This window comes from Oenanthe melanoleuca, chromosome 1 (genome assembly GCF_029582105.1).
Source record: "Oenanthe melanoleuca isolate GR-GAL-2019-014 chromosome 1, OMel1.0, whole genome shotgun sequence".
In the NCBI taxonomy this organism is placed as follows: domain Eukaryota; kingdom Metazoa; phylum Chordata; class Aves; order Passeriformes; family Muscicapidae; genus Oenanthe; species Oenanthe melanoleuca.
Window position 1 is genome coordinate 90,985,789 of NC_079333.1, and position 121,896 is coordinate 91,107,684.

Here is a 121,896-nt window from a genome sequence, read left to right on the forward strand (position 1 = left end):
AAAAAAAGAAAAAGGAACACCTTATTCCATCAATTTCAATCAATTCTGGAATGCAGTAGATCTGTCTGGCCTGGAGAACTAACTTTCCCTTTAAAGGTACATATCACTAAAAAAAATTGTTCTGTTCCAGACATGTAGCAATACTGTAATTGAAATGCCCTTGTAATGCACATCAAGTAATTAACTTGTTTTTACTTTATGATCCACAGTTTTGTTTGTGGCAAAAAGAATAGGATTATTCTGTCAAACTATTACCAGTAAAGTGTTTGGACTTGCAACATGGAGAATACCTCAGTTGTGCTTTTGTCAGGAGATGAAATTAAAAGCAGCCTGGTATAGGGTCAGATCAATTTTAGAAATGCAAGCTTCGAGAAGCTATACTATGCTGATGTAATGATAGATAAATTACTAATTTCAGATTTCAAAGAAGCTCTGCATAAAAAATTGTAATTGGTCTGAGTATTCTGATTAATCAGATATTGTTTGCTTTAAAATATTTCAGCAAAACAACATCAATTATGAAACCCTTCAGAAGGAGTACAGGCAGAATATATCTAAGTTTTTCCTTGTTTCATGACAGCTCAAGTGCCCCACCGCCAAAGAACTAAACTCAGTCAATTCTGCTAAATAGAAATGACCAATCCATAACCCCAAAATCAAGTGGCAAGAACTGATTCACATCCATGCTTGTTAAAGCCGGTCTTGTGTAAGGCAAATTGCCCATGTGTGTCCTGAAAAGCACTCTGTCTTGAATCTCCCCTGGGTCCTTTGTGCTCTATTTGACAAAATTAGTATTTTTTTCTGGAAATGTGGGACGTGAGGTTTTATGGGTTACTTGAGTGTGCAGTGCTGTTGAGAGAGAGCTGGAGGGCTGCCTAAGGGAGAAAAAGCCAAGACTGGTGGCATTTTCTCAGTACCCCTCTGGGTAACCTGGGATCAAACTGCTGGGATGGAGACCTTGACAAACCTGCTCTGACTTCCCAACTTGATATACTTTAGCCTTGGACCTGCCATGTCACTGCAGATTTGTTCAGCTGTGTGGGCTGACCCTGGCTGGATGCCAGACACCCACCAAAGCTTCTCTATCCCTCCCCTCCTCAGCTGGACTGGGGAGAGAAAATATAATGAGTTGAGACAAGGGCAGGGAGAGATCACTCACCAAATACCATCACAGGCAAATCAGATTTAAATTAGACATATTGAATTTATTACCAACAAAATCAGAGCTGGATAATGGGGAGTAAAATAAGGCCTTAAAAACACTCTACCCCTCTGTCTTTCTCTGTCTGCCTCCTCTCCTCAGCAGTGCAGGGATACAAGGTATGGAGGTCACAGTCCCTTCATCACAAGTTGTTTCTGCTGGTGCTCAGGGAGAGGAGCCCTTCACTGCTCCAGTGTGGGGTCTCTCCCAAGCAGACAGTTGAAATTCTCCAACGTGAGTCCATCCCATGGGCAACAGTCCTTCCCAAAAGCTGCAGCATGGGTCAGTTTTCCATGAGGTGTCAGACACAGCTTGCTCCAACGGGGGTCCCCCATGGCATTAGAAGTTCTACCAAGTAACCTGCTCCAGTGTGGGCTCCTCTCCCCATGTATCTGTGGATCCCTGTCAGATCTCTGTTTTTCAGCATGGCCCCCACAGGGTCACAGCTCCTTTCAGGCCTCCACCCGCTCTGGAATGGGTATCCTTCATGTGCTGCACATGGATTTCTGCATCCCTGTGCCCTCCACGGGCTGCACATGGATCTCTGCATCCCTGTGCCCTCCATGGGCTGCACATGGATCTCTGCATCCCCTGTGCCCTCCACGGGCTGCACATGGATCTCTGCATCCCTGTGCCCTCCACGGGCTGCACATGGATCTCTGCATCCCTGTGCCCTCCACGGGCTGCACATGGATCTCTGCATCCCCTGTGCCCTCCATTGGCTGCACATGGATCTCTGCATCCCCTGTGTCCTCCCTGTGCTGCACATGGATCTCTGCATCCCCTGTGCCCTCCATGTGCTGCACATGGATCTCTGCATCCCCTGTGCCCTCCATGTGCTGCACATGGATCTCTGCATCCCCTGTGCCCTCCCTGTGCTGCACATGGATCTCTGCATCCCTGTGCCCTCCACGTGCTGCACATGGATCTCTGCATCCCTGTGCCCTCCATGTGCTGCACATGGATCTCTGCATCCCCTGTGCCCTCCACGGGCTGCACATGGATCTCTGCATCCCTGTGCCCTCCACGGGCTGCACATGGATCTCTGCATCCCTGTGCCCTCCATTGGCTGCACATGGATCTCTGCATCCCCCATGCCCTCCATGTGCTGCACATGGATCTCTGCATCCCTGTGCCCTCCATGTGCTGCACATGGATCTCTGCATCCCTGTGCCCTCCATGGGCTGCACATGGATCTCTGCATCCCCTGTGCCCTCCATTGGCTGCACATGGATCTCTGCATTCCCTGTGCCCTCCACGGGCTGCACATGGATCTCTGCATCCCCTGTGCCCTCCATGGGCTGCACATGGATCTCTGCATCCCCTGTGCCCTCCATGGGCTGCACATGGATCTCTGCATCCCTGTGCCCCCCATGTGCTGCACATGGATCTCTGCATCCCTGTGCCCTCCACGGGCTGCACATGGATCTCTGCATCCCTGTGCCCTCCCTGGGCTGCACATGGATCTCTGCATCCCTGTGCTCTCCATGGGCTGCACATGGATCTCTGCATTGCTTGTGCCCTTCGCGGGCTGCAGGGACTCAAGTGTGTTTCACCACAGGCTTCACCACAGGCTGCAGAGGAATCTCAGCTCCAGCACCTGCAGCACCTCCTGCCCCTCCTTCTCCACTGACCTGATGTCTGCAGAGCTGTTCCTCTCACACGTTCTCACCCCCCTCTCCTTTGACTGCAATTATATCTGCACAATAACTTTTTCCTCATTTTTCAATATGTTAGCACAGAGGCATTATCACCATTTCCGATTGGCCCAGTCTAGACCAGCTGCACATCATCCTGGAGTTTGCAGGGATTGGCTCTGTCAGACACAGAGGAAGCTTCTGGCAGCTTCTCACAGGAGCCATCCCTGTAACCCCCCTTACAACCAAAACCTGGCCACACAAACTGAATACATCACCAGTCTAGGGGGGCTGGCTGTCATCATGGTCCTGATTTTCTTACGTGGGTACTGTGGGATCAGGCTCTAGTACCACTCTCCCATTTGCCTTTCTCTCACCCCTTGGCTTCCCATTCCCTGTCCCTTGCACAGCAGCTGACTCTTGCTGCTGTTTGGCAGTGGGTCCCCTGTTCCCCTCCACCAGAAACTTCCCATGCAAACCCAAAACATGACTCTTCACACAACGGTAGGATGAAGCCAGTCCTGGCTGTTTCTGAGATTTTCAAGGTATCAATTCCTGGATATACAGCAAGAAATGTAGAAGCTGTTAGAGCACAGATCTGAATTAGGGATATACAGGTTTATAATTTTTATCACTAAGGTGATATTCTAAGGTCATAGTTCACCACGGTGAATCCCATCACCAGGATTCAAAACGTTTGAGGTTTTTTGAGTGATCTGAGGCTCCAAAAGTGATCATCTCCCAGTTCTTCTTTGCTTTGCTGGTGCTGACATTGAGTCTGGAAGGCCCTGAATGGATTGAAGACACACTGACATTTTCCCACTAAGTGATTCCTCACACAGAAAAATGCTTATATAGAGCAAAATGCTGGATGAGTGCACAGGATCAGTCAATCCTATCATCATAGCTGATTAATAAATAGGTGAAATTGACCTACAGCACTGTAGATGAACTTGGAATAAATACATAATACAACATGATTTTTTTTTCTTAAATAAAAATTAATTCTTTGAGTAAACTTTGAAAGCATTATTACCACATTTCTAAGATTATAGAGATTTTTCAACACTATAACTCTTTCTTATTGAGTAATAGGCATTCTTTATTCAGAGAAGGATAATTTTGATTTACATATATACTAATATGCTATTATGTGTAAATATAATATTTATTTTATATATATACTGAAAATATTAAATGGATACATAGAGTTTAACAGCTATTGGATCTTCAAAAACAAAATTTAAAGCTGAAGCCCAAAATCTGGGATTGTTTAATAAAAAGCATGGCAGAGAGACAACACTGGGTGTTGGACTCAATGAGACTCGTGGGTCCCTTCCAACTCAAAATATTCTATAATTCTATAGTTTCACACCACTTTTAGAACATTTACATTCTATAGGATTTAGTTTAAACATTGTGTAGAAATAACTTTTTACTACTATTTTAAAATGTCTTTGACTTTGTAGTCCAAAAATCATGAGTTCTCATAACTACAATCTTTCTTAATTAGTCTGTAAATAACACTTGAATAGCAGTAATCTAATTTAAAATTACATTTTTAAACATTTAACAAAAGGCACACCATTATTCAAAGTAACAGTATAAAAGCCACAATTACCTAATTCCAGGTAAAGTGAAGAAAAAATGTCTAGAGCCTAATAATACCTGAAGTAAAAAGCCTCAGTGGTCACTTTTGCACTTCACTAAACTAAGGCTTCATTGATATTAACAGTCTGATATATTAAACATAGCCTGTGAAATTAAGATGTTAATGCAGCAGCCAGTGGAAGATTTTGAAAAAAGCCATTATACAATAGGGAAAATGTGGGGGTTTTGTGCAGACAGAATTTTTATCCCATTTATATTGCATTGCAATGTTTAGCTAGTTTAGGTGTGTAGTCACTAAGCACGCACAGAACTGTCACTGAGATACCTGTGCACTGAATTCACATGACAATTTTACAAATGGCATGTATCAGAAGAAAGAGATGGCTGACCTTTCTCTGCTGTAATATTTTTCATCAGAAAATGCCATTTCAGCAAAATCAATTCGTTCCATGAGAATATTTATTTCATTGACACTTATCAAAGAAGTACATAATAGTTCTTAGATAGAACTATATTTTAAGAACAAAATAATCCATTTCAGTACAAAGAAATAGATAATTTTGACTTCTATATTAATATACACAATACATCATCTTGTCAAAAAAATCAAAACAAAAAATTTCAGCTTTACCAAAGCAAACTTATTTTAAGTATACCTAAGCAGAACATTTTAATAAAACTCAATTAAATGTTTTCAATTTTCCAGATTGCTACCTTTGAATTCCATATTTAATTCCTTGCATATGCAACTGTCAAATATTAGAAGTGTTGTACTTTAGGAAAACATTGCCTTGATGAGCTATGTGTAGAGGAGAAAAAAACCAACCCTAAAAGACACCAGTAATAGGAGCACAACTATTTAAAAGGGTTTATAATGACTTGTGCTTCTGTCTGATTGCCTTTGGAAGTGAGTTTCTTAGAAAGTGATAGGCCATATATACCAGAATTTCTCTTTAACATGTGACTTGTAAACTTCTTCAGGTCCTTCTCAACTCAGAGGACCAAAATATTTTATCTTAGTTAAGACAAAGCAGTAAAGATAAATAAGGTCTATTTGTTAGTTAAGAAGTAAAATCTTTTACCTCTTAGACTAAGAATAAGAAGCACATGAAAATGCAGTACAGAGAACTTTATTGCTGTTCCTTGTGGTACTTAAAGAGGGTTTTAAGACCCATTAACTGTTTTTCAACCCTGGTGGAAAAAGTGATTACTGATTCCTTTTTCTTCCTCCCTCAGTGGATTTGGAGACAATTTCAAAAGATCTGTCCATAAATTATATCACATTTGTAAATTTATTACTCTCAATCATCATTCACAGAACCCATTGAACCAGCATATAAAATCCCTATATTTTAAAGCACTGAATACCAAGTCAATATTCACTGAAGGCAATGGTGATGAATTCCATAAGCTTCTACAGATTTTGCTGTTTTTTTCAGAATGGGAGCTTTCATGTAAAAATAAATTCTCACATGCTTTGGCTGTGAAAATAGCCTTCATTCCTTAAATCAATAAATTTCTGTCTTGTTCACTCTGCAGTCAAGACAGACTGAACAACTTAACACCTGCAGAAGTATAGATGTCTTTCACCTGGATAGGATTTTAACTTCAAGGTCAGTATTTGGTTCTTTAAATGGTTAGGGCCAAATTTGTAGCAAAGTGCAGAGATTTTGTAAACAAAGTCACAGTTTAGTTTCCAGTTATTCCTGCTTCAGCAGAGGTAACTCTGATATTGCCTCCTTCCCAAAGCAGCTGCAGGGAACAAGAACCTCGAGCAGCATCCCAGGGGATGGATTTTGGCACAGCTCATGCTGCTCCTGCATTAGGGCCAGTCTGGCAGGGAGAGACAGAATTCCTTCAGCTCTTTTGCTGCACTGGTCTGACAAGGGAATTACAGTCTAGTCCCAGCTTAACAAGATAATTTAACAAATAGATTCCAGATGGTCAAAACCTGTATTTTACACACAGCATCTGACACCTATATGGGATGTTATGCAATCCCCCTTTGACCAGATAAAATATTCTCTTTTTTTTTGTTTTGTTTTGCACAAGTAAATGAAATCCAAATCAAACTGATCTGTATATTAATTTTGCCCTTCATTCTATGCAGTTCTTAAGCCTGAACCATAACTGTGACTAGTTTTAGGTTTTACAGTTAAAAGCTCACCAAATTTGCATGGAAAATATTGACCAACATTCAATAGTGGGAAACATTATGTCCCCTCATGAATTATAATGACAAACAGCTTCCCCTCTACTGGTGGAAACATTGATTAATACAATTTTGCTTATCTTTCACATCTGGGATAAAAATCTTTTGTATAGATTTTCTTGTAAAAGAAGAGAGGCTATATTGGCAAAGGTGAATACCTAATATTATTGGAAGCAATCTCTGAAAGCACTTAAAGTAGAAAACATTTGAGAAAAAAAATAAATACGCTAATAAAATTGTAGAGGAACTTTCTGAGAACACTGTAAAATCAAATAATGCTGAGATTGTCTCTTGGAAACAAGTGGTACAGGTAAGTATCTGAAGTGTGATGCAGAACTTCCAAAATTAGTGTGCATTTATGCTGTATGAGTGCTGGGGCCCAATTTATTCCCATTTTCCAGGACTGTTTACATCTTATGGATCTTAGTTCTTTTAGGAACCACACATTAATCTAAATTTCTATGGATCAGAGATGCATGTAGATGTCAGCAAATGCTCCTACTCTATGATGAAAAGCATTTGCCCCCATATTGCTGTGCACAGATAAGTCAGTTTTGTTGAAAACTGTGAGAGATGCCAGGGGGGTCACTGTGGTAGAAAAAGAAACTTGTACATTTAAAAATTTGAACAGGTTGAGATTTTAGGTATAAAAATTAATATAAAATATTGTGTCAAATAATATTTTTAAAACTCCTTTTCGCATAAAGTCGTGCTCTCAAGTAAAATAAAGTATTTTTCATTCAATAATTTCATAAATTAATTTTGAAAAACAGTTTTGTTATTGTGTTGAGTTGGATTGACCTTGGTCAATGGCCACACACCCACACAGCCACAATTTCACTCATCTTTAACAGGGGGAGAAAAGAGGATGAAAAAGCTCATGGCTTTGAGGCAGAGAGATCCTGTAGCAATTAGTGTCACAGATAAAACAGACTTGACTTGAGAAAATTAATTTCTTTAAAAGTAAAATTTATATGGATGGTGAGATACAAAAATTCCCTCCACCCTTTATTGTCAGGCTTTACTTCACTCCTTCATCCATAACTCTGAACTTATCCCATCCTGAGCAGCACAAGGGGAATGGGAGTTATGGTCAGCTCATAAGTTTCCCCCTCAGTCCTTCCTCACACTCCATCCTCCTGTGTGATCTCCTTTCCATGGGCTGTAGCTCCAGCCAGGAGCCTGCTCCAGTGAGGTTTCTGCACTGAGCTTCAGGGAATATCCATCTGCCACAGCATGGGATCCTGCACAGGCTGCATTGGGGATGGATGTCTGCTTCACCATCATCCTCTCCATGGGCTGCAGTGGGGATGGATGTCTGCTTCACCACCATCCTCTCCATGGGCTGCAGTGGGGATGGATGTCTGCTTCACCACCATCCTCTCCACGGGCTGCAGTGAGGATGGATGTCTGCTTCACCACCATCCTGCACAGGCTGCAGTGAGGATGGATGTCTGCTTCACCACCATCCTGCACAGGCTGCAGTGGGGATGGATGTCTGCTTCACCACCATCCTCTCCATGGGCTGCAGTGGGGATGGATGTCTGCTTCACCACCATCCTCTCCATGGGCTGCAGTGGGGATGGATGTCTGCTTCACCACCATCCTCTCCATGGGCTGCAGTGGGGATGGATGTCTGCTTCACCACCATCCTCTCCACGGGCTGCAGTGGGGATGGATGTCTGCTTCACCACCATCCTGCACAGGCTGCAGTGAGGATGGATGTCTGCTTCACCACCATCCTGCACAGGCTGCAGTGGGGATGGATGTCTGCTTCACCACCATCCTCTCCATGGGCTGCAGTGGGGATGGATGTCTGCTTCACCACCATCCTCTCCACGGGCTGCAGTGGGGATGGATGTCTGCTTCACCACCATCCTGCACAGGCTGCAGTGGGGATGGATGTCTGCTTCACCACCATCCTCTCCATGGGCTGCAGTGGGGATGGATGTCTGCTTCACCACCATCCTGCACAGGCTGCAGTGGGGATGGATGTCTGCTTCACCACCATCCTGCACAGGCTGCAGTGGGGATGGATGTCTGCTTCACCACCATCCTGCACAGGCCATGGGGGAAGAGCCTGCTTCCCATCAGCCTCCATGGGTTGCAGGAATATCTCAGCTCTGGCACATGAAACACTTCCTTCCCTCCTTCACTGACCTTGGGGTCAGTGTGATTTCTCACACTTTTTTCTCACTCTGCTCTCACAGACTCTGCCATGAAGCATTTTGCCCTTTCTTCAGTAGGTTTCTGTCCTGGTTTGAAGGACAAGTGTCTGCCAATAACTGCAGAAGTTTCTCTTTTAAATGGAGAATGTAAACTCCCTTCCTCCAAATTATTATTATAATTTTGAAATTAAGGTGCTCTCAGGCAAAAATAGGGGAATTAGGAATAACAATTATTTACTAGGAAAATTAAAATAGAATACAGTATTACAAAGAACAATCCCAACCCTGACAGAGTCAGAATACAACCTGACACCCTGTCAGTCAGGGTGTTGGTAGCAGTCCCATTAAATGGTGGCTACAGTCCCCCTGCAGTGGCAGATGTGGTTCAGCTGAAGCAGTGCCCCTGTGGAAGGGGCAGTTTTCCTCTGAAGGTCCAGGGATGATGTGGAAAGGGCCGGTATTCCTCTGGAATCCAGTGGAAAAACGGATAACTTGCTGTTCAAAATCTCAGTTTTTATCTAGGTAGGAAAGGCTTGGCTCCTCCCCCTGGCTGGAGCATCTCCCATGGGATGATATAATTTTATCAGTCACACAGTGGGACTCAATGGCCCAGCAGCAGATGATATCTCTCTGGAGGGAGGATGGGTTGTGGAAAAGATAAAGATGATTGCCCCAGCTGGTTTAAAGATGGCCCATTAGCAGATAATATGTGGCACAGAGATAAGGAATTACTGCTCCAACAGATGGTGACAGAATACACATTTCTGGCCACATCTACCCAACACAGTTTCATGAAGGCATCACCAGCTTCATTTGTAAACTGCCAGGAGCATCCAGCATGGGGCAGCCCCAGGCCTTGTCTCACAGAGACCAATACTGCACATCACCTCTGCTACCAGCTCAAATGCACAATGCTAAATCTGACACCTCCTTCCTCAAAAATGGAAAATAGTTTTCAATAAGGGGCTTTTACACTTTTTCAGTTAAAACTTCCCAGAAAGCAATGAGTTGTTTTTATATCCTGCTATAACTTCCTTCCTTGCATTTTAATGTTCAAAAGATTGTTTTTTTCTTTTTCCATCTGCCAAACAAAAAAGCAGATTTTTTCCTCTCTGTGATTAAAAGAATCATAAAGTTATGACTTAAACCTCCCTGTGTATTCTATTTTGTATTCTGCAAAAGTTTCTAATTAGCTCACTGGTTGAAGTAGCAAAATGCATTAAAAAACTGGGATTTTTGGTGTTTTGTTTTCTTAATTGGAGGTCAAAAATCCTTGGAACTGCAACAAACAGAAATAGATGTAGCACGTACCTATAAAGCACGAGAAGCACAGAGCTCATAACCTTTGGAATACGTGGATGGAAAAAAAAAAATTTTTAGAAGAAAAAGCCATTAGAGGCTGTCAGAAACAAGGGTTTCGCTCTGGCTTAATCAGCAAATAACATAATAGCACATAAAGGATTTTTTTCAAAGTACAAGAATAATTAATAGGCTAGGACTGAGCAAAAAATAAGGATTACCTGCTGTTCCTGGTTTTTTTTCCGACACTAATAACTCTTAAAGTTCCCCATTTTGTAGGGCTTAACTCACATACACACTGTTTTACCATTTAGGCAATTAAGAAAACTAATTTCACTAGAGAATAACACAAAATACCTCTCTTCTTAGGAATAAAAAAGAGAAAATAAAGAAGAAAAAATACATAAGGAACAGAAAGACAGACTAATGGAGGAAGTTTAAAAATTATGAGTAAAAAAAATTCATCTTTCTGTCTCCTGAGCCTGATGGTGCATTTTAGACTGATTTTAGAGGTGAAGAGCTGCAGTAATTGACCTTGAAAACCTAAAGAAAAGTCGTATCAGTTTTTCTTCTAACCATGTGTTAAATAGAAACAGTTCCTAATTACAGATCAGGTAATGAAGTTGCTGTTGTTACAGTATATGCAGAGTCATTAATTTGGGAAGAGATGGTAGCATTTTTTCTGCACTTTTAGTGTGTCTGGAAGATTGCACAGAGGAGCTGTGGTCTATAACTACAGCCTCTGCTGTAGTAATGTAGCTAATTAATAGCAATCCATTATGTCATTTATACTATATAAAACTTAAATTTTCTTTCAGGAGCCAGATGCACTGTTCAATAATCACTCAGAGCAAAAGTGTTTTACACTTTAAACCTTAGTGCCTAAGTTCTAGCTCATCAGCACTGTATGACTTCAACATCTGTGCACTCCAAACACCTTTTTTTTAAAAGCTGCAGGTTTTTTAACTGAATTTATTTAATTGGAGTTGTAGAGGCAATTTAGCAGCCACCTTACACTGCTATTTTTAGTCTCACTTTGGATTAAAACTAACCTTATTTGTTCAAGCAAATCTACACCACTGAATTGATTATAAATTGGATTAGTGACAGTAGCTACTGTTTCACTGGCAATGCTGAAGGACTAGAACAGTCCAAAGGGCAAAAATTGCAAAGCAGACTTGGATGTGTATTTGCCTTGTTAGGTGCCACTAGCAATTATACCCACTTAAATCCCAAATTTCTCTTTCTGCAGGGAACAATTGAAGAGATTTTTTTGCTTAGTTTACAACTAATTATTTTACTTATTTGGAAAATTATTTTCCTTACCCACATGCTGTGGTTCAGTAGGCATGCTCAGAGCTTCTGAATCTGCATAAATAATGTTAATAAACTGCTTCTCAATAAATAATTAGGGTTTGTATAAGAAACACAGAAGATCAGATGAAGTTCCTTTCTTTGATCTGGAGCAAAAAATTTTACTTTAGTTTCTTACATTCTCCTTCCTTGTAGGGAGCACAGGCAGCAACTTATTTATTCTTTCTCTGGTCTGTTTTATGCATGCTAAAACACTGGGTTTGCCAGAAAATAACAATGACACAGTGGACAGATGATTAGCACAATTGCCAGGGCTCCAGATCCTCATTAACATCCTTCTTGCTGCAGAGTAGTTTAACGAGTTTGCCACACCATAATACACCTCAAAGAGACATACAGAGTCAACTCATGCATAAAAGCATATTTCATACCACTGAAATAAAGATTAAAATTAATAGAATATAGGAAAACAAAATTTTAATTAGGAGAAATGTCTGTCAAGACTATCCAGTGTCTGAAATGGGAATACTGCTGTGCAGCCAAAGACCTCTCTTTAAAAGTTAGGTGTCAGTTTGCTGGAATAACCAGTTCAGTTGTGGTTGAAGATATTTCCTGGAAGCTGGTCTCAGACAGATGACTCTAGTGAGCACATGGATTTACATGAGCCTTCCACCATGCCTGTAAGGCATGTACCCATACATTTATGGGCCATGTACTCATCCACACAGACACATCACCAGGTCCCTGAGGGCACTGCCAGCCTTGCAGTCCCTGCCCAGCTCCACCTGCTCCCAGCCCACCCATGGCCCCTTTCAGCACACACAGGGTCATCATTCCTCATCATTCCTGCCCCAGCTGGGCTGTAATGCTCCAGTCCTCTCTCTGGCCCTGCCACTCAGAAGAACCTCGAGTTTTCTCTGCACACAATTCATCTCATGGGTGAACCCTCAGGAGCCCACCTCCTTTTGTCCCTTTCTGGTGTCCCTGGCTGGCCTCTTGCCCTGGCTCTTCACTTGCCAATGGTCCTGTTGCTGATATTGCCCATCCTATGGGCCTGCCCCCCTTGGAGAAGGTTCAGCCTGTGATATGGTCACCCTTGGCCCCTGTCCCTCAGGGACCTGCTGTCCCTTCCTGCACTCTTACATATGTATCCTATGAGCTAAATTGAGAGTTGTGTAATTCACTAGGCACATTAGCATTATATTGTGACCCTTCATAATCTTGGACTAAATTCCTATTAGAATTATAGATCCAGCTGTTTGCTGAACAAAAAGTCCATCAAAGTTCCTCAGGAAGAGCAAAAGAAACTGAACTAAACCTGGAAGACAATAGCTGGAAGCATACTGGAATAAGATTCTTCACTAGGTAAACAATTCACCTGCATGTCAGCAAATCTGTTTTTGGAGAAAAAAATCTTAAAAACTCCTTACCCTTGAACTGAGACCATCCAGGCTTAGTACCCCAGGAAATTGTTGGTACATATTTGTGACATATTTCCAAAAGGCAGAATGTTGTAGGCCTCTTTCCAGGATATAGAGCAATGTCTGTTATATTCCCTCACTTCTTAGTTATCTCAGTGTGAAACCATGTGTTTCAGAGGTAAACTGACAACCCACAACTTTTTATTTTCTTCTGTCTTCTACTGAAAAGAGCACTTAGACTCAAAACCTGTGCAAACATTTATCTTAAATAGCATTTGGGATGTGCTACCAGCTAACCATGCCCTGGGCTTCAGGACTTATGAACACTGTGCTAACATGAAGAGCAACAGTGAAGTTCCTTGTCCTTGGATAGCTGTCCCTGAAGCTCTGCAGCCAGCTCTGAAAACATCTTGTTTTTCTCTCAGGTATTGGTAGCCAATAACAGCTACTTCACACAACATTTAACTCTTCTCTCCCCTCCCATCCCTTTCTCTTTTTTCAGTTTTACATGTGGCACTTGAAGGATCCTTTTGGCATATTAAATTGCTTTGACCATTTTGGTCTGTTAAGCTGGTATTTCATGAGAGGTGCATCCATTACAATAAAAGCAGCAGAACTAGCAGTTAAACAAGCAGCCTGTTCCTCTGGAACATTTGGTTGTCCCTTTAGTAACTAAGACAACAATCTCACAAACTCTGCAGTAGCCTCATTCAAGTCACTAGAAGCATCAAAAAGTATCAATTTGGGAAAAAAAATTCCCTGTGGACTAAAATCCCAGGCATTTGCGGGCATGCACATACCTAAAGATCAATTTTGACTACAATTCCTATAATCAGTGACACCTATTTCTGCTTGAAATCATGTTACTGCTGCCAGGCATGTGCAAAGTCATGTCTCAAATCAGTAAGTGGCTCAGAGCTTAGCTCGACCTGAAGCTTACACAGTCCTCCAAATCATTTTTGCCAGCAGGCTGAATCAATGGCAAGTATTGAATATGCCTAAAGACAGAATCTTCCTAAAGCAGACACCTGATTGTGTTACCCCAGAAAAGCTATATGTCTAAAACATATACATTTTCCACTGCAACTGTGAAAACAAGGAAAGACTCCTGCCTAACTGTTGCAGTTGTCAAGACAGACATGACTGGAACCATCATCAATCCCCTGTTAAAAACTTCTTGTGCCTTCTCTCAGGCAACTCCACACAGCACTGACTCCTTCCCTCCTTCTCTCTGCAAGTTTCCTTCTTCCTTCTGCATGACTGGCTAACCCCAACCTGTCCCTTACCCAGCCTCCTAACCCTGTCTGTCCCTCACACAACCACATGTCCCTTACCTCCTCTCAGCCAGCAGACACCACCCTAAACTGCAGCAGACTCTGGCTCTCCAGCTACAATATACTCTATAGCTGACTTGCCAGCTTACTCATACTCTTACTAGCTGACCCACTCTTTTATAACCCCCATCCTCATTGGACAGACAAGGCTGTTTCCACTCCTTGGTAATCAGTACAGTTGTAATTAACTGAGGAAAATTGCCTTCTACACTATTCTTACAAACCATCCTTCTACATCTAAGTAGAGCTAGTCAAATGATGGAACTCTTCTTTCTCTTCAGTTCAACACTGGCTTATGTATGGCAATTGCCGTCTGGAAATCTTGGCCAATGTACATACCTTGTGGCAACAAGACATCTAGGTCATGGCAAAGCCAAAATGCCTTCAAAGACCTGGACCTACAATATTATTTCCCCTAGATTTTTTTTTCTTAAGATATGTTTCACTTTGTTTCTGGGCTTCACTTGGGAGCACAGGAAATTATCATGTCCATTGAAGTTTCTGAAGCTTGAGACTTTTGCTACAATATACTCCAAAATTTGGTTCAAATTACGTTTTGTGACCTCCACTGATAATAGATTGCATTCTGACTGACAAATGGAGCAGGTGCTGTTTTGGCTTAAACCCAGCTAGAAAGTAAGCCCCATGAAGCCATTCATTCCCTCCAGCACCAGTGAGACTGGGGAGAGAATCAAAAAAGTGAGAAAACTCATGGGTTGGGGTAAAGACAGTTTAATGGTTCAAGCTATACATGCCAGCATAGAAAAGCAAGGAATTAATCCACCACCCCCATTGGCAGAGAGGTGTTCAGCCACCTCCAGGAAAGTCAGTCTCTGGCAAACATGATGGTGAACTGGGAAGACAAATTCCATCACTCCAAGCATGTTCCCTCCCACTTAATTTTTATTCCTATAGATTTATATGCTGAGCATGATGCCACATGGTATGGAATATCCCTTTAGGCTTTTGGGGCAGGCTGTTCTGGTTGTGTCCCCTCTCAGCACCTTGTGCACCCCCAGCCCTCACTGGTGGGGTGTGGTGAGATGTAGAAAAGGCTTTGATGCTTTGTAAGTGCTTCTCAATGAAAACAAAAGCATCTCTTTGTTATCAACACTGTTTCCGTCAAAAATCAAAAATAGAGTCTCGTATTATCTGCTGTTAATATAATTAATTTTATTCCAACCAAAACTAGACCATTTACTTATGTTAAATGTTTTTAAAATCTCTGTCATTCCACTTTTGCAGTGGAGGTAGGTCCACAGATCTGGTTCTCCTCTACTCCAATATAAAATGTGTACATTGTGATGCTAAAAATATACTGCAGGATGTTGTGGCACTCCAGCTGGGTGAATAGAACACAGTGGCCCTTATTGTCACTTACTGGTGTTTGTTTGAAACTCTCCTGGCATTTTACAGGCAATAGGTAAAGTAATGAAACTTATTTTCTGACAGATCTGCAGTTTTAGGAGATTTGTTGTTTAAAATAAATGTTTGTCCTTTGTAAAAGAAATTATAATCATGCATCTTTTCTACTCTACTTTGACTATTAGTTTCAAAATAGACAATGAAGAATACAGATGTGGCAGCAACTTGCAAGTTACTAAAAATTTTCTTTTCATTTAAACCTTGCATTTTTATATATCAGTCCTTAATGAAACTCAGGAGCTGCTGGTCAATTAATAAATGCACCATATCAAGAACAAAACATTTTAAGGAATGCTGCCACTAATAAAGTCATGGGTTGCATAAGTTTCCAGAAAAGGTTGGAATCAGAAGAAATTGCTGTTCTGCAAGTAAGTCTTAAAATAGTTTTTACTTACCAGATGTCCTCCATGAATTGAGGATATTTAAACCATTTTCAGAAATCTAGGGTTTTTTTTTTTCATCTAGGAACTGGATAAATTACAGAGTAGAATACTCTCAATTTACTAAATATCTGATAATTGTATCTGATTAAGCATCATTGTTTCATGGGTTTGTGTTCCATTTCCAACGTATAATATGATCAATTAATTCCACTTTTAAAATAATTTGATACATTGAGGGGGAAAAAAATGAAAAATACCTTGCTTTAAGACTGGATGATAATATATAAGTTTAAAGAGACAGAATATCAGAAGAGAGGGTTGAGGAGGGGCAAAGTTGACTGGGCACAGTATGATCGTTTTTATTGGTGCTGTGTTTAATGGCACTCTAAGTTATTAAATTCTGACAGCAAAAAATTCTGCCTGTAAGTCAGTCATGATTTTTAACATGAACAAATATAAACAGGACAAAGTCTAAGTTCAAAAGTAGGTCAATGCTATTTACCTTTAGGTGTCAGAAAATGGTGTCATAAATCTTAGACTTTAGTTGACTTAGCATAATGACTTTCTTTGTGTTGAAATGTAATTAATTGTGTGAGCTACTTGGATTTTAAAGATTTGTACATAAGCTTTGTTTCCCTGTTTTTGTTTTGTCCTCAGAAAAAGTTTTATTGTGTGTGTGAGTGTCCCCATAGGAATGAAGTCAGGCAGAAAGTACAAAGCAGTGACTTTGAAACAGCAGCAGTCTGTCCTGAAAACAACAGGACCTGGGGACATATAAGTCTCTAAAGACACACAATCATCTTCAAGCACAGCACAGAATTCTTTAATGCTTATTCACTGCAGTTATACACTTCATATGATGACTCAAAAGAATGATTTGGTGAAAGGAGATGTAGACTCACTAAATAGACTGGTAACCTCAGAAAATTTAAGTTTTTATAGACTGGTAAGGTCAGAAAATTGTAAGTTCTTAGGCAGAATGCATAAAATTGACTTGAAAGTTATTTGGCATGTTTCCTAGTACCATGTAGGATATTAAAGAAATTCAAACTAAGTCATTAATAAAATAGATGGCAAATTTTAAAAAATAAACCCACAGAATGGTCATTGCACTAGATACTATGAAAGCAATGTAAACTATTCCAACACAAGCCTTCCCCAAACCTTTCAAACCCAGAGTGCTTTGTGGGTGCTCCCAGAGCATCCACTGAGACTTTACCTTCTCAATAAATTAAAGTGTTATTAAAGCTGCACTAATTATCCATGTGCTTTCCATTCCATATCAAGAGATTATACTCTTTAAAGCAAAATAGCAAAAAGGACACTTTGCTGTGTCAGGATAATAAAGTCTTCATTACATTCTAGCCCAATTTTTTTTTTTTTTTTTTTTTTTTTTTTTTTTTTTTTTTTAGTGGAGAAGATATAGCAATTTTTGCTAATGTTAGTAGGCAGTGGAGAGACTTAAAATAAGCATTTACCCTAAGGACATGGATTAAAGAAAAAGCTCATGCATTTTTTACCCTGGAGGAGGTGTTTGGTTTGTGGGTCATTGATTCAGAAGACTGAGATAGAAAGAGGTGACCTGAACACCACATCTTTCAACAGGTAGAGAGAGAGGTTAAAGGTAAGCTGTAGCCTTTACAACATTAGCTCCTACACACAAATTGCATTAACAAAACTTCTTCCTGAAGCTGATTGCATTTAGGGTCTTTGCTGTATCAGTGCATTCTCCTTCCAAAATAGCTGGAATTTTGGTCTCTAGCAATGAACCTGACTTTTAGTTTGGTTTTTTCCTGCCCAAAGTCTAACAAGACAGAATAATTGCCACATTTCTACCAAGAATATTATTTACTATGGCTGAAGTGAGCACTGGGGTCTTCATGTCCTGGGCATGCTTCCCACAGCTCTTTTCTAGGAGCCAGAGTAAGGTTTTACTCACAAGCATCTTAAAGACTTCTACAGACTTCAGTGAGGATAAAGCTTAAAGCTTTTCTTTTTAGCACCTTTTAGTTGAGCTAAAGGAAATTGGCATTTCTTGCCTTGTCCATTAACTTCCTCAGGTTTTTGTAAAACTGCTTGTCAAAATATGACCACAAGCTCTCCTCTTGTTCCCTTATGGCCTCATAAGAAAAGTCTGTGAATGGTCTTGTGAGATATTCCTTCCTTAATAACTCTGCTTTGGGAGAAGACACGCAATAAATAAAATTGAAATTTACCTATAGCTATTTTAGATTTCTGGAGCTTCCAAATCAAGACACATCTTTTTTAGAAGAACTGATAATTTATTTATTTACTATGATCTTTGTTTATTTTTTTCAGAGGAGAAAAATGGCTGGAAAACAAGGGAAGCCAAATTACAGAATCACAGAACCAGAGAATATTCTGAGTTGGAAAAGACCCACAAGGATCATCAAAATCCAACTCCTGGCCCTGAACAGGACTATTCCCAAGAATTGCACCATGTGCTCAAGAGTGTTGTCCAAACACTTCCTGAACTCTGTCAGGCTGGTGCTGTGACCACTTCCTTGGGGAGCCTGTTCCAGTGCCCTCTTTGTGAAAAACCTTTTCCTAATGTCCAACCTAAACATTTTTTGACTCAACCTCTTGCTGTTCCCAGATCAGCACAGAGCAGAGATCAGGGTCTGCCCCTCCTCTGCCCCTCACAAGGAGCTGTAGCTGCAGTGAGATCCCCCCTCAGTCTCCTCCAGGCTGAACAGACCAAGTGACCTCAGCCACTCCTCACACCTCACCCATAATACTTTAATGCCTTCCTTTCATTGTGTCCCCCAGAGCTGCCCCCAGCCCTGGAGGTGAGGCTGCCCCAGCTCAGAGCAGAGCAGGACAATCCCTCCCTTGCCCTGGCCATGCTGTGCCTGATGCCCCCAGGACAGGGTTGTCCCTCCTGGCTCCAGGGCTCTGCTCACTCGTACTTTTCTGTTGGCCAGGACCCAGGACCCTCAGGTCCCTTTCTGCAGCACTGTTCTCCAGCCTCTCATTCCCCTGTTTGTCCACACAGAGTTGTACCATCCCAAGTGCAGAATCCAGCACCTGTCTTTGTTAAACTTCATACAGCTGGTGATGGCCCATCTCTCTAATTTGTTGAGGTCTCTGCAGGACCTCTATGCCTTCAAGGAAGCTCCTCCCAATTTGCTATCACCAGCAAATTTAGTACCCAGTCAAGTCCTGAGTCCATATAATTTGTGAATCTTGCTGTCTTTTCCTGATCTTGACATGATAATACTAGGGCTGCTAACTTACCTCTTCCACAGTAGAAAACAGTGGCTTATGTAGCATTTTGGAAGTTATCACCTCAGTAATATTGGAGATCTCTCTCCAGAACCACTACAACTGAGACTCTGAAGCAACTTGAGTAGAGCCATCCATAAATTAGTGGTTGACAGAGCTTATCCTGGAACACTGGTTAGAAACCAAAGCACACACTGCTGTTTATGAGGAATTGAAGCAATAGTTTTTGGGTACTAAAAGATAAAAGAATAAAAAATGAAATATTAGTAGTAGCTAATTGTTGTAACTATAAACTTTGATGAACAGAAGTATCCCTAGAAAACCTAATTAAGCAACAGTCTCATCTTCTCCACTTATCTAATTCAAGAGGTCCTTTGACCAATTTTTCTCACTGTCTCAGAAGTTTATTTTAATATTGGTCTGTAAATAATTTTCTATGAAGTAAATCAGTTTCTGTGTAAATCATGCAAACAACCCAGTATCTCTTACAGCCCAGTTGGTAGCTGCTGTAAGGAGGAAATTGGTAGCTGCTGTAAGGAAGGAAAAGGATTCAGAGACGAGACAAAGGTAATCTTTGTAATGGGTCTCCAGCATCCCATTCTAGTAGGATAACAGCTGAGCAGCAAATGGAAGGGGAGATCAGCTCCATATTTCTGGTGTAGCATGGAGTCTATAGCATTAAAACTTAATCATGTAGACCCAAACTTTTGCTTTTGCTAGATATGCCCAGAGAGAAGGGGAAAAAAACCCCAACGTGTCATAGACCATTAAATTTTAAATTATTTAATAATCAAGAAACAAAGTTTGGAGTGAACCTGAACTTTGTTTCTTTCATTCTTTTTAGGCATTCCTGAATATCTTGTACACAAACTAACTGATGAACTCCTCATGAGGTTAGGTAGTTAAATTCTGAAGGTCGGAGTAACTATGACCCTGCTCAGTCAACAACTGGAAAACACTAGATGAAATGTTAAATGTGACTCAGTGTTCTTCCTATAAGGAGCTGTTGCCAAGAGCACAGCCGTGGGTGTAGGTATTTATTGTGTTCAGGCTTCAGTAAGCTTCATCATGATAATTAATTCATGAGATAAGGAAGGTATACATGATTAAGGTCACTTCATCACCAAACAAAAAGTGAGAAGTTGTCTCTTAGCCTTGGTGTTTGTGCTATTTATAAGTCCCAGTTCAGAGGGGAGTCTAGAAACCAAAGGCTGCTTTGATGATTTGTGCGACATGCCTTCAAATGAAGAAGCAAATATGATGGAAAGCTCCCTAGGGGGTTTCTTCTGCCTGCAGGCATAACCTGTTTTTTTCCTAGGATTTAGTTTCAATTAACTCCTCGTCAGCTATGTGCTGAGCTCAGCAAGGCACCAGATCAGTCAACAGTCTTCATAAATTGTGGAAAAAAATATTTTAATATAATCTGAATTATTTATCAGAGTCCATCATATCCTAGCCTTTCTTCCATGTTGTTTTGTTAGCCATGGGTATGATGATTCAGTATTACTTTGCATTTTTGTATGGTTATTTATGGTCCCACACAGTGTCTGCAAAAGATACTTTCTCTAATGTGATAGTATTTTGTATTGTTTTTTTCAGTCTCAGTGAATGGATCTCTAGATATTTGGTTTATGTGTTTTTATGGTCTACATTGTTTCACTTCCTAACTTTCTTTAGGTTTTCTAAGTAACATCTAAATCAGTGTATCCCCAAGACAAGATGTAAATCACGTATTACAAGTAGAGTCAGCAACTATATCTATATTTATTATTACAAAAGGGGTTTGATCCAGGTGACTAATTTCAATGCAGCCATAAAAAAATATTTATCCAGAGCAAGGTACATTTTAGAATGCATTTGAAAGTTGTCTGGAGCTGACTGACAAAAGGGACATCTTTAAATGTTACTTCTCGCCATGATTTGGTATTAAAACATGTTTTATGTACTACACCTTGAAAGCCAGCCTCTGTTCTGCTTTCATAGTGTTGTTCACTATGTCAGATGCTGTGATAAATGACACTGCCTAGGCTGAAGATTTCCACAAAAATAATCAGCATTTCATCCAATAATGTGATCATGAGACAAACTTTTTATAAGCAAGCCCAAAACTAATCAGAAGGGTATCAGGGTACCTGGTGATCTGACCTTATCCTAGCTGCTCAATGGAAGCAGAACTTAATTAAGTACTTGCAGTATAGGAAAGAGAGCTACCTGAACAATTACTTCAGAAGTCCTTTTATGGACCTGCCATGTTCCTACAGACAATGTCCACTCATAAATTTTGCATGAATCCTCCAGAAGAATGGTAGAAATCATTATGGAATTCCTCAATATTTGTAGGCTTGGTTTTATTTCACTGGTTAACACTGGGGAGGTTCTTAAGGAATCTAAGTGTTCTGCTTACATACCAGCAGGACACAGGAACATTATTGAACTAGTTGTAGAGGTATATTATATAGATGGTCCTACTCAAAAAGATCAGAATGGAAGATGGGAACGACATCTCTCCATTCAACAACACTTCATTTTAGTAATCAAAAAATAGTCTAAATATAATCTAAATAATCTAAATAGTCTAAAATAGCACTTCCCTCCAAATACTCTTTTCATTATACTAACCATACAAGTTACTAAAAACCTAATGAAATAGTAAGATTAATAATTTCCAAGCATGTTTGTTACTACTTGTGCTTGTTACTGCTGGTTGAAGGTCTTGCTCCATTTTAAGTATTACATAAGAATGGAAACAAATACAGACTGAAATTTTTGCTGGTGGTCTGGCTTAAGCCCAGCTGGAAATTAGGCACCATGTGGCCACCCACTCAACCCTCCTCTCTTTCCCCCACCCCAGTGGAATAGGGAGGAGAATCAAAAGTAAAACTTACAGGTTCAGATAAGAACAGCTTAATAATTAAAAACAAAGTAAAACAAAATAATAATGGTAAATAATAATAATTTTAATGATTATAATAATAATAATGGACACAAAGAAAAAGGTCATGAATCATGCAATCACTCACCACCCACTGACCAATGCCAGGCCCCTCTTCCCAAACTCAGATCAGTCCCCCCTTCTGGGTAACTCTCCCCAGTTTATCTAATGGGCATGACATTCTATGAAGTGGAATATCCCTTTGGCCAGTTCAGATCACCTCTCCCAGCTCAGTTTCTTTTGTTTATCTTATCCCCAGAACAGCATGAGACATAAAAATGTCCTTGACTTAGGATAAACAAAAATTAGCAAAACCCAAAATATCAGTGTGTTATCAACATTATTGTTATTCTATATCCAAAACACAGCACTGTGTCATCTACTGGGAAGGAATTAACTATCTCAGCCAAGACCAGGACAACTGGCTTTTGTCTAATATAGTAGTGAGGATATCATGTGATGAAACAGGGCTTAAAAAAAAGCTTAAATCAAACACTGAATGTTACAACTTGCCTTTGAGAATTTCTGCAGACCAGGTGAGACCTCAGATGCCTGCGGAAGGTGCCTGGACAATGCTGCTCATTGATTTCCTAATAAAGGGTCATTTTCTAAGAGATGTGTAGCAACCCAATGCACTTCTATGATAAGGGAAAGGAAAGAAGCAGTAAAGCTTCAAGATACATTTACTGGTGGTAGTGGTGGTAGTAGTAGTAGTAGTAGCAGCAGCAGCAACAGCAGCAGCAGCAAGCAGCAAGTGGCAAAATAGGTTAAATTGGCCAAGACCAACTTTAGCATCTTCTAAAAGTGATAGATATTGGTAACCAAGTGGCAGAGCAGGATCTAGCTATTGGAAATACTTTTTTTTGTAAGTCTGGTAGTGCTCAGTATTTTCATTAAAAACTTGGATAATGGAGAAAATTATGAGAAAATGTAAAAATCACATTGGTCAGAAAGGGAACTTGGGCTCTTTGGAAGACAGTCTCAGAGCTCAGAATGGTCCTTTGCAACTCACCATGAACATCAGTTGTCTTGATATTAATGACACCACCAAACAGACAGTACTTGCTAGGCAGGCAAGCAAATGGAGCAGGATTGCACTAAGAGGCAGATAATAAGCACTAGTAGCAATAGAAAAGCCTTTGATCTGTATAATACATTAATTTCACAAGGCATTTATGAAAAGTTTAGAATGAAAATGACAACATCAAAATGACACCAAAAACACTTTGAAAATGTATATGTCAAAACAGGTGCTCTGACTAGAAAAGACTGTGACTGAATTTTCCAAGATAAGTTGTTGTTAATGAGCATGATCAATTGTTCATCATGTCCCATGAGTGCAGTACATTAAGCATTCAGCTTAATTTGCAGCAAAAAAAAATTGGATAGGTCAGGAAAACGTGCTTCTTAATACAAGGCTAGCCAGAACAGGCTGTTTAATAGGCTACAGAAACATAATTTCAAGATCTAAAAGAAGTCACACAAGTTTCTGGCATGGACAGGCTGGTTATACTTGCATTGCCTCAAAACAAGAAGGTAGATAATCGTCCAAGATCAGGCTGTTTGCTTTTGTTTTGGCTTTCATTTCCCCATTCCCCTTAATTTCTATGATTTTTCTGTTTCTAAAATTTTGTACTTAAAAGATAAAATTTGCTTTTCTGCCTTACATTGTGCATTCCACAAGCCCATGATAATTTTTCATTTTCAAAACTTCACATCCAATTTTATCAAACAGTCTGGGAAAATTCCTACTATCTTGCTTAGCTGCTCTTGACACAGCAGTAATAATGAAGCCAATATGTTGAACCAAGTTTCTGCTAGATCAGCTACATGCAATCATTAATGCATAGAAAGAATCAAAACAAAATTAGGAAAATAAATCATACAGATGATAAGTTGTAGAAATGGGGCAAAAATCACATTGCTAGTATATTAAACTCATTAATGAGGATCTTAGAGAAAAGGTAATGTAGAAAACTATGTGAAAAACTTCAGAAAAATATTTTGAAACCCCATAAAAACTGCAGCACAAATGATGTCAGCCTTTGATGCAATTCCTGAGGAATTATATAGCCAGGACATCATGTTGGTTAGCAACAAAACCTGAAGGATATATTCAAGAAGGAAATAAGAAAACTTCAGAACTACATATAACTTTTACTTAAACCATATGTCATGGTAAAGCTCTTGGAGGAAAAAATACATGCAAAGAAATTGTTCCATAATGAAAGGAACAAAATGATCCAGCTTCTGAAAAAAACCCACAGGGAAGGGGTAGAGCCAGAGACAATGACTTAGAAATTTACCCTGAGATAAAGCATTAGAGCAGATCATTGTGATTTTGGGACAAAAGCACGTCATATCCACCTGCAAATCTTTAGTTGAATAGGAGATGACCAATGAAAGTGGCTATATCAGCTTAGTCATATAATAACTCAACTGATCTTACTAGCCAAGATGAGCTATTACTGTTTTCTCCAAGAAAATACAGGTGCTGCCTCTTTTTTAAGTTTCTATGAATCAAAGGGTGAAAAAAATCAGATACCTTACTAACACTTGTATTTCCTATTGAGATCACAATGTTGTTTTAGCCAGATTCCAATATATTTGCAATATGAGGCTAATAAAAAACTTTGAAATCTACTCTTCTGATTCAGATAAGGCTAACTTATTCCCAAGGAGATATACTACAACTCATATTGGAATATTATTTACATAAAAATAGGCTGATGAATGAGAAGATAGAAGAAATGACTGTGAGAAGGCAAAAACTAAAAGAAATAATCAAAAATTCAAGGAAAAAAAATTAAAAATTGCAAAATCTAAGTAGGAAATAGGTCTCAGGAGAATCCATCCTGTGTTAGATTCATCTCATATTTCTAGCTAAGTTCATTCAGGAATGAGTATTCAGAACTATAGTCAATGTAATGAAAGAAAGAAATAATACTCAGGTAACATTGCTAAATATGAAGCTTATGGAAGTTAGCATTACAATAATTATGTATGAATTGGCACCATTGTTGTTTTTTCATACAAGTTTTCCCTATTAATACAAACTGTAATCCTTTTGTATTCTGAATCTTTTAAGTTTATCATTTAACATCACTGAAATTCAATATGTAAATGAAAATTTTAGCCACAGGAGAAGAGATGAAACCAACCAAACACGGACTCAGACCTTGAGGGAAAGAACTAGAAATTTTGAGCTTCATCCTTCTATAGGGCCTTACATGTTCAAACTGCTGTGTGAGCATTCATTAGTGAAAAATGTCTCCTTTCATCATCTCATGCTAATTACTGAGAGAAGCAGCAAAATGTTAGTAGCACAGGATAGTACCCTGCCATGTATTAATTAGCATGAGAGTAGGAAAGAAAACTGTCTTTAGGAAATACCCCAGGAGTGCAAAAGGAACAGGAAGGGATAATCCTGTTTCAAAGTACTTGAAGGTAACAAGAATAAAAATAAGCAAATAGCAAGAAAAGAGCTGACTGCAGTGTGGTGTTGTTTTTTTCTTTTTCAAATTGTCATAGTGAAAGGGGAAGTATCTTACTAGTGATGAATCTTCATTCATTCTCATTTAGTTTGTTGCTTGTATTCAGATAAAATAGTAAATGTCTGCACCCCAATTAAGTATTATTACTAAGTCCTCCTTGATTATAACCCTGTTTGTTCCCCACAGTGAGCTTGTAAATCTCTCAAGTTGAGCCCTGTGCCTTCCTCAGATGCCCTGCAGGGTGAAGACTGATTTCTCAAACATTTCTTGGAATGGGTCTCTTCCCCTAGGCATTCTCTTACTGGAATTTTAATGTGATTTTCCACTGGTTTGTTCTGTTTTAGAAGTCTGTGGCAACTTTTCCTTTTTGTTTTAATCAATTTTCCCAATGATTTTCTTTTTCAATGAGAAATGCAAAACTTTGCAATACTTTGAAGAACAACATCTGTTCATTTGCATGGAGAAAATTTTATTTTGTCTGTAATTTTTCATTTCACTAGTAATTGACAGGCAAGGAAAATTGAAGTATCTTCTGGCAGAAGGAAGGGAAATAAAAATTATTTTTTCTCACATGTATATAAAGTGAAAACTATACTGTTGTTTAAAATTTTACCAAAGATGTTGTATTTAAAAACTTTGAAATAAACAACCAAAGCCAAGATATTATAACTGTCCAAAACCAATTTGCTCCAGAACAGGCATTTTCATTAAATAAAAATAAGCATCTCTGTATGTCAGACTTCCATCCCTCAAAGCCACATGTGGAAAGTGCTGTTAAATTTTTCAGTAACATGAAAGCTCAGTCCAGTAGGAAGTGGCTTTTCTCCCATCACCTCTTTGAGGTTTGAAATCTTTATGTTATGGGATACTGCTTAAAAATGTAATTCCCATCTGGCTTCTGAAGTTTTTAGGCACACGAGGAAAGACAGAATATCCAAGCAAAATTCAAACTTGATTAAGAGAAGACTTGCCATGGGGAAAATCACATATGATTTAAAAACACAGATGAGAACTTAAACAAACAGAGTAATAATTTGATGTTGATATACCTGCAGATTCAAGGACACTGTAAACTAATTCAAGGGACTAATACTGAATGTATTAGTTATGCACATTCCTTCTTAACTGATTTGTCAGAAAGCTTCTTCTCTAGCAAAGAAACCCTTTTTTTTCTTCAGGAGTCCTTTACAGCCTCCTCCATCTCTTTGACAGCAAAAGGCTAAATTTCATGCCAGGCACTCTGATACATTTTTATCCTAAGTATTTATTAATCCATCATTTAAGGGCTTCCCAACATAAATATTTTAAAATCAAAGCAAAAGCAAGCACAGAGACTTCTCTGTAAAGCCACAATACATATCTATGATATTACACAAACAAATGATAAAGAGCAGATATCATTAATAAATGGCATTGATCAATATCTCTATGCATTTCAAATAATTGAATTTTGGATGAATGCCTCTGTGTTTTATGATAAGTCTACAGCTTAGCTGTGGTAATTTTTTTCCCTGTTAATTATCTGTTTTTCCCAGGACAATCAAAAAATTATCTCCACTGTAGAAAAAGATATGAGATTACATGGAAGAAAATTTCAATGGATTTAGAATTCAATATTCAGCTTTTAAGTTTACTTTATTGCACAAACCTTACACTTATTGCACAAAACTTACATTTTGACTTGACTAATTAAAAAAAAAAAAAATTCCAGTAGGGACTTTTCTCATTTCAGGTAGCAAATATTAAATCATATTTGAACACAGAAGTAAAATCTCAGTGAAAACAACAACAAAAAATTCAATCTGCATGTATTTTTTTTCCCATGTAATTGAAATTGTGAGCAATTTGAGGATATATTTTATTCTGGCATATTAAAAAAACCTAATTATAAACTTCTAAAATCTTAGGTTTGTAAGTTTCAATTTCTGCCCATAAGATATACCAGTATACTGCTCTGAGTCCTTCTGCTGCTGTAGCTAAGTTGTATTTTGCATGCATGTGAAAATAGTTATTTTCAATATTTCAGTCACTTTGTCAACAGTGAAATTTAGAGCTTGGAAGGCAGCAAAAGAAACAAGTAAATGGATATATTTAGAGAACATAATCTTTGTTTACATCATGTATAGCAGTATCTTATAGATGCTGGTGGTATGGCAAAGCTCCAAATCATTTTCATACCTGAAAGTGGACATTAAAATCTGTCACTCATAAATCAAGTGAAACACTGAAGACTTTTTCATTGCTCATATATTTAAAGAACTGTACAATTGAACTCCCTTGTTGTTTGTTTGCTGTTCATTGGTGTTTTTTTTTTTTTTCCTCTTTTGGTACTTTAAAGAAATTATTTCAAAGCAGTGAAAGAATAAAATAGATTTTTTTTTTTTTCACTGGAATCTTCTTTTTTTTTTTTTTTAAGTACATATATATATGCTATGAGGATTCAGACACTGTTTTAAAAGAAGACTCAAGAGACATATCTGTGACTTAATGTGACCATCAGCCTTACTGTCTGGAGTGTTAAAAATGGACACTTTCATATTTTGAACTTAATTTTACTTTCATCTTTTCCACATTGACTTTCTTTGACTACAGCACTTATTCTATATGGGCAGTTTTAAAAAGTATCAGTTTAAAATAAGTGCAAGGCATTGATAAACAGATACAACAGATGCCATCTGAAATAAGCATCACCCATAAGAAGCTGTCAGGGTATATCCATTGGAAAGTAATATCATAAAAACCCACATTCTTATCACAAAGTCATTGAGATTTCGCATGTATCATCCTTGGTATTCCATCATCTGGAATAAAGCCAGTGGAAAAATGCACAGATCTGGAAATCTCCAGTGTGTTTTCCCTCTCTGGAGGAGTAGCTAGCAGTGACTCTGCTCCAGCTCTGTGCTGTGCTTTGTGCCAGGGTTTCTTTGCTCTGTTTATTAAGCTGGAGACACAGGCAACTCTAACTCTGGCATTGCAATTCTGTTTGCAAACAGAATCAGTTGTTTCAGTCAGAAAAGCCAAGCTGAGAAAGTGGCAGCACTGATCATCTCTCAATAACTTTTCATCCAAACTTCCTCAGGGAATGTGAGGAAGGAAGGGACTTTGATCAGAAAGCCAGCTCCTGAACAGCTGAACCTGAAAACCAGGTTTTCACTCAGCTCAGCCATGTCACCTCCTTTTAATCTGGGTGTGTGGTGGGTTCAATATGTTGGACTAAAAAGCAGTGGCAGTAGAAAACTGATTGTGAGGATGCTCAAAAGAACAAGAACAAGATCCTTGTTGCAATTGGGTTTCTATGCTCTGTTACACCATATGCAATTATTCAGAGAATTAAGACATATCTCAAAATCCACTCAAGCTGTTCTAGGCAGGAGCAGTAGTTTATTTAGATTTATAGAAAACATGTTAATAAAGATATCTGGATGTCAACTAGTCTGTTCCCTGGCCCAAAGGCAGGGTCCACTGAGAGGATGCAACAGCTGGTGCAGGCAGTACTGAGCTGCAGTCTGCCCAGCATGTCAACATCTGCTCTGATGTGAAGAGCTGAGACATAAAGGTCTAAAAAAAAAAAATCCTTCCTGCTGTAGCTGCATTTTGTTCTTTCTTGAGAAGTACAGTCCCTCATCATACTGGTAAACCTTACTGTCACTGCAGTTCACTGTTAGTTTCATCTATCCTAGGAAATTAAACCTGGCAGAAGCAGGTCTGAGGCACAGGCATGAGAGCATCTCATGCAGAGGTCAGCTTGCTTTCAGGCATGGCTGCAGCTTGTGCCAAACAACCCCTGCCTGGCTCCTGTTCAAAGACAGCACAAGCCAGAGATGCTTCCCAGTCTGCAAACAGTGAAACCCAAGGAAACACGAGGGTTTAGTCACACAGACAAACTCTGCTGTGCCAGGGCCACAGAACAGGATCCAGTCAGGTTTTCCTACATTAATGCTGTTATAGAAACTCAGGAAATGAGCCAAAAATCTAATTTTCCTTCAACTTTTCCTATCTTTGGTGATCTGGGATTCATTGCTTCTTAGTTTTGGATCAGATTTCCATATTTACTGTTGGAGAAACAGGGATACATCCTTGTCCCTCTACCAACATATATATCTGGCCTCATAGAACTCAGCACTCACAAATTTTCAGTACTCAGATCAGAAATAAAGGAAGTTCACAGCAGAAGCTGAAGCTAGATCCATTTTTTTTTAAATTCTATATCAATAACTGAATCTCAGGGCTGTCTTTTATGTTACTTAACAAATGTTTACTGTTTGATTCTGTCTTAATGACATTTTTTTTACAACGATGATGTTGCATTCATATCCCAATTCCCTTAGTGCATTCTGGAATCTGTCCAATCAATCATGTTTCCACATTCATAGCATGTTAGAAACAACCCTGGCCAGTCTGATGCATGAATTACATGCCAAAAAGGCACATTGCAGTCATCATAACATGAACATAACATTGCTCCCAAAATTGATAGTAAACTGGATGCAAGCACAGGGAGATGCTTATTTGCTTTCAGGAGAAAAGAAAATTATGCATCCAGACAAGGAGATTGTGCATTACATATATTATGTGCAATAATTATGCTACCATTTAAATCTCTCCCAAGGACTTCCATTTTACACTTGAAAAAGTCTTTTAAGTCTGCCATAGCCCTTCTGAATTCTTCATAATGTTGACTTCTTTCTACTCAATAATGACATAAGACACACCACCATCAAAATACAACATCAAAATATAACATTCCTGTGGCAAATTAAACAACAACTTACATGGAAAATTAATATTAGGAGAGTAACATGTTATTTGCCATCTTCTAATACAATTTTGCTGCTGGAAGTCTCCAGGGAAAGGTGTCACTGTGAGCTGATGATGCTTCTCGTGGCACAGAAAGAACTGCACTTTGAAACAGAGGACTGCCATGCTAAGTGGTCACAAGGAGCCTAACTAGCATTTTCACTCAGTGCTGCTTTCTTAATCTGAGAGCCAAATCAGATTTCTATTCCAAGGCATTGCATCTAAAACAATAAATAAAACAGAAATATTGCTTGGTCTTCTTCCAATGGGCTGCTAAATGCTAGTTCTTCCAAAAACTAGAGATCAGAATCACTATCAATGCAGAAAAAAAAATATAAGGTTTGATTAGTGAGTATATTGTCTCTACCTATCTACATTTTATTGTCTCTACCTATCTGCATCTTCCATTCTTTCTCACAGTCATAGTCTTGAAGCACTGCTGAAGATCAAGCAACAGATAAAGGTGCTGAGTAATCTTAATCTAAAAAAAAAAATATATATATTTTTTTCAGTGACTTCAAGAGATTAGTCCTCACACAAAACCCTCTAGCAGTAACCACCCAGACTCTGTTTGTGCTGATTTGGCAGCCTTGTGCCAGTTTGCACTGACATCTAATGCATTACACTTGGCAAAATTTGGGGTGCTTGCTGGCTGTGATGTTGAGTAGGCAAGAATATGTCCCATATAACAAACTGTGTGATTGTATTTTTGTAGGTTTTCTGTTGTTTTTTATTACCTAGTAGCTAGGCAGCTCAGAAACTCAACCATTTACTTTATCATTTAGCAACAGCTTTTGGATTTGCTACAGTCCCCAGAGGATCTGAGGTCTTCTAAATGAATCAAGTATTTATGATAAATAAATAGTGCATTATGTTTGTTATAGATGAAATTTTTTCCCCACAGGCCTTCTGGCCTGTCTAGAAACTGAGGACTGCTGTTGGATAAAAAATTGATATTGCAATATGTTTCCTAAAGTGGGTTATACCAGAGAATGAAATGAGGGAGGACCTTTTCCATGGGTAGTCATACAACCATAAAATTTTTTTGTTATATTCTAATTGTGGGAGATTATTTGGTTTTGAATGTTATTTGGATTTGAATACTAAACAACATTTTTTTTCTTCTGTAACTTTCTTACTTGCACAAGATTCTACATTCAATAGAATATCTAAGGAAAATAATAAAATCTTTAATTAATATAATAAAGCTCTACTGCCATGGATGAAGTCACAGTGGGTGACATCAACTGAGAATCTATCACAGAAATGAGATGTGGCTAATGGTTGTGAAGTGCACTTCTTTCTGCAAATTGTGGAAGACAAAAATGTGATATTTTTAGAAGCAATATTGTAAGAGACAACTTATGCATGCATGATATTAATGGCATAAGACATTAAGCTCTGAATGATTGCTTTTCTTTGCTTGTATACCAATGCATTATTTTATACTTAACTTTTTTTTTTTCCACTCCTTTATTTATGGAAGATGTTTTCTCCCTTTTCTCTTTCACACATTTTGTTTTCTTGTTATTTTTAGGGTCTGAACATTTATTCTGGGAGCAGGTTTTGTCTGTTAGAATGAGTCATGCCCTACCTCCCTCTCTCATCCATACAAGCACACAGGCAGAACTGAAACCTCCCTTATGTCTTCAGAGCAGGAAGAGACTCTCAAGGCAGCATGCAATTTATTTCATATAATAGAGCTCTTCTCACAGGTGTACAGTGAACAACAGCTACTTTTGACTTGTTTACAGATGAGTTTGGTTTTGGTTAGTATTTTTTTATATCCCAGTGGAGATAATCTCTAGTAGATTCCCATTTATGACCTGCAGACTAATGCAAAACTGTTGGGTTCCTCACTGTTTAGTAGAACACATACTTATTTATTCTTATATATTTTTCCCCTGTTTCTCACACTGTGATATCAATATTGAGTGCATGGTCATACATTATTTTATAGACAGTGTGTTTTATGTTTCCATTGAGAATTTATCTTTCATGTTTTGTGTTATAACAGTGAAGTTTTTGGCACCATTGTCCATTTGCTTTTTAGTCAAGAAATATTTCATTCAGTTATATCTTGTATTTCCTTTAAGCTGAGATGTGTTTATGATGGCCATCAGTTATAGTAATTACATTACTTCTTGCAATTAGGATATGAGCCTTTTGCTTCCTTGACACATGCTCACACATTTGATACATACATGCATCATACTTACAGGGAAGTGGCAATTCCAAAAGAAAATTTATTGGAATATACTGGATAAATTTTATAAGTAGACATAGCTATTTTAATCAGCAATTTTGCCTTTTTTTAGAGATATATTTATGGATAAAGCCTCACATTAAAACTGGAGCTCTTGAGAAGATTTAGAAAGTAGGTTTCTTTGAATAATTACATCAGCATAACCACTGTAAGCATAACTTACTCTTAGTTTAAAATTTCAGTCATGGACACAATATGTAAGATAACCTTTTTTTGTTCCACTTTCAACTCCCACACTTCACTCGATTTTTCTTCTTAAATTGGATTAGAATCTCTTGAGTAGAAGCAATTACCTTGATTCCTTAAATTCTCTGTCGAAGAAAGAAGGTCTCTGAAACACAAGGAAAGAACAATCTTCAGGATTGTTATTCCTGTGTTGTAAAATCTGCCAATCACTTTCCAGGGAGGAACTGAAAAGAAGAGGAGGAGATGAGCAGGGAAATGAAAAAACATGTACTTCTGTTTGCACTTTACATTTGTAACTTTATGGTCAAAAGTCCAGAACTATAATTATTTTAAATATGAATAATTTGCAATCTTTTAATCCTTTTACTTTACACAGATCTTTGTGAAGTACCCTTGAGAGCTTTATGCCTGTGCAAAGTACAACAGTTCCATAGTAGATGTATGAAGTTTGTAAAAAATGGTATTTTTGGACCTTAGAGTCACAGAAATACACTGAAATAACAGACAAGGAAATACAGCTTGTAGACTTCTTATAATATACAGACTTGTCCAGTGAATCTAACTGAACTTGAGACTAAGTTTGCATGAATTGCATACAGAAGGATCAAAAGAGAGATGTAGAAGGCAAAGCAAATATATAATGCATATGCAGCAGTTCAATGCACAAAGGGAATCTGATGAATACTTTATAAGCCTAATTTATAAGTGTACCCTGACTCCCTCAGTGTGCACTGCTTAAATTAAGAGTTTGTACATCCTGTATGGCATTCTCAGATAGTATCAACACCTCAGAGTGCTTTGTCTCATTCCTAGCAATGGAATGTGGGTTTTGTGCACATTTTGTAGAATAAAATGAGCCCTGATATCAAGATACACAAAGAGAATATGGCTGTCAACTTTGAAAGAGTGTTGGCTCATTTCCTTCAATTCTTCTAATTGCTTAAAAATCTAACACATATGGGAATTTTTGTCAGCTTAGTTAAATGTTACTGCGAAACACTTGATGAATAGGTTGCAGATGTCACACAGCTAATGCAGGCCAAGAGAGAGCAGTTGAGTTAAAAGGACTAAATCAGCGGATCCATGATAATTTAGACCTACACTGCCTTCTCAAATAATTGTTCCTGAAGATTAGGAAGAAGAATTGAGATTATTTGCTTTCTCTAAGAAAGACACCTCCATTAGGAATGGTACATTATAAACTCAGAGTAACTCAATTTTAAACTCCTCATCCGACAAAAAAAACTTAAGTAATGCATGGAAACTTGCAGGTACAAAGCCTTTAGCAGGCATGATATTAAACTAATCAGGTTACATTAATTTTCAGGTCAAAAAGAAGTAACTATGTATTGAGAAGGATTCTTGTCTTCTCAAGCTGAATCATTAACTAATGTCTTCACAAATGCATAAGATGCACCAGGGTGCATAAAATACACAGTATTATGGGCAAGTCTATAGATCTGAACATTTATCAAATACCTGACTTTAGATCCAGATGTGATGAAGGAAAAAAGGACCACTGAAACTATGGACTATCACTGAAGGTAACTAGTGTGTTTACAAAAGCACAGAACCCCTTCTGTTTTACTAACAAGATATTCTGTCAGCAAGAGTGACCAGCAGAAGTTATCCCTTTTATGCATCGAAGAACATATTTTCCCAGATATTTTTCATCTACAACAGAGTATTATAATTACTTTTGGATTTAATTTTTCTAAACTTGGGCATACCAAAACCCAATTTATTTTAGTTTTCCAGTCAAGCGACTTTTAAAAGTATTCATACCTTTTTTTTTTTTTTGCCTATAAATTCTAAAAGTAAATCTTTATCCTAACAAAATTTCAAACCCTGGTTATCTTTTTGTTTTGGTGTTATTAAAATGGTTTCATAGAGGGTTGTTTTATCCTGTTTTCCAGTCTCTACATCTTTAAACAAATTTGGCAATATAGCTCTTTTCTAAGGAAACACTGAAGAATTAAATGCTTCATGGGCATGATACTATACACTCAAGTTCATATAATTAAAATTAAGTATACTAGCTTGTGAATCTGTATTATTTCAGTTATATAAATCAGCAATAACACTGACCTTTTTTCTCTTTCTTCACTTTAAAAATGTACAGCATTGCACTAAATGAGGGTGTGTTTACTTAGGAAATGTGGTAACAGCAGATACAATTATTTTAATCACTGAAGCATTATCTGGGTAGAAATTTACCGGAAGATTTGAGCAAATCTGGGATATCTGTCACCAGGAAAAGTGAATCTAGTGATGGTGCCTCTAGAATGCTCCAAAAGAATAAGCAAAGTAATGCCTGTAGGCAAAGGGAATAACAAACAAGAGGCAAATGTACAAAGATTTAATGCCAAATAAACAGTGTGATTATAAGTATTCAAAGCCTCTAAATAGAGATATTTGACAATAGTCTATGGTCATTTTTTGTACAACACAGTAAATACAATAATCTCAGAACAGTGAGGTGATAAAGGTCCTGCAGAGCAAAGGTACAGCCTGGGTCCTCACACCTGTGCAAACTGAGTCACATCATTCCCAACACACAGATCTCCAGTCTCTCAGCTTAGGGAGCTGCCAGCAATGAGGATCCTGAGACTGGTCTGGACCATGAATTCAAGTGCAAATTTAAGCACCTGAAAAACTGCAGACCTTAGAAGATCCACTAGAGAAAGTTATATTTTATGTTTCTACTAGTGAGAATAAAACCAATACTTTTTATGTCATCAAAATATGGAGAGAGATCCTTCAGCTGAATGTTTTTGAGTCCATAACCCTTTGGAGGAAGATGACATTTTCTATGGAAATCTGTGCTACACTATTAGATTAAAATACATGAGGCAGGTATGTACTGAAGGACATAATATATGCATGATAGAATAAAAGAGAAATGTCACTGTAGCACAAAGAGGTTACTAGAGGTTATTGTCTTAAAATCTTTCAGTCTGGGGGAGGTGGAGAGGGAGGTAACTTTTATATCAAAAGGTCATTTTGGTCTAGCAGTCTAGAGCTATTCAGCCAGACAATCTGTTTTTCTCTCTGTGTTTGTTCCATTCTTTCAAGTCTATGTCTTTAGCACTCAAAACTTGGAATGAAATGTTTACTTTTGAAAGTCAAATAACTGCTTTTCCCTCTTTAATAAATATGGATATATATATATATATTCAAAAAAATAGGTATATTATGAAAACATGCATGTATATAATGCATGCATATATACATAGAATCACTGAGGTTGGAAAAGACCCTTGAGATCATTGAGTAAACCCAGAGATGCCAAGTACACCACTTAGTCATGTTCCTAAGTCCCATATCTCTTTGAAATACCTCCATGGGTGGCAATTCCAGCACTGCCCTGGGCAGCCTGTTCCAGGGCTTGACAACCCTTTCAGTGAAGAAATTGTTCCCAATATACAATCTAGAGCTCCTCTGGCTCTAATTGAGGTTGTTTCCCTTGCGTTATCACTTATTACCTGGGACAAGAGGTTGACCCCCATTTTCTTCTATGTAGTTGCAGGGAGCAATAAGGTCTCCCCAGAGCCTTCTTTTCTCCAGGCTAAAAAACCCCAGCTTCCTCAGCTGCTCCTTGTAAGATTTATGCTACAGACCCTTCCCCACCTCCACTGCACTTTTCTGCACATGCCTCAGTGTTCTATCTCAGTGTTCCCCTGAGTACATAGATAGTATTTATGCTGGACTATGAATTATTTATTTAGTTTATTAATTTTTATTTAATATTATATTAACCTAACTAATTTGAATACAATACTGTGAATTTGATAATATTGAGAAACAGAAGTCCACATTCATTAAGATTTTAAATATCATTATGGATGAGCTAGACAAAATATTTTACTCTTCTCAACAACTATTGTATGACCTTCTAATGCGTTTTTTAATTATATCTACTGTAACAGAAAAAAAAAGATAAAGGGTTTGGGAGATTTTTGCTTTTAAGTAAAATAAGAAAATTATCCCTGGAGCCTTTGCCTTCCCTCCCTCTGGTCACACTTTTCAGTTTTTAAGAGCAACAGCAAAAAGATTAATATTTTCACAGTGCTTTTATATTAGTGATTGCATGAGAACACTATGGGGGCAACCCTTTCATTTACCTTATTATTTCTTTCTCTGAACTTAGAAAATAATGGTTTGGTTTTCCCTAGGAAGGCAAAGTGGATAGTTATATTGGCACCACAGTTCTCAGAATTCTTGTGAGAAGAGGGGTGTCTGAAATTCCTATTTAGACAAAGAAACCCCACAAAATCCAAAACTATGAAAATTTATTTGTAAGGCATTTCCCAATAGAGCACATTTGACATATTATACCTTAGGAGATTTAGAGCTGAAACAAATTTGGAAATGTGAGGTTGTATTTTACAGTGAAAATTTCACAACACAGCCATGTGTCCCTAAAGTCCTTAAAGAATGATGGTTCTCTTGATAGCTATCTTATGGTTTCTAAAAAATGATGAATTGCTTTCGAGATTTATACATCTGGTACTAAAAATGCATGAAATGTTATGCCTGGCTGTTTTTTGTTAGAAGAAAACCCTTCACTTAGCAGACCTGGACCTGGTGTAAAAGGATATTGCAACAAAATGTTTCAATGGCATGAAAGACTGGGAGCATTTTTCAGCTAGGTCCTAACAGTTCCTAAAGCTTGTCTTCACAAAGTAAAAGGCAATGTAAAATTACTATGGTCTTCACATCTGAACTACTTTTTGACAGACAATTAAATATTTCCCTGAATTAGGTCTTACATGAATTAGGCATTAATTAAAAACAACAACAACCACCATACAAAAAAAAAAAAAAAAAACCAACAAAACAATTCCAAAAACTTTCTAGTTTTGATTTCAGTATTTTGAGAAATAATGAATCCATTACATCAATTGACAAGTTGTCCTAGCAACAACATTCTATTCCAAACATGACACTTTCTTATTTGAATTTATCTAGCTTGAAATGTAATACTTCTAGATTACAAAAACTGCTAAATTGAAGAGCTTCTGGTAATCTCCTTTATCACAGAGGTGGCACCAGAACCAAACCTTGAGCCTATTCTCTGCTCCTACTTGACATCCCATGACTGGGTCTCATGCAAGACTGGTGCACAAGTGAGAGCCTCAACAACAGATGCCTTTCTGTGCTTTAGGAAAGCTGACATGGCAAGTGCTTTCCAGCTTGGGGACCAGGGACACATCTACTGGAAATGGGACAGAAGAGACCAGTGCTGCTCCTCTGCTTCCCCTCTTGAGGAAGCTGTAGACTGCTACAATGGCAGCTTTAGTTCTGGCTCAAAATTCAACATATCTAAAATTAACATGTCCAGAGTGAGGATACTGTCTGTGGGTGATAAAAGCTCTTGTGGGCAGCCTGGCTGTCCAAGCACAGCTGTGGGAAAGAGCCTCAATGCTGGCATGTATTTCTATATCCTCATTAGCCAGCCCTCACCCTGCTCAGGCAGAGTGGGACAGGCAGGATGAGTCCCTTGGCACTGCCTGTGTTTGTGTGAGGGCTCTGTGTGCCTGTCTGCATTTCCTGTGCAGTGGGCAGTTTGCTGAACAATGATGCACTGAACAAGGTGGTGTGCATGTGCAGTCTGCAGGCACCCTCTCTGCTGGCTGGAATAGGGGGCATGCCTCCTGCCTGCAAGATTTGCCAACTCCAAACCAATGTGTTTGCTTCTGCACCAGAAACTCGTTTCCTGTGGACCCATCCCATATGATCCCAAGTGGTTTCAAATCTGTGGCTTACCAGGACAGTTCATTCTGGGTGAAAAGACTCTTTATGTTTAGGTGACACTTAAGTGGCTCTTGTCACTCTTTTACTGATTGGTGCAAAAATTCTCTCACTTTCATCTCAAAGATACAGTCAACAAAATACAGAGCACATGCCCAGTGAGGGGTGGTCATATCCTGGATGGGGGTAACTTTGGGATGGAGGTGTGCCTTGAAAATACAATCAGGTTACAGGGAACCAAGCTCACTGGAGGAGAGTGATTTCACCACAGCTGCAGGTTCAGCAGCAGGAATCTCCCCTGTCTGCCCTGGCTGACATTTCTCAGCTGCCAAGACCATCGAGCTCCCCTCCCTGCAAGGATTTCAACAGAGCTGGGCCTGGTGTCTGCACACTGCTCCCCTCTCTGATCCATCCCCCTGGATGGGTGTGAGGAATTATCATGGAATAGTTTTGAGCATGCCAACTGCATTCCCTCCAGGGAGCAGCAACTGTATTTTACCCTATAATTTCTGTACTGTTATAACCTTTTTTAAGGTGAAAATACAACTTCTCAATTTCCTCTAATTTTATCCCCCATCCCATACCAGGAATTTAATTTTTTTCTAAGTTTGATTTTATTATGACAACCTTATACTAAATAGGTTATTCTGTCTTGTTTATATATTGGCACAACAATAATTTTTGTTCCAGATGTTTCCTGAACATCCTCTATGTTTCAACACTTTTGAAAATCAACCTTGACAGTGTAGAGAACTCCTCTGACACTTCTGTTATAATTCTTTGATGCAAATTACGTAGACATGCTGATGGTACATCCAAGTGAGAGTGAGAGTTTAACATCCTTCAGAGTAAGTTTTGTAATGGAAGTATTTTTATTGTGACCTACAAAGGGACTATATTATCTGGATATTTCCCAAAAGAGAACAGAAATACTGAAAGAAACCTTTTACTTTGTCCACTGGATTAATTATATTTTATTTTATTCCATGTTCAAACACAAAGAAGTCATGCCCCAAACAGAAAAACTAACCACATAATTTCCTTGCTTATTTGCTACCCTGGAAGCTTTGGGTCCACAACTTAGAACAGAGTGTTGAAACAGCTTTTCCATGATGGGCATGGATGGGAGAATTCCCAGGAGGCCTCCTGATGCTCTAAAGTCACAATAACCCACAGAAAACACACATCAGGAAAAGGACAGAGATATTAATTCCACTAAGCAGCTGAAGGGTTGCAATTGCATTTTATTATGTCTTTTCCATGGTGATTGGTCACATTTACACTAGAATAAAAGTGAAAAAGAAGCAGAATCAACAATCCAAACAAAATCTACTTGATGGATATCTTAACCCTGCTCCATACACCTTAGACCTGATGCAACCTTTGCTCCCATCCACAGTGTGGGAAGATAGCTCAAAAACTTTGCTTCCACATACCCTGGCTTAATGTAGGAAAAGTGATCTTTTCAGTCTGTAATACTTGTTTCTGAGATGCTAACTTCTTTCTATGCTGAACAGAGGAAGTACACTTAGCAATCCTGAGTTATTGAGCTCCAAATTTGAAGGGATAAAAGAGAATGAATGAAAAAGAGAAAATGGGATAAAAGTGTGGTCTCTTCATAGACAGAATGGACAGCTAGGGCTTTACTTGTATTCTATTTAGGATCCAGTTTTTTGTTTGCTATTACAGATTTGTTTTACTTTATTTTCTCTTAATTTTAGATCTTAAACAGAAATTTTTATTTGCAAGATGGACAGCCATGATTGTGAAATTAAATAGGCAAAATACCATATTTTGGTAGATCTGACATCTTCTTTTCAAGGTTATTAAGTTATGGAGTTATAATACTCCTGGCACCAGTGGTCCTATAAAATATTACAAACCTATTACTTAAAATATAATATAATAATATTAAAGCAAATTTCTTTTAAAAAGCTGAAATGCAACACTGATACTTTTCCAATATTTCAAATGCTGTTAGCTCTCTGGCTTGTAAGTTTTTAACTTATCACAATCATACTTTTTTGTTTGTGTTTTGTGATTAATTCCATCTGCAAAGATCACGTCTGCTGATTGTTTATGTCTGTAATCAGCTGTGCAATCAGACAACTAAAGGAGTTGAATAACTCAACTAGTTTGCATGCATTTCCAAAAAACCCCTGCAAGTATGGGGTGGGGGAGTATCATCCTATCATTAGTGAACAATAATTGAAGATTTCTCTGCTCTGCATTGGACTTTAGAAAGGCATAAGGCTTTGCAGTGGTGATGATTCTCACTCCAAGCATTCTGAATACAGAGACAGTTCTGCATTCCTGGTGCAAGGTGCTCTGAGCACTGAAGGTGGCTCCTGACACCAAAGGGGTTCAGGGAGGTGTGAATTGCCATCAGGCCACTCTGCAGCAACCACATGACCACTGACCATCTGCACATTTTGCTCATGGTCATTGATACCTTTTTCCTATCTTTCCCTTGGGATAACATCACTAATGTCAGCTGCTTTATGTCATAGAAGCTCTTCTAGTTTACAATAGTTTAGTTATTTGTCCTGAATGTACATGATAAATGTGGTCCATGCAATGGGTTGGCTTTGCATTTCAGGAATCCCAGTGAATTAATTAATCTTCTACATCAAAAGGGATTTTTGTTCAAATCATTAGTGATAACTGTGCCAGCATGCTGGGCTGTAAACTGAGAAATATGAGGATAAGATTCACTGTAAAGCAAAGAACTAGGTGGTGTTTCCCATTAAAATCCTTGATAATAAATTTTACCTCTTGAAAATAAATCTCAGGTTGTTTTTCATTTAATTGATAGAATGCACATTTTCCCTCTTCATATTTGAAGTAGCTTGTGCTTTCCCTGGGAATCTTTTAGGTCAGAAAAGAAAAGGACTGTCTAATTAATAAGTGCAAACAACCATGGGAACTTGGAATTCTTGGACGTTTTTGTTTTGGACGATTATATAAAATTTTATCAGACATTTCTTCAGATATTTTACATTTAAAGAGAAAAGTTACTAAGCAAGACAGATAAGAACAACAAATTTTTTATTTTTCTATGTGTACAAACCGCAACTATTAAAATAATATTAATTTGGCAAGAATAGTTGGGGTTTTTTTGGTTATCAAGGCAAATGGAATTAATTCAGATGTTTAGCCATACATTTGAAGAGAGCATTTATCTTATTTCTTTTTATGTAAACCTAACAGAACTTAAAAATACTATACCAAGAATGACACCTCAGCCATGAAACTCAGCAGGGAAGATGGCATTTAATCACCAGTATTAGAGTCACATACCTGCTGATGACTTCTTATCTTCAAAGATGAGCTCATATGAACCACAGTGCTCAGTCTTGCCAAACATATTGATCTATTGTTCAGAATTTAAATATATATTAGTCCCTGTATTTAACTTGAAGCACAGGCTAAGCCCAAATGTTTATACCTGGCAGGGGGGTGGGAAGAGGAAGGTAACAGGGGAGAGAGAGATGGGCTAAAAGGAGATTGCCTGCCTATATTTGTGAGATGTATAGCCCATTTAACAGAGGATTTTATGAGCTGCAATTACCCATGCCTCTCATGAGAGATATTTTTCCTTCATTCTAGCAATCCTAGTCAAACAAAAAATGTGTGTGGCACATTTTTACTCTTGCCACTGCCACCAAAACAGGTAGGAAGATGCTATTATAATTTGTTAAAAATCATTATAATCTGCAGTATTTTTAAAACTTTCTGTAGTATTGTTCACATCAATTAATTGCTGATGAATTTTGCCTAGCCTGATGGCATAAAGTGGATTGGATATTTAGCTATAGAACAAATTCAGTGCACAGAACTAATGAAAGTCTTCCAGCATAAGACAACCCTCCTGAAGGGATGTTTTTCTAGTCTTTAATGGTAATTTGTACTTATAAAGGTCTTAGAAACAGCACATCTGAGAAAATAATTTTATTCTGTCCCGACTCCAAACAAGACAGGGTTAATTTTTGCAGTAGCCAGGAGGGGGCATGGCTGATATCCACCTCATGTTATTGCTGGGAGCAGGAGGAAGAGATTCTCTCTTCCAGGGAGAAGGCATTTCTTTGAGAAAATGTGGCAGAGGGAGACATCTGATATTGTCTATTATCAGGGAGTTTTTCTGTGTGAATAATTCCTTTTCTTATACTATTTGTTATTAATATTGTTGCTGTTACTCTTTGTTTTCTGTGCCTGTATTTTACTCTGTATTTTCTATGCTTTTTGTGATTGCAGTTGCTAGGAAATTGTTCTTATCTTAACACATGATCTTTACCTTTTGTGCCTTTAGTTCTCGTCTCCCACCCTCTGAAGGAGAAAAGGAGAGAAAAATTAGGTGGAGCAAGTGGTAGCATGGGTTTAGTGGGAGCACTCATTTGAAGAATCCCATTCCTAAACCATGATCACTTGCATGTCTCTGAAGCAACTATTTTATTTGGCAGTTACTTAACTCTTATAAACAAACACCAAAAATAAACCAAGCAACAAAAAACAAAAACAAACAAAAACAATCCCCCCCCCCAAAAAAAAACCAAACCAACAAATCAACTAATACTCCTACAAAAATGACTTTTTAATAAAAACCAGGTGTAAGGGAATGAAAAGTGCAAGCAGAAAGTTTGGAAATTAATGAATTAAGAATGCAGGATATTGTGTAAAAATAACAGGCAGACTAGAACCAATAACTGTGAGAGCTCCCAAAGGATGGTCTCAGTCACCTTTGTAAGAACACATCTCAGATACTCAGTATGCAATCCTTCCCATATAGGCTGTCCTAAATTTTCAATTTCAATTTTTGGTATGCTCAATATATCAATTAGAAGCAGATACAATAGAATGACAGATTATTTATAGATTAGTCATACTGGCTACTGATACTAGCACAGAAGATTGGAGGTAGCTGTAAATCTTAATCCACAACCAAGGTAAATGTTAATGCATTTAGCTTGCTCTGCAAAGGATGCATGTTGGGTGCTGTTATTAGCTAAACATCAGTCTAGGTCATCTACACCTGGAAGTGCCATCTACACTATCACTGCAAAGGAAATGCAAACCTCCCCATGGGGTGCTGATACTAACTGTTTAGTCCTTTAAGCAGTGTCTCTTTAAAGTAGAGTTTATTGTGATAATTCTGTTTTCTGGGGAAGGTTGGTAACCTAACTATCACAGAAGCACAAAATCACAGATCCACAGAATCAATAGGTTGGAGACATCTTCAAGATCATTGAGTCCAACCCATGCTGTAACACCTCAACTAAACCATGACACCGAGTGCCATATCCAGTCTTTTTTTTATACACATCCAGGAATGGTGAGTCCACCACTTCCCTGGGCAGACAATTCCAGTACTTTATTATTCTTTCCATGAAAAACTTTCTCCTAATATCCAACTTATATTTCCTTTGGCACAGCTTAAGACCGTGTCCTCTGGTTCTGTCAGTTGCTGCCTGGAGAAAGAGAGCAACCCCAACCTGGCTACAAACACCTTTGAGGGAGCTGTAGAGAGTGATCAGGTCACCCCTGAGTCTCCTTTTCTCCAGGCTGAACATCCCCAGCTCCCTCAGCTGTTCCTCACAGGGTTTATGTTCCAAGCCCCTCACCAGCCTTGTTGCCTCCTCTGGACACGCTCAAGCATCTCAAGGTCCTTCCCAAACTGAGGGCCCAGAACTGGACACAGCACTCAAGGTGTGGCTGTACCAGTGCTGAGTACAGGGGCCATTGGCCACCAGGGCTCACTGCTGGCTCATGTTCAGTGGCTGAACCAGCACCCCCAGATCCCTTTCTGCCTGAGCACTGTCCAGCCACACTGTCCCCAGCCTGTAACACTGCAGAGGTTATTGTGGCCAAAATGCAGTAAATAGTAAAAGTAAATATAATTTAGAAATATTCAGTTTCTTTAAAGCTTGGAGGAGCCAAGCAGATTTTTTAACCAGAAATATCTTCCACATCAATGCAGTGAACAGGCCTAATGATCCTTCCCTTCCCTTCCCTTCCCTTCCCTTCCCTTCCCTTCCCTTCCCTTCCCTTCCCTTCCCTTCCCTTCCCTTCCCTTCCCTTCCCTTCCCTTCCCTTCCCTTCCCTTCCCTTCCCTTCCCTTCCCTTCCCTTCCCTTCCCTTCCCTGACCCTTCCCTGAAACTTCCCTTCCCTTCCCTTCCCTTCCCTTCCCTTCCCTTCCCTTCCCTTCCCTTCCCTTCCCTTCCCTTCCCTGAAACTTCCCTTCCCTGAAACTTCCCTTCCCTTCCCTTCCCTTCCCTTCCCTTCCCTTCCCTTCCCTTCCCTTCCCTTCCCTTCCCTTCCCTTCCCTTCCCTTCCCTTCCCTTCCCTTCCCTTCCCTTTCCCTTCCCTTCCCTTCCCTTCCCTTCCCTTCCCTTCCCTTCCCTTCCCTTCCCTTCCCTTTCCCTTCCCTTCCCTTCCCTTCCCTTCCCTTCCCTTCCCTTCCCTTCCCTTCCCTTCCCTTCCCTTCCCTTCCCTTCCCTTCCCTTCCCTTCCCTTCCCTTCCCTTCCCTTCCCTTCCCTTCCCTTCCCTTCCCTTCCCTTCCCTTCCCTTCCCTTCCCTTCCCTTCCCTTCCCTTCCCTTCCCTTCCCTTCCCTTCCCTTCCCTTCCCTTCCCTTCTTTCCACCTTGGTCTGAGAGACAGGTGTCTCCTAAGAAAAGCAGGAGCCTCTCTTGAAATGGAAAATGTAATAATTTTGAAATTAAGGAGCTCTCAGGCAAAAATATGGGAATAGGAATAACAGCTCTTTACTAGGAAAGTTTAAAAAAAATGCAGTAATAAAAAAAACCAAACCAAACCAAACCAAACAACAAACAACAACAAAAAAAAAACAACCCCAAACACTGTCAGAGTCAGAATACAACCTGACACCCTGTCAGTCAGGGTGTTGGTAGCAGTCCCATTAAATGGTGACTACAGTCCTGCTGCAGTGACAGATGTGGTTCTGTTGAAGCAGTGCTCCTGTAGAAGGTGCAGTTTTCCTCCAAAGGTCCAGTAGTGGTGCAGAAAGGTCTGGTTTTCCTCTGGAATCCAGTGGAAAAAGGTTGCTCTGATGTTCCAAATCTCATATTTTATCTAGGTAGGAAAGGCTTGGCTCCTGCCCCTGGGTGGAGCATCTCCCCATGGGATGTTGTCATGCAGTGAGACTCAGTGGCCCATTAACAGGAGATACTCCCCTGGAGGAAGGATGGGTGTGGAAAAGATAAAGAGCACTGTCCCACCTGGTTGTAACAGATGGTGATAGAATACATACTTTTGGTTACGTCCTGCTCTGCAAGCCAAGCTACTCTTCCTCTCAGCAAAATTTTATACAGGTGTGAACTTCACTAAGGATACAGCACTCTCTGCTGAGGTTACAAGGGCAAGTAATTTCCTATCAGATACAGAATTGGTTTTAAGAAGATGACAGCTACGCACCAGCTTCTTTCATGTAGATGCAAAAAATCCTTTGTACCAGAAGAGGTTTGCAACCTATTCCTGATACGGTTGAGTCTTCACTAGAAAGTCAGAACTGAAAGGACCTGTGCCCATTTGACATTTTCACAAACCAAGTTCCTTCAACCAACAAAAATAACAATTATTTGATGAATTAAATGTGTTTAGGACACATGGAATGTGTTTAGGACACTCCAGACAAAAAAATAATTTCAGACATGGATTTCAGTCACCTATGTGCTCCATAACATTAAAAAAATCATTACTAAGAGTTACAAATCAGGTTAAGGAACTATGACAGGATGACATGATTAATAAATCTTACAATAAGATTTGCTTTAAAGAGGGGAAAAATCCACCATGTTTTTCTGTCTCATACTGCACTGAAAAACATAAAATCAGTTACCTAATATATTTGGTCTGAATAAACCAAATGCCATGGGTTTTGCAATGTTTCAAATGCAGCCATCTGAAATAAGAACAATGTTGAGGGCTGTAATGGATCGTTTACAAGGCTGCAGTCATAGACCTCCAGGAAATCCATTTTGACTTAATCAGCTTTCCAATTTTTCAGGAAAAATGTAGCAGTTCTGGATAATATCCAAGAATGAGGACACAGTAATAAAAAGATTCAGTACATTTTACATAGTCTTCACATATTTAAAATCAAGATGCTATTTTAGCAAGGATTAACACTTGTTTTCCCTCATGATCCCTGCTCGTCTCCATTTTTTGGTACTGCAATAAAAACTCTTCTCTCCCTACTTAAAAGCAGCTTATGATATCCATGTCTCTGCAGATATTCTGCAGTAAGTTAAACACATTAAATATTTCTATGTGACAAAACTACTGTGCTGAAATTACATTCTGCTACAGCAATAAGACACTTCTCAAGGTGTAGCACTATTGAACATCTTTCAGCATTTTCTGAAAAGGAAAAACATTCCCTAGTGTAGCACTTACCTTCTCTTTCTTCAGCAGAACTACAACAGTCCAGTGCAGGAGCATGAGAAGCAGCAGCTGAGATAATCACTGAGAAATGTGGCTGTTCTGGTATATCACAAAGTCACTTCTATGAATTTCTGGCAAAGTGTACAGAGATTTTTCTGCAAGTGAAGCCTAACTGTATTTCACTTTTTTTTTTTTTTTCAATCTCTAAAGTTCACGTGCAATAGAAAAAACGGAGAGCAGAGATAAAATTTGAACATTTCGGAACTTGTTTGGTTAACATTAGAAAGACTCCTTTAATTTTCATGGTCTCAGGCAGAGAATCAGACGAGGCTCAGAAATATAATATAATATAATATAATTTAACATTATTCTAATATAAAATAATTAGTAACAAATCTTTGATATGGCCTGTGGCATTGTGGAACTTACTGCCTCGCTAGTGTTTTTGGTATCTAAATTTATCTAGATTTAAAAAAATAAAGCAGATTTTGATATGGATAACCAGTATCTAGAACTAGCAAGAAAGCAGCAAATTTCAAGCTTCACTCTCTACTTGTTAAAGATACATATGAATTGTGAAGTAGTAGAAAATAATTGCAGTTTTTCTTACTATGATTTTTTTTTTCTAATTTGGATTCTACTGAAGACATTTTTTGGAATATATGCAACATGAGTGATTCTGGGCAGAGGTTTCTTCGGTTTAAGTATAGCACTCTTTAGAAACACATCTAATCCAAATGAGGAATGAATATCTGAGCTTTTTCTGATCTTTATTTGAAGAAGGCAAATACCAAGCTTCACAGAAGTCAGACTGCATTTTAAAATTAATCCTGTTCCACAGCAATGAATTTTTATGTGAATATATTCAATGAAACCCCATTTATGTACATCTTTGCAATCTGGAAATTCTACCAAAATTAATACCATTGAAGTTCCAGTAAAATGTAAATCCTAATTCACTTGTGAGGTGGAAATGAATTTAAGGTCCAGTACGATACTCTGTACATCACAAACTTCAAACTTGTCTTTTTTTTTTTTTTTTTTCCTTTTTATAATTTATTTTCATGACTGAATTTAGCTCCATCTTGCTGTGCTGATCCTATTTTTCAATGGTAAAAACTTGGTCATTAATTTTTGCATTTATGTTCTGGATGCTGGAACAATTTTCAGGATATGCTTGAAGCACATGGTCTATATTAAGCCAAATAAAATTCAATGTATCCTTAAAATTAAGCTGGTGTTTATTCTTTGCTTAATAAAAATGAATTAAGCATGTGTTAACTATTTACTGGGATTGAAGTCTGCTTGCTGAGTTAGAGGATAGACTTTTTGGATTAGTTTTTAGCAGTCCTCGTCATAAAAACACAGATGGAACATTCAAATGTCCTGATTGCTCAAATGTTCTCATGATCTGTAGCCAGGATCTGGTATGGATTTTTTTCAGTTCAGTCAGAACAGGACTTCATCTGGAAAGTAGCAGATGGAAGGAAGGGAGGGGATCCAAGTTTTTAATCCTTTTTCTCTTTTTTTCTTTTCTGAACAGATGTTGTTGAGATGATAGAGCTACAGAGCCATAAATCCAACCAAAAACTGGGTAAAGAAATATATACAAACATATGTTGATACTTGGTACATGGTTAATCAGGCAGGCTACAGTCATCTACTGCACACATGAATATCTCCCTCGCATATGATGGAGATGACAGGATTTTTGGGGCTACTGTAGAAAAAGGATTTAATTTTGTGTGCTGTTTAGATTTCTCATTCAGTCAGGAGAAAAGCTAAAAACAGTCAAAATTACTTCAGTAACAGTTAAATGGTTCAGCACAGGACCAGGAAGTTGGTGAACAACAAGCTGAAAAAGACATGGAATAAATTTTTCCAGAACGATGGGACGGCTATGGCATATGGCTCAGATTCACAGACTTCAGTTTAGGGCCATAATTTCACTGACAACTGTCAGGTAGGATACTAAATAAATGGAAAAAAATTGTATGTGATAGAATTTGCAGATTAATTAAGGAGCAGTATTTTTCTGATCATTAATTTTCATAAAGATAACGCTATTAAATTAGAACTATGCTGGTCTTACCATGGTGGTCACGATTTTGTCAGTGATATATTTATTGCATCTACATTTTAAAAAAACATTCATTACTTCAATGACAATTCCTTCAAAGTATAAATGAGATGCCTCACTTTTATTTTTTTGCAAAACTCACCAGTTAAATTAAATATATGCAAAACTTTGAAAAAGTTATTAATTACAGCTTATTAAAGCTTCTTCTACATAGTAACTTCCTTGTTGAAATTCAGTAATTATGAACAAAGGGGATCCCAACAGGCACCTGTTTTACACTTGAAAGCGCAGAATTATTGCTCTACAGTAAAACTTTGTGCTATGTAACATAAGTTGAAGGAGGAATTATACAGCAATAATTCTGTTATCTTGCCTGGGAAGACCAGAAATGGAGTTCAGGCTGGAGTTCAGGCACGGGTCGTTGTCACTATACAACTAGTTATGACTATCATATGGCCAAAATAAACAACATACTATGGAGAATACTTACACTGAACCAATATTTACTCTTTTTTGAAAAAATGCCTACAGATCTTTAGAATGGAAAGCATTTAATTCTCCAAAGCATTATACTATATGTATATAAAGATTCTGGTATAATTTTGGTCACATCTGATTGACCTTATAGAATAAAATGTCTTTAATTTCTTGGGGTATTAACAGACTACTATAAAAGCAAATAATAACAATCTATATACAAGAAAAAATTGAGTTTTCTTATAAATACAGAAGGAAGAAAATGTAAGGAAATTCACCACGAATATGGAAGGGTCTGTAATTAATTAATTTTTGTTCCTGACAAAACTGATTTAAATCTAAATCAGTTAAACACCAGGAATGCCTAGAAAATAGTTTTGTGGGGAAGATCATATATAAACCTATGAAAAAACCCCAAGTTCAGAGCAGTCTTCTCGCAATACAAGGAAATTATCCGATTTGACATATTTCAGGATACTCATGGATACTCATTAGAAATGTAGGGATTTAGGTGCTGAATACAATAATTAATCTTATGTAACTGTCATAAACCTACATAAATACTATGGCTTTAGTATATATACTTTGCCTTTTAGACAAGGTAAAAGAACATTGCTTCCATCATGTCATACTTGTAATTGTGGACTCCACCAAAACCTGTCTATGCATCTAGTATTTTATAAGAGGTCCTTACTCTTGAACTGACAAGATAGCAGAAAAAGACAGAAGTAAGAAGGACAGCTGACAACATAAACGTTTAATGGAAATTATGGTAGCCAGAAAAATACATTTTAAGTATTTATCTAAATCAAATCTGCAATTTCTGAACTTTAGAAATGCATAGTTTAAAAAACTCCCTATAGAAAAACTGGTGAAAAACAAGGGCTCAAGGACAGGGTAAGAATGGATATTAAGGATATCCTACAGAAAGCTATTTGGATAAAAGAGTTAGGGCCATAACTTTATCAGAATTGAAGCACAGAGACAGGACACACTTATTTCACAAGAATAAAAGAGAAGGCTACAAGAAACATGGACTATAAGAAGGATATAAGGAAATGAAAGAAATAAGATGCAAAACATTTTGGCTAAATTCTAAGAACATACAACCTTGTATAGCTCCTAGCAGGTGATCAAAATATCAGAAAAGTTGATGACAGAATTACGAAATAATGGAGGTTTTAAGGGATGTCTGGAAGTAATCTTATGCAACCTCTAAGAAGAAAACAAAAAAACACAGAAAGTACAACAGCATCCCTGTTGCAAAGAAGTGGGGACACAAAACAGGTAACATAATACAAGTGGAATAGATGGGCAAGTATGGTGAGGCCTTAAGATTTTAGCCTTTCTATTTTTCAAATCCTGTGCTGCATTAATGCATAACTCTAAACTTCATGTAAAGTGTTAACTAGTGTTTTCATAGTGTGGTCAGACAAAACAATTCCTCTGGGCCTGGAACCCAAGGACACCATACAGTCAGAGGCCCCAAAAAGAATAAATAAAAGTGAATTGTAGGGGAGAGAGTGAGCTGGGGGAATATGACTTCATTACTTGAGGCTATAATTGGACAGTTAACCTCTGATATGCAAATGGACCAAATTTCTATCTGTCAGAAAAACTCATGACCTTTGTCCATCTTGGGTGTAGCCTCTGGAAGGCTTTTGACTGCCCAAGGTGTATCTATTGAGGGCCTTTAATAAACACCCACTTTATTCTCTTAACTTTATATACCCTCTGTTCTAGGTAGCCAGGCCAAGACATCAATGGGATGAGGAAAAGGATGAACATATTGACAGCAGTAACAGTGTCAAAAACATTTTAATGGGATAAAAGGCAATCCAGAACAGATTTCTGATTATGATGTAAGCAGTAAGTAATTCAGGTGGAGACAGAACAAGAAGCTTCCAATGCAGTTACAATAAATTGTCTAAATAGTTTCATAATATTCCCAGAAAACATTATGATGTGAATAGAACAAGGTTGGATTCACTTAACTTTGCTTTAATTTAGCATTTATCAAAAGGACGTATCATAAACATTCCAGATAATTTATCAAAGGTAATGTGTATAAGACTGAGTGTTAACAGGATTTTTGTGCTCTAGTTTTGAGAAAAAGATGAAAAACAATAATAAAATCAAAATAAAATTTCATTTAACTTTTAATTTATCTCCAGTAAAGAACAAGTTCATAGGCATAAGGCATCAATCATATGCTGGTAAACCAAACAGTTCTGGTTGGAAATCTTCCATGGAATTCAGCACCAGTGTTGCCTCCTTTCTAAGATCTGGATTTAAATTTTCATCTGGAATCATAACCACTTGCATTCCTGCTGCCAGGGCTCCTTTGACTCCCTGTGGTGAATCTTCAAACACAACACACTGAGAAACAAGGAGGTGAGAGGAAAAAATAATTGTAATGAACTTCTAATAGCTTGTTTTAAAAGAGAGAATGATCCTGAATGAAACTTAGTAGGAAAACGAAATTTCATTCTTGGCTTAGACACTCCTAATTAGAACAAGAGAAAACCTCTCAGTTTGAACATCTGCATGGTAATTAACCTTTAATTAATTTCAATTCAAAAAACATCAATACACTTACTTGAATCCCAGAAACTGGTTTTCCAGATGTTCCTAAGTGCTTTTACAGGGATGTATTTAATCACAAGCTTAAAGTAAAATTAAGCAAGTCCCTAAATACCTTTATAAGGAGGCAATTTAGCTTTTCCAAACCATGTTTACAACCTGCAAAATGGCAAAAGCAGTGTTTTCACTCAGAGGTATGGGTGGCATTTCCTACATACACAAGGTATAGGGAACACTAAACTATCCAGGTCAACAGTAGGACTTTGGATGAGTGGAGGCAGACACAGCTTATCAGAAGAGTGCTGTCAAAGTCATACTTAATTCTTCCAAAGCAATGATGAGAAAGAAAAGATGCAATTATATTGGAAGAATATATTTAGAGAAGAGAGAGTTTAGCTAGGTAGAACTCCCATGCCTTACAATAGTCACAATCATTCCAGATTGCAATTTGGAAGCAAAGCTGTTAAAAACAATCATACATTATTTATGTGGATTTTGTAATTTAATGTCAGAATATTGAACAATAAACAAATAAGATAAACATATAAAAATCATATGGTCTGAAATTTTATGTAATGAAAGACAATGTTTCTGGAGCTCATTCCAGAATTTATATAATGAAGCATTTCTTCCTGCCTCTCCCTTTCCATGACCTGCAAATTCAGTTTGAATTTTTGGTCATGGATAACCCAAAGCAACTTTTGGCATTCAAGGACCTCAAAAATCCTGATCTTTACTGATACATGGTTTCTAACACTTCTCCAATTCATGCTGCATTTATTATCAATATTATTAGCACAGCTACTACTACTAATGCCACAATCACTGCCACAAGTAATTTTAGTAATTGAAAACAGATGTTGGGATGGTTAGGGCAATTTTCCTCACGTTTACTAATCAATGATCTCAGGCACATGGTGTGATTCCTGAGGCTGTCCTGTGCAGGGCCAGCAGTTGGACTTTGATGATCCTTTTGAGTCCCCTCAGAATATTCTATGATTTTATGAACATACAATATCATACTGCACCTTTTAGGTTCTTAAACACACAACTATTTCACTGTAGAACATAAAGGATGCAGAGTCTTTGTTCTGGCTGTGCTCTAAGGGAACCAAGTTGCAACTTGCAAAAGCTTTACTACATTCAATGGAAAGAAATTTTTTCAAGATATTTTAAATGTCTGCCCTATATATACCCATCTATCAGGAAATGTGGAAGAAGAAAAATGAAAGGACCCTCTCCTGATTTCCATTCTTTTTAAAATATTGATTCTTGCCTTTCAACATATCAGCAACAACCTGGGAGTCTGTCAAGAGAATAGTAAAAGGTGCTTTCTACCTTTCATGTAAGTAAGAATTAATGATTTTTATTGAGCCAAAGGAATCACACCAATCTCTTTTGCGCTCATTTCCTTCATAGAGTCACTGCATTCCAATCTGAACAATGGCATACTTTCAAATGTTGATCATTATCACTATTACTAACTACAAATATGTAACCAGAAGATCCTGGAAAGCTTTGTACAATTGCTATTAGAATAGAAGCATGGCTCTGCCTATAGGTTTTGTTCTTAACAATAGCTTAGTTCATGACCTAAAGCACTCTGAGGACAATAAATGAAACACTGACAGGCTTTGCTTCTTAAAGAATAAGCTTAAATGTTGCACAGAAGAGCATTATCAAGACCTTTCAGAAACCTCTTCTGATCCAGCTCATACAAAAGAATGTACTTTGCTGCTCTGCCTTGAAAGACCTAAATGACTTCCACGACGTCACTAAGCTTACTGTACAAGAGGAGCTGATGATTACAGAAGGCAATATGCATAATGAAAAGCTTAACTAATTCCCTGGAACTAGACACAATTAAAACTCTTAATTACCAAAGAAACCAGGCAAATGACCCATAATTATAGTGTCTTGCATGGTACAGGAAATAAGTGTATTGGGTCTTCCTTAAGTCTTTCTTTCAACTGAAACTTGTTGTTAACAGCAGTCACAATTTTAATGGATGACGGAAAGTTTACAGAGGTTCACACACAATATGGATTTATTAATACATAGAGATGTTATAAACTCTTCACTGTCCTGGACCACCCACACACTAAATTTAGAGATATGAAAGCAGCCAAGTTCTTTCCCATTTTGCATAAGTATTACAACATCAGCATCATTCCAACTGAGAGACAGATGAGATTTATACAGACTTCAGCTGAGATTCTGGCTGCTTCTGTGCATTATTTCTAAAACTTGTGTCACTGATCAATACTACTCCTATGAGATGTCTCAAAAGGTCATACTAATATAGGACAGTTCTCACTTTGGAATTAACTAAATGCTTAAAAAAAGTATAGTAAAGTATATTAATTTATATTTCACTCTATGAATCTAGAAAAAGAAAAATTAATCACTTAATCAGAGGAAGAAATAATATTACTGCAGCACCTCATTACCTCATCCTCCTACATTAAATGTAAGAATATAAGAAAAGGGTGTTAGTTTGGCTCTTGGTATGGACAGCAGGCCCTCTCTACCTTATATACTGCAAAAGTCTGGATGGAATAATTATGTGACTAACAGGGGTATCCATAAGTTAGTGATAACCAAGAAGGCTGGAAGGATAAAAGATTAAAAGCAGTTTTAAAATAAAGATTTTGGAAGACCTGTGAATGTAATATATATGCATAGCAAGTGCTTATCAAACAAGTATCACAACATATGATACCACTATATCAGCTCTAAAACAGACTGAAGATGCCATGATTTATACATACAGAATTCATCTGCAAGTTTAACACTACCATCTATTGTTCTGTAAAGAAAGAATGCAAAGAAAGTTTTCATCATCTGTCCTCAAATGACACAGAAACATTTGGTATCAGAATGTGACATATGTTTTGGGCTTCTTACTGATTGAATCTTATACTCTGTAACTTCTTTATTTTTCATTGATGCTTTCCCCCTTCATAATCTTATCAACTGGTCAAAAGCCTGATGGGGGATATGTAAAATTTGCACTGCAGCAATATTTGGTACCCCTATACATTATGTGTATGTGCACAATACAGTCTTCTGTAAGTGTTTAACAACTAATTTAAATTTTACCATATCTCTAAAAAAAACCCCAAGACAGGCTGCAGCAAGAAATTCACCAAGTACAGCCAGGTCATATGGATATCAGAATTGACACTTGATTTCTGTAAACCAGAAGGTGCTCAGGCCTTTCATTTCTACAGATATCTTGCTGACTGTTCATTGCCAGAAGTATTTTTACTTTCTTCTTTGTGAAAAACTAGCCCATACTATATGGTTAAAATTCAAAACCAAGTAGCATTTAAGAAGTAAATTATCAGTCTCCAAGACATTACTTCTGCAATGACTGTTTGTGGTTTGTTCAACAACTTTTATAATTTTTTCCTTGCTCAATGTCTTCCAGATGAGTGACCCAGAAATTTTCAAGAACCCTAATATAATTCAGAATACAGCATAGATCCCTCCATATCCCATACAAAATCTTGAGATGCCTAAAAGGTCCTGTTTGTTATTTATGGGAGGTGTGGAAATTCACAAAAAAAGAGAGGAAACAACAATTTTAACATCATAACACAGATGCTGGGCTATTTTTCGCTTAACTTGTGTTTTCTCTTTTCCTATGTTTTGATTTTCCAAATACAGAGGAAAAAGGGGAAAATGTACTTCTGGGTGACCCATTTACTATCAGAATTATTTAAATATTATTGAATGAATTCATTTTAAGCAGCTGCAATATTTGCAGTTTTGGCCTCCTACTGAGTTAATTCTCTGATGAATTAAGAAAAAACAATAATGGAATAACATGATTAATGTTTCTCCCCTAATCTTTGGATTTACACTCCTTCCAGAAATAGTTGGGAAAAAATCCAATTTTTGAATACAATAATGAATTACATTTCATTTTATTTTAAGTATGTGCCAATTTGACCAGCCAGGGAAAACAGAAATATATTAAATATGCTGTTAAGAAAGTAATGCAGCTTAAAGCCCCACAACTTAGTTCCATTAAGGAAAATGAGGAGTAAGCCAAGAGGTTTTTAAATGCTATAACAAATGAATAAACTGGAAACTTAAAATCAAATGAATTAAGTGCCAGAATATTCAGCATACTAACTACAGCCACCATTCTTTATGAGTCAATGTTTCATATTAAAAACTGTTTGGAAATTACATGCACATATGCTTTTTAATTCAGATTTTTATTAACTCACTACTAAGAGTATGCTGCAGACCAATACAATAATCAAATTATTTACCATAAAACTTACAAAACAAAAAAAACATTTGCATAATTTCAAAAAAGAAAAAAAAAAGTGTTACATCTGCACATAATGATCACTCTGGGTTTCTAGCTCTTACATAAATGCCACTTTACATTTCAGACTACACCAGCAGCTCCTCTCACAAACCAGATCACAGAAAGTTATCTCAAGGAAGGCCAAAAGGAAAAAGATGGTTTGGATGCAGAAGAAGGAGGAGAAATTTCATATTTCTTGCTAGTTTTGAAGACTTGATCAAATGAAAGGAAGTGTTTCTGTGAGTGACAGTCAGCCCCAGACACAGCGGCTCTGTGAGGCAGGGAGAAGGTCACATTTACATGCGGGGTTACTCTGATCATTCCGGATGGCTGGAGCACTCTTTTCACAGAGCACTGTGTGTTTAAGGACAGCACACTGGGAACTTTGTATGGTAACTTGTGTTAACAGGTCTCAAGAAATTCTCAGGCATTTCTGAAACAGTGTCCAATTATCCTGGCAGCAGAAATCTAGCTGAATCAACTGCAGCTTGGATTAGCCATAGAAGGGAATTGTTCTTTTATGGAGAACACAAGGCAAATACTCAAGATCCTCTCTACTGAGGCTACTCAGATTGCATAACATGCTGGATTTTTATGTCACTTATCTCTAAATGTAGCCTAAAAAGTAATTCTGTACAATGAAATAGCTAATTTGTGCTGCCTTCCCTTCCACAGAGAACTATCTTTATCAGACCCACAGATTTCCTTGACATGTAATACACAACACATTCAAGCAATGCACCTTGCACACAAAGCTCAGAACTGCAGGACAAAATACACTGAGGGGGTGCCTGAAGGCCATTTGGAAACACCCTGCTCAACACATGTCCAGCCAAAGCAGACTGCTCAGGTCCTTGGCCAGGAGAGCTTTGAGCATTTTCAAGCATGCAGATTCCACATACCTCCTGGACACCTGCTCCCTACAGCGAAACCGTATGGTGCAACCAGCCCTATGGTGAAAACGGTTTTCCAAGAATCTAGGAGTTTCTTGTGTTCCATCTTCTGCCTGTTACCTACTGCATGATCACACTACACATTGGAGAAGAGGCTGGGCCCATCTCATGAACAAAGACATCAGAAATACAGACCAGGAACACTCAAAAGAAGAACTGTTTTGCTGCATCCAAATTCTATGTCTCAAACTGAAACTGGAAGTAGGCAGCATAAGTATTTCCTGAATAACAGCAATGAACTTTTTTCCACAGGGAATGTGGACAAACCCATAGCTGCAGGCTGGTGGAGCAGGTATCCTTCCTGCTTGTTTTGGGTAACTGGACACCATTACTTGCCTACAGCTGCCTCAGCAGATGCTGCAGAAGGCACTTGATTCTCATGGACCAAGCTAAATCCTTTAAAATCTATTTTGGCAATAGTTTATTTTTCTTCTATAACGCCTCCTTGACCAGTGTTATTTTCCCACACAAAAAAAATCAGCCTGCATAATGGAATATACATGAATTTGATCTAAACATTATTTAATGATTGTGTAATCTCTGATGGAAGTGTTAATAACAGCCTCTATATGCTTCAGACATAGGTTAATTCTTAATTTCTTCAATAGAGAGAGAAAGGGTGAGAAGAGGCATTAACCTTTAAAAACGTTTTCAATGGGAGTGCAAAAACGTCATGGAAAAGGTCCTTTTTTTTCTATTCAGTACAAGCCTCTCACTGAACTGTACACAAGAGTGTCACCATTTTGGGGTGATTTGGAGAGATATAGCTGTTTTACACTTTAACTCTTCCTGATCAGAAAGAAAGGAGACTTTCTTTCAAAATTCAAAGCTGAAAGTAATTGAAGAAAATATTTAAGATCATTAGCATAAAACTTCAAGCACAAAGCCAGAAACTACCACTTTTAAATAAAACAAACAAAACACTAACAAAATTCCAGTAATTATTTTCTATGTATTTCAACTACAGAAAAACAACCCCAAAAATATTAAAAATGACAATTCTCTCTTCTCAATATATATTTTCAGAGGAAAGTGAAGAAGAATGTATACAACTAAGCTGGAAAAAGTATTAACTCCTAAAGTTAAGAAGAATATAAATGTTCTTGTTGGTCAGTATCTGAATCATACAAGTTCATCCCTTCAACCTACCATCTTATACCTGGCATGCCCAAAGCTGATTGTATGTTTAAATCCACAAAATGTCTGTGCAAGTATTTATGAATGTGCTCTTTCAACAGTAGCTCACATGTGGACATTGGGTTATGGTTAGGAATGTCATAATTCCATAATTTATTTTTGCAACAGCAATCTAAAAATACCACATCTGAAATGAAAGGCCTCATTACATCAATAACCAGATCTATTTAAGTAACTGTCCTCATGATTCCAAAAGATGATTTCTCAGCCTCTTAGTTTGCAAAACTGCTTTGACTCTGCAAACAAATGACACTCAGAACTCAAAATTTCTTACATAATTCTCTTTACCTGAGAAATTATTTTTGTGTGCTAAATACAATATTTCTAAATAATTTGATATCTACCAAAAGTAAAAGAATCAATTATAAAACCCACATTTTTACACACACTATGTATGATGTACTCTTTTTGAAGTATTTATTATGAGAAATAATTAAATGGACCCACTCTCCTAACCCTGAATGAGGGATTAACTGTAAGTGCACTCAAGTTCTACTAGATCAATACAATTATTATTGGAAAAAACAAATTTTTAATAAGAATGCATTATGTATTTAGAAGGTCTAAAGAAGTCATAATTATTTTCTGAAGATTCCAGGAGAGAAACTCCATCACCTCTCTGGGTAACCTGCAACAGTGCTCAGTCACCCTCACAGTGAAAAAGTGTTGCCTGATGCTCAGAGGGAACCTCCTGTCTTTCAGTTTGTGTCCATTGCCTCTGGTTCTGTCACTGGGCACCACTAAATAGTGCCTGGCTCTTTGCATTCTCCCTTCAGGTATTTACTTACATTAATGTTTCCTTGAACCTTCTCCTCTCCAAGCTCACTTTGCCTTTCTTGGCACGTTGCTGGCTCATGGCTGACTCAGTGTCCACCAGACATTGTAATTACCTTTTTTTTCTGACTGCAGGAAATCAGTTGGGTTTTCTTTCCTGTTCAAAAATGTGCAGCTAGATTCACTGGTGCAGAGACAGAAGACACTGTAATGGAACTTCTAAATTTAAAGATCTGAATGACAAATGTGCAAAAAATACAGACAAAACTTATTGCTAGGTGACCATTAGAAAACCTATGACGAGAATATAAAACACTCCATTAGGAAGTGTCTCAGTCACCCCAATACTGATATATAAACACATTTCTTCACAGTTAAGTCAAAGACAAATTACCTTCTCTGCAAATGCCTGCAATCAAATTACAGAGAAGCACCTGAATGAGAGTTAATGTGCTTATAACACACACTTGTTTGGAAAAAAAATCAGAGGTGTCTCTGCATAAACACAGTCCATTCTTCTTTTATTCTATTTAAAAACAAATTATGTGTGTTTATGTATTAGTTAGACTACCATGGCATACTGGAAAGAATGATTTTACATTGCTCTAACCATCACAACACATGACCTGAAAGAAAGTACCTCTAATACAGTAATACAATCAGTTCAGAGATAGATGCCAAGATATTGCCAAGAATCTGGATAAACTGACAAGCAGCTGAGTGCTACAAGCAGCATTTTACTGATAACTTGGAACCTTCAGCACCCAGACATTATATAAAGACTCCCTAGGGAAGCCAGACTGAAGCAGGTGTGTCAAGGTGAAAAAGTATCACTGCCACACAGTCCTCTGAATTATATGTTCTGGCTACCTGGTAAAATATGCTGTGACTACAAAAAATAAAAGAGGATAGGCTGCCTGTCAGATGAGCAAACTCTGTGGTTCAGCACACAGGAAATGGCTCTGGTGATTTTTTTTCTCCTATTTTTATTTTTATTTTCATTTTTAAGAAGTTGTAGTGGTCATATAAATGACATTTCTACTACATTTCAAGTCTTTGCTAATTGATTCCAGCTGCTTCTAGTGAGCAATAGGTAAGATACATCATTGAATGGAGAAACTAGATAAATAAAATAGCAAATATGTCTAAAGTGTGAGGATTAAAAATCTCACCCACACATAAAGACTGACTGTGATTTATCTTCCGGGTCTGCAGATCTTGAACGTGTGGCTAGAAACATCTGTTTCATAATCTTCAAAGGTTTGTAAGTTCTAGTCTCAGCAAGCAAAATAGTGTGAGAAAAGACACTAACAATTCTTTTTTTCTCCATTCACCCTGCATCTGCAGAAAAAAAAACACTTCAATGCCTTTAAAGCCATAGAGAACAATCTCCTCATTGACAACAAAAGCAGGAATTTAACAGGTAATTCTACTGGATATCAAGATGATGGATTAAAACTGGAAAGAAACAACTACTCTGTCTAGAAATACTGTTATTATATGCTCAACTAAGTCACATTTTAACTTTGTTTCCAAAAGTAACATGAAGAAAATGTTACAAAATCAAGTGACAAGTGTCCTTTTGAGCTAGGTTACATAGATACCCAGTACCTTACACCTTGATGAACAGAGAAGATGTTGCTCAGGACGCTCAAAATGTTTTTCTTAACCAGATGTTCTTGTGCTTTGCAGTGGTAGTGCCACAGGCATCCAGCCAAGGTTCTCTTCATGTTTTTCTACTTCCCTTATAAACTAAAAAAGTTTTTCTCTCTGCTTTGGTTGCAGTCCTGACTACCTTCCTTGAAGATAGGGAACACAGTTCAGGTAGGCTGATCTTAATTAATAAGAATCTTCCTTCCAAATACTCTGTGGTTATGAAACATCCATTACTACTAATTTCAAATAGCATGTGTGGAACATAAGCACTTAAAACTGCCAATTTTTCTACAGAGAGGGATCTGTACATCTCCATATGCAGAAATATGTACCCATTAGTTTATATGACAGAACTGTACATGGGAAGAAGAATGGCAGAAACAACAAGGACAGATAGGGGCCACCCTGGGCCAGCTGCTCCCAGACACACCCCAGCAGTCACACACCCCATCAGCCCACCAGAAGCTCATTCCTGTGCTGCCTGATGGGACAGGATGAGTGCCAGCAGCCCTGTGAGGCCCTGGGCCAGCCATTCTGGGTGCCAGCAGGCCAGACCCACACAGACATACCAGCAGGAGAAGCTCCATGGGTCAGGGCACCCTGTGAGAATGTGAGACAGCAGGGGCTGGTGGGTCAGTAGGAGCCATCTGTTCTTGGCCATTCCTGCAACAGTGTGTGTAGTCTGTCCTGTCTCCTCTGATCAAACTCCATTTCTAATGGTTTTCATTAGAAAAGGGCTTAAATTGTGCACACACAATTGTGCACACACGTGCATGGAAGGCTCAGTGTCAGTCCTGCCATGGGACCAGGAGTCCCACGTGCCCACAGTGCAGCAGTGCAGTGGGTGCCCAGATGGGTGGGCAAGGGAGGGTGTGAGGGCTAGCAAAGTGCTGGAGTAGCTGGCAAGTAGGTGAAGTGTCTTGGAAGCCAGGCAAGACTCTATGGGCAAGAGCACAGTCAGTGCTGGCTCTTGGAGGAACAGGGTAGGCACAGGGCAGACTTGGCCAGCTGCTGTGGACTGTTGCATCTGGGGCTGTCCAAGATACCCGTCTGTGTGTGCACAGGAGAGACTCTGGAATGATGGAACTACAGGACTGGGATCCCATGACAACTGAGTACCTAAATCCAGCTGCTGGAAGAATCCTTACTGCAGAGTGAATATAGGGTAGACTTGTCTCATATGTCTATGCAGGAAAGTGACATAACAGTAACTCCACAAGATCAACATAGGTAGAGGTTTGAAAATATTGATTTAAGGTCTCTAAAATTCCCAGGCTTATAGCTGGGAATTTTTTGCATAGCTGCAAAAGTTACTGGAAGGTGTCTACACCACGAACATGGGTACCTGCTGAAGAAATACAGCATTTTAAACATTTGCCAATTAAGGTGATTTTGGTTTATGTTGTCCACACAAACAAACAAAACCTACCCGGAAAAGCCATACAAGCTGCATGGAAGACCCATAGACAAAGGCTTTGCAAATAAAATTAGAGCTGCCGTCAACTGAAATAATACTGAGCCCTTTGCTGTACTTATAAAGAAGTGCAAAAAGATGGTTGGCTTATTTGGTTTTGTCAGGCAACACAAGCTTTTAATATCTCTAGTCATTCAGACCTTTGACTAAGATTTATTAACCTGTCAAACAAAAGCAATTTTACAACATATACAACTGCAGTTCATTTCAGAACATTTATTGCTCTGTAAACAAAAATCCAGATTCTGCTTAAACAATCTATTCCTTTTCTTCCTCTTGAAGCAAGAAGGAAGGCAGGGTAGTAAGAGAAATTCTAAATGAAAAAGAAGTATTTTATATACTTGTGCAAGTAAGTTTGTAAAAAGTATCAAGTCAGAAATTTAAATAGACTTTTATGGTGACTACCTCAACTGAGAAAACATCCTCCACCTCTGAGCAGTATGGAGAGGGGAAGGGGAAACAGAATAGGGGTACAGCTCCACATTTACTTTGTATACTTTCTGCTATGCAGCTCAGCTCAAATGGCTCTGAGAGATGTTTAGAAAGGAGGCAGTTTATTAAGAGACTGAAAGAGGAGCATGAGACCTATGTGGAACACCACCACGTTATCCAGTCTCCCCTTATAGAGACAAACGTGATGCTAGGGAATGGTTTACTGCTGTTTAGGGACAGAGTCTCATCTAATAGCCTGACAAAGGGGAGGCAGCCACAGCTCCTTGCCCCCAGCACAAAGAGTAGAAAGGCTGAGCACATTTCTCCCAGCAGGCACCAGCGAAAACACACAAATATCTATATCTATCTATATCTATATCTATATCTATATCTATCTATCTATATCTATATCTATATCTATATCTATATCTATATCTATATCTATATCTATATCTATATCATCTATCTATATCTATACGTATACATAAGGCTAGAAACACAGATCAGTGCAGGTATATTCAGCATGCCCAAGGACCCACAGGGTCATTCAGCTGCCTTTTTCTCTAGTGCTCACAGGCTTGCACTCAGCCTGGCCACTGGCTCTGTAGATGTCTGGGCTAGGCCCTTGTGACCTGCAGCCCCAGGCTGTGGGCTGGCACCTCATTTTGCCCAGTTGCTAGCACCCAGTTCCATTCTTGCTCCAGCTGCTGGCACCATGAACAATGGGCCTCTGCCTGGGTCTGGTTTCTGGCCACACACACAGAGACCACAGACCAGACGCCCTTCAGCCAGGAAGAGTTAGAAGTGGAATTTGCTAACACAACAGACACTGCAAGGAGCTGTGCATGGCCAGACAAATGTCTGGCCTCTTACACATCTAATGCTTTTTATTCTCTTATCCCTCTATTTCCCTGTAATAAATCCTGACCAAACCCCAAATTCTCCTCCTCTGCCTGCCATACCGTGTGGCACACCCTAGGCAGCATCTCCCCTCAGGAGAGTCCAAAAGGATTAATCCAGCACTGATTTACCTTGATAGCCCTTCTGGGACAGCCCAAACAGGCTGTTCCTCCCTTTGAGTCCTTACCTGAGCTTCTGTCTACCTTTGGGACTCTGTGCTGCCCTGACCATATGGAGATGGGCACCTCATGGGATGATGACTTCTGTGACAGGTGTCAGAACTGTTGGGAAGGTATGATTTGGGATACCTCACCTGATGTCACTCTCAGCTCTTTTGTGGGTCTGCAAACAAGCTTTTAATGCAAACCCAGACATCTGCATCTCGTAGCAGATCTTCCTTAGGATTCACCCAATTCTATGCAAGTCTATGCATCACATGCTGCTTGATTCCTCATATGCAAGAGCAGGAATCCAAGTACTTTCTTTTACAGGTCTTTATAACCAGGGCCTGACATGCCATACACTATACTAAATATAGAAATCAATAGAAGAAAAAGCAATGCTCAAATCAGACATCCTATTTTTCCTTTCTTCTCAATGCTGCTATTATTCCAATGTTCAGTTTGATCCTAAAGCAATACACCACAGCATGTCACAAGCATTATTATGTCTTTATACTGCCGAGTAACTGAAATCCTTTTATTAAAATACAGCATTCTGTGATGGATTTCTTCATCCTTGGACTGACATTGAGCCTGAAGCTCTTACTAGTAATCATTTTACACAAAGCCAGATCACATACTCAACTCAGACAGAAAAGCTAAGGACTCAATTGACAGATTTTTAAAAATGGTGTGAAAGCTGGTGAGACTGAATTGTTCTAGCAAATAATAGACACATTTCAAAATTTCTGAGAAAAACTACACTGAAGGCCTTTTCTAAGTATTCGACTTATGGAACATTTTATTCACCATTCATTAGCACTGTTTTATTTAAACAAAATCAGAGAAACAACAAAGTTACTGCACTAAATATTAATCATCTTAAAGAAAATTAAGGCTGTCACTTAGTAATATCAGCTGTAAAGAAGAGCTGTAAATATGAAGATATCAATAAAACAGTTTTCCACCAGCCTACTCAAAGTCAACAATCATCTTTCAAGCATACTTGCTCTTCAACTGATTGCTAAGATGATAAGGAAAAAAAAAATAAATTGACAGGAGAAAGGGACATAAATAAATTGTCCAAACACTTTAAAATTACTAGTTAGCGCAATACTAGAATGGAAGATGAAACTCTGACATGAGTGTTTCTAAAGAAAACTTCTTCACTTTGAGAGACATGCCAAAGTGCACATTTGCAGCTGACTCTTCTTTCCACTATCTTCATGAGATTTTAAATTTAGACATGTAGCATTCTAAATTTTTGAAGAGTTTTTGCTGCAATGTTGGGCCTGTCACATCATCTACCAATTCTCTTGAGATGGAAGGGTTAGCCTCAAAAAAGTAAATGCTTTTACTATTTCAGTATATACATCATTAACTTATAGACTACTTCCTTGCTCTTCATCTACACTCCCTAAAAATTGCTTAAGAAAGCTGTAAGGACAAATGGGCTACCACACACTATTAACTCTTTATTATTTATAATGAAGGTATATAGATTACTTAGTGCAGTTACAAATTCAAGTTTACATTTTCACCTCCAAGGCCCTATATTATCTTACCCACAATTACTTATGTCTTGCTTTTATTTCCTTCTACTCCCTAGACATCTTCTATCCTTTCACTTAATTGCATTCTTTATCTTTTTCTCCCACTTTCAGCTGTATGTCTTACATCATGCTGACCTCTGTGCCTTGTACAATCTTCATGCCTACATTCTTCATCCTTCTCCAGCAGTATATTTAAAAACACACTCTTTAAGGAATCATTGGTATAAGTACTTCTTCCTCCCTTTCTTATTGCTAGGCTATTAACTAAAATTTCTCTCGCTTAAACTGCTTTTGGTCCTTGTTGGACCAGGGAACACAGCTGAAAGCAGAGATGTCTAATTTATTCCTTATTTCTATCAGGAATGACCTCTGTTAACTATGACTCTTAAGGAGAACTAAGGGACAATACTTGCTTGCCATCTAAAATAAGAAATTGGAATCTTGTTCATTGAAAAAGCTGCAATGTTCATTAAATAAATGCCAATCAGTGTGTGTGTGTATAGTGCTTAGTTTCTACAAACTACATCTGTACTTACAGTATTAGATGTTTACATTTATTTCATAGTGCTCCAACAATTGTCCAAAGCAGGCTCGATGCCTGTGATCCAGCATACATAAATATGATGCTTTTTATCCCCTCATGATTTAATGTGTACTTAAATGCAAATATGATGACAACACAGCAGCACACAAAGACCAGGAAGCATTCCCAGATTCAGTATTGGTCATATTATGGTAGAGTCATAGCATTATTCCTGACTTCTAGAACACCTGACCACAGGAAGTTTTCCAAACTTCAAACTCCACAATATAACTCTACATGGAATTCCACATGACCATTGTACTAGTTATTACTATAACTGCAACAATATTATCTCCTGAGGAACATCTTTAAAAAACTGCAAACATTTTTTACTTAAATTAAAAAAAAAAATCTTCGCAATGAAAATTATTGGCCTGGAAATTTAAAGACTCACAACTGATACCAATCTTCAAATGATATATTGTAGCTAATCTAAAGAATGCAAATACATTCTACCTCAGATACATGATCATTCTTTCTAAAATAAAAGGTTCTGTTTTAATTTGCTTGGGATAACTGCATTGCTGAAAGTGAAAAGCAGTAAGATAAGTTACATACTATTACACTTTTTGCCCATGGTACTTTATTGAATCAGTAATATTTTGAGTCTGTAATAGTTCTGAAGTTCAGGACAAAAGGCAATCTCTAATGTCTCCAGTCTGAGATACAGGATGCAATAACATGTTCTGCAGACAAACTTAATAGATCACTGTGACCAGGTGTCTGTTCAGGAGAAAGAAAACAATTTCTTAATGGAGGAAAACATGTTCTGTACCAGATGATATTTTCAGCAATGGATGAAATCCCATCAACTAGTCTTTGCTAGTCAGGAAACCTTGAGACTTTGAAGCAACTAACTTATGAAGTGAAGGAGTTACACCAAAAGCCAGCTCCATTCCATGCCACAATCTTAGAAAATAGTTGCAGGGTAGTATTGACTAGTAATCCTTATCTCTATACTTGGTAAAATCTGCTGATAACACAAAGTTTTGTAGGTCATCTGGGATAACATCTGTAAGAACACTGGAGTGAAAAAGTAGTCTGCTGGACAGTCAAGTGTCAAATGAAATGGTCAAGAAATGTGGCAGTACACATTAGTTGCAGGAAAATAAATGACACATACATTTTCTAACATTTGGTTACTGGACATCACTGTAAACAGCTCTGTGGAAACTCAGAACTTGGGAGACCAGCTCAGTTAAAACTCAGAGCTTGGGTGATACTGTTTATATTCACAGATATATAAAGTGGTCTCATCTGGAATGCTCTGTGTACTATATCCCACAGACATTACTCTATATTAAAGTGTTTTTGATAGAAAGAGTCTGAAGAAATGCAATCAGAATGCTTCTGAAGAGAAAAAACCCCAAAGAAAAAGGATATCACTTCCCCCACCCCAACAAAAAATCCCAAACACAACCCGTTCAGATGGTGAGGTTTTGAACAGACTCTAAAGAGCTTAATTTATGGAGCAAAAAATAAAAAGGAATGTGACAAGCAGCATTTACAATACTGAGTGGCAGATCAATTACTTCTTATCTTTCTCACTCATAACATATAAAAAGCTGACACTGGAACACATGTACCATATACAGAATTCATCGTATATCAGTATAAAGAAAAAACACAGATCTTATGGAAGGGTTACTATAGCCTATGTTTTTGTTTTTGTTAAAAATGACTTGATATGGGAGCAACAGAATTTAAGTGGATAAATTAACCCCTTCTAGCTAAAAGATGATTATTGAACTGTGATTATTAGCTGTCATCAGAGATGGTACCAAATACTCTGGACACTGAGCACGAACAGCAATTCCTATATTTAGTATAATGATTTTTTTTTTTTTTTTTAATGTAATAGGAGGGCAGCATTTCTACCACCACTTGGAATTGTATTCTACTTTAAATCAGAATCACTTCAGTCTTACTGAAGTTTAACTTGAACCATTTCCTTATTGGCTTTGAATTATGCTATTATTCTAAGATAAAAAGATGCTGAAATGGAAATGTTAAGCATCCTTTTTTTAGCAGACAAGTCTTCATGTCTTCAGTTCTTTTGTATACTACAAGGTCTTTTATCTTTATAACACCTATCACAATAATAACGAAAAAAACCATCTCCAATACTGCCTTATGGAGTACACTTTGTAATCACCTTCTACGCGCACTTATTTTGTGATGCAGCAATCAGTCTGAGCAGAAAGCTCTACTCTGTTTAAACTATAAATAATTTACCAGTGTTAATTGATGGTTCTATATGTAGGTCTTCTGCAATCATGCCAAAAAGACAGACTCTTACAAATTCTTTATCACACAATAGAATAAGAACCCTACCATGTAATACCAGCTCTCTGAAAATTGCCTACAACCACATCTCCACAAAGAACAAGTAATTTAAACAAAGAGCAAAAAATAAACTCATCATTTAGTGCCTTAGTGTACTAAAACAACACATAGTTGACTGTAGTCTTTCAAAGGTTTCCAGAGGTTTCCCCATGACAGTAATTTACAAAGAAGCAACCAAAAAATATTGCCTGCAATGCAATTTATTCATTCTTTGCCCTAAAACTATTGAAAACAACTGTTACAGCAAGCTCTGGGTGATTACAAAGGTAACTCCAGATACAGAGAATCAGTGCACTAGATTTTATTGAAAGAGGATTTATTCATGCTTGCTCTAACTCAAAAGACATTAAAAACATTTTTTGTGAAAATTCTTGTTAATTAAAGTCTAATTATTGAATGACTGCTGTTTGGCATCTCTAAGAAAACGCTCAAGGTCTTGAAAGAAAGAAAAGATAACACAGTGAGCAAGTTATCATAAAACAAGGATTTTTCCCTTTTTTCCTACTTACCATGCATAATTAATATGTGATAATACCCATAATGAGTTCCCTAAAACAATTAGCAACGCATCTCCAGTGACCTGCTAATCTGAATATAATGCTTTTTGACTTTGGAGGTGCACCAGTCTCTTTGTGCTTACACACTCACCTCACGTAGAAGCAAAGAAGGCTGCAGAGCATAATTTATTATTCTGCATCACATTTCATCAAGTCCCTTAGCAGCTACTTGATACATTATCAAGACAAATGCAAGGAAAAAAAAGTATTCCTACCTCTCCACCCCCCAAGTAGAGCACCCCAAAGACTAAGAACTAATTATAATCCTTCTTTCCTCTTCCAATCATTAACATACCTTCAGTGAAAGCAAACCTTGACCAGGTTACTTTTTGTGTGGAATTTCAATGACTTTTTTCATCTCCGTAAGACAAATACATCCATAAATAAACATGCACTGCAGTAACAAGGGCAACGTCTGGAACACTTAAAAGTTAGATTACTTGCAAGTCATACAACTTCTCATTTTTCTTTCACAAATATATAATAAAGACTGCCAGCATGGGGAGGGGTAGGTTGGGAGAGTGGGTGAGTGCATGTGTGAACACACATGTACACATGCTTCAGAAGAAAAGGGAGGAAGTAACACAACCTTAGGAACCAAGAGCATGATAACTGAAAAAAAAACCTGAAAACAAACAAAATCTCCTCACTTTAACTATTTTTTAAGTATAAAATAGTGGCCTATTATGAATTTAGGGAAAACATGCTTGTGTATAGTAGTGTAGAGGACAGACCTAAGCATATTTTGTCTCAAATATTCAGAGTGTTGCTACAGGAAAGGTGATCAGAGGAGAGGTCCCACGGAGGTGTGGTGATGTTATCCTGGGCCAACTTCCTGTTCTCCTTCAAGACTTGTGCTCTGTTCCCCCATCCCAACTCATTACCTTTATGTAGTGGTGTGGTGGCTTGTTTGTGGGCCAGCACCTTCTGAAGAGGTTTTTTAGAGTTATAAAGTGTACTGTAACTAAGGGCTTGTTAGCTGATATTCTTTGTGGAAATGTACTGTAAGAATTTAAGGGTGTGTTAACCAATGCCTTTTGAATGTTAACATTGAGCTGGTTGCCACAGTTAAGACTTTATAATAAAACATAAGAATTTCCTGACGTGTGGTCCAGTGCCTTCGTTCCACCTGACAAGAACCTGTAACCAACATCACACTCAACCCATGGGCTGTGACAAATAGATCTTCAGAAGTCCTAGATTGTGAGACACAGTTAAATACCTCATGATCTTTTCTCTACAGCTGGATGGCAAGCTGCCTAACAACAGACTTCATCATCCAGCCTGGGAGACACAAGTAAGGGCTACATCCTTAGACTCTGTAGCAGCTGAGGAAGGCACAGGATTCAGCCAAAAGGCTGTTCACTGGGTTATCATAATAAAAGTACATTCCACTGGAGTGCAGTATCTTTGCATCCCAAGTTGTAAAGCTTCTAAAAATATATATAAAACTATATTGTTCAATACCTAATTACTTTAAATTCCTCAGTACACAGTCTACAAGTATGATTTATTAATAATTTATTCCTTTAAATTTCTCCAGTGTTTGTCTGATATCAATAGCTTCTCCAGCAGGGAGAACCCATAAAAAAGGTTATGCTGTTTATTATTTTGCAGTGCCCCATAATAGCGGGAATTCAAGAACTAGTCCAGTAACATATACTAAATAATCAAAAAACAACTTGCCATCTAAAAATGCCTTCAGTCACATTGTAGAACAACAAAAGTAAAGGCTTCAGGAATTCAGGAAAAAGTTCTAGCCAAAGAACCCTTCTCAGCAAAGGACTGATGCATCATGTGGTAACTAGGACAATTCCCAAGGAAGCCCAAAGGTCAGGAGACTGAATTTCTCAGGTTCAAAAGTGTGCAAAAAGATGCTTTCCTCCGTTTCCTCCATTTCCTCCATTTTTTCAGGAAGCAGAGTAGTCCACACAGTGGACAAGACAAGGATAAAACTCTCCTTTGCTCTGCTTTACAAAGAAAGCTGAAGTTCCAGATTGCTGTTATGCTCTCTACGGAGAATTTTTCTTGGCAGTGTAGAAATGTGCTAGAACTACTTTTCCAATTATTCTTTACAAAAGACTAACTGCTAGATATTTTTAGTTCCTGATAAAAAGACACAAGCTGTTAAGACTGGGCAATTATGGATGCACGCATAAAAGCAAAAAAATCCAAATTTGTTAAGGGAGTGAACTCTGCTTTTGCTGCAAAACACTTAAGCAAGGTGTGAGCAATCAGGAGCAGAGGTTTCAGCCTCTCATGGCACCGAATCAGTTGCTGTCCTACCATCTCCCAGGGTGTACCATCCCCCCCATGACACACTTCTGCCATGGGAGAATCTTCTCTGCTGCGTTTGGAAGCTGGTCATGGTGTAGTACAGGATGTAAGGCTAAAAGGAACACTGACAGAGTACAACCCTGCAGATGAGGGACAACAAGAAAACACACCCCAGAAATATTCAAACATCCCAGACTTTCATTCAGTCTAGTAACCACATGGCTACCCTGGAGCTGGCATCAACAAAACAGACAAAGCAAGAATTTATTGACTCTAACCCAACAAATGCCTAATTAATTAATGAGCACAGACAAGAATGTCCTGTTGCTTCTGAAAAGAAAGACCAAATTCTGCTTTCTACCTCAAAATGTACTTTCAGCCAGAAAGAGCTGTGGAGCAACATTGACCCCTCTTCATAATAAGCAGCCACTGGCATGTGCTGTATGCACCTCTGTCAGACCACACTGTCTGAGAACAACATTGATCATCTACAGACTCTCTGTCATCTCTCTTCCTGAAGGCAGCCTAACACTTTATACTCTGACCATTGCCATCACAGGTTACATCCACTGGAAAAAACAAATATCTAACAATATACGAAAACAGCTGGTGAGAACTGTGAGTCTAAGGATATAAGACAGCAGAGCTTGGTTAAATCAGAATGGTTTATACCATCAACAGCTATTTAGAAAGCTGTTTCAATGAGAAAAAATTGGTAATCTAGGCCTATGCAAAGAAAGGCTAGAGCCAAGCTTGAAGAAACAGCCATTAATATATATTTGAACTAAGCTGAAAAATCTCTGTGTTCTTACATTTAATGCCTTTATTTCTAAAATAAAAAAATGTGAATTGGAAACATTCAGAAAAGAGTATAAGCCAATAAAATTGAAAAGGGACAGATTTATGGGGACTAAAACATTTGATTTGAACAGCAGGGATTCCAATTTACAGCTCAGTGCACCACCTAGAATGGCTGTTCATGTCTGTAATTTCTGTACTTTAAATAAAGTACTCCTAATACATTCAACCTCCAGGTATACACAAAAAATAACAGCAACATCACTAATTAAATAACTGCTTATCTGAAAACCACAGTGAGTAAAATATATACACCATATGCATACACTAAGAATGGAGGAGTTGAGTGGGGGTAAAAAAAGTAAAAAAAGTTTAAAAATGAAGGGAATAATACAAAAAAATGCTTTCAGCATCCTTTTTTACAAAATCTCACAATAACATTGAGAGTCACAGTAAGTGCTAAATCATCCTTCTTTATCCTGTTTTAGTTGTATGATACAGAATAAAATTACAAAATATTTGAATGTCATAATGTTCTGAATCTACTGTTCATTCCTTATATCTACTAGAGCAAAAAAGTTGCAGAAAATTTCTCTTTGAACTTCGCTGTTCTATGACAAAATGCCCACTGAGACTCATAAATCCTAATGCCATTTAATCAGTGTGAAAAAATTTTAATGAGCTCTCTCTAGATTTGGTACAGAGATTATTTGTAACTATGGGATCAATTAATTAATTAGAAATGGAAGAAACTGCAAAGAAATAGTGTTTTAAATTAAGGCAATGATTTACATCACTTGGAACTTTTTAAATAGAACAGATTGATTCTTCATAAGAGTTATGACCATTTGTATTGCTACAATCCCTCTGTTTAAAAAGTGCATATGAATGGATTTATTTGCTTTTAAACTACTTCTAAAGTTCTTTATTCTATAGAAAAGCTATAGGCAAATCAACCAAAATACTGGAAAGAAATGCCTTAGCCTTCCACACCCTTAAGCAGGAAGTTAATTAATCTGCAAGGTTTTGATGACAGGAATATATTGGAAATATGTTGGCATGTCTGAAACTCTCTGATTCAGTTATATTTAAAATACATTTATTTGCATAACTTTTTTGTGTTTATGAAACAAAACTTCTTCAAGATAGCATTGAAAAGTTATAGTTGATATATAAATATATATGTATAAATTATAAAAAATACATACAAATGGCTGGGTTACTATAAACTCTTTTATATAAAAAAAATAATATTTTAGTATTTCTAATTCCAAAAGCATGATTTTAAGTAATGTGAGGACTGTAAATTAAAGTGGAACAGAAAAATATTGTTCAGAAAAAGTTTTTTTTTTTCTTTTTTTTTTTTATCCCAGATCAAATCTGTGAAGTTAATCACTGAATCACAGGATGAATGAGATTGGAAGGGATCTCCAGAGCTCATCTTGTCCAACCTCCCCTGTTGCACAAGACGGTGTCCAGACAAATTTTGAGTATCTCTACAATCTCCTGGGCAACCTTTGCAAGTGCTTGGCCATCCTCTCAGTAAAAAAAAAATATTTCCTTGTGCTCAGACAGCTTCCTGAGTATGTCTGTGTCCATTGCCTGAGGTTCCATCACTGGGCACCGCTGAAAGAAGTCTGCCTCCTTCATTACAGTTTCTCTTCAGGTATTCATATGCATTAGTAAGACCCTATTGAGCATTCTCTTAATTCATCCAAACCACTAAAAAAGATGTTAAACAGAGCTAAATACACTCAGTATTCACCCCTGGAGCACACTAATCACTGGCACCCAACTAGACTTGTGCCACTGATCACAACCCCCTGGGCCTGGCCACTCAGACATTCTGTAAACCACCTCACTGTCTATTTATCACATCATATGTGTGTCACAGGCACTACTGTAGCTCAGGTAGACAACAGCCCCTGCTCTCACCATGTCCACCAGGACAGTTACTCCATCAAAGAAGTTAATCAGGTTTGTCAAGCATGACTTTCCCTTAGTGTAGCCATACTTACTACTCCTGATGGCTTGCTTACCGTGCCTGGAAATGATTTTCAGGATAAGTTGTTCCATCATCTTTTTCTAGGGATCAAGATGAGGCTAAGAAGCCTGCAGTTCCCTGAGTCATCCTTCTTTTCTTGCCTGGCTTCAACACAGGAGCGACACTTGCTGTCTCCAGCCTTTGAGCACCTCTCCCAATGGCCACGATAGATCAAGGATTATGAAAAGTGGTCTTTCAAAGACATCTTCCAAATCTCTCAGCACTTGAGAGTGCACCCCATTAGGGTCCCTGGATACATTAATGTCCAGTTTGACCAGAATCCAAACAGAAATAATACTATGAAAACTGTTTTTCAATCATATAAATAAAATGTATGAAAAAGAACACAGTGTTTTGAACATTGTGGCCTGAAATTTCTATGACATTCAAGAACACATTGTTTCTACACTAATACAGCTCCAAACGGTTTTCAAAGAAGTTGCATCTGGGCATTTGAGAGCAGAATTTGGAATATTTTTTTTTTAATTATGAAAATATAAAATTTCTAGTATTTAATTTCCAGTTCATATTTTGATTACCTGACTGATTTACTTATATAACTTTGCATTGTTACTAGTGTTGGAAGTTCACACGATGCTTCATGCAGCACAAGATATGAGATCTAGGCTAAATCTGCAGGCTGGATTTTTTTGAAATTTCTGTGCTATCATTCTATCATTATGTTTATTAAGTTCCTAGTTAACCAAAGACTGAAAATCAAAAGGTCAACATCTAACAAATTTCAAGATGGATATTTATGACATCCTTGGATAACAGTAAAGCAGCTATCACATCCATTTATAAATCACTTAAATACTGACCTACATGCAGAAGTATGCCTGCACAGCAATAGCCACTGGCTGATACGATATTATAGTTAAATTCTATACCTACATTGTATTTTTTGCTAACAGCAGCAACAAAGTTTTGAAGCAAACTTGAAAGTTCTCACTTTCTCCCTGACAGCTTGTTTCACTGGGTAGTTTTGGTATGCACTAGGTTGCACTAGCAGGCAGCTCCTGTGAAAGTTCTCTACAGGCACTCATCAAGCAACCTCCCATGTTTAAGAATACATAAAGCTCCAAAGAACTTTATCTCAGCCTGGGATCACAGTAAATCCAATCCAATTAAAAACATTCATATAATATATGGCATAGATGTATGGGCCTAAGCACTACCTATGATGCTCTAACAAACTGTTTTGCTTGAGCCCAATTATTTGCTTATGTAGACATTACCCTCTGATACTTGCCTGCAACCTTGCATGTTGGTAATACATGAAATCCAAACCTGTAGCTCTGTTAGCTCACTGCTTGGGACAGAACACTGCAGATGACACCATTACACTGCAACTGATCACAAATGTTTTGGATAGTTTCACATGTACTGTTTTCATTTCCTTCCTCCTGGGAATTCTGTGCATATGTGAATTTCCCAGACTTCAACATTTGTGACTTTTGTAGATGAAATTAAAAAAAAAAAAAGCTCAGTTGAATTATCTGCACTAAAGGAATTTGATGCTGTAAAAGATTCAAACATCTATGCCCTTCTTCAAAGAAAAGTTAACAAAATTAAAAATACAAAACTACTGTTAAAAATCTGTGACTTTGATTGTCTAGCATACCTTTATTAGTTAAAAATATTAAGTGTAATACAGATGCTACTATTTCTTCACATATTTTTTCAATGCTAACACAACTAAAGGATACAAGTATCTACACAGTGTTACTGGTTTGCTGTTTTTGTTGCTTCCTTTTGGATTGTTTTTTAATATTTTTGTTCTTTCTAAGTATTACCACCTTATGGGTTTTCAGAAATAGAACCACATAAACTAAGAGTTTTAGGAAAGCTCTCCTGCTCCTCCTATGAAATTATAGTTTAATTTGCCATTAACACAGCTGACATTTAATTTCCTTGGTTATGTACATTTGGTGAACATGCAAGCTTACAAATGAAGTAGATTCACATATACAGAACATCAAGAAAAAAAATCAAACCAAACCAAAACACAAACCCAGTTTTGTTAACTCTGTTCAAGAGTAAACCCCATTGCATCAAACTTAATTCACATTGTATTCCCAGGCAATGGAAGTACCATTTAGACTCTGGGTGAGAACCTGAAGTATGAAAGGTGAGGAATCTTAGCTAATCATTCCATATGTATTTGTGTAGTCTTTTTTCCCCTCCAATAATTCTACTGAGAGAACAGTAATCACAGTCTAATCTACATTTTTTTCCTTAAAATTAGCATGTAATGCATTTTTCTGGAGTAATGAAACTAACTCCAAAACTTCTGAACTTACATTCTGCTTGGCCAGAGAAGGAGTGAGAAAAATATTCTAAGGATAAAGGCAATTTAATCTAAAATAAAATGTAGACATTATTTTAAGTCTCAGTTTATGTGAAATATCCTCCCTACAGATTTTTATTTCAGAATAGTTTGTAAAGTTTTATATATATATATATAAAAGACAGGAAAACTAAACAGATCTATTGTTTGAGAAAGATTGCTGAAACTGATATTTTAAAATCTGAAATAAGAACTATGATCTCAGAGATTTAGGCTGCTAGTGGAAAGAGAGAAATAGCTTCAGAAAAATATATGCCCTCTTCACAAAGAACTGTATTTAATGTTTTGACACTTAAGAGGTAAATCAGCCATGAATGTTTGAAAAGTAAACTGACTTATGTTTACATAACTGTTTCCAAACTCTGAATAGTGAAGTTACACTTGCAGATTTATGTATACAGCAGAATATCATTATACTTTCCTATTACTGTATGCTACCACGTAGCAAATCAGAGCATTCTGCATAACAAACTTCAGATGTAGTGGGGGGAAATTTCTCTCTTTGAAAGTACAAACGTCTTTGAAAATGGGGGTTACTGATTTTTATAATGCTTATGTTAATCTAAGTCTTTATCACATTAAAAAAAAAAATTCCAAATATAGCCCAAGCAGAAAATTCCTAAATTTAGTTTGTGCCCTCCCCCTCTTACCTTTTCTGGTGGTGCAGGAGGGTTAAATCTCTTTGCACAAAGTAAAAATGGATCAGGATGTGGCTTGCCACGCTTCAATTCAGGGTCATCTCCCAACACAGCATGATGAAAAAGACCAAATAAGTCTTTGTGTCTGGTTATTTTTATCTGATATGACGCTTCACTCGAGCTGCTGGCAACAGCTATGGGTATCTTGTGTTTGTGTAAATGATGGACCAGCTTACTGACCCCTGCAAGACAAATACATACATTTTAGTTTTTATGTATATGATGTAAGTTGGTATATGTATTAATGTTTATATCCAATCACATAGCATTTAGCAATACTTCAACAACGCTGTCTTACTGAACGCAATAAACCTATCTCAAACAGTCATTGTAAAAGAAAATTCTCACTATATCTGAAATGTTCCTTCTACACTCAAAAATCATGGAACATTCTGTAAGTTATATACATACCTTTTCTGTTATCAAACAAGGATTTCTCAAAATATGTCCAAAATGCAATTAACATCACAACATAATGAGACCCACTATAAACTCATTAAGCAATGTCCCGATATCATGTAAGCTTATTAGCTGAAACTGAGAGTTTGGTAGAACATTGTTTTTTTCATATACAGTTATGCTCCTGGAAAAAAAAACAAGGAAGTATACTCTTCTCACTGGATTGCAAAGTTTTAATTTCTGAAGTAAGTATTCAGCTGGCTCAAACCAGCCTGTAAGAGCTGTTTCTCTCTTTCACAATTACTAAAGCAAGTAACACTGGGCAGAGGAGAGCAGCTGTCAGTCACAGTTGTTAATACCAGAGCTTTATCTATCAATGCTGTGAACCCTGAGTAATGAACACCTCAAGCCTAATGGATAGAAACTTCAATCTGATCCAGCCTTCTAGGGAAGGTTGATGCAGTGAACAGTGAAAACACAACCAGTCTGTCTAAGAGGGAAACATACTCTGTAATTCTGTGCAAGTTTTAAGTTTTCTCTGAAGGGGTTTTAATGCTCCTTTGCTAAAGCATTCTGAATGCTGGACACCTATCCAGACAAAACAATTAGCATTATCTAATGAAGAACAAGTGTGGATATCTGGTCTTTATCAATTCACAAGAGAAAATCCTCCATACCTATAAAATAATGTCAGCTGTGCTTTTTGGCACTAATCCCAGCTTTACTAGATGCAGGATATTAGTTTCAGGTAGTTTAGGTTCAAGTAGACTCCAGCTGACTTTTGGCTCTTTCAAACAACTTGAGCACATATCTGTTTTCATCTTCCAAATAAATTAATTCTTATCCTATTTTTCATGCCTGTTATATAAAAATAATCTTATTCTCTTCTTCCTGATTCATTGTCAGCACTATGTCTAATATCCACTCCCTTGAACCATTCCTAATCCTCCTTTGCCATCTCAGCACCTCTGATTTGTATTTCCCTTGTGATCTAGCCATTCAGTTCTATAAACAACCATGTTATTTCCCCCAATATAGTCATATGCCCACCTTTGAGAAGTTCTAATTACTACTGATAATAAAGTGTGTAGATATGTGAATAAGTGCAGCAACTAATCCACCTGTCTGTAAACAGTATGATTCTCTGCAGATTTCTCGTTTTTTCTCCAGAATCTAATCAAACAATTAATAACTGACATTTCCAGCTCCGTGCTTGTATTTGAAGATGGCCTTTAAACTTTAAATACATGCACTTCTCTAACATTAGATTTTGAGATGGACAGACATAGCAAGCACTACTGCTTCTCTAAGGTCAATACATCAGCCATTTAAAAGCCTTCCTATGCTCCCTTAAGTGGTTATATTAAGAAAGTGCACTTCTTCCCAAATGATGCTACTATATCCTCTCACTGAAATATGATGTTAAATACAAGCGAGCTTTTTATTCCAGATGGTTTATATCCTCATTCTGAATCATGTGAAGTAAGTCTATATTAAATTAATGAATGCACTAAGATTCCTTAATGTAAAGCAGTAGTATAAATGTCTCTTCCCTAAAATAAAATGCATTCATTCTAAGGAATTTAATAAACTGCAATGTTTAGCAATGCTAGCATACATAAGTGTGGTAACTTAAAGCAACCCAAAGATTACACATGCAGAAGACTCTTCCTACCTCCTACACCCTTGCTCTGATATGGTTAGTTTTCTCTAAAGTTGTGCTGTGCTCTTTTCAAATAGATAATTTTTGTCAGTCCCACTGCATCACAGCTTCAGTTCATCTCTCACTAGGTGTGTTTATTCTATGTTTCTGTTGGAGGTAGCCAGCTACAGAAAAGCACTGTTGCAGAAAGATTATTTCTTCAGGGTTCTCCCTTATATTCCTCAAGCACATTATTATTTCAGTGTGTAAATGTATATGCATGTGTGTTTGATTTATCTTTTTCTCTTCCCTCACAACAAGGGAGCTAAAATACAATTGTCCCTAATATCTCCAGAGAGAAAAATATTTACATTACTCAGAGAACACGCCACTTAAAAAAAATATTATTTGCATACCTGTAAATAGAGCAAGTTAGAAAAAAAATGCAAGTGGCAAAACAGCTGCCCAGAAAAAAAATTAAACTGCATTTGGAAGAATAGCTAGCATAACTTGACAAGCTCAAAACAGCAGCAGCTGAAAAATATTTTAATTCCAGGTTTGCTTTCCTCTTTGTAGAATCTATAGATCAGGAAAATCCATTTTTGTTTGTATAAATTACCACCAGTTTAGCTCTAGACACTTTGCCACCACATCAAATTACTGACACAATTATTGTACTAATTCAGCATATAATTCTTCATTAAGAAGATAATATCTTCCTTAGTATCTTTGTTATTTTTTTTAAAGAAAACATCAACAGAAGGGGAACTGAGGAATTGCTTTAAAGACCTGTAAGAAACTTCCCCTGGAAAATACCGTGTCATTATATCTTCTATAGCTACAAAGATTTTTCAATTAAATGACAACCAAAACCAACAAATTCAAAACTCAATGGCTATGAAGAAGTATACTGAAAATTCCCACGATGTCCCCAACTTCTAACTTACTTGTGGCTACCATGTAAGGGATCAAGACCCACCAATCCCAGAGGGACCCCTCTGCTACACTTCTTGGGACTACCCTCCACCTCTCCTACTGAAAGCTTAGTCATACATAAAAAAGATCAAAAGAATTAAGGATCTCTGTTTTTCCAGCATAAGAATACACTCCAAATATTGCACACAGGCAATAAATACCTTATGCACACAGGCAATAAATATCTTACGCAGAACCACATAAATCCATCAACTGGTTATAAAAAAATAGGAATAAATATCCTACATTGCTATGATTTATTTCAAAATGTACCCTTGTTTTCAGGTAGTCAGAGGTATCTTTATGCTATCTCTTTAAATAAGAAGTTTTAGATCAACACAGAAGCTTAATGTATACTAACTGCAACAGTTAAGCACCAGTGACTACTTCACAGAAAAATAAGTGAAAAGAATTGTAAGCAGAGTTTCATTACAGGACCTACAAAGAAGGAGGATCAACTTTAAATGTCAGCATCTTTAAAACCCAATTAATCACAAATGTCAATGAAGTTATCAACTTTGAGAAAAAAAGAAAACAAATTAAACCAACAGAAAGGACCTATTTCTTCTGAGACCACAGACACATTTAAAAGAAACAGATTGGCCCTTTTGTTCTCAAAATTGCAGGAAAGCATATATATGATTTTATTTTTTTGAAAAATGAACTTTTATCCCTTCATTAGACTCTAGATGTGGTGTTTTCCTCTTTAGATTCAGAAGATATAATGGTGGCTAATACATTGGATCAACTAACAAACTAAAAATAAGACTTACACTGAACAACAAAACCCTTGGGCTAACTGTCACATTTTCCTTCTAATTGCCTAATACAAACACGTACACCAAGAGTTCAGGAAACCAAATAATGGTACACTAAAATGATCTAATTCTAATTGTCTACATGCTATTACAATGCTGTTTTCTACATTATTCCTTTTAAGCTATCACATTTTATAATTAAATTACAGTATTGATCATGAAGTGAAAATTAACAAGATGAAACTCCTGAAAACTAACTCAAATTGATGGAAAGCAAAGAGAATATTTATTTTCTTTTTAGCTTTATACAAGTATGATCTCTATGTCATGCACAATAGTTTAGAACAGTGAACAGTACATACATTTTTGCTACATTTTATTTCATATAATTTCAAATTTTTTTACCGACCCTTTTCTTCTATTTATCTATCTCTGAATGAAACACTGTTCTTAACTTGTACCACTTCTGCATGTCCAGATTAAGATCTATTTATTTTGAAATGCTTTCAGATGAAGAAGGAAAGATGACAAAGCTTGTCTATTTTTTTCAAATGTTAGTCTCCAACCAAACTTCTGTCTGTATTGCAGAATTATACAAGAATGTTTTTCAACATAAGCAAGAAAGTGATATCCATGATAAACTGGGAAAACACTTTGCATAAGGAAGAGAATTATACATGCTGCTTCAGGATTGAACCTTAATTTCAGTTTCCTCTGCTCCCCAACTGAATGTCTGGTGTGTTGCATATAGGTAAACCTTATAAAGGGACGGCCTTGTAAAATCATGGCTCAGGCCTGTTACTTTGGCTAAGCAGAAAAGGACTGTGGGAAAGAGACTCAGCTGAATTAGAGGCCGAAAAACAAGTTATGTAACCATTATGGGTTCACATCCTGGTGTATGGTGGTTGGTAGAATTGTTTGTTATGATTTAAAAGTATGTAGCTGATAATGGGCTAACTTCTTAAAAAGGCCTGGTTTTTGTAATAATGTGTCTCTCCTTTGCACCTGCCTGGAGACTGCATCACTATGGACCCTCGCTCACCCACACTGGTGTTCTTATTTTTGCTTGCAGTTGATTCATTTGAAATCATAACACCATTACACAGACAATCACATAGCAAGCTCTGACAATACCCAAGCCTGAAAATCCACTTTGATGGTCTTATACACACACCTGAAGTCCTACAGTCGTCCAGCTTCAGGAAAACAGCTGGTTTGTGTACTGTCAGCACAGAGTGCAGGAACAAGGTCACAATAAATGCTCAGGCCTACACAGACAGACCCCCTGTCCTCTCTAATGTCTCAATCCTAAAATGATGAACATAAGCTATGCAATAAAAAACCCTTGAAAATGAACTTCACAAGACCTTCTCTCAACAAAAAGCATATGTTGAAAATAGGACCATAATAAGTTAAACATCTACAATTTATAAGGTAGATTGTATGAAAACTAAGCTTCAAAATCCTTTTGCAAACACCACAGTGTACTATAACCCTCTTGCCACTGCTTAGCTCTTCCCTGAGTGGCACCTAGGTACCAATTACAGCTTATTTATGATTAACAGTATGCTATCCACAATGCAATCTCAGAAAGAAAATCAAGAAATCAATAGACAATAGAGCAAATGTGTGTGTGTATTGCTCTCAATTAATCTGAAAGCTAACATTCTCTGGTAGGAAGGACATATAGCAGATATATCCACATTTTCCCACCCTTAAACAAAATCCAAACAGCTCACAGGGCTTTCAGATCTGACCCAATCATCACACATAAGATTCCTTTATAATTTACAACTAATTTAGCTAAAGTGTTAACCAATGGAAAAAACATTTTGAGCAGGCTAGAAAACAGAACCCTCATATACAGTAATACCTCATATTCTTCATAAATGATCACTGTCCTTACTAAAGCAATTACAGTGTCAGACATCTAACAATCTAAGAAGCAATATAATGTAGGATTACTTCATAGCTGTTTTATTCAAAAAGTAAACCTACATGAACTCTGAAAACAACTCAAAATAGAAAATGGGTATTTAAAAACTGGTATGAAGATGACTTACTATGTTCAAAAGACTCTCCACACTTTAATTCGTTTAATAAAAATACTACTTCTCATTTCCCAGAATCACAGAATCAGCTGACTTGGAAGAGTTTCACAAGGATCACTGAGTCCAACAACCCTCACTCACACAGACCTCAAATAATTATGATTAAAGTAACAACTTTAGTGCTACCCACTGCTGCTGGGTATCGTTTGACACAGTTTTGGGACTACCAAAATACTTTAGAAAAAGTGAGGTATGTAGAAAATTTTACAGATTCTCTTATCCCTCTTTCAAGGCAGTTACTGTTTATTTGATAAGTGAATCTAGTCACAGTCCTGTGCTATGTTTGTCTGTATTTTATAATCACAATAATTTGGTTGCCAGTTAATTTTCATTGTTGAAAAGATACTCATTCTCCTTATTTAAGTAAGCTATAAGGACCACTTTCCCTTGTACTATGTACTAATGAGTCATACTACTATTAGTAATATTTATATTATTGTCAACTGTAATTATGATCCAAAAGAAAGATTTTTCTTTCCAAATTTTTTAATAAGAATGTGATGGTTTGAAAACATAGAGTATGGAAATATGCTACAAAGTTCTTTTTAACAGAGAACAAAAACTGTAATTCATGGGCAACCAGATCTTTCCTTATGTATTTTTTATTTTATCTATACATGCTTATGCTTTCTTGGGAGGTATGGTTGGGGGTGGTGTATCTTATTTATTTATTTATTTATTTAATCTGACTTTTGAAGATTTCATCACCTTCTTTAATCAAAGAAAAGTTAACATTAGCACTCAAAGCTTTGTCAGGTTGATTAGATTTCTAACCAATTTCATGATAATCCTTCAGTTCACAAAAACAAATCTACAGCAAGAAACCTCAGCAGCCTCTGAACACCAAAAGCACTCAGCAAAAAAAAACAACCTCACTTAAATAAAGAAGATGCTGTCTGTTAACTTAAGTAACAAAATTATTTTTAAATATCTTTTATTTAATCTGGTGTGCTACAACAATGGTAAGCACATCACTGTTGCTATTAATTTTATACACTTGCTCTCAATCTTTAGGTAAAGTCAAGACTGCCGCTGTGAAGGTGACAGTGTCAGAGGTGGGGTTACCCACTGCTTGGTTTAATTTTCACAAATGCTTTAACTTGCTCAGTCCTGAACATGCAGCTGGACAAGATGACATTTCTAGGTCCCCTCCAACTGAAATTGTTCTATTCTATTCTATTCTATTCTATTCTATTCTATTCTATTCTATTCTATTCTATTCTATTCTATTCCTGAATCTCATGAAACTATGGAAACACAACTCACAGATCAACCCGCTTCTTTGTTTGTTATGTCATGCTGTTTAAAATTGCTTTTTGCAATGGCATGTCATCCTTTCATGTGCTAAAAACGTGAAGGTAGAAACCAGCAGCCTACCTCCTACTTTGGAAGGCAATGACTATTAATAAGGAATTTTGTCTTCTCATCTTATTGCTCCCTAAAAATTATCAGAGATACTTCTGCTTGGAGAGAATTCATATTCATCTAATTTTTACTCGCATTTTAATCTGGACATACTGATACATGCATGACTATAGAAGGAATGTAAGTACTAAATTTTACATAATTGAGAACCTGAATTAACTGTGTTGCTGATTTCCTGATAAAAGCATTTGGGATGCAGTCCTTTAGGACTTGATGTAAAGGCCAAATGTTTGATATCAACCAAACAGGAAGTATCATTCCAAGTTTGCAGTTAATTGGTGGATCTCTAGGGGTTACAGGCTACTGAGTCCAGCATGGACTCACCAGAGCTTCTTACCATGAAAACAAAAACAGCAAGGAAATGAAAAGATCATGGTAGGAGGTCTGTGTCAAGGGCACAATATGAATCAAAGAAGCAATAATGAAGCAAATTAGATTGTTGGTTGAACAGAACTGTTCAAGAAAAAAGAAATTTGGAATGAGTTGCCATTGGAATTTGACCTGTTTACCTTTCTTCTCTTTTTGTGCTTTCTGATTGGCTTCATTTGGTACTAAAAGTGAGGTATGAAATTATCTCCTCATGGCTGCAAGGGACAGTCAACAGTACTTGAACTTGAAAATAGTACGCACATCACATTCTGCACTGGCTGAAGAGGAGATGCATCAAATAAATCCCAGTTATCATGAAAACAAACCAGGAAGGGAAAATGTCTGAAAGGCATACACGGCCACACAATCCTTAAATATCTGTGCTTCGTAATGATGTTGAGCCAAAACTGAGAGACTATGGCAAAAGAATAACAGTAGTTTAATAACCCTGACACGATTACAGCAACTGTTGGCAGTTATATAATTTGGAATTCATTTTTTCTCACTCTTTACATATTCTAGGTTTATGCAAAAGCACACCTATGTAAGTATAGGTAAATATAAGTATGCATGGTTTTCTTCTGTTCTGCTTGTCATTCCCTCATCTTCTGACTATGCACTTCCCTGCAACATAGAAATACTCAAAACGCATTTGCAGAAACAGAATGCCTACTGCATTACTCTTGTAGATAACAATGTCTGTACTCTGACAGAAATATTTAGAAAAGCAGCTAGTGGCAGGCCTGTCATTTTGTGTCATCTTGGATTAATTGCTTTCTCCATTGAATCAAAATTACGAGTCCTTAAGATTCTTTTAGAACTAAAAATAAATCTAACTGTGAAAAACTCTCAAATAATTACCAGAAAACACCATATTAGAAATTGATGGAGCTTCTCCTTAGATTAAATTTGTATTTTGACCAAAGCCTGATGTACTGAAGCTTGTCTGTCAGTCTGGCCATACTGAAGTAGCTAAAATTCTGTCTTCAGCCACTTGTGTCTCAGAGGTGTTGTATGCTAAGTGGTATGCCTGTCATACAGCCTGGGCCATGGTTTAACCCCAGACGGACATTAAGTACCACACAGCTTCTCACTTAGTGCGCGTGTCCTGCCTGGTGGGTCAGGAAGAAGAATTAGGAAAAAAAACACAACTTGTGGGTTGAGATAAGAACAGATTTATAATTACAAGCAATCAAAGCAATAATAATATTAATAGTAAATAATAATATTAATACTACCAGTCGTACAATGAAAGGGAGGGGGCAGAGACAGACAAAATCTAAGAAGAGTGATGGACAGTACAATTGCTCACCATCTATAGATTGATGCCCAGACCATCTGCAAGCCACAATTGGCTCCTCTCCTGGGTAATGGCCCTGGTTTATATACTGGGAATTTATGGGGTGCTATGGTATGGAATACCCCTTTGGTCAGTTCAGATAAGCTGTCCTGCCTCCTGGCTTCTTGTGCACCTATTCATTGGCAGACCATGAGAGAATGAGAAATCCTTGATTTGGGGTAAGCGCTACTTAAACATCAGTGTGTTTATTATCAACTTTATTCTTATACTAAATCCAAAACACAGCACTTCACCTGCTACTAAGAAAAAACATAAACTCTATTTCAGCTGGAACCAGGACAGGTTCTAAGTTGCCAGAAAATGAACTGCTTTGCCAACTAAATATTCATTCAACTTCCACACTATCCTTAATCATCAATGACATACCTGTCATTTACTTGATTTAGGAATTTACAGAGCTATCATCTTTGGCAAGATCATGTGCATAGCTCATCCAGAAACAAGTTCCACTTTGAGTTACTTTTTCATACATCATTGGTAATTGCTTAACAGTACTTTCCACCAAATCAAATGTCAAACCAATTTTTTGGACAACCTTTAGAAACTGACTGGAAAATAGAACCTCACCCGCCTATTGACTTTCAAAAGATGACCAAAGACACGGCACTTTAGAGTCCTCTCACACTGTTAATACAACAATTTACTTTCACTTTACTGTATTTTCCTGTAACCATCTGAAAGATCAGTTTAGTCAGAGAACAATGTAAACTCAAAATGTTACCACAATCTTACATCTTGCACAACACACGCAAGAAGCCCATTCTTAATTCAAGAACACTAAGTGACTGTAGAATAAATCCACAATCCATTAATAAACATCCTCAGAGGACACAAAGACAGAATGAGATTTAAAAATCTGGTTAATTGGAGAACAGTTCTTAAAGAAATTGAATAGTAAGTAGCTAGAGATATTTTCCTCTAGCTTATTAGCTGTCATCAACCTGGTTTCCCAAAATTCACGGCAATTCAGCTTGTATCCTAGTTCACATAAATTCTACTTTAGAATATAGACTGAAAAAAGTTATCACGTGTATTTAGTTAAACTGAAAAGACAATCAGTTGAACTGAATTTTGGTGATGATGAAAATGTTTACTTGCTTTTCCTAATAGGAATTTTGCTTGTTATAAAGGCCTTCAAAGGATACATCTTGGGCAGTAAAAGAGCCCAGCCGTGGCTCCACCCAAGATGGGTGACCAGTCACACATTTTCACACTTTTTGCTCTCCTCAATTCACTCTTGCTCATACTTTTTGGGCCTGAAGCTACAATGGTGTCCTCGGTTCTCAGGCTGGAAAAGACTAGTTTTGTCTAACTAAACTGCGAAGAGAACTTGCTGAAACTTCATATGAAGTTCAGAGTTACATACTAATGCAGTACAGAATCTGGAAAATATGAAAACAAAAACTTAAGGCATCTTATTTAATCTATAATAGTCCAGCTTCAGTGAGGCCAAAATTCTTTTTGAAGCAGGAACAGTAGAAAACCTCATGTTTCCTTTGGCTTATCTGTCCCGCTACGTTTCTAACTCTGTTCTAGCCAGCTCAGCCACATTATCATAGTCTTCAGCAAGCATGGAATATCCACCTGATAGTATCAATTACTTGTACTGTTTCTTTACAGTACAAGAAACATCTTCTGTGACACCTAACATTTTACGCAGTCTGTTCATCTAAATTTTCTGGAATTTTCTAAACCCAGAAAAGGTTTTTTTTTGTCTGGCTTGCAAAACCAAATTTGAAAAGTCAATCCCAGAAGCTTGAGATGAAAAATGAAAAATACATCAATCCAACTTTCTAGTTTTTCTGTAAAGTATAACTAGGCTTACAGTTTCAGGTGGATCTATTAGTGAGAGAGAGAGGCAATTTGAAAAATCTTGCATATAAAAGACTTTAGAGAGATAACTAAGAGAGAGAACTAAGTTAGACACACAATATACTATTTTTTAAACTGCTGAAAAAAATCACACACTTTTGCTATTTGTTATTTATTGCCAACATATCACTTATTTTAAAATTTCATCTTCCTAATGTATTATGAAACTAGGTATAAAAAAGTATCTAACAATTAAAAATATTAATGCACTGTAGAAATTGTCACAACAAACGAGCACATGTTCAAAGACAAAAAATGGTAACTGTTAAACATCTATGGTGACATGCAGTTATTTCACTTCTAATACTTTTCTTATAGTCCTCTCCTTCTGCAGTTTTGTTTTTCTGGGTTTTTTTCCATCATAAATTATTGATATTTGCTCCAGAAAGTTTAACATGGTATATAAGGTTAGCAGCACTCCTAGCTTTATGTACTGATATGTTGCATGGCTGAAGATTTGTCTCTAAGCATCTCAAACCTAAATATAATTGAATACAAAACAATGTATTTACACTACAGATAAGATCCATCCTCTTGCTTATCTTGAGTTACCTCATTGAAGGTACTCACTTGAGCATCCTGCACTATCACTGGTAAAAGACACGTATCTTCAGAAGGTAAGGATACTCACCTGTCTTCCGATAACCTGAAAAACCTCCCTTCTCCACTGACACGCTCAGACACTGTACTTGAATTGCAGTTTTCAGGTTAGTCAAGATTAATCCAAACAGAATCTCATGGGCTCATATACTTTTATATGTGCAGGCAAATGCCTTTGTGCTTAACAAAATCAGACTATGCTTATGGCCCGGTAAAACACAGCTGCCAACAACAATTATAAAGAATGTCTAGTTTACCAAATAAAAATTCTGTCAGTTTTAATAGGTAAAATGTCCTTTTCAACAGATAAATAAACAGGTAGATTTGGGTAAATTATCTAAAACAAGAGAAATGAAACATAATCCGTAAGAGTAATTGCTTTGTGAAAAGCAGAATACAAATTTCTATCTTGATTAGCATTTAATTAATTCCAGAGTTTATAAATGCCGCAAAGAAACATACCTGGCATCAACTCAGCAGTATGGAATATCTTCTCCAACTTAATTTTACTCTCCTCTAAGAACTCTTCTTTGGTCATTGGAAGATCTAGAGAACTTAGAATAAGCTCTGCTGCTTCTGGGGCCTGTCTACCTAGAACCGAGGACTTCACATCCCAGCTATAGGTCTTTCCAAAACGCTGACAGATCTCGTGAAATACTTCTGTATAGAGACGTTCAGTATCTAGAAAAAAAAACAAAAAATGTACAAATAAGTAAGCAGCTGGTCTTGCCAAGAGACCACATAAATGGTCAGACATAAACTGCCAGGAGCCAGAGCGCATGTAGTAAAGTGGATAAAATGCCTCCCTTTATTTGCAAGACCATCACCTCAGGTTTTTCAAGCTTAGGGTCTCAACAAATAACTACCTGGACCTGCTCTTCCATCACCTTTCTTTACTGTCCAAGTTATCAAGCAGGATCCTAATTAATATACTCTATTTATGCTTCTGATGAGAAAGAAAATAAAGGAAGGAAGGAAATTCAGTACTTGGGGGTACACCATTACAAATTCCATGTAAACTGAAAAAAGAAAAAAGATTTAATTAAATTTAATTTAAGTGTCTTCAAGAAGAAGCTCCTAAGTGCCTTCAAAGACATTACGGTCATTATTACAGTGCTGCTGGCACCACTGCATTTACAAGAGATTAGTCGAGCAAAACACACTCACTTGTATTTCCAGGGGATTTCAGACAAGAGTAAACTTCAGACTGAATTTTGGCAGTGATACTATCCCGCTTATATGTCAAAGGTGGTCTTAGGCTTAAAGCTATTTTCTTAATACAAACGAACAATTCACCCTTTCCTCCCCTCCTCCCGCTACAAATTTTTGAAAAAGGTGGTCATTAACATTTAATTTAACACTACTGATATGGGGATGAAATGTACTTTCAGCTCTTGTCTTCATTTCAACAAAGATCTCAAACACTGGCTTTTCTACCAGTCTATCTTTTTAAGTAGTCTCCTCTGAGAAGTCAGCTACTGCTGTTAGCCATGCTTTAATTTCCTTCTCACGCATATCTCTGCCTTCTGTATTTCTAAAGACATGTTTATTACCATCACTTTAGAAATGAAAGGCAAAAGCAAGGAAAGAAAGAAGTTACTCTTATGAGATTTATTTAGAAAACTAGGGACTTCACTCAAGAACACACCCTTTGTTTGTCATGTAAAAATATTTTTAATGGAGATAATGAAATAGTGAAATTATTTATGTGGACATTGTGCCATTTTCTGAATACATAAAAATTAAGCAGGAGTGATTAAACTTTAAGCTTTAACAAAGATACTGTGAAGAAAACAGTCTGAAGAAAGCAGCACAGAGCCCATGAGTACAACACAAGCATGTTAGACAAATGCTCCCTACTCCACCACAGTAATCTATCATCCTGAGATCAGCAGACAATTCTGATCTGAAAGCAAAGGAGAAACACAGGGGCTATTTCACCATCATGTGAACATAGAGCAGTGCAGAATACACTCTCTGCCACCTGCCAGAGTGCTCTAGTCCATGTCTCCTTTCAGTAACTAGAGGGGATGTTGGGCCAAAAGATTAGACAAAGACCCAACATAGTTGTCTGGAAAGTTTAACAGAGCAGCAAAAAGGTTCACAAAAAGCACTTACCTTAAAAATAGAGGCAAAAAACCCTCACCTGTGCTACTCTTTGCAAATGCTCCTTAAACAACTACAGTTAAGGGAAAATAACTACAAGTGATCTTGGAGACCCCTCAAACACACAGGAAAGGTATCACAACAGAAACACACATAAATGGGCCCTGAAAGTGTTAAGCTGGCTAACACAAGAAAGAAGAAAAGAAAAAAGAACAGTAAAAAAAATTCCTCCATTTTGCTTGAAAATGCCAACTGGTACCTTCTGTAAGCTAGGAAGGTAAATTAAGAATACAGTTTTTAAAATTCACAGTTTTTCCTTTTTTTTTTTTTTTTTATAAACTAGCTTTTCCTCTATATCTCAGACTCACCAGGTGAAGGACATAAAATCCTTATCCTAAGTTTAAATTTGAAACTGAAAATCAATCCTTATCCTATTAAATAGTACATATCAAGCTAGGCAGAATTGAACAAAGCAAGGAAACAAAAAGTTCTAGAACATGAATATTTTCCTATGGATCTCTACAATAATTACACATTAATCTACTTGAAGTGAAAGGTTAAACTTTATAGCTAAATATACTAGTTTCAATAGTCTCCTGCATTTTAAATAACACACAGCTGACTTGTGAATGAAATTTTATTTATTTTCCTGAAAAAAAGCTTAACGACATCCAGATTGCAGACTCAAAAGCACTCTCTTATGCTATGCTGCAGTTTGTCAATGGAAGAGCACTTATGAACAAGTTTGAGTCAAACCTATTAAATCAGGTAATGTCTTACTTATTCATACTGTGTTAGAATGTAGTTTTTAAGGTGCTGAGAAACACAACACAAACTGACCAAACAAGAGCATCCCCAAATTAGTCAAAACATTTGAATCCTACATTTAATTTAAATATATGTAAGACCCATAAAGCAATGTATATCCTCCAACAAGCAGGATGCCAGAGAATTTTCTTTCCTTTCCTCCTCTGATTAATTATAGTTAAAATACCTGGCTTACATAACCTTCAACTGCCCTTCCAAAGATACTATTTTCACTCTGCCTTAAGTCATAGCATTTGGACTCTGGACATTGACCTTTTGTAAAATTCTACATATTTGTATTGCTTGAAAATCAACATGATTTTTATTTTCATGAGTAGATGACAAAAGCATGGATGTGGACATTTTACTTGCTCAAATAGATAGATATGTTGCATTACTGCACATGAATAAAATCTGAAATCTGTGGAAAAATTATGCATACACACTTTGTAAAATCCAACTGGAATCTGAGATGAGTGCTGATAAAGCTGCATTTCCTACACACATGTATAACAGATAAGGACATGTTTCTTTTGATCAAAGACAAAGGAAGATCTATATGTTCCCCTAATAATTAGAGAGCAGTAAATAAGGATACAACTTCAAGATTTCTTATTCCTACTGGAAAGGAGGAACCTCAAAAAAAAAGCAGGCTAGACTTTTCACTGCTGTAATTAAAAAAAAAAAAAATAACAAAAAAAGCGCACACAGGTAAAAAGATTGATTTGAATTTAAATATACCACTGAAGCATAATTTCGTACTGCTATAAATATACTATACAAACCAAACTATATCTAGCTCCCACACATGAATAAAACCCATTGATGAAATGAAACAAGCAAGAAGAATTAGAAGTTTTGTTGCTGTATAAGGGTTACAGAGCGGCGAAAGGACACAGTAACAAGGCACTCTCTCGCATGGTGCAAGAAAGAACAGTTTATTGAAGGAAGCCATGACTTTATATAAGACAGTTTGTGAAAAACAAAATACAGACAGTTCATTGGTCAGAGAAGGAGACACCTCTTGTCCCTGGCTTTCTCACGGATCCAGCAGGTGTTTATCTTTTGTTATAATTCTTTCTCTTATGCTTGCAGTAGAGAAAAGCCTCTAGCTTGGGAAAAATCCTGGCTGGAGCTGAGAAAGTTTCACAGCCTGAGAAAAAGACTCAGAACCTGAGAAAAGGCCTGGCTGAAATTTGCCTAGGCCTTCAGCAGTGTCCAGAAAGTTCAACTCAAGTGCCTGCTATTTACTCTGGTATGTCCAAGACATCCACAGGCATCCAATGTTAAAAAGGAAATTTGGGCAAGACTAACTTCACATCATGAGCAGCCAGATGCCCTGCAGCATCCCAAGTGTTTCACACTCACACATTTCAGCAAGTGAATCCAGCTCCAGCTGGTAGCCTCCATCAGGAATACAAACGGAGAACACAACAGGACATATGTGGCAGTGGCCTAACCTAATAATATGAAGGAAAAGCAAGAATTCTCAGCTCCTGAAATTTTGAGTAAATGTATAATCTTTCAAAATACTCTTTATTTCTAGCTCTCATGTCTTGTAGTATCTTTTACATGGACATTATCAGCACAACATACTGTCCATCTGCTCGTTAAATTTCACCGGGAATGAATAATATTCATTCCCTAGTGACATTTCATCTTCTAGTCATTTTTATAGTGACCTTTCTTCAATATAAAAGCACAGTCAGGTCCACTGGTGTTGTTTACAGTGTGTAAATCCAGCCACAATAAACACAAATAAAGTGACCAAAATGAAAGAGGCACCAGATTACTCAATTTGTGATCTGGCACAAAAATATGCTGACATGTACTGAGAAAGACCTGCAGGTCACTTGGCAACACACCACAGTGAATATATGAGTGCATGATCGGCTCTAATCACTGCAGAGTCACAATTAGATGGGAAGATCTGCCTAGGCTGGGGGAAGAGCAAACATCAAAACAGAATGTAAGCCCTATCTTTATCACTTACACATAAAGGCAGTTTAGGACAGAAAATTCTGACTTCATGAATATAGAACTTAATTTTTTAGAAGGCTATATACCTTCTAATTGAATATTATGTTATTGCTATGCTAAAATAATCTCTAGTTTATCAAAGAGGTGAGATTAGTAGGCATGAAACCTCCTTTTAGCCATAGATCATCTTAATCTCTAGTTTTGAGTTCTTTGTTTGAATAACCCATCTTAATTTTGCATTAAGCTTCCCAGATGAAATACACCTATGATTTATCCTTCTGCTAGAAGCCTAAACCATTTTAAACAGAGTTCTAATTGTGTGCATTCAATACATTTCAGTAATCCAAAATCAGACCCTAGACAACTAAACTGAAGGACTTTTTTTTTTTTTTTTTTTTTTTTTTTTTTTTTTTTATTTTTTTCTTTTGGTAAGGGATGGAAAAGTGATCAAAGAGAAGAATTTTAAGTAAAGCAACAGGTTTCTTGTGTACATGTCTGTGAGACAGATTTCTATTCACACATAGAAAAAAATTATTTTCAGTATTCAATTTAGCCAAATATAGACACAGTCAGTCATTTTTACTGACATTTTGGCCTAGGATGAGAAAGACTCATTAGATTTTGTCACCATCAATACTGAATGAACATATAGGTTCACTTTATTCCCATAATCTCTTTAATGTATGCAACAGTGTAAAAAAACGTACAAATTACTGAAACACTCGGGGTACAAGAGATAAATATAATTATAAACCAGAATATAATTACAGAAGTGTAAATTTTTCCTTTGCCTTTTTGCATCTCATTTGGTGGTATTTAGTACAGTATAAACTGTTAACCTGCAAAGAAATCTATGTAAGAGAAATGGGGACAACTGGGATTAGATCAATCAAGATTAGGTACTTCCTCTACATATAGCGTTATAGTAACGCCATTCACATCTTCTCTCACTTCTGGATTAAGATATAACACAAGCCTTTGTGTGTTTATTCTCCCATTGTATCAATTGAACAGTGTTAAAAAACATAGGATTTAAACAAAGCAGAGGCAAAGCCAAAATAGTGACAGATTTCCCATCAGAAAAGCTTTGTTTAGACCAGAGCATCACATGCTCAGTCATTGATCCCTATGTCCACCTATTTCAATATCAGCAAAATCATGTACTCAATAGCTCTTCTTGCTCTCCCTCTCCCAAGCACACAAAAGACACAGCTGAGCTCGCTGACTGGTGTGTCAAGTCTGTGAGACTCAGAAGTAAAAAAAATGCTGCAGCACTGCATGAAAGGCAGGGAATGGATGTCGTTCAGCTAAGTCTCTGTACTCTGAAGAGATGTCTCATCAATCTTGCCATTCTATAACCTCTCTCCCCACAGACAGTATATGCTCTTAGCTCATTCAGTTACACAAATTAACCAATTCTTGAAATACGTGGATTTCAGCAACTGAGGATGTGAGTTTCAGTGAGTCATTCAAAACATTTCCAAAAGTTATGTGGACTTACCACAAATTTTAGGAAGCAGCACTGGCAAGATAAAAGCCGCATGGATATCCACAAACTTGCAAGTTTCTACTGGTGGTTTTGGAAAGCAGGAAAATAGAAAAGAATGGGAAACCAATGGCCTCTGAACAGCAAACTTAAAATGGAAAAAGGAACATCCTCTCAACACAAAGAAGTAGTCAAGGTATTACTATCCACAATTTAAAAATTACAGCTTCATCCTAAAAAAGACCCAAAAAACCCACAAAACCAAAAATGGTCACCAAGGGAGAAATAGTCCATGTCACTGAATAAACGTTCGTGCGTAATTCATTCCCAATAATTTTTTCTCCCTTATTTCTTTCAGAGAGAACCCAAGACTTTCCTCTTACAGTATCAGCAGTCAAACAAGACAGATAAAGCCAATATGAGCAATGTAAAAGAGTAGGAAGTATGCAACTGTCACCGAAACAGGTCTGAAATTGCAAAAGTTAATCTACAGTACACAACTCTCTTGCAATTTGTGTGAAAAGATCAGTTTTGAACTACCCCCTCAACATTCTTCTATTCCCACTTTCATTACTATGAAAGCCAGTTTAAAAATACATGACTATGGTTAGCCATGATGGCTAACAGGAAAAAACACCCAGCAGGGTAACAGCTGACCTTGAAATCACTTACAGCAGCCCACTAAAAGTAGGGATTAAGAAGGCTGGCAATAGAAATTACCTTTTGCACTAGAAAATGAAACTTAGTCTTTCAATACATCCTAAAGGCCTAAGGCTGTTTTTCTAGCATACTCTGGCATTTTTCATGCTATTTTGTTATGTAAATATATACACTTTTATACAGATAAACTATTTATATGCTTGTACGTACATACATAAAGCATACAGGCATTTATTTTTATATATATACTTATATATGGTGTATGTACAGAACTGTGTTTTATAGGCAAAAGGGTCTTTTAAAGAATAATACTCAGGATGAGTACTAGCCAATGAATACAAACCAACCTGGAGCCTCCAGACTTAAGGGCTCATTAAAGGAATGTGGTTCAAAATGCTTAAAACTGAAAGTACACAAGGAAAAGGAATGTTCAATTCTTTATTGCAGTATTCCCCCATTCCTCCCACGAACTTGTTTAGGAAGAAAAGTGTAATCTAAATTTATCATCTTAGACACACCCAGTCCACTGCCACAGGAGGAAATAAGCACTGTTTTCACATGCTCAAGAGAAAAACTTGAGCTGTTCCTAAATGTCAAGGCTGATGCACCCAACCAGGAAAACTGAACCTAAAGGCAGTCTGGACCAACAAACCAAGGGAAATGCAGCTGCTACCTTTCCACTCTCATAACCACTACCACTTAAATTAATCTTATTGTTCCCTGGAAGTTAAAGGAAGGTGAATTATCTATTAAAATAAACATCAAGCACCAAATAACAGCTACTTCAAAATCATAAGCTAGTTATAAAGATCAAGTTATTTATTAAACCATTTTGCATGATTGATAAGCCATAACTTCCAAAGATAAAGAAAAAAATATTATAATAGCTTAAAATTAAAATTACTGCTTCCAATTTAATTGAGTAATGACTTGTAAATCATTATATTTTTGATTAGCACTTAGAAAAACTCACTGAAAAGATACATTATTCATTTTAGTAAGGAGTAGGTATAAGTCTATTCTGGAGCTTTAATTTTTGCAAACCTATTTCTTATTTTCCCTTGTACTTGAATATTAATATAAGTACACTCCAAGGTAGATGAGAACAGGTTACATTGTGATTACTTTACTTAGTCCAGAGAAACACGCTGCTACTAGCTAATTCAGTGCTGTCAGTCTGTTTGCCTTTCTCTGAGAGATACTACCACGAATTCAAGTTATTGCTAACAGGTTTAAAAAGGAAGTAAATTTGATTCTCAAACAATAGCAGCTGCATGAAACTATTCCCAAATGAGTATTTTCCCCCTCTGGGCTTATATTACTGGGAGAATTCTTCAATGACAGCTACAGAGGAAGCCAATTTCTCATTTTATATGCAAAGAACAATGGTACTTCTATGGGGAGAGGAAGAAGCTTCTAAACAAATTCAAAAGACTTTTAGTTTACATTAATAGAGGAGACATATCTTAATACTATCTGGTATTCATATATACACCTTATCCTTTTTTAATGCCACAGTAAAGTGAAAGAAACAGTTCACTAATAAAGCATACAAACTCTTCCAATGTGGAGCTGTAAACAAACACTCTGGCACCGATGCAAAACAGCACATGAAAACGTAAAGAAAAGTCTGTATTTCAATTCCAATGCATGAGGGAATTGAACTTTGAAATATAAAGGCAATATTTATAACTTAATGCAAAACATTCTAAAACTGTACTTATTAAGCATCATCTATGTGACAGTATCTCATTAGTTTAAAAACAAAAAATCTATTGATTAATAGAAACTGCCTGATATGCTTTCTTAGGCTCTTAGCCATTAAAGACAGAACTATGCAAACAGCAGTTGATATGGTGCCTACAAAACCCTGCTTGTTGGGTGGAAATCTACAGTTTACAGACACAGCTTCTTATAACGTGTATGGAGAGACTCAACTCAGGCAACAGTTACACTGTAATTAGTATATGAGTATATGAGCTAGTATACCACGGAAATTTATACAATGTTCTCAACCAGAGGAGCAATTACCAGCTCTGAACACCCTATCAGCTTATAGCATATTCACAAGGAAGTTAGCCTTTCACCAAGGGGGGACCTCCTTTTCTTGAGATGTTGCTGATAACAGAGCAGCAGTTCACTGGCCCAAGGAATGCAAAACAAAGTTTAAAAAGTTGTCTTGAAATGAGATGTTCCAAGGCACTTGTATACAAGTACACAAGGTAGAAGCAACCAGAAGGATTATTGTGATATCAAACTCAGCACCCACCAAATCAAAACCCAGAAAGACTGAGCATGGGATTAACTAGTGTTAGAAGTGAAAGAATCATTTAAACAATAGAATAAGAGAACTATGTAGCCAATGAACACAAATTTCTTTGTTTTCTAAAATGTATAAACAGCGAAAAATTTTCAACAACTTCAGGACCCTCACTACCAAGAAGCCCAGGGTGAAGATTGGATGCTGGGTGGTGACTATATTCTGCTTAATCTGTCTGTAGGTCTGTCGGTCTCTCCCTCCTTTCTTTTTTATGTTTCTACCTCACATTTTACTGTTAAAATAAAATCCATACTATTGATTTTGGTATATGATCCTGCTTGCACCTTAATTCGGATAGAGGCATCTCTCAATAATCTGATCTTAACAACTGCACACAATTATTTTATTGCAGTAGAAGTGACACAGACAACACTTAAAAGTTTGGCACATGTCAGGTACCTAAAGGCTGAAGTATTGGATTCAGTGCCCATTATCAAGTAAAATATTTTAGCTTTTAAAGCTTTTCTAAGAGTGTCACTTTCTTGGCAAAGAAGAGATGATCAAGAAAATCTTAACTCCTATGCTTGAGTCATACTGACCTTGTATTATTTTAGCACATCATGACAACTTAAAGTAGTACAGGGTCTTCAAACATCAAAATCCATTTAACCTAAATACTACTATCTCTTGTTTAAATCAGGGGGAAAATAATAAAACAGTATCAGAGATATTTTATAAGAAGACATAAAATTTATTCATACTACAATCCTTAAATAATATTGTAATTACAAAAAGGTTCAGAGAGAATCTCACTAACATGTCAGTGAACCCAATTCACATGAGGACTACAGGAGAAATAGAAAGCTGGAAGAAGGCTCTCTTACAGTAGCTGTTAGGGTTATCATTTTAGCTATCTCAAAGGGAAGAGGCTGATCTTCTTTTGCTAGAGAGTGGTTCTGGGCATAATGGAAATATTATGTTATGGCTGTTTTGAGTGTGATAGCTTAAGAGTTACAGGAAACGCTGCTGTGTATCCTACTAAATGAAATAAAAAAATATGTGTTCAGAGACTCAGAGTGCAAGAAATTTCAGTCCATCATTTCATTCTTCCATATGAGTAATGTGATAAAAATAAAAAGAGATACTGAGAACTGAACTAGAAGTCATTCCACTTTCCCTCAATCTTTCTTCCCTTCTGCCTCAGTTCTGCAAGCTGAGGTCAAGGTTTACATCTTGAGACACAAACAGCTTCACTCTCTGGTGGCTGAAATTTAATAAGCCTGACACAGAAGTTACTGCGCTGGGGTGTGCTTAGTTTTACTGTAGCAGCGCTTGCAAAAGACAGACTGGGAAATGATATGCCCAATAAGCAGACAAAAGAGATTTTTTACTTTATTTACAAAAATAGCCTAAACTTCCTTCACTCTATCTAAAAACTAAAGAAGGAAAAAAAAAAATCTAGTAGCCTTTCTCCTACAATCAGGAAAAAACTAGTTTATTTGCTGAATACATTCAACCAAGCCATTGAACTTAATGACTTTTAGATAAAAAAATCCTATACTTTTTGACCCATTATGCTTTTAAACTGTTAGAACACATGCTAGGCATATAGTTAGAGCTGCATAACCAGTTAAACAGGGTAACTTACATGTTTCCTAAATGTAAGGAAAAAATAACTATGAGGTATATAAGTTCAATAATAATAATAAAACAGCTGGTCAACCAAAGACCTTTCTTTTCTGCAAGACGTGCACACACTCTAGGCCACAACTTCTAACAACGTCTGGATAGTAGTTGTCAAAGAGATTAAAAACTTTGCACAGGAATGCAAACCTGGTAATCCATCAACAAGCAGAAATACTTTTTTTCTGCTATTTTCTGAAGAGCAAATTTAACTATTAAAAAAAGAATCCAATTGTATAGAACATTGCAATCAGAGAAAAGAGAACTAGACACTACTGGCTACTGTCTACACTCTCTAATACAAAGGGCTGCTCTAGTCATTGACCTTGTCATAAGAGATTAGAGATTTTCTCCTTGTCTCAGGTTGACACAGGTCATGGTGGTATTGCTACAGGGCTGTCAGCCTCTCATAATTTCTGTTATGAACTTGTATTCTATACAACTTGAAAATTTTGCCACTAACAAATAAAATTGAAATTAGACAAAAAAATTAAAGCTGTTTTCTTCAGGAGAGATTTCTTCCCTTCTAATTATTAATTATAGAAAATGTAGCATGTCTCTCGAGAATTTAACTTCCTAGGCTGGACTCACAGAGCAGCTTAAGTAGCTCTTGAACTGACAATAGAAAGCATCTCACTGTCAGTACTAAAGCTATTAAATTGCATCATCATCATTATTCTGTGAAAAAAGAATTTTCTTAGTAGTCTGAAATTGTTTCCAAGGCTCCACTATAGACAATTAAAGTGAGTAATACATTTTCCAAAATTAGACTGCCATTAAGTACAGTTATCCAACAGCTGTTATCATAGATAATTGTAAATTATTTTGTTGAATATATGATTTATGTTGCTGGGTCTACATTACCAATACCATTTTTATAGCCTGAAGGAAGGGAGTACTACTGTTATTTAAGTAGAACTGTAGGATATCGTAACCAATTCCTTGACTTCTACCCATGGAAAGTGCAGTATCTGTAAGGTACTCCATATTACACCTTTGATATCCTATACCACCTAGGTATTGGCACCTTGTAACCAGTCATAAATACAGTCTTTCTGAATTATGTACTTATATGATGCTCCCCTCTAAGAAAAAGAATGGCATCAAGAACATGGGGTTTGGGAAAAGTTATTGATATGCACTATCAAATCAGCTGCCAAGTCAAGACAACTCAGATAAAATGAGAATTTCAAGATGGTAGGGACAATAACTTCTAAGAAAATCAGATCAAATCTCAGTTGAACCTAAACTTTCAGAGGTTTTTTTTTTTTTTTTGTTATTCTAAAGCACGCCTGTTTTTAATTCACAACACAATAACACTTTAAACGAACAGGATGAGAGAAGAAAGGTACACATAGGATCCAACCCTGAAAGAATAAATGGGTAATGAAAGTATTTTTCATATTGTAATTCTCCTGAGCTATACTTAGGAATGTTCGACTATCCATGTAGTTTCTCATACATACAATGTTATTTCTCATACATACAATTAGAATGTAAAGCAGAGAACTGAAGCTCACAATTTCAGTATGTAAGATAGTATGAAGAGAAAGGCAAACTAAATATTTACTGATAAGTACCCAGGGGAAAACAAGTACCCATGCCTTCTTTTTTGTTACATACAAATAGAGAAACATCTGGGTCAATTAGGAATACTTACATTAGTCCCTGAAAGCTGCAATTATTACAGAAGGTAGAAAAAGAAAACAAGAATCTATTTGATGTTGATCTACAGTATTAGAAAAGGGACTGGATTAGGATAGGAATAACCTCTACAGATTTGTGATAAATTGAAGAATACTGTTTTTCTTTTCCCCTTCTTAACAGAAACTTCTAAGTTAGAACGTAGAGCCACTTCTCTATTAACCAAGGGAATGAGGAGAGAAAAAACATGTTAACACACAATTTAACATCTTGTATTATTGCCTATGGGACAGGTAGGGGAAACATTAGGATTTATACTGAGAGCACTTTAACCAGAATAATGCAGACAGGTACCAGCTACAGATCCTGAAATGCCAACTCTTAAGGCCAGGAGTTTTGAGTAGGGAAAAACAAGGCCTAGTTTAATAAACAGAAGCCCTATAATCTAGTTTCACTGTTAGTTCTCCACTATTCTAGGAGACTTCTTTAAGAAATTTTTGACAAATCTTCAGGGCGTTTTTCTCTGACAACTTCAGAGTTACTGAAGAGCTGCTCATTATCTTACTAGTCATTTAAATTGAAAGAATCATCTCCTTTGTATACATATACACACATGAAAAGACATGCCCTGTATCTCTAAAGCTTTATACAGGAATTGTAGGGCTTTGTAGAGCACTGAAAAATTCACAAACATAAGGAATATTATTTAAAAAGTTCTATAGTGTGTGAAAGAAATAGATATCTAGAACACAAAATGAATTAACAACACAGAAAGCCTAACACTATAAGCAACATTTCAAAGACCTTCTATTTATGAAAAGTATTTGAGACAAAAGCAATAGTAACATAAAATATCCAAGGAATGATATCTGTATATCCATATCTGATAACTGCAGAATTTAGGGCAATATTAGAAAAATCTTAACAATAAATATAAAATAAATTTTTAAAAATTCTAATGGTATGACACCTCACACAAAGTAAGCAATGCTAAGACATTCCCTGGGAGACCAAGATGCCAGATAAAAACTGCTATATAAAGGATATTTGCATACACATGTAAGTATAAAATCTTAGACACGGTTAACACTGCCATTAATAAGTGCAGTTGCACATTGGGGTCCAATGTATTGGCTCTGGAAATCACAGACTGTTTGTGCACTCTAGGACATAGAAACACTCATTTCATCTGTTATTTCAAGTCCTACCCCAATATATGTGCAGACTGTCACCCTACACTATCCTGCTTTCCCTAGGAGAGGAATGGTGTGGACAGCAGTAGTGCTGCAGCAGCAGACTGCAGAAAGCTCTCCTCTGGTCAGGGGCCAGCCTGGGCAGGGGATGCTGTGTGTGACAGGTCACAGCTACCCAGAAATTCTGCAGTGGTACAACATGAGGGTATTGAAAGATGCAGATGTTTCTAAAGGTATGAAAACTCATGTAATAGGCAGCTAAAACATACATCAAAAGTTCTTTAAAACTTTGAATACATTTAGCAAGTAAAACTGAAGCTTTTTTTAATCCCTAAGATATAATTATTTTTTAAAATTATTATTTAAAAATTAGTACAACTGGCACTTTATGAAAATAGGTATAAAGATGCAAAACTTTTTGTAAATCTAAGAACCTAGAATTTTATCTTGTTACTGTTAAAACCACATACTAATTACCTGCTTTCTATAACAAGTTGCAAAAGAATGAAGGAGAATAGTTCATTTCCATTTTGAAAAAGGCAAAGCCATGACAAACAGTAAACTATGCCAAATAAAATCCAAATGAAACACTTCAAGAAATTAAATTTTGCAATACTCTACAATTTGCAATTAACTGACACATAAAACATTTGACATTTTAGAACACACAAAACCAGAAACACTACTTCTTGCTCTTTACTTCTAGATGCCTTCATTAATGAAAAATGAGAACATTTAAATTAAAAATGGTAGAAGGATAAATATAATAAAATATGATCTACAACAATAATAACAGTGCAAGTTATTAGGCAGCAGAATAGCAATTAGATATATACACAATACCTTAGTGGCCCAAATACTTTAATTTTCCTGAGACATGTTCCCCATGAAACACTGTTTTTAATTTTTAAAGACTAGAAATTTATTACATTGTGATAAGCTCTTTATGGCTCCATCTCCCCTGAGCCATAAAGCAAAGAACATTTTGTTAGTCCAGTAATAATATAATGCTATAGAGAAGACTCAGTCCTAGCATGAAAAGATCCACCATTTCACATGGTGTAATTTTTTTGTAATAATGATCCTGTAGCAGTATACTGACTTTACCCAAGGTTATGTCACTTTACAGGCATGCATAAGTATACTCTTTTGCCTTGGACACACAGGTCAAATGAGGTTTCTGTATGTAACTACAAAAAAAAAGAAAAAAAAAGAAAAAAAGAAAAAAAAAAAAATTACCACAGAAAAATTTACTCAAATGAAATATGTCTCAGTATACTTAAACCATTGATTTCTCGTACTTCAAACCTTCTGATACACTATAATCCTAATTTTTTTTTCATTAAACACACATTATATTTCACTTTATTCTTCTAGTACTAGTACAGTTTTTACCTCTTGCTCACAAGTTTTCCCAAATGATCAGTACCAGTGTCAAACCCTTAAAACATACCAATCCAAAAATTAGAATCCCACTTATTACTGGTCAGTAATCAAATAAAGGTACATTCTATTGGTTTGAATATGCACTCAGTGTCAGTTTACATTACACACAACTGGAGCAATTAAAGCAGAACATAATTTTGAAGACACAACATTCCAAAAGATGTCCTGACATAAACAGGCTACTTTTTGTATATGGTGACACTGTGAAAGAGAGCCGGAGTGAACTCATATTTATGCACAGCAGACAACCCAAGCCCAGGCTTGGCAGCAAACCCAGTGAGCACAGCACGTGTGAGCGCAGGGCTGCTGCAAAGGCCCGGCACGAGCCCGTCCTCCGGAGAGCAAAGGTGACACGGGGCCCTGTTCCAGCAGGTCAGGGAGCACGCGTTAATGAGCTGCAAGAATGAGACACTGCAACACTCTCCTTATTATATAATCACAAAGGTCGTGAGTAAACTCACACAGATGTTAGACAGAAAGACTGGACTGATAAATAATAAAGTGGGCTTTCCTCTCAAATGCCTCGCACTACCCTGAGACAAAACTGCATGTGAAGCTTATCCAAAAGAACCACACATAGGGAGAGGCAATTCAAAAATGAACAGCAGAGAAAAAAGCAATGTTTGGAGTGCTAACCCATAAGTGGTGTCCTGTAATGACTGAGGCACAGGCTCAGACCAGCAGGGAATCTGAAACATTTATTCAAAGAAATGAGCTCGTTTTATGCACTTTTCAAGGCACAGTATTTCCTTACATGGCAATTCTCACTAGATGACCTATCCTGTGTTGCAACATCAGCAACACACTTTTCTGAATGTCCTTCTGTGGGGTGATCACGTGCTGCTCACCTGTCTGTCAGCTTGGGCACCTCCTGTCCCCAAGGTCAGGTGGAGACAAACCTCTCTGAGCTGCCACGCACTTCTTTGTGCTGCCATGTGTTTCCTTGTGCTGCCATGCACTTCTTTGTGCTGCCATGTGTTTCCTTGTGCTGCCATGCACTTCTTTGTGCTGCCATGCACTTCTTTGTGCTGCCATGTGCTTCTGCAAGCGTGCACCACAGTCTGTAACTCAGTTCTATCCTATCTCTTCCCACAGTGCCCAAAAGAAATCATTCAAGAACTAGAAATAAACTTGTTTCATAAGATACAGTTTATTAGCACTTATTTGATGACTTTTACAAAAACATGTCATATATCTCTAAGGAAGAACGGAAGGAGGAAGAAAAGTAAGAACACATTTTAAAAAGAAACCAGCTATTATATATAAAAACAGCCTGGAAAAGTACTTGAGAAAGAGCAATGTACACCTAGACGAAAGTTTTTCCAAAATGCAGCATCAGATATACTGCCAAACTACTACTGAATATGATATTATAAGAGGACTAAAAAAATTATTAAAAGCTGCACAAGAACAGAAAACATATATGGATATCAGTAGCCAATGGAACTGTCAACAGGTATACAACCCTTCAAGAAACAAATTATTCCCCCCCTCCAAAAAAAAAAAAGTTTAAAAAAGTTTTCAGCCATCAATTAAAAAAAAGAAAAAAAAAAAAAAAACCAAAAAAAAACAAAAACAAAAACAAAAACAAAAACAAAAACAAAAACAAAAAAAAAAAACCAAACAAACTACAAAAGATACATCCTTCACCACTTACCAAAAAAGAGAGATAGAAAATACAGGATGGTTTTCCCCTAAGTACCAAAAAAAAAAAATCTTGATGAATGTTAACACTACCTCAAGAAACCTGAGGTCAGAACAACAATTTTCTTCTCATTATTATCAAAGTACGGGGGGCAAAAAGGGACAAGTCAAGGTCAGGAGCCTCTGGGAGAACCACTGTAAGCCAGAAAAAAATTATCTTGGCTATATAATTCTCATTAGTCTTGTGAAAGAAATTAGTATCATTACAAAGATGTACATAAACATACAATAGGAGCAGCAACAATCACTAGCAGTGTCTGCTTCGTGCCAGAGATGTCTATAATGAATGCAATAAAATTTGAATAAAAAAGATTTTTAGCTAAATTGCTTTTATATTTTCAGTTAACATAGTTCCTGGTCTTAAAAAGAGCAATGGTAATAGTGTGTTCATAGAGTTAGCACCTCCATTAAGGTCTGCTGCCAATATAAAAGAAAAAAAGTTAAAAATAACAACCATTACCCCTCCTCCTCCATTAGAAGTATAAATGCCAGTATTCGAGAGCAGAACTGTGTCTCAGAGTAAATATACCAGCAGAATTCAGAGACCAGAAACCATCCTGCCCAAATTAAGATGTTCTGAAAAATTCCAGTCTCAAGAGCTCAATTAGCCAACTACAACAAGGCTACATGAATGAATTACAGCTACTCAGAACAAGAGCGGTAGAGCTGGGTCCAAGATGGTACAGAGTGTAACTACTGCCACTATGTAGAATAATAAATCCAGGCTTGTTAATGCTGTTTTTCTTCTTAGGTAAGAAGAAAATTGGAATACAGCACCTAGAAATTGTGTTATTATAATGGAAAATTCTATGCACCTTTTCTTTGTGTGAAATTCTGTTCCATTTATGACACCTTATTATTTACATTCAAAGCAAAATAATTGGAACTTTATACACAAAACTGTTTATGTATGCAACAAATCCTTATCATCTACAAACAGATTTGAAAACCTGCTTTTAGGCACAGGAAGAGACTAATTTTTACAAATGGTCAAACTGCTATATGTATCTCTAAAATCACTGAACAGAACCTTTAGACTCCTGGCATTTTCAAAACATGCCTCTCCACTTACTACAGGCTCTTTCTACAATTGCAAATGTGTAGCAGTCAGAAAATAAAAGCCACATTATTAAAAGGGAAACTGGAAAACTCTTCAGATTAACTTGTTTTGCATGTGGTTTCTCTTTTTTTTTTTTTTTTTCCTTTATCACCAAATACTTTGAGTCTGGGGCAACTAATAAACAAGCACCAAAAATTGCCTTTGTGTCTAATTTCTGTGCAATATTAAAATGAAGTAATGGATCTTTCAGCTTGGAAGCATTGCTTGGTTAGTTTCTCAAGAAGAAAAAATTATCCTTGTTAATGCTGCCCATGGCATTTTGAAATGTGGTAGCCAATACAGAAATCAAAACCAAAACCCACAAAAAAAAACCCTGTTGAACACTGAACTTAGCTCTGGTTCTGAATTATTCTAACCACAAGTAACAAACAACGGTGTGGATGGGCAATTTGCAAATCAATCTAGGGAATAACAGAAGTCAGACTCTGGGTTAGTATATTTGTTATGTTTTTGTCAAAAATTTCCTTGCTGTTAAATTAAAACGTTAGCATTCAAGCATATGACAAATCTTATTTACTGTATTTATGGTTAGTTAATTCTCAATGAAGAGCTGTTTCACTTATGCCCGAGATTTGCTCATGAAGCATCTAAAGGGTATTTTAATCTAATAATATTCATAATCTCTTTAGTTTTGCAACAACTTTCAAATGATCACAGGGGCAAGAGAGTATTTCCCTTCACTCCTTGTTCTGAAAATCAGACAGAAAGTGAGAATGACAAGAAAGTAAGTTTCCACTACAGAGAAGCAGAAAATAGGCTTACAAAGATTGCCAGGTTGTAGCCTAAGAAGATTAATTCCTGCACTTAAGGCATAACATAACCAATCTAGAGAGGAATGATGTTTAATTGAACTGGTGTTATTTGCTTGGATGCAGAAGAAACAGGAAGCTGTTTTAAATAAAAGTCAGCATGCACATAAGCAAACTCCAGCACGGAACTCTCATCAGTTTTCTTGTAACAGCCATCTCCTAGGCAACTCGCGCAATAAAATGAAAGTAAGAGTTCATTTTTCACTTCTGACCTTGTGACAATGAGTAGCTAACACTGGGGAGAAAGAAAACATGTTGAAATTCTTGTGAATCTCACAACACTACAACGAATTTAACTAATTTCTTCTGTATTATAGACCAAAAATGACCTGTCTGGCCAGCCTTGCAGGAGTGCTTTAGAAGTTGCACATAACACAGCAGTCTTCACACAAAGGAGACAGCAGCTATGAAAGCAGCAACTTCTGATCCCAGCTGCCTTAACTACTTTTCATCCCTCTAGAAATGGTCACAAGCATACCTGTGCCTGTACAGTCCAACATAACTTTGAGTTATGGTGAAGGTATCTTGCAAAACTAAGCTGCTTTAGGAACCATCATATTTGAACACACTCACTTATCTCATGTAAAGATACTCTTTTCCAACACTAAGGGGCACTGGCAAGGATAATGATTTACATAAAACAATCCCTACTCCTAGCAGGAATTTAAAAATAAATACTAAACTTCCTATACTTCCTATATAAACAGTCATGTTCTTTGCATGTTAGTTTAGTTTTAGTTCAGCTTTAAGCACAATGCTAAGAAACATCTTATCTTTGCAGCCATCTTCCTAAGTTCATTTGTCAGCTGGGAAAGGCTAATGTTATACATGCAGTTTGTAGAGAATTTTAAATATTTTCAGCCCCCTGTAAGTTTAATCACAGATCAACAAAGGCAACATTCAATCCTATCTATGTTTTGTAGCTATTGGCTACAATTATATAACAAAACCACTTGTCATAGCTTAAAAAAAAAAACTTATGCAGAAAGTTTATAAAACAGATCCTGGGGGGAAGAGGTTGGGGGGCAGGGGCATTACTCTAGTTGTATATTTTGTACAAGTTAAATACATTTTTCCTTCTCTATCTCTAGCATTGATTTTGGATGCTTTTACAAAATGCCAGGATCCAAACTGTACAACTATAACAACAGGATTTATTTAGGTATCAAACATCTCTAGTTTCTGTTGTTGTCATTATTATCTGTTAACTGTGTACTATGTGTTGAGTAAGTGCATACATAAGTAAGTTTAATATTTTTAACTACACCACATACTAGTGGTTTAAACAGTACTCTTATGCAGGAACAGATGACCGCATTTTAAGAAAAAGCAATCGACTATTCTGAGCATTTAATGTTATTATTTGCTGAAGGAAATCAAGTAGAAATTTAACTTAAGAATTGTAATGCTTTAATTGCAGTGCTGGGGGATTTTGTTGAAGGTTTTTTGTTGTTTGTTTTGGGGTTTTTTTGAGAAAGTACAGCAGTACAACAAAAAATAAGATGCAGCCTTTTTCTTTTCCTCTGGTTTCTACTACACTAGTGAACCACTAATCAACTATGCTAATTAATGAAGCTGCATGAGAGGGTGATCAGTCACTGGAACAGGCTCCCCCCAAGCAGTCAACATGGCACCAAGGCTGTCAGAGTTCAAGGAGCATTTGGACAAGGCTCTTAGTCCAATGATTTAGTTTTCAGAAGTCCTGTGAGCAGCTGGACTCAATGATCCTTGTGTTTTGGGCAGAGATGGGCTGGAGCTGAGCTGCAGGCTGTGGCACTCTGCAGAAGCACATGGCAGCAGAGAGCTGGCCTGACCTTGGCAGGAGATGCCATGCATAGAGCCCTACGGAGAGGAGCCTGCAAGCTGACAGACAGGTGAACAGTGCGTGATCACCCCACAGAAGGGCATTTAGAAAGTGTGCTGCTGATGTTGCAACACAGGATAGGTCACCTAGTGAGAATTACCATGTAAGGAATACTGTGCCTTGAAAAGTGCATAAAGCCAATCATTTCTTTGAATAAATGATTCAGATTCCCTGCTGGTCTGAGTCCATGCCTCAGTCATTCACATTATGTGTCCCTTTAACCTGAGATATTTTACTATTCTATGCAAAACAAAGCGGAATGCAACTGCTGTACATTAACACAATGCCTGTTTTTCTATTACAGTGGGAGTTACCTATAAAAAATAAGTCCTTTAATTAATTTTACCTATTAAAAATAAGGTATTTGGAAGTGCTGTCACATACTTCACTTACAAAATGAGCACATTGCTTTACAGTGATAACTTCCTCGCAACTAGAATGATAGGCAAAACCCCTAAGATTTCATCCAAGAACTCAAAGAAAAAGATTAGGTAATAAAAAAAAAAAAGGGTAGATTGCATTGATTATAAATGCAGATAAAATTGGTATTAGATAACTTTTAAAACAATGATACAGAAGGACTCTGAATTAAAGGGTTGAAGTATTTGGACAGGCAGTTCAGATGCAGTAACTTTGGTATTGAAAGTAAGCTGATATATCAAGGTGTGACTCAAGGACAACTTAATCAGTCTCAATTATGTTACAAAGGGAAGGGGGAGATAAAATATCAGTTGATAGACTTAGCACTTTCACACAGCCAAGCACCAGCCAGTAAAGTATAAGATGAGGTTCTATAGGGTAATATTTGGTTTGTTTCCAAAGTCGAGAACCTTGTTAATACCTCGAACCTCATTTAAGGATTTTACACTCACAAAGACTTTGGAAATCTTTCTATCAGAAGATATCTTACCTTCTTTAATCAGAAGCAAATTACAGAAGCCAATTACAGAAAGCAAGTTCATGGCACACTACATCAGATTAATTTAATGCGCATTCTCATAATTTATAGATCAATTTACACTTATTCTATAAAATCAGAAGGCTTCAGGTGAAAACATCTAAAAATAGTCATGTACATTTGCAGACACTACTTCATTGGGAAAAATTTTTGCAAAACTTGAAGCTTCAGATTCTAAAAATTGCAACCAACTATGGGGGCACTTTAAAAAGTTAGTAATAATAGATATTCAATACCAAAACTTCTATTTGTGCTCTTTGAGAGGAAGCAATTTTGGGCCTATTTCTGTAGCTTCTTGAAATATCTATGTTATTAATTTTATCACCTTTAGTGAACACCATGTGACACATTAAAGATTTCATGAAAAAATTACGGGGTTGTTATGCAGGTTAACATCAACATAACCATTTGTCTCATTCAGAAGATTTACAGTAGATAGGTTGGGCAGAATTAATCTAATTTCTGTATGCCTTTTATCATCCTGTCCCCCAAATTATTCCAAATTTCTTGAAACATTTAGAAATCTTGGAAGTCGAAGCAGTCTCCTGATTGCCTTTTTGCCTCCCAAGCGTCACTGCTCATCATGAAACAAACAGGCTCACCAAAAACGTTAAAGGTTTAATAGTATTCAGAAGCTGAAACATACTAAAGTCCTCTGAAATGAAGTGCACCTCATGAAAATCACCAAGGTAGTGTCACTTTCACTCATGTACTGGAAGATACCTTGAAGAATTCTTTTCAGTCTAATTCCTTGCAGCTGAAAGATTTCTGAAATACAATATACAACTTTAAATGTAACTTTTTAAAACAGAAGAAATCATATACATGTACCATTACCAATATGGTCCTCTTAAGATGAATATTGTGTGTGAAGCAGATTTCCAGGTTCTGACAGAGAGCAGTAGTAACTAAAAAAGGCCTTCCTGAAACTTCTAAAGAGACAATTAAAATAACTGGTTCTGGATTATAGGATTACAAACATGTGCATGTGTGTTTGTGTGTATCCCCAGGCTATTTGAGACACCAGTGATGAAATAGAAAATGCAACTAAAATAACTCAATCACTGTTTTGCATAGCATAGCCATTTTTTGTTTTAAAAGGTGTGAATCACCTTCACCACCTATAGCCCTGAAGGAGGGAAAAGTGCACATTTCTTGGAAACACAGCGTAATTCACCAGACTTCACAGCAGTGTTCCAGAAACTGAACATTTCTGGCCGAAAGAAGGCAAACACCTCCAGATCACCTTTTATGAGTTCACCTACATCCAGAACTGCTTCCTCTGTGATAACTCACATGGGCTATTTCAAGAACTAAGTCACATACCAAAATACTCCACTATTCCTCAGCAGAGGGTCCTGATTCCGTGAACAGTTAAGAGCAGACTTAAACCCTGTCCTAGTTATAGCGATTATTCAAACTTCAAAAGGCAATGGAGCTGTAGCCGGGGAAGTGTCAGGTTACGGAACAACACTGCAAAGCAGAAAGTCTGCTGATGCCAAAACTAAGAGAAGACTATCAGGCTCTTCAGCGGAGATAATAGCTCTGAATGCTGCCGAGCGCCGTCCTGCTGTCCGAGACCCGCTGCTCCAGGGCTCCGGCGGTGCACGGCCCGGGGCTCCCCCAGCCCCGCACTGCCTGCCCGTTCCCCTCCACAGCCGCTTTCCCTGGATTCAGCCCCAGCCTGCCCCTCACCGCTCCCCCACAGCCTGCCCGTTCCCCTCCACAGCCGCTTTCCCTGGATTCAGCCCCAGCCTGCCCGTTCCCCTCCACAGCCGCTTTCCCTGGATTCAGCCCCAGCCTGCCCGTTCCCCTCCATAGCCGCTTTCCCTGGCTTCAGCCCCAGCTGCCCCTCCACCGCTCCCCCACAGCCACCCCAACCTCGCCCAGCCCTCCGCCAGCCAGAACAAGTGCCCCGTTCACATTCAGCCCCGGGTCTGTTACTTTAAGGCGAAATCTGCCCCCGAAAGGCAGCAAGTAGCGGAAGGAGGGGAAGGCATTAATTCGTTTCCTGTTGCTTTAATCCCTTTACTCTGGTTTTAGCAGCGCCGCCCGGGGCGTTCTGGCTGCTCGCCCTGAGCGAGGAGGCCGTGAATGAGCAGCCACAGCCTGGGCCGCTCAGGCCGCGGGAGGCGGAGGGGAAAGGGAAGGGAAGGGACAGGGGCTGCCCGCCGCCAGATACGGCCCCTCGCTGTCCGGACAGGCGGGCCGGGCCTGGCGGCGCGGCGGAAGCCGCCGCAGCGGGGCCCGGCCGGGAGGGGAGAGGGGTCAGGCTACGCACCCAGCAGGAGCCCGTCCATGTCAAAGATCAGGTGAGTGACCGGGCGCAGCGCGGCCGCCGGGGAGGAGGAGGCGGCCATGGCGAGACAGAGCAGCGGAGCGCAGCAGCAGCCGGGGCAGATGGAGCCCGCGCGGGGCGAGGCTGGCCGGGCCGGGAGCAGCACGGGGCGGTCGGGACGGGCGGCGGTTTTAGCAGCACCTTGGGGCGGGCCCGGCTAGCGGCGCTTTTGGTCCGTCTTGTTCTGCTTTTAAAGCAAAGTCCATTTCTTTTCTTGGGGCGTCTAGCAGAACAGCGCTTCTTGCCCAGAGAGGTTGTGGAGTCTCCTCTCTGGAAATATTCAAGAACCATCTGCATGCAGTTCTGTGCTCTGGGATGACCCTGCGTAGGCAGGGTGGTTGGAGCAGACGACCCACGCTGGTCCCTTCCAACCTGACCTGTTTTGTGTTTCCTAAATCCCGTTTGGTGCTGCTGGCGGGAGGTGGAAGAGTTGCTCTCAAGTTGATGCATTAGACAGTGTCTTCTCTGTGTGTCTGTGTAGAAATTTACAGGGGTAATATTAACACCAGACTGTAGTTGAAACAAAAAAGAGTAAAGTAACGGTGAGAAGAAATCTGTGAGGAAGGAGTAGATCTTTCTCTTACAGGTTGCTGAGTGCTAGAATGGTTAATTGAAGGCTGGTTTGGGTGTTGTGTGTTTCTTCTAAAACATTCAAGAAGTTCTGATGTTCAAGAAACAAGACTGTTCTTGAGTTGAAGCAAAATCTTCCTGCATGGACACATAGTCTGATTTTTACTGGGCAGCTGGGAGGAAAAGAGGGCACTTGCCTCAAGTTTTCCCTTTTGTGTTTTTTCATGCAGGTAACTCCACTGAGCATCAAGCTCATTGAAGCACCAGTTGCAGAGGCAGACATGAGAAGAGCAGTGTCAGGCTCCCAAGGTGACATACTGGCGTGAAGATGTGTGCTGTGTGCCTTTCTGTGTCAGGTCACTGGTTAGTTGCAGCTTCATATAGGAGAAGCCCTGTCTCATTTGTAGGTAGGCCTTGCAGCAGTTCTTTTTTCCTAACAGTGCCTGCATTTGAATTGACGATGTTTCACCATTTTAGCAAATTAGTGGCTCCTTTTAAAGCCTTAACTGTAGGTGTCACATAGCTATACTTAAAATTTAATTTCATCTCATTAAGCATCTCAAAACCTGTCCCTTGCAAGTACACTCACCCTATGTTTGTGTGAAGTGTAGACACAGAATTCTCCTCATACCTTCTCCTATTCGCGAAATAAGAAGACAAATAAAATATTCTTGGCCTTTACTTGTACCTTTTGAATAATAAAACTTGACTTTCAAACAAAGTTTTTTTGAGTTTTGGGTTGGTTTTCTCTTTTTTTATCTCGTCTCATTCTGTAATGATAATGATGCTTAGGCCCTGTCTGTGTAGGCTAGGAAAAGGATTGGGCACAATACCTTCAACGTCTTTTAAAACTTCCATGTGTAGTCATGAAATTGATCCCTGTGTAGATTTAAGAAAATGGTTCCTGAGCTTTCAGATAATTTTTTTTTTGTAACCTTACAATAGATGAGTGTTAAAAATGCCCATGGCTGTTTTGTTTCTGCAATAAACACTGTGCAACAAGTCAATATTCCAGTTTTGTTTCTAGCAAATGTTTATAGTTCTTCTGTAGCACACTTAGGTGGGAACATAGATAGAATCAGTAAAGGTAAAATCCTAAATAGAGTATGCCAAAAAAAGTGTTCAACTCTTAAAGGGAGTTAAAAATAGTAATTTAAATACTTACAATGATAATGTTGTTCTAAGAAAGAATGTGATTCTGCTGTAAGAGTATACATGTGTGACAAATATTTAAAGAGGATGGGTAATGATGTTGTATGACAGTGTTAGATTTATCAACTTTATAATTAGCAAATATTCTAAAAAGCTGTTTTTTAATTGCATACATGGTGACAGAGTAAAATCTTTTTTTGTTACTCAATGGATGTAGCTTTTCTTATTACCTTGATTTGTTGTTCTAATTAGAAAAAAGTATTTGATTACAACTTCCATTGCTTCTAGCCTCCTAAAAAGGGGAGAAAATCACTGTTTTTAGCATGTAAATTCCCAGTTCATCTGAGGGAACAAGGGTTTTGCAAAACTTTTGAGTGTTTAAAGTGGAATAAATCATAGGCAATCTATGTGAAAGTAGCCCACAAAATTAAAGTGTAATACAGAAGCTGAACATTTTTAGGGTTAAGTGGTCTCGTTTAAAAATGCTATGGTACACGTTTCAAGACTGTCACTTTACTGACAGGCTGGTGACCTCAATTTTCTTTGCTTTGCTCTGGCTCATCAGTGATAATCAGTGTGATGTTAGCTTACTTGATTCTTCAAAGCTGTATTCAAACACAGGAAAGTCTTCCCAAGATAGACAACTGTTTAGGTTTATTCTGTGTGACTAAGTCTTTTTACTAATGTAATGAAATGAAGTAAAAGTCCAAGCAGCTCTTAATTCATGGTGGAGCATAGTTTTCTAGACAAATAAGAGAATGTGCTGATCTAAGTTTTATTTGAGCTGTCTTAAATATCTGTATCTAATGACTCACCGGTAGTATTTGGTTTTGTTGTTGGGTTTTTTTTGTCTTGAAAAGGAATGAAAATTTTATATTGAGAATTGTGCAATTAATTTTTTTGTTTGCTGCTATTTTTCTATTCCTTATTTGAAGCTGGCTTTGAGTTATAAGGACTTCAATAGCTTTAGAGTTATGGGAAGCATAATTTAGTTGAGTTGCAGTAACTACGAACACCAGTAATTAATTATATTCCTACAAACCTGATGTATACCTATTGAGAAGAATGAACTTGGATGTTATAACCAAGATGTAATTCTGTAACTAGACTTGAATCCTGGAAAGTCTGAAGAACACAATTAACTTCATGTACATTTTTAAAATTAATGAAAGTTGCTATCTGGGCATACACCAAAGCAGATATATGGTGTTATATGGTACATATATATCTGGATGTCCAGGTTTTTAAACAACTTTAAATTAGCTGCCTATAGGTAGCCCTACTTAATGGCAAACAAATCTATTTTCTTTGGTTTCATAATAATATGTTAAAATCTCACTAGTTTTATTGTTCTTGAATGTGAGATAAAGTGAAAATACTCAGATGCCATGGGGTTATTAAGTATGCAACACAATGTTTTATGTACTCAGTCCTCTAAACCTTTTTTTAACTTCTATATTTGTTTGAGTTTTTCTTTACTTTGATGCTGAAAGTTTTGTACATCACTGAAATTTATATGAGTGAATTCTTTCCTGGAAAAGTAATAGCTTCAGAATATGCTTAAGTGTTTTCATAGGTAATGCATTTCATTCAGTAATTGCAGTTTCCTATTTCACTTTCATATTGTGCTCAAAGCATGGATTCACTTACCAATTTCTTATGCCATTCATGGGAGCATCATGCTCTATGTGTTTCACACAGAAATGACTGACTTTATTTTTCTTTTTCTGCAGGCACCTTGACAAAGAGGATAAACAGATTATAATCCATTTTGTTTGGAATATTAAAAAAGAATCTAAGACTTGAATAAATCCAGTAATTTAAAAGCTTTCATAATGATTTACATAAACAGCTGTTAAACCCACTAATAGTAACAAATTACTTGGAGTGACTTAGAATTAAATGCAAATTCAGGTATCAGCAACAGTTGCTATAGTTAAGCTGATAAGCCTACAGAAAATGAAACCCCTCTCAGTGCTGGATGTCACCAAACATGAGCTTTTCACCTTAAGATTATGAATTAGGTGAATTGTCTTGTTTCAGTTCATGTTTTTATAGGGGCAAAATGGAAGATGACCATATATCTTAAAGCAATTAAATAGTACCATGCAACTCCTGATCTAGGTCATGTTTTATTGATTACCTAAGTTAAACAAGTGTATATGCATTTTTAATCAATCATGTGTGTCTTCTCTCAGCTAAGCAAGCAGGGATAGGAGAGCCATCTGTTTTCTAGATTTTGGTATTGACCACCAATTACAAGTGTGTTAATTACAAAGGCGTGGAAGATGATGTGTTACGCTGCAGGAGAATGAAGATCTGTGTTTCTCACTTGTGTTTATCTCAATAAATTTAGATGAGGCACTTAAAAAGGTTCTTAAGCAACACTGAGAGGTGAAATTCTGGGAGAGCTAACCAAGCACACAGGAGGGAACAAGGGAGTAATGCTTTGATATTTTTAGATGTCAGTTGCTATATTATTGATGGGATTGTCCAACAGAACAAAGTTTCTGAAGCTGGGAAAGGAAGCCTTAATATCATGCTTTAGGGACATTTTTTGCTTCTGTTAAGGTCACTGAGAACTATTTACTCTCCTTTATGGATTGTGACTTAGCTTGTTGGCATACTTTTTGGTCTTCTAATAAAATACTGGCTGTACACAGGCAAATTGTTCAGGTAATCAGCAGCGTCATTGTAATGAAAATCCTGAAGTGCCGAATAGCTGGGTCCTGTTTAGCTTTAAACTATCAGAAAGATTAGGACAGAAGAGATTGCATCCTCTGATAAGATATGAAGTGTTGTATCCTGCTTTATTTTTCCTATGATATGGTTTGCTGTGTAACTTTATTTATCTAACTTGCCATTGCTACAGGAACCTAAAATATTTGTTATTGACTTGTTTTTATTTTTTTGTCTGCATGTTGATTTAATTGCTTTTTTGTTCATCTTACTACAGTTTGATTGTTACAGATTATAGGAAAAGTTTTGTATTTGTACTGACATGTGGAATGCACATTCTGTGAACCTTTCTGAGTAAATCATCTATCACTTGGCTGCTGGCAGTAAAGGTGAAACTGAATGCAGTCACCCGTCCAGTGGTCCCTTTCAGTCTTGGGTTCCTAAGCTCAACCTTTTCAAAGGCTGTGGTAATTAGATCTTCAGATGGGGAAGAGAGAGAAAGAATTGCAATTCTCAGTGTTACAAGGTCTCTAAGCCACTGATCTGTCATGCTGCTCCATGTCCAGGTTTTATATGCATGTTCCCTACTTGGGATGCAACAAGCTGTGGAGTTGAATCTCCAGAGCTCAGACATTCTGCCTACCCTGTGGCTGTGTGCCCTTAAAAGTTTGTATCTATCCAGAAGAGTTGAGTAGAAGTAAATGAAGTGGCTGACACAGCCCAGAATGTCTGCATGATCAGGGAGAACATGCTGGCAGCCTGGGGAGTGCAGGGAGGCAGCTGGAGGCCAGCTATCATACTGTACTGTGACCTTTTTTTCTTTGCAGTGATTCTGGTGGTCTCAGCTTCTAGAATTATCTAGGCAGAAAAGCAATGGTACTTGCTGATACACATGAAGTAGCAACTTGGGAAGCAGAAATGGTGGAAAGAGGAGAAGGGGCAGTGCCAAACAGAATTAGCCAGCTTCTTGAGTCCCCATTGCAGCAGTTGTGTTAGACATCCAGAATGTTCTTACTATGGGAGTTGGGACTTTTCCTTGGGTGCTGGAGTTAGTATACCTCCCAACCAAGTCATCATTAAATTTTTTTAATTCTCTTGCCCCAGAAGTTATTGTACGGTTTTCCTGCTCCCATGTACAGACACGCAAATGTATTGGTAGTATATCTCAGAATATGCTCTTGTGCACAGGCAATAATGGCAAATATGCTTTGTGACCATTGCTGTGTAAGACACTGATTAATTTTTGGTGAGGACATCACTAGGCTGCCCACTTATTTAAGTTCAGCTTATGTTTACCTATCTTAAGGAGTTAGGTTCAATGTATTGTAACAAAACAGATGAGGAAATGATGTAGCTTTATTATTTTAGACTTGTAGTTTTAATGTTCTTTGTAGAAGACCAGTAACAGACACTTGTTTTCATTAAATATTTATGAAACAAGTAAGACCAGTGTAAATACTTGTGTATTTACTGATACAGTTAGATGGTTAGATATTAGGAATGCCTAGAAGAATGCAATGAAGTTCAAGTGCTGTCAAGCCAATCAGGCCCTGACTTTTTTCCCTAAGACAGCTAGCTCCACTTAATCAGGTAATCTCAAACATTTCACCTTGAGCTCTGTAAGGTGAATGATTGATTACAGTGACACTGCAGGTTTGCAAGAGCTCTAGATTTCCATTTCATGTCCTTACATAGAGGTAAGACCATAAGAGACATTCAAGATCTAGATGAATTCTTTGCAATAGAATTGGATAGGCTTAAAGAAACTGTCCAAACATTTTGCCTAAAATTTTATGAATCTTTCAATAAATCTTTTGTTCTGCTAAGATATCCTGTGTTTTCCCTCTACTCTTGTATTTTGCAAATTTAATTTCTTTAAGCTATTGTTGTAAGTTATGCTTTCTGAAGCTTTTTAGCATTTTGATTGCTCTTCAGCATATTATGTTTTCTGTATCCTTAGAGAAGTCCAGCATGCAGATACATTTATTGTAGCTGTGGGGTTTATAAATGGCAAATGGAAGGTAATTTTTTGCTATTAGACTGCTGATATAGTCCCAGATACATCAACACCTTTGATTTAACATAAGAGCTGAATTACTGTCTTTGCCATAGTTTGGTTTTGACTGCTGATTAGTCAGGTTGTACCAAGCCAAAAGCTCAAAACTCTTGTTGCTATTTGTCCAATTTAAAATTTTCTTTATGGTTCTATTCCATATGTAGTTTCTCTAATTAAGAGGAATCAGTATCATACTTCAGTGAAAGAGATCAGGGAAAATATCTCTAGCCCATTAAGAGTTTATTACCTCTTCATACAGTTCAAAATCTCTTTACGCATTTTTAAGTATGAAAAACTGCTATCATGCAAGCCTAATGAGGCAGATATCTGCAAGACTCTGTGCTACAGAATGAATTGTTGTATCCCTGTTGCAGAAATGTTGTATGTGTCATTTAGGCCGGTGACTGCTAAAAGTAGAAGGGGATAAGTATTATATTAATGACTATGTTTGACAGCCTGGCTACATAATCTGTTTTTCACTGACTTTTCCTTTTTATGCCAATAATTATGCTCTCATCTGGAAGAATTAGACTAATGCAATTTTCCAAAAGCTATTAACAAGACTTTTAATATTAAGATGGCTATATATCCTAATGTGCCATGCTAAAACTAAGCTTGTGTTGTGGTCATGAAATGGGGCATGGTTAGGGTGTATTCTGGGTTTGCAGAGCATAGAGAAAAGCCTACAGGCTTCAGGGGGCATAGAGCTTCACTCAGGATGTGGCATACTTGTCACCAAGTTTGTATCAGCATCAGCTAGGGTGATGATACTTTTTGAAGTTGGTGGAAATGAAGTAAAACCTTGCCTGTTCTCAATTTTTCAGTATTTGGATGATTGTTGATTCTTGGAGGGCCTGACAGTGTGGGGACCTGAATATCCATATGCTTTTTCTGACTGCATTACATCCAGTAAATAAAATAAATTACCTTGTAGATCAAATGAAAAATATTCTTCCTATTCAAGCCCATCTTTCTTTAAAAATCCAGTTCTGTTTATGACTCATGGCAGCTCAGACCAGTATTATTTGATATTCAGAAACTATGGTTACAGCAAATCCAAAACCTGAATCTTTATTCTTGCATGGCATACCAAACATGTTCTTCTAGCTAAATTCCAATATGTAAGTCTAAACAAAAGTTAATCACAATCATTAAAAAAAACCTTTAGACCAAAACCAGTGTCGTAGAGTTCTGTGTATAAAAGCCTTTGGAGCTTCCTCAGAACTGTATAAAGTCCTCTACAAGCCACAGATTTCACAAATACATGTAATGACTATCAAGATACCTACATGACTGCAGAACTTGCAGAGGAAAACTTGGCACTGTTGTTTTGCACTAAGCTGAAGAATGAAGTTTAAGCATCTTTTTTCACTGAAGATTTGTTCATGTTCTCTAGAATCCAATAACCCAATTTGTACAAAGTTCCTAGAAAAGCAAAACTATTATCTTTAAATTCTAGGTAAGTGTCTTTTAAAAATATACTTTGATATTAGCCATGTTGCTTGGGTTTCACTATGATAGGAAGTTAACAAATACCCTTTGGTTCATTTCAGCTCTGTTGCAGGTATGTTTCATTCAAATCTAAGTAAAATGCAAGTTTGTATTAGCAGATTTATGTGGAAGCAGAAGTATTTACATGTGCACCAGCACCCAGGCAACCCAAGATAGAGTGTATCATGTTTTGTTTTTACCAGGACACTGTACCGTACATGGTAGATCAACATTTAGTGGTGTGGTAAGGTTGGATCCTAAACGTCTAAAACTTGGGCAGAGATGTTTTGATGAACTGAAACAAAGGGTCTGCCCCGCTGCAGCTCTGCCTTACCACTAAGTTCCAGTATATTGAATCATGCTTCGTTCTTCCTCCTTTTCATCCCAAACACTAATTAAAAACATAATGTTCTTTTCCAGTTCAACAAATTGCACTCTTTTATACATATAAATATTCATAAATAAATCAGTAGATACTGACTCACATTTGTGACCAGAAGTCCAAAGTACCTTAAAAAATAATGTGTCTACCATATTATGAAAGAAAAAAAATGGACTCTGTGTTCATATCCAACTCTGTGTTCATATCTGTGTGGAAAAAGAAACCCAAACCACAAAAGCACCTGTTGGCCAAAAAGAATAATATAATCCATTAAGTAACACAGATTGTTGGAGAATACATTACTGGGTAGCATAGTACTCTATTGCCATGGCTAAATGCAAGCCTCCCTGTTGGCATTTCAGTTTTCACTCCTGCTTAGGCTTTGAATTCAGCAAGTAGTTGTCACTTTAGCACCATTTAGTGGCGTTTAATCAAACATGGAAAAGAAAACCAAACAAGCAAACACCCTCTATTCAGTCTTGATTCAGAACTCTAATTTGAATATGAGAAGATGTTTATTTTTACACTCATTAACTCATTGTAATCTTTTGCATACTGTTATAGTTAGAATGAATAGATCTTTATACACTGCATTTTGGTTTTCCATATCAAATGCCTTGAATTGTCATGCTAATTTGCATAGACAATTTTTCATTCATTTTATCTATATTTTGTCATACATATACTTATTTTATCAT

General features: G+C 37.3%; 1 protein-coding gene and 1 non-coding gene across 2 annotated transcripts; one reads left to right on the forward strand and one right to left on the reverse strand.

The window, feature by feature from the left end:
• Positions 1 to 51,435: 51,435 nt before the first annotated feature.
• On the reverse strand, positions 51,436 to 113,186 carry PUDP (pseudouridine 5'-phosphatase). The gene is made up of 4 exons (XM_056485671.1): positions 112,812 to 113,186; positions 89,273 to 89,491; positions 77,252 to 77,481; positions 51,436 to 52,015 (listed from the first exon to the last, which is right to left on the reverse strand). Exons 1-4 carry the CDS (start codon positions 112,888 to 112,890, stop codon positions 51,839 to 51,841), a joined length of 705 nt encoding a protein of 234 aa, XP_056341646.1. The 5' UTR covers positions 112,891 to 113,186; the 3' UTR covers positions 51,436 to 51,838.
• LOC130260945 (small nucleolar RNA SNORD36) lies at positions 79,081 to 79,154 on the forward strand. Its single transcript, XR_008841886.1, has one exon. It is a non-coding gene; the product is annotated as a small nucleolar RNA SNORD36 (small nucleolar RNA).
• Positions 113,187 to 121,896: the final 8,710 nt, after the last annotated feature.

Coding starts and splice junctions, on each gene's coding strand:
- PUDP (XM_056485671.1), bottom strand. CDS start 112,890: ATGGCCGCCTCCTCCTCCCCGGCGGCCGCGCTGCGCCCGGTCACTCAC. Junction 89,492..112,811: donor CATGGACGGGCTCCTGCTGG/GTGCGTAGCCTG, acceptor TTTTTTTTCTAG/ATACTGAACGTCTCTATACA. Junction 77,482..89,272: donor TACTGCTGAGTTGATGCCAG/GTATGTTTCTTT, acceptor TTTGTCTTGCAG/GGGTCAGTAAGCTGGTCCAT.